General features: G+C 38.7%; 6 protein-coding genes and 1 long non-coding RNA gene across 7 annotated transcripts; 6 read left to right on the top strand and 1 right to left on the bottom strand.

The window, feature by feature from the left end:
- Positions 1-9,554: 9,554 nt before the first annotated feature.
- Positions 9,555-63,688, top strand: LOC306883352 (fibroblast growth factor 11-like; the record flags this gene model as incomplete). Its single annotated transcript, XM_079438542.1, has 5 exons — positions 9,555-9,747; positions 41,535-41,645; positions 48,859-48,962; positions 61,559-61,757; positions 63,552-63,688. 5 exons carry the CDS (start codon positions 9,555-9,557, stop codon positions 63,686-63,688), a joined length of 744 nt encoding a protein of 247 aa, XP_079294668.1.
- Positions 63,689-74,985: 11,297 nt separating this feature from the next.
- LOC306880951 (acetylcholine receptor subunit beta-like) lies at positions 74,986-92,034 on the top strand. The gene is made up of 11 exons (XM_079434751.1): positions 74,986-75,191; positions 77,907-78,040; positions 79,795-79,839; positions 80,232-80,341; positions 82,023-82,131; positions 82,828-82,972; positions 83,689-83,874; positions 84,301-84,524; positions 85,565-85,740; positions 90,491-90,638; positions 90,832-92,034. Exons 1-11 carry the CDS (start codon positions 75,131-75,133, stop codon positions 90,970-90,972), a joined length of 1,479 nt encoding a protein of 492 aa, XP_079290877.1. The 5' UTR covers positions 74,986-75,130; the 3' UTR covers positions 90,973-92,034.
- A 3,342-nt stretch (positions 92,035-95,376) lies between these two features.
- Positions 95,377-106,833, top strand: LOC306880940 (acetylcholine receptor subunit beta-like). Its single transcript, XM_079434742.1, has 11 exons — positions 95,377-95,596; positions 96,770-96,903; positions 97,314-97,358; positions 98,625-98,734; positions 98,960-99,068; positions 99,293-99,440; positions 99,693-99,878; positions 100,530-100,753; positions 100,858-101,036; positions 105,912-106,053; positions 106,282-106,833. The coding sequence occupies exons 1-11, from the start codon at positions 95,545-95,547 to the stop codon at positions 106,420-106,422; spliced, it is 1,470 nt and encodes a 489-aa protein (XP_079290868.1). The 5' UTR covers positions 95,377-95,544; the 3' UTR covers positions 106,423-106,833.
- Positions 106,834-109,134: 2,301 nt separating this feature from the next.
- LOC306879568 (claudin-7-A-like) lies at positions 109,135-113,787 on the top strand. The gene is made up of 4 exons (XM_079432607.1): positions 109,135-109,638; positions 111,995-112,159; positions 112,368-112,452; positions 112,750-113,787. Exons 1-4 carry the CDS (start codon positions 109,416-109,418, stop codon positions 112,913-112,915), a joined length of 639 nt encoding a protein of 212 aa, XP_079288733.1. The 5' UTR covers positions 109,135-109,415; the 3' UTR covers positions 112,916-113,787.
- On the bottom strand, positions 113,360-115,657 carry LOC306879573 (uncharacterized protein; the record flags this gene model as incomplete). The annotated part of the gene is made up of 2 exons (XM_079432619.1): positions 113,360-114,694; positions 115,447-115,657. 2 exons carry the CDS (start codon positions 115,655-115,657, stop codon positions 114,609-114,611), a joined length of 297 nt encoding a protein of 98 aa, XP_079288745.1. The 3' UTR covers positions 113,360-114,608.
- A 12,009-nt stretch (positions 115,658-127,666) lies between these two features.
- On the top strand, positions 127,667-129,852 carry LOC306885529. Its single transcript, XR_013785558.1, has 4 exons — positions 127,667-127,932; positions 128,079-128,129; positions 128,227-128,316; positions 128,405-129,852. It is a non-coding gene; the product is annotated as an uncharacterized lncRNA (long non-coding RNA).
- Positions 129,853-139,298: 9,446 nt separating this feature from the next.
- Positions 139,299-143,025, top strand: LOC306842600 (cornifelin homolog B-like). The gene is made up of 4 exons (XM_079373555.1): positions 139,299-139,437; positions 140,258-140,369; positions 142,491-142,645; positions 142,744-143,025. The coding sequence occupies exons 2-4, from the start codon at positions 140,276-140,278 to the stop codon at positions 142,864-142,866; spliced, it is 372 nt and encodes a 123-aa protein (XP_079229681.1). The 5' UTR covers positions 139,299-139,437; positions 140,258-140,275; the 3' UTR covers positions 142,867-143,025.
- Positions 143,026-144,179: the final 1,154 nt, after the last annotated feature.

Below are 144,179 nucleotides of genomic sequence, written 5' to 3'. Positions count from 1 at the left end.
TTTGCAAGCATCACAAGAACCTTACTTTTGACTGATCTTTGAACATTCTAAGACAAGTTGTTAAAAAAAGGTTAACATTTAAAAAAAAGGTTCCATGATCTATGTATAAATGTTTTTGTGCTAAGACTTATAAAGATCAGATAACTTTTCACAAACATTCTGTTAATATTAGTGCAAAAACATTTGTTTGTAAATTTGAGAGCACCTTGCCAGAACATTGGTCAAAGATCTGAGAACGTTCCCTGCTGGGTAGCTACTGCCTATTACTGATATTAGTTATATGGCTCCGCGTTATCGTCCGGGCAGAACTATTGTTCCAGCCACCAAAGACAGATTCACAAATAACCTGCCTGATTTATCTCAACTACTCTGTGTACCCATAAATACGCATCAACTAGACGAAATGACTAGCAACATGGGCACTATCTTCTCTAATACATTAGAAGCTGTTGCCCCCCTCAAATTGAAAAAGGTTAGAGAAGAACGTACTGCGCCATGGTACAACAGTTATACCCATTCTCTCAAGAAAGAAACTCATATTCTTGAGCGCAAATGGAGAAAAACTAAATTAGAAGTTTTTAGAATTGCGTGGAAAAACAGTATGTCCAGCTATAGGCAGGCTCTAAAAGCTGCCAGGGCAGAGCATATCCGCAAACTCATAGATAATAATCAAAACAATCCAAGGTTCTTATTTAGCACAGTGGCTAGATTAACAAATAAACAGACACCACCCGATCTAAATATTCCCCCACAGTTAAATAGTAATGACTTTATGAATTTCTTTACTGATAAAATAGATAACATCAGAAATACAATATCAAATGTAGATTCTACTGCGTCTAGTATTTCAGCTTCATTCATCGCACCCAAAGAAAAACTGCAGTGCTTTATAACTATAGGACAGGAAGAGCTAAATAAACTTATCAGTGCATCTAAACCAACAACGTGTTTATTAGATCCTGTACCTACTAAATTACTGAAAGAGTTGTTACCCGTAGCAGAAAAACCGCTTCTCAATATTATTAACTCATCGTTATATTTAGGTCACGTCCCAAAACCATTCAAGGTGGCGGTTATTAAGCCTCTTATTAAGAAACCACAACTAGATTCTAATGAACTGGCAAATTACAGACCCATTTCAAATCTTCCGTTTATGTCAAAAATTTTAGAAAAAGTTGTGTCTACTCAATTATGCTCCTTTTTGCAAAAAAATTATCTCTATGAAGAATTTCAATCAGGTTTCAGTTCCAATCATAGTACAGAAACTGCACGTGTTAAAATTACGAACGACTTACTACTTGCTTCAGATCAAGGCTGCACCTCATTGCTAGTATTACTTGATCTTAGTGCTGCGTTTGACACTATAGACCACTATAGGCTCATAGATCGATTACAAAACTATATTGGTATTCAAGGACAGGCTTTAAGATGGTTTAGATCCTACCTGTCCAATCGCTACCACTTCGTTCATTTAAATGGGGAGTCATCTCAATTATCACCAGTAAAGTATGGAGTACCACAAGGATCTGTCCTAGGTCCTCTGCTATTTTCAATTTACATGTTGCCCCTTGGAAATATTATTAGAAAACACGGGATAAGTTTTCATTGCTATGCTGATGATACTCAATTATATATCTCAACAAGACCAGATGAAACTTCTCAACTATCTAAGCTAATAGATTGTGTAAAAAGTGTAAAAGATTAGATGACCAATAATTTCCTCCTACTAAATTCAGATAAGACAGAGATATTACTTATTGGACCAAAAAACAGTACACAGAATCTCGTGGATTATAATTTGCAACTAGACGGATGCACTGTTACGTCCTCTAAAGTCAAAAATCTGGGTGTTATTTTAGACAGCAACTTGTCCTTTGAAAATCATATTTCCCATGTTACAAAAACAGCATTCTTCCATCTCAGGAACATTGCTAAGCTTCGAAGCATGCTACCTGTTTCTGATGCAGAAAAGCTAGTTCATGCATTCATGACCTCTAGACTGGACTATTGTAATGCACTGCTAGGTGGTTGTCCTGCATCTTCAATAAACAAGCTACAGATAGTCCAAAATGCAGCGGCTAGAGTTCTTACCAGATCAAGAAAATATGATCATATTACTCCGATTTTACAGTCTCTGCACTGGCTACCTATTCAGTTCCGTATCATTTACAAATTATTATTACTTGCCTATAAGGCCCTAAATGGTTTAGCTCCTGCGTACCTAACTTGTCTTCTACCTCGCTATAATCCAACCCGCTCTCTAAGGTCGCAAAACTCTGGACTTTTGGTAGTACCTAGGATAGCAAAGTCCACTAAAGGAGGTAGAGCTTTTTCACATTTGGCTCCCAAATTCTGGAATAGCCTTCCTGATAACATTTGGGGTTCAGATACACTCTCTCTGTTTAAATCTAGATTAAAGACACATCGCTTTAGCCAAGCATTCACATAATGCATCTTATAATCTTGTACTGCAGTTATATCTGATCAGACGTACATTATTATTATTCTTTAGCTTGGGTTGAACAATTTATTTTTGCTTAGATGGAACAGCAGCTACGCTAATCATGTCTCTGCTTGTCTCTCCGTTTCCCGTGGTAACTAGGAATTACAGAACTTCAGTCTGGATCCAACCATTACATGATCTGAGATGACCGAACACCTGAGATGGAGGATCAGCGCCTGGAGATGACGTATGTGTCCCTGATCGTAGGCAGAGGCCAGACACCTGGATGAACGCCAGAGACAGATCCCCATTGAGGACCCCGCCACTTAGACAGCCATCGGAAAAGACCACTGGAACCAGCTGAGCCCATTCAATCTGACTTGCTGCAGTTTGGAACTGAACTGCTGGTTTGTTTGACCAGAGGAGAATTGGCCCCCCGACTGAGCCTGGTTTCTCCCAAGGTTTTTTCTCCATTCTATCACCGATGGAGTTTTGGTTCCTTGCCGCTGTCGCCTCTGGCTTGTTTAGTTGGGGACGCTTCATTTCCAGCGATATCGTTGACCTGATTGCAAAGACACTATTTAAACTTATTGACACATTATTTTCCTTTTTTGATATTGTGCAGTGCTTTGACACAATTTGCATTGTAAAAAGCGCTATATAAATAAAGGTGACTTGACTTGACTTGACTACTGCCCAACACTGCTGTCTGTGTGCCTACTGTATAGTTTAGTGTCTTTTTGCCTGTAGCTCATTGCTCGTGTAGGAAAACATATTGCGTTTTATGGGTTTTTCTTTCTCAGAAGCTGCTGCTGAGCCATCACTCCATCTGAAATATAACTCACCAGGGCTCCTTCCTCCTACAGAACAATCAGAGCAGTGTTCCCACTGAGTTATACAATTATCTACAATTTGCTGTATCTCCTCTTTATACCGGAAGGATTGTGACTAGAGTGAGGTAACCAGCTGTTTCTTGTATTGTGATTTAGACGAACATGTCTCTTTCAGACATTCATTTAGAACTGCATATATGCGATTCGTGCAAAACAAACACTCTTAAGTGTTACAAAGGAAGTTCTTTTGACTTCCATATCTACACTGCCATTTATTTTAATGTTTTTCAAGGAAGTCTCTTATCACCTGATAAAAAAAATACAGTAAAGAGTAATAATTGTAAAGTATTGCAATTTAAAATAACTGTTTTCTATTTTAATATATTTTCAAATGTAATTTATTCCTGTTATGGCATAGTCAAACTTTCAGCAGCCATACTCCAGCATCACATTATCCTTCAGAAATCATTCTAATATGCTGATTTGATGCTCAAGAAATGTATTATCATGAATGTTGAAAACAGTTGCTGCTTAATATTTTTGGCACTTGGCATTGACTATTTTCAGGATTCTTTTGGTTGAATAGACAGTTACTTAAAAATAAATATTTTGTAGCCTTGTAAAAAATATTCACTGTCACTTAAGATCAGTTTAATGCATGCTTGCTAAATAAAAGCATTAATTTTTAATGACCCCAAACTTTTGAACAGTTATATTCATCTTGAGGCCTCCTTCCTTCCTTTTCCTTCCATTCTTTCTTTCTCTCACCTTTCCCCTCAATTTTCTCCACCTTCCTAATGTGTGTCATCCATTTAGAATAAACTGCAGACTTCAATGGCTCAGCACTTTCTCCCTCCCTCTCATTCTACCTTGCTCTCTGTCTTTCTACACTACCATAGATGTTTACAGATTAAGCATTATGCTAATTACCTCTACCCAGCACTGTCTTCCTTCTTTTTCTTTCACTGCTTCCGTTCTGTGTTTTTTTTCCTCCAATCTTTCCTTCCAAGGCCCTAAGGAGCAGATTACAGTTGATGCTCTTCCCATAGAGAGCAGCCTGGTGCTGCCTGGAATGGATTTGGAAGCGCAGGCAGTTGGTAAAAGTATTTGGACTTTCCTGAACTAAATTTCTGGCTTAATACCGTCTTCTTGAAGCTACATTTAGTCAGGGAAGATACTGTGAGTGTGTTTCTCTGTGGTTTGTGACCTATTCGGAAGTGTCCCTGAGCTAAGGACACACTTATAAAGTCTTAATCAGAAGAGTCTTTCCCTAGGCACAATGATCACTCTCTCAAGGGAGTGTTTGCTCAGTGAACACATTTGAGGAGAAATTAACTTGGATGTGGTCTTTGGCGTGTTCCACTGAGACTTTCCCGAGAAGTATTCACTCCCTAATCTCTCTGACAGACACAGTCTGCGTCTAAAGTAGATCTTTAAACCTTTAAATCTGTTCCAGTCTTTATGAAATACAGATGACTTTTAGTGTGTTTGAGCAAGCAAGAGAGAGGAAGAGAGAGGAGAGACTTTCTTCATTATTGCATATACTGTATGAGACTTTTTGAATTTATTTTATGTTCAATTTGCATTTTATTTTATTTCTGTGTATTTTTAGTAATCATATCAATAATTAAAGTTCTAACACACTTTTAATTAAACTTTTTTTTAACAATGTGTATTAGGGGAATGTAATTTTTCAAGTAATGTTGGATATTCTTATGTAATGTGTGGTTCTAGCGCACATACATTTTTGAAAAGTTCATTATTGATAGAATCTACAACATAAGAATTTTACATATGAACAACCTACTAGAAGCAACAGTTTAAAGTTAAAAAGCCCCTCGCAATCAATTTGTTTATTACAAACACACAGATTTTCACTTTACAGGACATTAATTGATGGACTGGAGTTATGTGAATGACTCATTGATTATTGTGATGTTTTTATCAGCTGTTTGGACTCTCATTCTAACGGCACCCATTCACTGCCAAGGGTCCATTGATGAACAAGTAATGCAATGCTACATTTCTCCAAATCTGTTCCAACGAAGAGACTAAATTTACATCTTGGATGCAAGTCATCCAAAAGTAAGTGAATTTTCAACAAAATTTCATTTTTGGGTAAACTATTCCTTTAAAATGTATTGGTATATTTCATGAGAAAGGAATGGAATTGGGATAGGAGCTCGTAAAATGATAAATAAAGATTATTTTGTTTCTAAAGCTTTGTGTACATGAATACCTTTACATTTTAGATTCTGTCAATATGCCAAAATGCATAAGCGTTATACATATAAATGCTAATTAGATCAGTATACATTTTTTATTATCTGAAAATATTTCCTAACAGCACTATTCAATGCTGAATGAAAAAAATATGTATTTAAATGCAGCATTTCTGTTTGCCATCTTGATGGGGAATTATTTGTCAAGCTTGTCACAGTGCACTATAAAAGATACATGCAAAGCTGCCTCACTGCAGTTTCATGCATATGATATCTAAAATTGCTGTCTAAGTAGGAATCTCCCTAGGTTTTGACACAGAGCATATCTGTCTGTTGGTAAATTATCAGACTGAATTAGAGGGTTGAAAAAATGCGTATGAATGTTTGTGTGTATACTGCTTTATAATGCTTTTTGCAATCTACAGTATATACTATAGTCATGAAGTCCATATAACAGCAGGAGTTTAGTGCTGTGTTTTAACAGACTGATTAAAATGGAAGAGGTCTGTCCTCTCTGCCAGTGCAGTCTCCATCCTTCACTGGACATGCACTATTAAAATTAAAGCAGTCACATTTGCCAAAAAAGAAATACGTTCGGTTATGCCCTACCCTTGAGTAAGACCCAAAATTTCCTCAAAGACATCACAAAGACTGCAGCAGTAACTTTTTGGTGTACAGACCCACATAGACATACACACAAACACATTTGTTTTGTTCAATAACAGTGGTAACTTTCTATTGATTTCTGTTGTTTTTGTAGTGAACTTCATCCCTTACAGAAATTTTATTTTATTATTTTAAGGATGTTATAGAAACGCTGACATATATGGCTGAGATATTTAAGATTATGATGATGATGATACAAAGCAAAAACCTGACAAACACGCTCACCTCAGGTTCTCTGGGGTCTCAGTTGAATATAATCATCTCTGTCAGACTGGACAACCTAGTAACATAATGTTAGTGGTTTTGACAATAAAGAAATGGCTACATGTATCTGTTCATGTCATGGTCATCTCTCAGTCCTCTGTGTGTCTTTGTCCTTTCCAAGATGTTTTGCTTGTCTTAGTCGACTCGTCTCTCTTCAACATCACCACTGGATGCCATAGTTATAACTCTGCTGATTAAAATGGCTTTGACTCTGTGCCTAGAAAGAAAATCCTCCACTGCATCAATAAGTGCGCTGGCGGCAGAGCAACACGCAAATAGAGGCGTCACAGGCCATGACTAATTCAAACTTGCTGTGGGTTATAAAACCTTATTATAACACTCATTTGAATTAGGCTGCTGGTGAAGGGATCAGAGCCCCATTCAACCTGTGTGCATACTGCTGCTGCTCACCCAGCTAAATGTTTCCCCACTGAACTGAGGCACAGAAGGAGAAAAGGAAGAGGTATTAAATTTAGTATTCACAGCGTGTGTTTTAAAGGGTGTTTTTAGAGCATTCCTGTCCTTTAAAAAGCGTTAAAAAGCTGCTGACGCAAGTCAATTTCCTGCTTTTCTGTCTAAGTTGAATGCATTTTGTTTTTATCAGCTCAGACATGAATATGAGAGGAAATGTGATGAATTGAGTATGAAAAAGGGAGAGCAATAGAGGTGGGGCATAAAAATAAAGTGAATAATTTATTTTGTATTCCAGGTAACATTTGAGAGACAGATGTGGGATGGTTTAAGACTGATGGTGGCAAGCAGAATTTCTTTTTAATGTACATTTTCCTTGCATCTATTTGTCTGTCTGTCTGTTGGTCTGTCTGTCCATCCATCCCTCCATCCATCCATCCATCCATCCATCCATCTCTCTCTCTCTCTCTCTCTCTCTCTATCTATCTATCATTCTATTGTTCTATCTGTCATTCTAACGTTGTCTCTTTCTGTTTTGCTTTTCTAGGTAAAAAAAATATTGAATGTTGCATTTTAATTCTACTACTTTACAGTTAACATTTAAAATGCAGTTCTGCATCCTGTTTGCTTCTTCAATTCAAATTCAAATTCAGGAACTGAACTGAAATTTAATATACATTTTCAATAAACATTTGGCACCAACCCTTGGTGTAGGCACGCATAAAAATAGATTCATATTGTCTTATTTAGAACTGTGAGACTTTTGTCTCTAAGCGTGTGTTTGTTGCATTTATGTAAGTTCACAATACTTTAATCAGTATTTTATTGTTCACATCTGTTACTTTAAGTGGCATGTGTGTTTATGTTTGTGGTACAGAGTGTAAATAAGGACTCTCTCACCCTCCCTCCCTCTTTCTCTCTCTCTCACGCTCTCTCGCTGTCTCATCTGTCGCTTTAAGGAAGCATGAGGCAGGTTTAATTTTTTAACGCTCCAGACCACAACAGCAGCCAGCGAGAAAGAGAGAGAGAGAGAACAGAAGGGGGGAGGGAATAGAGGAATGAGAGGGGTGTGTGTGAGGACATGAAGAGAAGGAGGGATTTTGAGTGATCGGAAAAGAAGGAGGGTTCTGAGTGACAGAGAGGGAGGGGAGAAAAAAGGTAAGGGGAGGGTTTACAAAGAGATGGAAAGAGAGAACGAGGGAGCAAAGCAAAGCATGTTGCCAGTGTTGGCTCTGTAACTCACTGTGAGCGGGGACGGGAGGGAGAGCAAAAAAGAGAGACGGAGAGTCACACATTCACACACTCTCTCAATCACTCTCATACACACACACACATAAATTCTCACATTCTCGCACAGATTCAGAGGTGCCTTGCTGAAGAGACCTTGTTACCCACGCCTGCAGGGGTGAGAATACTTTAAGCAGTGAAAACTGGGCTAAAACTGAAGACAGGAGCGCTGGGACAAACCCGACAGCTCCTGGGGACCTTCTTCAAACGGGACCTTTACAGCATGTGAAGCCGGACAAACAGATATGTGCACCATCCATCCTTAACATTCCTTCGTTTCATCCCTCCATTCGTGCCTCCCTCCCACCTCTCCTCTCAAGTGGTGTGAAGGACACGGAGCTACGAGTTCCTCAGTGTTCTGCCTGGTTGCCTTACGGGAGTCTGGGGGAGGCTTGGTGCTCCCCTCCGCTCTCCTGCGCTCTCACTCGTTCATGAATGTCACCTCTATCTGCGGAAGCCCTTGGAATTTACAAACACTCTCTCGGGAGCTTAGGGAGAAGGAGCAAAGGGGAATGTCAGAAGGGCTGAGAAGGGAGAGAACTTCCGATTCCTTTCATCCTTATCCATCTGATTATCCACAGACAAGTCCAGGGTTGACGACACCAGTTCTTGACTTTTACTCAGTGTGTCTGTCTTTGTTTTTGGTGTTTTTGTAGTCACGGTGTCTTGGATGCGATACTTCGGAATCAGGTAATGGAGTTTCTCTAAGATTGTCTCAGGATATTGTTCCTTTTCTCAGTAGGATCTGTATTTTAGTTTGTTTTATGCATCCGTCGATCGTCTCCATTTTACGAGGATCTCACTGATATGTGGAGCCGTACGGATAAAGCAATTGGACAATTTATGCCTTTTTTCTGAACTCGCAGAATGATTTCTGAGCCGGGTGATTTCTGAAGATCGATCCCACAGTAAATCGTGGCAGGGAAGGGAGAGACCAGGGCTTCTGGGAGCTCGAAGCTTCAGGCATAGAGTCGGTTAGAGGGTATGGTGGTGCTGTGATGGCTCACTTATCTTCCAGAATTCCAGTACGGCTCCATGGATCATCAGCTGCCACTATTCCAGTCCGTATGCTGTATAACGAGACCTGAAATACAGCAAACAATCCCAACAACGACAGCTGCCGTTCATCAGAATCACAACACCAGGAGTTTTGCATTCCAGGGACTATTTTATAGCCAAAGAAACAAATAAAGTTTATTGTGAACTTCACAACTGTTTTGCCCCACCCCCTTTACCCCTCTAAAACCAAGCCCCTTTTTGTTTCCTACCAAGTTGTGACGCATTCTCCCCTTGGTTATTGTGGGAGACCCCGCTGTTCTCCAAACGTCTACTGTCTCCTGCTCCTGTCCTCTGTGGCCCTGGGTGATCGGACAGGTGGGCGGCCCACTGACGCCCTCTGCGCCCTACGGGTGAGCGGGGCACAGCAAAATGGCTGCCCTCGCCAGCTCGCTGATCCGGCAGCGCAGGGAAGTCAAGGACCCCCAGGCCAACCGACAGATCTCCACCAAACGCAAGCCTTGCCCCAAGAGCAACAAGTCACTCTGCCAGAAACAGATCCTCATCCTCATCTCCAAAGTCCGGCTTTGTGGCAGTCGAGGAAGAAAAGTAGAAAAAAGACCCGGTGAGTTGCCCAAAACACTCTAAAACCAATCTTCAAACCTTCTGTCTTGCTTCAAATAAGATGAGTTCTGCTGTAATCTAAATCTGTCGACTTCCGTTGAGTTCAAATAGTGAGGGTGGCATTAGCATGTAGGATTGACAGGGACATAAGTAATCTCTTTGAGTTATGACATGTGTGCTGATGAATGATTGGTTTTGAAAGACCTCTGGGATCATGGGAGCTCAAAAATAAGGCTGTTTAGGTGGCATATAAAATATAGTGTCAGTTAAGTGTCATTGTTGACCGATCAAAACTAAACCAATCTGGGTTCTCGATGCTGCTGGCATGACATTTAACAAACAAAACCAATCATTTACTCACCTTCATGTCATTTCGAATTCTGCATGGCTTTCTTTCTTCTGTTTAAAACAAAATAAGGTATTTTGACAATGTTCTTCCATTTTTCATCCATACTGTAAAAGTCAGTGGGGTTCAATGTTGTTTTGAACTCGTCTGGCTTTCACTGTATGGATAAAAACAGTTTGTTCAAAATATCTTCTTTTATTTTCATCAGAAGAAAGAAAGACAGGTTTGGAACGACATGAGGGTGAGCAAATGATTATTTTTGCAGTGAACTATCCCTTTAAGAATGAACATTTCCACTGTATATCACAGTGTGTATGAGTGAATGTGATCCTTGAGACTTTGAAGGTTGTCTATCGTCTAGTCTCTACTGAAGAGCGTGTGTCGATATAGTGCGTTTATGTTGTCTGGGACCTAGAGCTGCACATCGCTTTGTAATCGTCCTGATCATTTCGCTGCATGTCTCTGTACCCCTTTTGACAACACCTGTTAATTTACGATCACCGACGAACATGATACACACCGCGATCCTTCATGCGCACATAAAAATGTCACAGTCTCATTTACTATGAGCGGTTCCAGTCTTTCCCTCCCTTCTGTCCCCCCACCCACCACTAGAAGCCATGTGTTTGTGAGTGTCTTTGTGTGTGTTTGTGCGGGGGTCATATGTTTACATAATTAACCCCAATGAGACATTTACCCTGAATAAATCATTCAATTGAAGAGGCAGGTAACATGTAGGACTCGTGGCTTATAATTTAACATATCATGGGATAACAAAATCAAACTGTTGTATGTGTCTTAATCTTTCCTGAGGGATCATTATGCATTCTACAAAGTCTTTTTTCCTTTATTGAGTAGAGTCAAGTTAGCTTTATGAAAAGCTGCATTTCATATAAATCTGTTTTTATGCATAAAACAAAAGCAAAATGCTGCCCCCATACATACTTTTATTAACATTTGGAAATTTTACACATAGTTTTTTTTTTGCCCTTGACAGCACGGAGGTCTGTAGAGTTTGATAAAGTGGACAATTGCTAAATTTATGTTTACAATTTTCATTTATCTGATGCTTTTGACTATCCAAAGCATTTATCTTTATGAGTCACAATATTAAGACACATGAGTATGCAATCTACTTTAAAGTAGAAGTGAAATCCAGAAAAGAGGAGGAAAAAGAGGTTTATTTATTTATTATTATTATGATATTAAACATTATTATGATATTTATGATTTTAAAAATGAGGTATAGGAAGTGATTTGGTTTGTGGTTGAATAAATGTGATTTTGCAGCATGTACATGACTTCGAGACCCCTCTGGCTTTCTTGATAAAACATGGGAAGGGATTACCCAGCAAATGGTTAATTTAAAAAAAAAAAGAAACTTGATTTTTTTGTAATGCAAAGTACAATACTTTGCATGGCCTAAAGGAACATTAAATGCAGATTTTTTAAATAGAACAGTGAGCTCCCCATGGCACATTTCAAACAGAGATAATAACAGTCTGAAGAACTGCCTGTGAATATTTGCATTTGTGCTTATGTTGCTTAGAAGTACAGGTGAGACCTGGGTTTTTCTCACTAGGGCTGATTTTGGACCAGATTATGCACTAGACCACAAGAGTTATTTTAGATACTTAAGCGGGCTGTGGGGAATACTTGGAATATAGTGGGATTCCTATTGTGCTTGTTAAAATCTTTACAAAATATGCTGAAAATAAAAGTGCATTTTAGAATGGTGATTTTTAATAATATTAATGATAATCCCGATGAAGGGGTTGTTGAGCCTTTATGATGGGACTTTGGTATAGGGATAGACAAGAAAGTTTGGGAAATGCTGAACTAGATCCAGTCATCACAAATCCACTGTCCGGAGGGTCCCATCCTTTCTAAGGGCCCAGCTTTGCACATGTCACTAGGGTAGGATATTTATGACATGTGTATCCCAAGTAAATCACAGTAATCACCATGGAAACCATAGTCCCGTAACGTGGCATCTGCTGCCGCAAAGTGCCTCACGCCAAGTGGTAATTACGTCTATGAAAAATGGTGGCGGTTGGTGGTATTTGGCGCAGTAAAGTAAGAAATGTTTTCTGTCAGTTTGGGTTGTATAGCTTGGGCTGCTGCAGTAAAGCTTACATCCTGTGCTTTTGTTATGCTAATGTTGACTGGATGATTTTGCCAGCCTTTTGATGGAGAGGATCAGAGAGAGAGCACTTATATAGTGTTGGCTCCTCAAAAGCACACTTTTGCCTGTCAGCACAAAACTAGAGAAAGAGCTGCTTAGTACGTATTTCATGGAGTGCTGTCTGCTTCTGTAGTTCCCTTTCCTTCTCTGATTCTGAATGAGAGTATCTTACACAAACTTCAAATCATCTTACATTTTATGTCTCCTGTCTATTTATGTCCTATTCTGTCTTATATCTCTCAGGCTACAGTTTTGGGTTGACCGTTAAATAAAGTTTAAATTGATGAAATAATTAGCTGTTGGGGTAAGATGTTGTGGCTTAGAGGAATGATTCTTGTTTTCAATGCAAGGAGTGAAGTTGACATTTTTACATGATATCAGAAATTTAGATAAAAAAAATGTGGCACATTGTGATTTGGTCCACATTTTTAATTTTTGGTCCTGGGGTAATATAGTGTATATAAGTATAGATATTATAGATATATTATAGCTAATATAATATAATATAATATAATAATATAAAATAATATAACACTTTATTTTAAGGTGACTTTGTTACACATGTTACATGTAATTACTATAGTATTACCACAACATTCTGTATAATTACATGCAATAACCATAAACCATACCCTAATCCTAAACCTAACACTATAGTAAGTAGATGTAGTTAATTAATATTATTCAGTACTTAAATGTATAATTACACTGTAACAAGGACACCTTAAAATAAAGTGTAACCTAATATAATATAATGTTTAGTAATAATTATTTTATAAATAATAGCACTAATATAATAACATAATATTAGTACTGAGTATTAAATCCTAAAGTACTAATATTTAATGCTTAAAAAAGTTTTTTTTTCACATTTTATGTTGCAGCTGAATCCTTTTTTTTTTTTTTTGCTGTGTAGCTCTTTGTGGAATCTGCCACTCTGAATGTCTTTTTTAAAATGCCATAAATAGAAAAGTGGCTAAATTTTAGCACACTCCCTGATCTTTTCACTTAGACCTTATCAGTTTGAGTGGCACATTTCAACCTGGATTATATTGTGATCCAGTCACAAAGTAATGCAGGTTTGCAAAGAGGTTGTTAATTTGGAATGAATGAGGTAAAAACCATATTTGTATTATATTATGTTATTTTTTATTTAATTAGAGTATTTATCTTTATATGTAATTACATAAAGAGATGCACATCTAGACTCTAAAGTCACATGATGCTGACTGTATGACAGATTAAATCAGCATCAATGTTCCTGAAGTGTTGTGTCAGGTGAGATTAACAGACATTAATTACTACCGATCACCAATCACAAAAGCCCACTCAGCATTTAACAAGGTCATCCGCATCCCCCCAGCACAACGCTGCACCAAAACACACACACACACACACACACACACACACAGACATGTTGGGTTTCCATGTTTTATGGGGACATCCCATAGGCGCAATGGTTTTTATACTGTACAATCTGTATGTGCTATTGCCCTACACCAACCCTACACCTAAACTTAGCCCTCACAGGAAACATGCTGCATTTTTAGATTTTCAAAAAACTTTATGCTGTATGATTTATAAGCTTGTTTCCTCATTGGGACCAAAAAATGTCCCCACAAGATTAAGATTTACTGGTATTACTATCCTTGTGGGGACATTTGGTCCCAGGACGTGATGAATACCAGGTGCACACACACACACACACTCACACACACACACACACACACACACACACACAGTCTGAGCGATGAGTTCATTTGTCACTTTTAAATAGTGAATGGGATTTTAATCAGGAAACTTGAAGCAAACTGTAATGATGCAAAGTGTCCTAATCAGAGACTGAACATACATACACACACACACACACACACACACACACACACACACACACATTATTCACCCATAAGACAAGCTAAATATGATGTTTGTGCAAAGGTTATCCTTTCAGCTCAAGAATGTGTGTGTGTGTGTGTGTGTGTGTGTGTGTGTGTAACGTGACAGGAGGACAACTAGCAATTGATAACGGATATTTGTATGCGTTGCGGTGTTTGCAGATCGTTGGAGCACTTCATTGTTACTGGGTGATTCATTCGTCTGCCTCTTATTAACATCCTCTGATTCATTAATAACACTCTCCTGTCCTGCTCTCCTCTTTTCATTCATCTCTTTTCCAACACTCTCCATTACAATTCTCACACAGAACCGTTGCCACACTCTCCCTCTGTCTCATTATCGTAGAGCCTAGCATCTCTTCTTATTGTGTGAGCCTGTCCTCTTGTTCATGCTCTCCTGTGTTTTCTCTCTCTGCTTTCTTTCTTTAAGTCTAAAGTTGTAATGATGTCGGCTGGGTAGGGCCGTTTGTCTCTTGTTGACAGTGGCATGGACAGTCATTGTGTGTGTATAATGGGAAAGTTGCCTGCACTGTTTCTGGGATATTGTTCTGCTGTTATGGGGCAACTCTAGACTACTGGCTTCAAGCTCATTAAACTGTGTTTGTATGTGGATATAATTCTTTCTTCTCGGCTGTTAGTAGCCCAGGTGACAACATGTATTCACCTTCTGTCTTTCTCTTTTCTGTACTCAATTGTGTGCTCGCAGATTAACAGCTTTACTATAATGAAGTGTTTTGTTTAACTCTGTTTGGCTAAAGAAGCACTTAAGGCCTGTTCACACCAAGAACTGTAGGATAACTATAACGATAGCTATATTAACATCCACACAACGCAGTACAACAATGTTTTGTTTAAGTGCGTGCTGCAGTTTTGTCGTGTGTAGCTTTAAATGCTATTGTTTTTATAATTTATCAGCTCTGAAAGTGATTCCAAGGATATCGTTCCTCTGTGCCAATATTGTCATAGTTGTAATGTGGACTATAATGATTTTGAAAAACCTTATCTTCATTGTTAATGTTATATTTATCATCCTTAGTGCGAACGGGCCTTTGGTCATCATATTTTTACCTGATTTATATGAATAATACAGTGACTTCTGTGAATTTGCAGAGTGTCACAAATCTAAAATCTCCCATGAGGTATGTGATAGAAGAATGTTAGATGACAGTCCTTCGTAAAAGGACTCTAATATGCCATAACGTATAGCCTATAGTGTAAGTTTATGGGATTTGGTGGTGTTTTATTGAATGGTGCTGTTAAATCTGTTATTGGAGCATGTATAAATGTTAATGCTGGCCTGAAACTCTACAGCATCCATCATAAGCTCTGCTGTTTGATAGATAGTGTTTCCTCCTCCTCTTTATTTCTTTCTGTCACTGTTTTCTCCATCCCAGGATAGTGGTAGGTCACTGCCTCGTGCTTTGTTTTATATTGATTGAGTGCTAGATGTTTTTTTATCAGGCACATGTAAATTGTACTGGGCAATCAGAGTCTGGGTGACCTCCTATCTTTGAAGAGCTTCTCATAAAAATATGTGTGTTGTAGTTGTTTAAATGTGTGTCGTGGTTATTTGTTGTTGTAAATTTAGTTTACAAATCAAATTAGGTCGCAGGAAAGAGCATCTGAAATGTAAATTGTAAAGAAGTTAAATCTGTAAGCTGGTGTGCTTATTTGACATTTATCCATTATATCCATCAGTTTCTGTCTATAAAAATTTTCTTTTCCCATTAGACAATTATGGTTTTAAAAGGATAATCCACCCAAAAATGATTCAAACTAATTATGTCATCATTTACTCATCCTTGTGTTGTTCTTTGTATTTTGAAAAATGGTTAAACTGTTTAACTTGTACAATGAGTGTCAACGAGGTACAAAAATCATTGCACTCACTGACTTTCATTATGTATAGAACAAAGAGAAAGATAGTTTTCACTATATCTTATATCTTATTTCATATTCTGCAGAAGAAAGTAAGTCATAAAGGTTTGGAACTAAATGAGAGTAAATGAAATAATTTTCATTTTTGGATGAGGTATCCCTTTTGCATAATAATAAAATATTTTTGGACATAGATTAGCTAGCTAGACACTTACAAAACTGGTCAACGACAGCAACCAGGAGCCTCATCAATTAAAAAGTGACACATGCTGGAAATATTACGATGTGCAACCACTAAAGTCAGCATAGCAGCTCTGCACCATATGGTGAGTATAATTTCTTTATACTGTAAATCACATTTTTTTGTGAATTAGGGATGTCAGTATGGCAGGTCAGCTAAAATATTTTAGATCAATTATTAAAGGCCAAAAGGCTTTTTACACTATTATTGATTGGGCAGATCAATTTTGCACACAAGTATCACCACCAATTATATTTAATTGATGAATTTATGTTTTGGTAAATTTATGCTTGACAATGTAGATGTAGTTGTTTGTTAGTTAATATAGAATTCGATTGCAAAATGTGGTGAGTTTACCATTTACAAGTTGCGGGTTGATAGTACAATATACTACAAAACACATGAATAACATTCTGATGCAAATGTTTCTATTTTCGATGTAAGGGAGGGCAAGATTATGGTGGTTCTTATAGCTGTTATGAGAGTGGGTTGAATGTATGCCTTGAGATCTCTGGCTGGGTAAAAGCATTATTGTGCTGGCGATAACCACGTAATATATGCAGCCAATGAGAGATGTGTATTCCTATAGCTCTGAGACAGCCTCTCCTGTACCACAAGCTTTATATATATTCCTGTGGGTACAATCGAAACAGTCTTTTGATGCTGAAATAGCCCCTCTGGCTGAATTATGTTGACAGTTTTTTGTTTTTAGAAGCAGTAGATATGCAGAGATTAACAACAAAGAAGAGTGATCTGAATGGCTGAGGTGGGAGCATGAAAGGGTTTTATATATGGCTCAGATGTGGTTGTAAACATGATCCAATGTTCTGTCCTTTGTCACTGGGACAGAGACATGCTGATAGAATACTGCTGTTGTTACGTGTGTTTTATTTGGAACGGTTCTTCCACTCTTAATGTGACCTCGACGCTTTCCTGCCAAACTCGCAGAGGGACCTTAGCAAAGGTCATATGCGCAAACAGAAACACACTGAGAGCTTCTTCTGTTTTTGGTAGTGTAACCCAACACAAGATGACCAACTTAACAAGAGAAGAGGCATCAACAATTTAAACGCATTGAGAGCATAGTTAAGGTGAGGTGTAACCTTAGCCCTACATAAGAGGAAACAGATGCACAGAACAATTTAAAGCACACAGCACAAGGCTCAAAGCTTTGAAAACTGTGCTGTATATATATAGTAGAATTGAATGTTGAATGATATCTCTGGATTATTCATAGTATCACAATAACATGGAACCTGTCTCTGCAATATATAATGTAGATAGACACATTAATGTATAACACGTTATATGCTACACAGGTCTTCTAATTTAAGATTTTGCACCATTCAAATCTGAATGAAATTCGAATTCAATTTGTGTGTTTTTGCACAAGATTAATACAAGGGGAGATCTGTTAGTGTTTAATGATCTGTTATATTGGGATTTCAAAGGGTTTGTTTTTGTGGGTTACCAATATGGTGAAGAGTAGAGCCTGTGGTTAGGTCAAGGATAGGCCACAGAACATTAGACTATATGATGCTTTATTTAAAAAACAATGACTGTGCACAATATAGCATAATGTAATCAGCTCCATTAATTGTGTTAATACATGCATGTGTGCTTGCTATTGCTAGGTACTGACAATTCATTGCTAGAGATTTTAATTAAAGTTTTTTAATGATTTGATATCACTTTAGTATAGAGACCAATTCTCACTATTGAGTATTAATAGCACTCATATTATTACAGGGTTAGTTCACCCAAAAATGAAAATTAGCCTGTGTTTTACTCACCCTCGAAGCATCCTAGGTGTATATGACTTTCTTCTTTCTGACGAATCCAATCGGAGTTATATTAAAAATTGTCCTGCCCCCCCCAAGTCTTACAATGGGGTAACCGGCTGCTTTTTGTCAGCAGTCCAGAAGACGTGAAATAAAGCGTGCGCATCCTAATAAAACATGCCTCACACGGCTCCAGGGGGTGAATAAAGGCCTCCTGTAGCGAATCCATGCATTTTTGTAAGAAAAATCTCCATATTTCAAACATAATAAACCCTTTTTTCTCACTTCCGCTGACTGTCGTACACGGAAACTGCCGTGTACGACGTTGACGTCGGCGTTGCTCAATTAGTGACGAACGTGGAGAGAGAACAAAATAAAACGCCGGTCACGAATTAGAAGCACAAAATAAGGATTTGTAAAAAAAAAAAAAATGTTGGAGGATTTTGATTTAAGCTAAGAGGAAACTCTTTTCCTTTGCTTAAGTAAGGAAAGTTTGCTTCCTTTGCTCCTGTAAACAAACTCGCGAGACTAGCATATCTAGTCCTACGTCATCCGCCGGAACGGCTTGCACGTATGACAGCCTTTTATTCAAGTCTCGGCTACACAATTTATTTGACTGGATTTATAGTTTAATTTAATATTAAGAAAAATTATCTTTTGGTGGGCTCAAATGGAATAAGAAGTTCACATACAGTAAATATAGATTTTAAACTTAAATGGTTTAAGGCAATCAGTTTCCTCAAATGGTTTTAGTTACCTTAACTTGTTGGATTTTACAATATAGCAAACGGGATAAAACATTCTTAAATTCAAGCATTAAATACATTTGAAATTCCACATAAGTTAATTTTAGTTTATATTTTTCCTCATATTTAAATATATGAGGAAATATATCTGAAAATATCTTTTGTGGATCACAGTAAACTCCTTCTGATATTCCAATTGAATATACACACATACTAAGGTATGTAAAATATGCCACATCTGCCATCAGTGGCACTGTGTGCATGATTATGTTTATCTACTGTTATTCCGCTGAAGTCTCGCTAGGCAACTATAAATTTCCTTTGCTGATGGCTTTCAGCTGGCATTTTAGTTTAGTAAGTGTTGGGAAACCAATGTGTTTTTTGATTGAGAGCAGGGTGTAATTGCCAAATTCGAATTTCTACCTTACATAGAAAATTCTGCCATCATATATGGTCCTTATGTCTCTCAAAAACCATGTGATTTCTTCCACTGAACACAAAGGGGTAATTGAGAAAATGTCAAAGTGAATACTAAATGAAATCTGTACAGTACGGTGGCCGAGAAGTGCAAAACAAATCACGATTCTGAAAACAAAATAACAAATTACAAACTCAAATGCAAATCTAAAAAACAAAATAACAATTCAGAAAACACAATGACAAATCCGACAAACCGGAAGAGGTAGGTATAGTTTGAGACAGCGCCATTGGTTTGGGAAGAGATTACTCATCGCTGATTGGACGAAACATCTGTCAATCAAGGTGTACAGGAAGAACCAGAAGAAGAACAGCAGAGTCAATTAAAGCATCAGCTCTAGTGGTGCAGATGATAGAGTGTGTGTCATTGTGTTTTTGGACTGGCGATCGACCAGGGTTCGAGTTCCAAACTTTTTTTTTCTCCCTTTTCAAATCTCGTATCGCATCGGAAAGGCATTTATTTTCAATAAAAATTAAGGAAATAATCCAAAAGTTGAAAATAAAGTATCGGGTAGGGTTAGGGTGGGTGTAGGGAGAGCTTTATTGTACCAATAATGTGGCATCCATTTGAATTAAAATTATAATTTTCACTCAATACGTTATTATTGCATACTGTGTTTTGTTTTTGTTTTTTTTTACTACAATGCTGAGGTGCAGATAATTCCATTATTTGCAACAAGTAGTATACATAGCACAAAATCCTATTTTCCAAAAAGCTATTTTGACTTTTGTTTGTCTAAGTTTGTCTACCGGTTTGTCTGATTTGTCGTTGTATTTTCTGACTTGTTATTTTGTTTTCGGATTTGTCATTGTGTTTTCTTATTGTTATAATGTTTTCGGAATTGTTGTTGTCTTTTCTGAATTGTTATTTTGTTTTTTAGATTTGCATTTGCGTTTGTAATTTGTTATTTTGTTTTCAGAATCGTGATTTCTTTTGCACTTCTCGGCCACCGTAGTACAGTATAGACTAACACTTCATCACACATAATAAAAGGTAGTCTCTTGTAGTTGGTTGTTGTATTGACTGGCTTCAACTCAAATGCTCTGTTTAGCAGCTATGAGCCCTCATTCCCCTTTAACACACACACAGACAACACTTGATGCATTTAGAGCACGGCGTCCTAAAACAGAAATGTCATTGTGTTCCAGAGAGGTGTTAGGTTGTTTGGATTTGAGTCTCAGGTTAAACTCCTCTGTGAATCAAATATACATGCGTAGACAGAAAGACCCGCACAAGCGCATACAAACACTCACAGCACCTCATACAAGGAAACTCACATGTCGTACATTTCCTAGAAGTTCACACCTGCTGGGGGCGATTAATCCCGGCGTCTCTTGTGTGTGTGAGTGTTTATGTGCATGTGTATGTTTACCTCTGCACGCATCTCAAGTTTACAAGGCAGGTTTGATAACAGGTGTGTTAGAGAGGGGGAAAGAATTCTCTTGATCTTATGTAATGCACACACTGCTTTTAACAGACTCATTGCTAGCATACGTGTGAATGTGTCAGTCGCTCAACAGTCCATGACTTTGCCAAGGTCTTCGCTCTTCACTGTGACCCCAGTGTACCCTTGTGTCTCTCAGATCAAAAATAAATAAGCAGACCACCATAACGTTGGCTTTCTATTATCTTTATCGTGTGTTAAGGCCTGGGTGTACTTCTTTTTCTGCATTCCGCTCCATCTCGTGCACAACTCAACCAGTTGTATGAGCGGGTGTGTGGACCGTCGCAGAATGCAGATGGCCGAAGTAGACACTTAATATTTAGTTTTATAATCATTTTGATAGCACTAATGCTATTGGCATTATTTTAGTTGAAATGTTTGTTGTTGTGGGTGTTTTTGTTTTCTTTGTGCACAACGATGTCCTTACTACCTTTCTGAGTCTTGAACATGGTGGTTGCGTTGCTGTATATGCAGGGTCAGAAACCTCTCAGATTTCATCAAAAATATCTTAATTTGTTTTCCGAAGATGAACAAAGGTTTTAGGGGTTTGGAACAACGTGAGGGTGAGTAATTAATGACAGCATTTTCATTTTTGAGTAAACTATCCCTTTAATCTCAGCTGGTGTTATTTAAATATCTAGTTCTTCATATGACTTATTTTTATTTTGAATTATTAACTTTATCATTGGTAATAGTTTGTCCTAAACAAAATATAAAACTTCTAACTATAGAATAAATGAGATGTGAAAGAAAGTAGAAAAGAGTATTATGACTGTACTCTATTTGAGTGCTGTCTGTCGTTAAAAGATGTTCTGTTGAGAGTGTTTATATTTTTAGAGTACACTGGACTTATAGAGACCCTAGAGGGGAGCATGGGACTATCTGTGTATCAGTATGGTAGTTATGCCCGCTGTGTGGACTGATCAAGACACATGTGTGTGCTTGACCACGCATGTGTGTGTCTCATGGGTGATGTATGTGCGATGAGTACAGTTGCATGTAGATGCTGGTTGTTGTGTATCCAGTATGTTTGTTGTTTGCATGGATGCATTCTGTGGAGTCTAAAAGTATAAGACAACAAATTTAAATTATACAGAAGTCTTTTTTCTTTAAGGTGAAATAAAAAGAATAAGAAATATTTAAACACCCTTCAGTCTCTCACGCACAAACAGGTTCCCTTCATGCACATAAAACATGTCACAGTTGAACATATTTACTGTATACTGACAGATTGCCCATGGGGTTTCCATTCTTTCTGCAGGAAAACATTTATTGATATCTATCCTGATAAAATAAGAGATGAGTGGAGAATGGCAAAAAATATGAACTGCCCATCCATGCACAGAAAGAAATAAAGATGTGTGTGTTGATTGCAAGGAAATGAGCAGCTCTTGGCATAACTGTAGACAGTGTGCGGTAAACAGCTTTTAGATTTTATGGCTAATATATTACATATGAAGAGAGTAACAGTGAGATTTTACTGAGATTACGAATTGCTAAAAACTGAAATGATGATATTTGACTTAAATTTGAGACTACTTATTTATTTATTTATTTATTTAATGGTTTCATTTTATAAGTTTGTCAAGTGGGTTAAATGGGCCATTTTGCTGTTGTTCCTTTATGATGTTTATGTATGTCATTTAAGAAATGATATACAATGTTGTCATGTCTAGTATCCAGTTGTCACTATTTTTCAATAACAGCTTCATTGCAGAGCCTGCATTACATTGTGGTGGGATCACAAAGGAATCTGTGCTGAAATGTGCCATGGAGTCTTTTAAGGCTGGCCTGACGTGATCAGGGATCATTAAAAATTGGCATCCACACTTCCAGAAGCAATCTACAAATGTTTAATTATAAAACTGCAAATAAGTTTCCAGTTTAAAATCACAGTGTCTTTACATAGAGTACTACATCAGAGTCAATTATTTAAAAAGATTTTTCATCATATGTTCCTTTTAATGCTATTTGACCAAGCACACGTGATACGTGAGCACAGTTTAGCCATAGAGGCAGGGTGAATGTAGTTCCAGTTCATTACAGCTAGTCTTAATTAATTCAGGATCTCCAAATGACGTCTGAAAATTCAATTCAGGGTTGAACTAAACACTAGTTTACCATTTGGGTAAATCTATAGAAGGCAAAATGTCGACAAGTACATGTTTCTGTCCCTAACAGAGGGGCTCAAGCATGAGCTCCCCCTGGACACTAGAGAAATGGTAGAGTTGAAGAAGGAGGGTGTTCTGGAAGGTAAAGGTGTCTGTTTATATGCATTTAGATTGTACATTCTACATATTTGTATTATTTATGTGTTGATATTCAAAAATCTTAACCAACCTAAACTTTTGAACAGTGTATATGTAGTTTCATTATAATTAACTTAAAGCAGTAAAGAAAAAACATTTTATGTGAGTGGTATAACATTCTGTTGCACAAGCTAAAATAGAGTTTGTTTTGAATTTTGATTCAAGTTGACAGACATAACCTCTCCAGAACTAGACGGATACAGAGCAAGAGAGTTTATAGTCAGTTCTTGGCAAGATGGTTGAGAGAGCGCAATGGATGTTTGTATGTTTATAAGAAAGAGGGAGTAGTGTCTATGTGTTAATGGCTATTTTCTCAAAAAAATATTTCTTCAAACCCTCTCTTCATCCTCATTTTGATTCACATTCTGCCAAAAGTTAACATGGTCATTAACGTTCTGTGATTCAGCTTATCCTCTGTCCCTGCCTGTATTATTCCCATCAATTCATCTCAATGTCTTGAGGCGTTAGCTAGCAGATTGCAGCTCCATTAACTTGAACCTCTCTCTCTCTCTATTTCTCTCCGTCCTCTTCCAGATTTCATCTATCCATGCTCGCTCGTCATTAATCCGTTTTCCCATCTTCATATTTGGTTTGATGGAGGAGTGAGAATGTTTGCGTGGACCCCCTGAGTTCTGATTGTGCTGACTCAACACACATTCACTTATAATTCAGACTCCTGTCACAGACTGATTCGCAGAGGTTGGGATTTCGTCTTAATTGCATTGTGGGGCCCCCTGCGACGGTTCTGAGGATGGGCAGGGCCGCTCTGTGCTTTCAGGGACTCCCTCATCAGCAGAAAAAGTGATGGGCGGTACGATGGGAAGGGAGGGGGAAGTGTGGTGCGGTCGGGACCGAAGTGTCTCTGCGGGAGAACAAAGTGTAATTAAAAGACTCTTAATGGATCTATTAATGAATGAAACATCCAGGAAGCCATCTGAGTGTGTCTGTGTGTGTGCACTCAGCATCTGCTAACACCACTTCAATTTCATATGGTTTCTGCGTGGATGAATACGCAAGAGTACATTCTCCAACGCTATTACAGCTTCCTTCATTTTTGCCTTACGCTAACAGTTAAAATCCAATTAACACATAGCACGCCTCACTATTCAGAAACATGATTTGTGAAGCTTCGTGGGAGTTTAAAAATCTTGAGTCACCCCTTTTCACATCTGTTTGGCTTTATCGTACAGTTTTTCTTGGAGAAGTTATGGAGTGTTGTGGTAAGCAATATTGTTTCATAGGTTTATGTCAATTTTCTGTTCCTTATAATTCAGACTGAAGAATTATGTTATTAGTGAAACACTTGTCACACTTTAGTTTGGGAACCAGTTCTCACTATTGACTACACCTTTTGCCTCGATAAACTCCTAATTAATAGTTAGTAAGGTAGTTGTTAAGTTTACTGTAGGTATAGGGTAGGATTAAGGGATATAAAATATTGTCATGCAGAATAAGCCATTAATATGTAGTTTATAAGAATTAATAAACAGCCAATATGCTAGTATTATGCATGCTAATAAGCAACCATTTAGTGAGAATAGTGAGAATTGGTCCCTAAACTAAAGTGTTACCAAACACTGACATTAAATGCTGCTAAATAGCATTGAACATTCTTTATGTATATACAGTGAGTCTAGTCATCCTCTTTACAAATAATTATTTGGATTTACACTTATACATATTAATTTACTCAATATTATAAAATTATAAAATATTACATATTCGTTCTTCTGATGTCAGCGAGTTCACGGATGTAGCATTGAGCTTTATAAACACGCTAACCGAGCAAGCTACAGAAACGATAACTATAAGGACATTCTCCAATCAGAAACCGTGGGTGGACAGAACAATCCGTGCTGCGGTTAACACACGCACTGCCGCTTGAGGCTCTTCTGACCGGGAATATGAGCGAGTACAAAGCATCGTGCTATGCGTCTCTGCTGACCAGCGCGTCAGGCAGAGCAGCGATGATCCTGTAATCACCGTGTCGGAGGATGAGGTTCGGAGGGCGCTAAAGAAAGTGAACGTCAGGAAAGCAGCCGGACCTGATGGGATAAATATGTAAATTTCATTTATATAAATGAAATATAAATGACCTTTTTACTGCAGGTCACACTGCCATTGTTCCTAATATGTTCTTAAGCTTTGATTTGCCATATAAATGACAGTCGAGGGAGGAAGTGAAAGAAAGTGTATTTGTGTGTGCTTATGGAGGGGTTTGTCAGGGTTCTTGGCACAGCAGATACTAGAGAGAGACCCAGATGCAGAATTATCAAGGGAGTGACATTTATTGACAAGATTGAAATAAACAGGGCTGAAGTGAGTCCAAACAATAGAAAAGGGCAGTCCGCTGGAAAACAGGAGGATGACCGAAGTCAGACCTGGACCAAGCTAGGCTAGAGAGCAAAGGAGATAGAGCAACACCAGTCAATGATATCAATGGAGATCAGGCAGCAGCTTGGGTAACCAGTGATTGACACTTAGAGCTGTAGTGAACCCAGTCCAATCAGTTAACCAGTTCTTGAGAACAGCAGCCAGGGCTTGATACTTTGAGCTGTAGTGAAACCAGTCCAGTCAGATAGCCAGGTCTTGAGAACGGCAGCCCGGGGGAATCAGGACACAGAACAGGAACAAACACTAAACAAGACAAGACAAAATAACAAGCAACAAAATAAAACATCTATGACTACATGCTATGACTAAAAAGGAAAAACCAAAATCAAACTGCTGAGAGCAAATAAATCAAAAGAAAGAACCAAAAAGCAAATTCCAGGAATCTAACTGGAATATAAACTGGCTAAGACGAAAATCAAAATAAAGAAAAGAAGCCAAACTAGAGGCTAACGAAAACTAGAACAAAATTAAAAAACAGGAACTAGACTAGAGCAAAATAACAAAAGCAAAGGAATCTTGATAAACCTCAAGAGAACCAATGCAAAGCTAGACAGATAAGGAGAGCAAAAAACAACACTACTCAATACGACTAGTAGACTGACAATAAATTCTCTTTCACACAAGGAACGCACGCAACGAACCAGCAGAGACATGAGGGAAAGGAGTACAATATAAAGGAGCAGAGCACATGAGGATCAGGTGGACACAATCACGTAAACGAGGACTAGACAAGGACTAAACAAGGGGGCGTGACCATGGGAAACAGGGAGGTTGGACCAGAGGAGCATGTGGCAAACACAAACAGAGACAGAGCCATGTGCTCAGACACAAAACAAACAAAGAAACATTGAACAGGGACAAGACAGACAAGACTGTCAGGGCAGAATCCTGACAGTACCCTCCCCCCAACGGACGCCTCCAGGCGTCCACACCCGGCAAAGGGGGCACAAACTGGGAGGGCCGGCTGGGAAGGAAACCTTGAGTTCCAGGACAACCGGAAAACATAGGAGGTGGGACTGGGGAGGAAAATACTCCAGGGAAAGAGTTTGTGGCCCTCCATGGAGTTGTCGGCTTAACGAACTCGTAAGGCCTTGGTGACAGGGAGGGTGGGATGGGGACCTTGTTGGTGGTCCTTCTGGAGACATGGACTTGTTTCGCTGGTGGAGTCTTGAAAATGGCCTTAGTGGTCTCGGTCTCCGGGGCCAACTCTTGACTGGTGAAAGACCCTGGGACAAACTCAGGGGCCATGACTGCTCTGATAGGGAGGGTGAACCCTTGGGGAAGAGGCTCAGAAGGCACAAAAACGGTCTCAGGTACTGACTTGGACGCACTCCCCAGAACTTCAGGGACAGACACTGGACTTGACTCAGGTGTACTTCCCTGGGCTGCACTGACAGGGTCAGGGACTGACTGGGGATAGCTTTCCTGGGCTACTCCGAAGAACTCTGGATACTCCTGGGCTGGAGTACACCCTGGAGGTTGTGAGGCCTGGACCGGAACTGTGGCTGAGAGTACTGGCTGCTCAGGATTGGCCTGTGTGGTAATGACAGCGAGCTGCTCAGGGATGGCCTCCATGGCCATTGCAGGAAGGGTTTCTGAAAGCATCAGATGACAAACAAGATTGGTTTCTGTGGACACAACAGGATTGGCTCGCTGTTCTGAGGTAGCCTCCATGGCCATAACAGGCAGGGTGAGATGCTCTGGAATGGCCTCCATGGCCAGGTCAAGAACAGTCTCAGTTGAAGCAGCAGTGCCCACCTTGGACGAAATAGGTCCCATAAATTCAGACGGTGCAGTCTCAGGTTCCTTTAACACAGACTTAGCTGGTGAAGTAGGCGGCTTAGGGGTTGGTTCCGGGCTGTATACCTCTGGAACCACAGAAAACAGGACCAACTGAGTCGAATCCTCCTGGACCACAGGATTAGGGACCTCTTGAATCAGACTCTCCTGACTCTGGTCGTCCTGGACCAATGTGCTTGGGACCTCTGGAAGAGCATTTGACTGCACAATGTGTGCCCTCCTTTTAGGTCTTGGAGGGCTCAAAGGAGCATGATTGGCCACTTTTGGCATGCCTGCAACCCTCTCAAACAACTCAGGGACGACTGAAGATACCTTGACCCGAACTGGGAGGATTTGAACAGACTTAGACTCTAGGATAACTTGGGTGGACTCAACGGACTCAGGGATGACTGGTGTAAACTCGACAGGCTCTGGACTGGCAGGAGCAGACTCGACCGGCTCTGGACTGGCAGGAGCAGACTCGACCGGCTCTGGACTGGCAGGAGCAGACTCTGAAGACTCTCTGGTAGATGCAGCAACTCGAGCCGCCCGCTTTCTTCTGTTCCTTCGTTTCTCAGTAGGAGTCAGATGATGATCGTGGACTTGACTCAAAGGAGGAAGGAGGGCAGGGTGGTCACTGCAGACATCCTCAGGAGGGTTAAGGATCTGCCAGTCTTTACGGTGATGCACATAAAGGGAGAAGTCCCAAAAACTCAAAACATGCAATTGCTCCATCTCCCATCGTGGCAGAGGGTCATCCAGAGCGAGGTTGAAGACCTCCTTCAGGACTGCATCATCATATTTTAGGCCCCTAGCCATGGTCCAAAAGAACTGAGCAAAGCCCCGTGGATCCATGCCCTCCTGACGAAGCAATGACACTGCCCGTTGGAGCGCCAGTCTCCCTTCTGCAGTGGCAGGTGGAACAATTTTAAGACTCATTCTGCTGGGTCTGGTGATGGCTGGTTCGTTCTGTCAGGGTTCTTGGCACAGCAGATACTAGAGAGAGACCCAGATGCAGAATTATCAAGGGAGTGACATTTATTGACAAGATTGAAATAAACAGGGCTGAAGTGAGTCCAAACAATAGAAAAGGGCAGTCCGCTGGAAAACAGGAGGATGACCGAAGTCAGACCTGGACCAAGCTAGGCTAGAGAGCAAAGGAGATAGAGCAACACCAGTCAATGATATCAATGGAGATCAGGCAGCAGCTTGGGTAACCAGTGATTGACACTTAGAGCTGTAGTGAACCCAGTCCAATCAGTTAACCAGTTCTTGAGAACAGCAGCCAGGGCTTGATACTTTGAGCTGTAGTGAAACCAGTCCAGTCAGATAGCCAGGTCTTGAGAACGGCAGCCCGGGGGAATCAGGACACAGAACAGGAACAAACACTAAACAAGACAAGACAAAATAACAAGCAACAAAATAAAACATCTATGACTACATGCTATGACTAAAAAGGAAAAACCAAAATCAAACTGCTGAGAGCAAATAAATCAAAAGAAAGAACCAAAAAGCAAATTCCAGGAATCTAACTGGAATATAAACTGGCTAAGACGAAAATCAAAATAAAGAAAAGAAGCCAAACTAGAGGCTAACGAAAACTAGAACAAAATTAAAAAACAGGAACTAGACTAGAGCAAAATAACAAAAGCAAAGGAATCTTGATAAACCTCAAGAGAACCAATGCAAAGCTAGACAGATAAGGAGAGCAAAAAACAACACTACTCAATACGACTAGTAGACTGACAATAAATTCTCTTTCACACAAGGAACGCACGCAACGAACCAGCAGAGACATGAGGGAAAGGAGTACAATATAAAGGAGCAGAGCACATGAGGATCAGGTGGACACAATCACGTAAACGAGGACTAGACAAGGACTAAACAAGGGGGCGTGACCATGGGAAACAGGGAGGTTGGACCAGAGGAGCATGTGGCAAACACAAACAGAGACAGAGCCATGTGCTCAGACACAAAACAAACAAAGAAACATTGAACAGGGACAAGACAGACAAGACTGTCAGGGCAGAATCCTGACAGGGGTTAACATAGTGTGTCACTGCCCTGTGTAGGGAAGCAATTTTGGCATTGACAATCAAGTGAAAAAATTAATAAAGCTTTAGGTCAAATAAATGGTGATGGGGGAGATAAAAGGTGTCCCTTACATTCATAGATTTTTAAACCACTTCATTTTATTTGGTTAAATTGATAAGAACATTGAGATTATATCTTGAATTAGATTTGTTTGTATTATCCCTTTGGCAAATAGTTTTATATGAAATGAAAGAGAAATTAAATTAAATGAAATAGAAAACTTTTGTAAAACTATAAACATCTATACTGTCACTTTTGGTCAATTTAAGGCATCCTTGCTAAATAAAATAAAATAAAAATATAAAAAAAATAAAAATCACACCGTTTCTGTTTGATTCTTATTTGAGGGATTGTAATACTGGCTCTATAGCACTAATGGTGGCATATTAGTTTGGATTTTATTTTATTGGACTGGTGTGACAGCTGTGCAGGACACCACTCTGTACAGTATATTGATTAGAAAGAAAAATAATTCTTAATATAACCCATTTGAATGTATTTTAATGACTGGTTAGAGGTGGGTTTAGAGTGAATAAATCAGATTTTTAGGAGATGAACAACAAGAGGGTCTGTTTATTCCTATGATAAAAATACTGTACAAACTAAAGCTAAATAAAAGTCTTCACTTCTAAATTATCTTGAAGAACAAGGGCATGTTGTTAATATTATTGAAAATCAACCTTTCTCCCACTTTTTTTCTTTCACTGAAATATAACTTTTTTACCCACACTAACTAAATCCTCTGGGATAAAGTCAGGCAATTAGTTGTGTTTGTTCCAGAATTCCAAGACTGTAATTATTTCATTGATAAGCCTCATTATATACAGTCAGGAGCCAGCCTTTAAGAAGGTGCCAGGCATTTTCTAAGGGGGTTTCCAGATCCCCTCAAGGATACACTTAAGGAAAGCCCTTCCCCGTGTAGTCTGGAGAGATTTGTGTGTGGAATACCTGGCAACCCAGATTCCGCATTACCGCAGTGAATCGATGCAAACGTGGCACCAATGAATGAATCACCTTTGAGGAGAGTGTGAATGAGAGTGAGAGATAGAGGATGGTGGTCACAGGGGGAAACCTCTGCAAGTGTGTGTGTGTGTGTGTGTGTGTGTGTGTGTCTGCAGTCTCTGCAGGGTGTGTTCTCATCATGTCTAAATGAGAACTAGTAGTGTGCATAAAAGCAATGCCGACGCATCACAATGTTAAACATGAATCAAGTCTTCATTTGATAACAGATTAATCAAGAGTGATCCAATTTAGCAATTATGTCCTACCTTCTCCCATATCACACACATATATTACTGTATGTCATCTATAGCATTGCAGCTTGTATTAAAGATTGATTTTATTCAGAGATAGATTTGAGTGCGTGCAAATGTCAGTTTTTGTTGATTTCGCTCTATTGCATCAGCATGTTCATGTTTATAAGACATAATTGCTCATTTAGTCTACATTTTTTGTATTAAATTATGTAATATGTCATATCAATGACTTGATTGCTTCAGCCCACTAGTTCAAACGCTTTGTAGTACATCACAATTGTGTTTCTGATGTCAGATTTTGTGTTAGTTGCAATGAATGAACTCATTGTGGCTGAACAAATGAGTGAAAAGCGGGATAAGGTGTGTTGTTTTCAGGCTGGGACCTAAGAGAAGAATAAGGAACAGATTAGTTTAATTAAGGAGTATTGACTCATGAGATGTATGGTGTGTAAGATATGATTACAGACTGACCTACAGTGAGAAAGGAAAAGATCAAGATGAGCAGATGACCTCAGGGAGAAAAGTACAAGGAGAGTGAAAAGATATTTTAAAGATAGGGTATTTTTTAAAAGTATTAAATTGATCAAATATGACAACTATTGACATTTTAACATTAAATTATGGATACACATACATACATACATAGTTGAGTTGTGATTGAGTTTCTTCTGCAGTGATGGTTGTCCAGTGCAGGTGAAGTGGCAGGAGGGGGCCAGAACTCTTTGGGTCTCCTGTTGCCGTGGTGATGCCAGCTGCTTGGGATGATGTCATCGCATTCTGACATCTCCGGCTGCCTGCCCAGCATGTCGTGAGCAAGTCCTAATTTAGAACGTCAGAAGTAATCCATACACATAATCATTAGAGCGGAACATTTTGCACAACTAAACTCTAAAGCTACAACACGTATGCACACTTCTTGCTCAGCACACCTATGTGAAGAATAATCTGTATAATTTAAATTGTATCTGGAGGGTTTGAGATGTGCTCTCTCGTGCTTTACCATGGTAATTCAGTAAACAACCACCTAGAAACTCCCCCAGAACTCCAAGAAAAAGTGGACAGTCTCACAAAAGTGACGTCTCCTTACTTTATGCAAATTATATAATGGAATGTTCCCTTAACATACAGTATTGCTTAAAAATAGACGTTTTTAATGTTCAGGGTACATTCATCAATATGCGAACATAACCAAAACATTATTAAAACATTCTTTTGTTGGCTGGGTGCATGCATTCAGAAAATGTAAAATCTAGTCTTAAAACTGACATTTGTAAGTGTTTATCCCTGGATTAGAGGCAAGACATGTTAGTCAACCTGAAATAGTATTGCTGCATGTGAATGAAGGACAGAGTAAATGAAAGTGAAGGGAGGAACAAATACGCAGGCCGGCTGTTTTCTTGCTTTATGACTTCTGACATCACCGCCAGCAAGAGAGAGAGAGAGCGGGAGTGGCAGATATGAAGAAGAACACCTGATTAGCATTGTGTTCATGTCCCACTGCCGTGACTCTGAATGGCTGCGAGAGAGCAAAAGAACATGGGCAAGAAGGGAGGAGAAGGACAGAGCGAGGGAAAGAGCCAGCTCAGCACTTTCCAGAGGCCAGAGCAGAGGAAAGAAGAGAGGCTGGTGGACCTGGGAAGAGAAAGAAAGCAGACAGGGACACACACGCACTTCTCACGGGCTAATTGCTTCCCTCTCTTTTCATCTCTCTCTCTATTTGCCGACTCTTTGGGTGAGGTTAATACAGCAGGATGGCAGTGTCAGGAACAACTGTTGTTCTATAGGTAAACTCTGTCTCAGTCTCTATGTCTGTGTCTCGGAGGTTAACAATAGAACAATACCTCATGACAGAATAGAGCAAGACTCCTTACAACAGACCAACTGGGCTTGAAAGGTAAAATAGGCATATATATGATTGTGTGTGTGTGTGTGTGTGTGTATACACACAAATATATATTGTTTCTTTAATATTATAACTGTAAAATCCAGTTTTCATACTATAAATTACAATAAAATTAATTTGTACAATAGCATTTAAAACATTATATTTACTTTTTTGTGTTTGTTCATAAACTGTAGATTAGGAGTACTCTCTTAAAGGGACTGCTCCTAATCTCAGTTTTGTTACCTGTAGAAAAGACATCTGTCCACAGAAGCAATCAGTCAATCAGATTCCAAACTCTCCACCATGGCCAAGACCAAAGAGCTGTTCAAGGATGGCAGGGACAAGATTGTAGATATACACAAAGCTGGAATGGCCAAACACACGGCCAAGGCAACAAAGGAGTGGCTCAGGAAAAGGCACATTAAGGTCCTGGAGTGGCCTAGCCAGTCTGCAGACCTTAATCCAATAGATAATCTGTGGAGGGAGCTGAAGGTTTGAGTTACCAAACGTCAGCCTTGAAAACCTTAATGACTTGGAGAGAATCTGCAAAGAAGAGTGGGACAAAGTCTTTCCTGAGATGTGTGCAAACCTGGTGGCCAACTAAAAGAAACGTCTGACCTCTGTGATTGCCAATAAGGGTTTTGCCCCCAAGTTTTGCGAAGGGGTCAAATACTTATTTGACTCATTAAAATGCAAATAAATTTATAACTTTTTTTAAATGCGTTTTTCTGGATTTTTTTGTTGTTATTCTGTCTCTCACAGTTAAAATAAACCTATGAGATTACTGAAATGAGAATACTGAAATATTTTGCATATATATTGAAATAGAAAATTGCTTTAAATTGCAATAATATTTCACAATAATACAGTTTTTACTCTATTTTTATTAAATAAATGCAGTCTCGGTGAGCATAAGAGACAAACATACACAAAAAGTTACACAAGCAACCGAGTGCTGGTGTGTAAACCTTCTGTAGCATCTCCAGAAATGTATAAAGCACAAGTGGTGCAAGTGCAGATGGAGATATCTGGGTTGTTGTGTCCTGAGGTCAATGTTCAGTGAGCCTTTTACCTCTGAATAAATTGAAAGAGAGATGAAAAGATACCTGGATTAGTTTAGTTAAGCCCTGTTCCCACTGGCAGTGATTTTATCACTGGAGGTCGCCAAGTCGCTGTTGGTCACTAGTTTGTTTTTGTGGAGTTGGATGGATGCCCAAACATGATTGGTGGGCTGTGTAACGAAAATGTTGAAAATTTGATGGCAAAGAAGAAAAAGGATAAGATTGTATTTTGAAATTACTAAAAATTCAATCGGGGCATAAATACAGAAGTGCATAATGCATGAATGTAACTAATATCAACAATCTCTGACACAGATTTCCACACATTTTTTAAATCTACTACTCCATGTAGACAGAGGCAAATTATTAAGAATGTAATCAGAGTAATAAGTAATAAGTAAAAAGTAATATTTGCTTTTCTGCTTTAAATATTAACAGTATCATTCATCATCATCATATTTCTTTCTTTCTTTCTTTCTTTCTTTCTTTCTTTCTTTCTTTCTTTCTTTCTTTCTTTCTTTCTTTCTCTTTTTCAGTGATGTCTTATCTTTTCCTTTCATCTCTTTCTTTTGTTATTCTCACTATGTTCTCTGGTGGCAGCTGCTTTTCTTCTCCATCTCTCCCCTTCCCTGCATTCTGTCATCCTGCTATCAGCAGGCCTCAGACATGTCCCAACTCATTTAGACACAAATCATTAAGCTTTACAGAGGAAAAAGTGCCCATTAGTCTGACTTTAATTAATCCCAAACTGCACATTCCTGTCTGTTGTGACCTCTGTGTGTGTATGTATGTGGCTGTTTTTGTTGACATTCCCCTGCATTGACATCCATTGACAGAAAGACTAATAGATAGAATGAATGAACAATGGAATCTCACAATGGATGGATGGATAGATGGAGATAGATATGGATGAATGATGGATAGAGATGGATGCCTGGAAAAAAACAGTACAATGATCTAACAATGGATGGATAGAAGGAGATGGATTTAAATGGATGGAGATAATTATACAATGATCTAACAATGGATGATGGATGGATGGATGATGGATGGATGGGGGAAGATTTGAATGGATGGATGGAAATAGAAAGATAATATGATCTAACCATGATAGAGAGATAGAGATAGAAGGATGGGTAGTTGATCAACAGTTAATAGATAGATTTTAATGGATAGATAGAATATGATACAATGATCTAATGTCAGATAGATAGATAGATAGATAGATAGATAGATAGATAGATAGATAGATAGATAGATAGATAGATAGATAGATAGATAGATAGATAGATAGATAGATAGATAGATAGATAGATAGATAGATAGATAGATGTTGTTTGGTGAGAAATGTAAGAGTTGTTCCCAGGGCAAGTGATTGATTGTCCAGCTAAATATTGCCATTACAGCCTTGGCTAGCTCTGCCCCGCCCCCCTTCATTACTCACAGTCACATTAGGCCGCAGGGAGCGTCCACTGTAATTTTATGCACTTTAGCCCAATACGTCCTCTGAATATGAAGCATGCACTTGTACGCTTCCACTCCTGTTAGCTCGGCACAGACAATATTGTGCTTGACAAGTATGTTTTTGTAATTTATGCAAAACAAGAAGTAGTCTGCAGGTTTTTAATATGAAGAGGCAGTTGAGAGGAATCAGAATTATGTTTATAAGATGATCTGATTTATGTGCTTTTAGTTTTGTTGAATTTGAACTGAATTTGTTGTACATTAAAATAGATTCTGGCCGTTATACAGTAGTATACAGTTAGTTCTGCATTGCACATTTGTACAGTGGAAATTTTAACTCTTAATAGGATTTCTTACAAAGTAATTTTTTCTAGCATTGAAATGTGCAATAACTACCATTCAAAGATTTGGGATTTTAAAAAATGTTTTGGAAAGAAGTCATGCTCACCAAGGCTAAAATGTCATTTATTCATGTGATTAATATTAATAATATTATGAATATTCCTGTGAATTATTCCCGACTGTCACGTGATCGTTCAGAAATCATTCTAACATGCTTATTTGGTGCTCAAGAAACATTTCTTATTTTTCTCAGTGTTGTAGTTGTCACGGTTTGGTTTCAGTTTAGTTCTGTTTGTCCTTATTTGGTCGGTTTCCTGTCATTAGTTAATCATCGTTTAGTCCTTTTACCTGTTTTGTGTTAATCATTGCTCATTAGTTTGGCTTCTATATAAGCCTTCAGTTCTGTTGTTTCCTTTGTCGTGTCTTAAAGTTATGTTTATGCGGTTATCTCTGTTGTTGAATACGTTCGTACCATTAAAGAACCTTATCACTCTGAATCCCTCATCTTCCTGCCTCCTACTGCAGCAACGCGTAACAGAAGACACGACCAACAAAGGGTATGGATGAACGTACACAGTTCATTTTAATGGCTCACGCCACCAAGGAGCCGCTTGATTTTGCACGGGCTTTCGTACCGCTCGCCCTCTCCAGCTCCCTCGAGGGTGACAAAGCCCGTGCCACCACCCGCGGCTAAATAAATGTCGCCGTCTGTGACCACCGCAAGTTCGCCCTCCATGGCCAGCCCAAGCCCGCCGGCAGAATATATGGCAGAAGCGCCTCGCAAGTACTCTCCTTCGTCTCCGCTGGTCCCGTCCAGCCTTCCTGCCTCTCCTATGTCTCCACTGGTTCCGTCCAGCTCCGCGATCTCAAGTGTCCGTGTCTCCAGAGCGCCCTCAAGTGTCCGCGCTTCCAGAGCGCCCTCCTATGTCTCCGCTGGTCCCGTCCAGCTTCGTGCCTCCAGAGTGCCCTCAAGTGTCCGCACCTCCAGAGCACCCTCCTATGTCTCTGCTGGTCCCATCCAGCTCCGCGCCTCCAGAGTGCCCTCAAGTGTCCGTGCCTCCAGAGCGCCCTCAAGTGTCTGCGCCTCCAGAGCGCCCTGAAGTGTCCGTGCCTCCAGAGTGCCCTCAAGTGTCCGTGCCTCCAGAGCACCCTCAAGTGTCCGCGCCTCCAGAGTGCCCTCAAGTGTCTGCGCCTCCAGAGCGCCCTGAAGTGTCCGTGCCTCCAGAGCGCCCCCAAGAGTCCGCGCTTCCAGAGTGCCCTCAAGTGTCTGCGCCTCCAGAGCGACCTGAAGTGTCCGTGCCTCCAGAGCGCCCCCAAGAGTCCGCGCTTCCAGAGCGCCCCCAAGTGACCGCGCCGTCAGAGCACCCTCTAGTGCCCGCTCCTCCAGAGCGCCCCACAGAGCCCGCTCCTCCAGAGCGCCTCACAGAACCTGTTCCTCCTCAATGGCTCCCAGAGGGGAACTTCCCCAAGAAAATGTTGGGGGGGGGTTCCATATACCCTCTGCCTGTGTGGCTGGACCTAGAGCCAAGTCCACAGAACCCCTTGAGCCACCTTGGCCTGCCAAAAAAATTAGGCCATGGCCCCCCGAGTCCCCGGATCTGCCATGGCCATCCAAGTTCCCAGATCCGCCATGGCTGTCCAAGCTCCCAGATCCGCCATGGCCTCCCGAGTCTCCAATGCCGCCATGGCCTCCAGAGTCTCCTGTCCCGCCATGGCCTCCCAAGTCTCCTGATCCGCCCTGGAGGCTTCCCTTGTCTCCTCCCTGTCCTCCCTTTTTATGTTTATAACACTGTAAAAGCCTTTATTGTAACTGGTCAATTTAATACATTCTTACTGAATATAAGTATTAATTTGGTAACACTTTATTTCACCAAATGTTTCTGTAACGGGGCGAAAAAGACGTGAGACGTGCGGATCCAATTGTAAGCTTTTATTTATAAACATAGTCAATAAACAGGCAGTGTCAAACAACGGCAAACAGGTATGGTACGGGCAAGACACAGAGCAATCCTAGGGCTAGCAAGAGTCGACGATTGGCGAACAATATCCAACAGGGCAAGGCAGAGAGATAATCTAGGTATACGAGCAGTAGTCCAAGAGGTGTGCAAACAGAGTCCAAATGGCAAGGCAAAGGGGTAAATACAGGAAACACGGGCAAGAATCAAAACACTAGAAAAACACATAAGGCAAGACTATGACAACAAAGTGGGTTCTGTATCGCAGCTAAAACTAGGAGAGTTATAAATGCAGAACAATACTAGAACTAAACAGAAAAACCCAGAATGGCTCAGTAAGGCAGCTAACACTAGGGGAGTGATAAACGCAATACAATACTCGGCAGAGAGGAAGAGGAAGTCCATGGTTATGTAGGGTGTGTGATCAGTGCAATCAGCTGTGTGTCGTCAGTGCAATGGATGATAGGAATTGTAGTCTGAGGTGGCGTGCAACAGTTAGTGTGGTGCAAGAGTCCATGTGGTGAGTGAGTGACCTCTGGTGGTGAGTTAGCGGAAGTTCATAGACCAGATTCATGACAGTTACACGTGACATGTATTTACTATTATAAAAACAATAAATTCTGTATAATGACATGCAAGTAAGCCAAAACCAAACCACAATCCTAACCCTAACTATATAGTAAATACATGTATTTAATTAATATTACTCAGTACTTAAATGTATAATTACACTGTAACAATGGCACCTTAAAATAAAGTGTAACCATTCATTTCTTAAAAAAAAAAAAGACTGAAACTGTAAGTACTGATGAAATGGCATTTATTAAAGTCAGAACAAAAAAAACAGACATTTTATTTCTCAAAGAAAGTCAGAGAAAGTAAATGATCATCACGAACACATGGTAAGTGGATTTCAAGAAAAAAAAGATTTTTGAAAATCTATGATATGACCCCTTTAATGTGCTCACATGCTGGATAATAAATGTAGTCTTATTTATGTTTGTATCTCTCTTCGTCTCTCTTCTCCCCTCTCCCTTTCTTGCTCCGAATGAAATATGGCAGTGGAGGAGCCAGACTTTTGTTGGGATCTGTTGTGCCTGAAAGCTTTATCGATGCTTTGCGTGAAGTATGAGAGTCTTCCTCTTTTATTTAGCATGTGAATGTCTTCCAATAAAATAACCGTGTCATAACTTCTGCCCACTCTCTTGTTCTCCCTCTGTAACACTCGTTCACTTTTCTCTCCCCCTCGGGAAGGCGACGACTCCATCTCCAGCTGATTGGTTGATTTATGGTGTTATTCAGGGAGATGCAAAACCACATAACTCACCCTGACGGGGCTTATAGGAGAGATAGCGAGGCATAGAGAGGGAAAGGAGATCTCTAACCAGGTGATGTCCCTGGTGGGCCAATGTGTCTGTGTAACTTTTGTTGAAGCCTGGGCTCTTGGCAGACTGGCATCCCTGAGCGCACGCACTCAAACGCACATCAATATCACCCATCAGGAGTGCCCTTCATACCCTCTGTCCCCGGAGATGGGTTTTATGGGTATGCAGTGCAAACTGAAGACAGAGAGGGCTTGTGTATCAGCGCCGCTCTGTGTGTGGCTTTCAAAGCGTGTCACGGCAGCGCTACTAAAGAGGCTGACAAAGACAGATCTGCGGGGAATTTCCTACACAACCCGAATCAACCGAGTCGGAGGAGATGAAGGAAATGTGCCTTATCGCGGCAGAATATGTGGGTTTAATCTGTGAATATCGTTATTTGCAGCCTCTTTGCTTTGTGTGGAGCCTTTAATGCAAAAGTGCACACATATTTCTTTCGCGGCTTCTGTGAGCGGTGATTTGTCTGTGGACTGTGGCGGTGGCAGCCAGACACTGTGCCATGTAGCTGAATGTTAAAACTGTAGTTTGGCCCCTCAGGGTCTCACCTTCAGAACTGATCAATGGACACTAGCAAATAGAGGCCTGCAGAGAGAAAGACCAAACTATTTCTGCAGTGTTTTACATAGAGGGAGTGCTGAGAGGAAATGGGAGAGGCACACAAAGTGAGCATTTGGGGAAAAAAGAGTGACAAAAAGAAAAAGAGATCACTAAAAGATTGGGGTTGGTAAGATTTTTCTTACGCTCACCATGCAAGGCTGCATTTATTTGATCAAAAATATAATAAAAACAGTAATATTGTGAAATATTACTACAATTTATAATAACTATTTTCTATTTAAATACATTCTAAAATGTCATGGCAAAGCTTAATTTTCTTTTTTAAATAGTTTTCTAATATATTATTATATTAGAAAACTATGGCTCTAGGCTCTGGACGGCTGCTGCAACAATAGACATTTTACCTGTCATCTGTGCTTTTAATGGGATCGCTTAATATTTAAAGAGCAGCCTGTGTTTACACTTAAAATCCACCTTAAAAAAGCTGTGTGTTATTTTTGTAGAAGTTTTGTTGAAGGTAATTAGATAACACCATTTGTTACATTTAATATGCCTTTGCCTTTACTTTATTCACTTCAGATTTTCAGACACAATGCACTTTTAAGTTATTATTATTAATAATATTAAAAATATGATTTCTATAAATGTGCCAGTTTAGTTACTATAAGTCATTAAGCAACTGTATGCACACCCATAGCGGTTGGTCTCCTACATAGTAAAGCATGTGATTTTAATATACATGCTTTAGCATAGTGACATCTCATAATATTCCTGTTCCATTACTTGTGTGTCCTAACACAAGTGTCCTACTTGTGTTGTTTTACACAGATATCCAGCAGACTGCTAGCCCACATCCCTTATTAGCTGTTATAGTTCATTTGATTATCTATCACCTTCCTTCTCCTTCAAAAACCCATAAAACCAGAAGATATTTTATTTGGTCTTTTTGATTTTTAGTAACTTTTCTAAAGCAGAGGAAAGAGCCCTCTCTTAGCAGATAGCCCAACATTCCCATTAAAAAATTACTATGGAAGTACCATGATACAGTGGGATCAGGCACCATGGTACTTTGATATGTTGTATACTGTCACGGGTCGTGGTTGTAGAAATATCGCACGAAGACAAAGTAAACATAAGGATTCTTTAATGAGCTTCAACACACGTAGACCATACAAAATAACGTTAATCCAAGACAAAGGAACATACAGAAACTGAACGCTTATAAAGACAGGGAAACCAAGGAGTAAAGATATGATTAATTAACAGAGGCGATCTGAATGAATGAGGATTAACTAATGAGAACAGGAAGTAAACCAAATAAGGACAAACTCAAGGAATTCAAACACGTGACATATACCGTGGTACTGAATGATTATTACCATATTGTACCATAATATTTAAAGGGATAGTTCACACACACATACACAGAAAATAATTTACTCACCCTTGTCGTTCCAAATTTGTATGAGTTTCCTGCTTTTGCAGAACACAAAATAAGCTATTTTGACTTCCACTGATTTGTATGGTCAAAAATATAATGGAAGTCAATGGGAATCTAAACTGTTTTTCTTCAAAATATCTTCTTTTGTGTTCCACAGAAAGAAAAAAAATCACACAGGTTTAAAACGACATGAGGGTGAGTAAACAATGACATAATTCATTTTGGGGTGGACAATCACTTCAAGGTACTTATTTGTCAGTTGGATACAGTTTTATGCAATACATTTGAACAAGTCCTCTGTTTTGCATCTCTTTCTAGAATGAGTTTAGATAATGTTATTGTAGTTCACTGAACTCTTTTGTGTAGTTTGTTTTGTTGGTGCTGTACGCTCTGAGAAGAAAAGGAGATGAAAGTTTTTGTTCCAGTTATTACATCGCAGTCCATTGTCCAGTACAGACAGAAACAACTTCTTATCTTCCTCCTGGCGCTAGCAACGCCAAGGTCATGGGTTCGATTCCCAGGGAAAGCAAGAGCTGATAAAATGTAAAAACTGTAACTTGAATGCAATGTAAGTCGCTTTGGATAAAAGCGTCTCCTAAATGCATAAATGTAAATGTAATGTGCTTTGTAAAGATGGATGCTTGTATTTGAGTTTGTTATGGCTGACACAGTACGAGTCTTTTGAGGTAAGCTGTGAAATTAAAGATTTATTGACTGGTTTATGCTTGTTAGTGTGTCTGTGTCTTTCTTAATTCAGTCATCCTGATATAACCTTCACTGTTGTAGCACCAGCATGTATTCTTGATGCGTTGAGATTTCCTTTTCTAGCATAGGCACAACGTGTCTAATGAAATGTTATCTCTCTTTTTTTCAGAGCCTCAGCTAAAAGGTATCGTCACACGTCTGTATTGTCGGCATGGCTTCTACCTGCAAATGTTACCCGATGGCACCTTGGACGGCACAAAGGACGAAAACAGCTCCTTCTGTAAGTGTGTGCTCAGAGATATGTGGGGGTGTGTGTCTGTGCGTGTGCTCAAATCTTTTTTGAACACATGTTTTAAGAGCTTTAAAAAATCCTGTTAACCTTACCTGAACTCACTATCACATTACAACCCACAGATTATAATGGGAAACAAACATGAAAGTGTGGCAGGTCTCTCTCTCTGCCTGTGTCTATTCCTGTGGTGTATAATGCCTTGCCCTCCTCACAGGAGTATAAACCAGCATCCACATCAGCCAGATATGTGCAATGTCCTCTTCACAGCATGTTCAGGAGATAATTTTTGTTCAGAGGTTGCTCTATCATAGCCCAGGAGACCTAATGGAGACCAGGCTTGGGCAATCATTCTATCTATCTATCTATCTATCTATCTATCTATCTATCTATCTATCTATCTATCTATCTATCTATCTATCTATCTATCTATCTATCTATCTATCTATCTATCTATCTATCTATCTATCTATCTATCTATCTATCTATCTGTCTGTCTGTCTGTGTTGTCTGTCTGTCTATGACGGGGTGGAAGAATCACGCGACAAGGAGAGCTCAAATAAATACCCCGGAGAGTGGATTTATTAACAAACAGTGGGTTCAGAGTGAAGAGTGGCTTGCTGAGGTGGTCCGGTGCTCTCTGTGCGTGATCTCCTTGGTGCGGTGAATCGGTGCTGTGCTCGTGCAGAAAATCTATCTATATGTCTGTCTGTCTGTCTGTCTGTCTGTCATTCTATCTATCATTCTATCTATCTATCTGTCTGTGTTGTCTGTCTGTCTGTCCATATGGCTTTTTTTTCCAAAACTTTCTAAGGCATTTTTAAGAAAATAATTAACACTATCTTGAAAAAAATATTTCTTGGAATTTCAGTTATTTCAATTCTACCTTATCTGCGAATTTGAATTGAAGGTCTGAATTCAAAATCATTTCAAATGCAGGAACATCTCTGACATTTGATAGCAGTTTTGGCATCTTGGAAAATCTGAGCAGAGTTAAAGATATTTTTGAGATCTCTTCTGAAACTCCAGAAGAAGTACATGTGAGATGACTTGGCTCTTTTTCTCATAAGAAAATGTGAGAGGCATCAGCAAAAGGTCTCAGTTTGCTCTTTGTTTGATTTCATTGCTGCAGAAGAGAATAATATATTAATGATATCTCATCTGCTGCTTTTCATTTCCTAATGTACCTAATGTTGCGGTCCTAATGTACAGTATGGGCTCTCCTAAAATACGCAGCACTCTCCTCATAAACTACATGTTCCCCTCTTGAGACGCGTTTCTGAACACAGCCAAACAGATGCCCTGTAATGTCTTTTTAATATGGGAACGTAATAAACAAAACAAAACAGTCAAATCCCACAAGGTTTTTCCACTTTTTATTGCAGACGTCTTGAAATCCTTCCAGAGGCAAAACTGTTATGTCAGTCGATAAAAGGATTTTCGTAAGTGTTTCTATCCATAAATCTTGCATAAAAGTCATTGAACAGTGCCTTATCGGCCAATTCGGTGCAGGTGAGGTGTGTGTCAGATATTGTGTAAGTGTGTGTTCGCTGTAGTGGGTTTGACAGAAGGGGACCATCTGGGAACAGCTGTGTGGTTTGTGTTGGAGACAGTGCGAAAGTTAAATAACTTTTTTATAGAGCTACTTAAAAGGTGAAAGAAGAAGAAAGCAAGCGGCAGAGCTGTATGATTGCTGTCTAGAATTTATGGTTGTTATATACGGATTGTGCACTGAGGTGAGAGAAAGGTGAAATTGCTATGTTAACTGACGTACAGTTTGCTTTGCTTCCTGAATTTAGGACTGAACCCGTCCTGGAGAAAGGTTGTGTGTGGGTCAGGATTTGTCTACATTAAGACATAGCCATCGCTAGACCTTATTTAGAGAGGCTACATACCTGCTTTTAAGCTCATACCTAAAGGGATTCACAAATGAATTTTCTGTTAACATTTACTCGTCCTCACGTCGTTGCTTGTATAACTTTCTTCTATGGAACATAAAAGTAGGTGGGTTTTGAAGAATGTTTGAGCATTTTTTGGTCCATTGAGTAAAAGTCAGTGGGTGCAAATTACCATTTAATATTACTGGCTAACATTGTATGGAAAAAATGAAACATTCTTTACCGTTTTTACAATTGCTAGGACACATTTCTCAAAACTTAGGCCTTTTGGAAATTAAATTTCAAACCAAGCAAAGGTTTGAAAAAGTGACTTAAATATTGAGACATGTGGCTTTGTGATTTTGTAAAAAAAAGAAAAAAGTTTTTTCAAGGTTTTATGTTCCATTTAGCATTTGACCCCATTGATTTTCAGTGTATGGAAAAAAAAACACCAAAACATTCTTCACAATATCTTCTTTCATTTTCCACAGAAGAACGAAGATTCATAGAGCTTTAGAACAACATGAGTGTGAGTAAACAATGATAGAACTTCTTCAAAGCATAATGTATCAGTACCATCTTGGTTATCAGTTGTTATTAAAGATTTTTTTTATTCTATGAGCCAATATTGAACAATTTTGTGTTCTCTAAAGAACCTTTCAGCGAACAGTTCTTAAAAGAACTCTTTTTTTCTTAGTGTGAAGAACATTTTGTGCAATTGAAAGGTTCCGTGTTAAAGCTACTTATTTTTAAAAGTTAACATTTAATTGTGCATGTTCATTCCTCTATTTTGCAGTGGGTGTTCACATTTGCTGTGTAACAGGATCAAGAAAGAGTAGAATTGACAGACCTCTGCAACACACATCCATCTCTCTCTCTTCTTCTCTCTGTCTGTCTCTTTGACTGAGGTCAGATGTTAGAGGTGTGCCCTCTCATTAGCAGTGAGGGGTCTTGATGAAGCTGCTCTTTATGCACCACACTGCGGCGTATGCTAATCAGTCCCAAAAACTGCCAAATCAGCACGGAGAGAGAATAAATAATTAACATGCTCTGATTCATATCTGGAACCCCTCTGTTCTAATGATATACAACTCCATCATTAAACAGACAAACAACTTTCATGCTCTGATCCATCCTGATATACTCCTTTGGAAACTTCCATGGTTGGTTAGCATGTAAAGCAACAGTTTATTTAGTGATGAGACAGTCCAGCTCAAGAGCACCATGGAGAAACTCTCTAGTTTGTGTCTCACATATTCCCATCATGCACCTCTGTGATCTTTATACTAGCCTCAAAACCAGGCCTGGCCTGAAAGCCTTTGTAAAAACTCAGTTTGCATGAATTAGCTCCTGCAACATGCTCAGTAATTGTGAATAAGGTGAACAAGGTTAGTAATCTCTGTGATCCTTTCTCTCTTCGGAATGTGGGTTCATGTTCATGTTCTCCGGTTCACCTGCTTTAAGATACAGAATAACATTTTTCTTTAATTTATTCAAGCAAACTTTGTAGTTCTACACATATTAGCACCCGGTCCCCAGATGGCACAGTGCTTGTCCCGGCAGTTCCCAGCAAAGCCAAAAGAACAGCTGCTATGGCAGTGATAGGTGTTCCATCACAGAGCGTCTGCCCCCTTGGAGGGAAGGGTACGCAGCCTGATGGACTGGCACTCCTGCTTTCATTTTCATCTTCATTTGAACCACAAGTTGATTATGTAATGTCTTAATGAGCAAAACGGGAGAGGAATGATGAGACGCTTGCTCTGTGTGTGTGTGTGTGTGTATGTGTGTGTGTGTGCGTGTGTGTGTGTGCTCTCCTCACCTTCAGCCAATGAACATCTTGAGCTGATCGTGCATTTCACCCTTGCTCAAATACTTACACTTGAAAAGATAAAGAGAGAGAGTCAGGTGGAGTTGATTTCTTTGCAACTGTTTTTGATTTCCTATTACAGCATTTTTCTACTTTTTTGCCTCACATAGACATTTTAAAGTTTTAGGAGGAATAACAGCAGTGATGCCTCTACATTATTGTTCTTTGTGTGGGTGGAATGCTGTGAAAAACTGTTTCCATCTCAAAGTGAATAATTTTTATTTATTTTAATTTAATTCTTTCAATTGTAACTTTGCAACAGCAATTGTTTTTTATCTAAAAATGCTTATTTATATCTCGCAATGTGACTTTTTATCTTCTACTTGATTTCTCATAGTTTCAACTTTATTTCTAGTAATTGTGACTTTATATCTCAGCACTGTGACTTTTTTCTAATTTCAAACTTTATCACACAAATACTTTTTTTATTGCTTACTCTGAGGTGGAAACAGACCTCTGAGGCCAGTTTGACAACAAGAAATATGGATGGCATCTAAATATATCAATTTTTAATAAAAGTAGTGTGTGAATGGTGCTATTTATCTACATTAATTTGCATAATTGTTGTTTGTTTGTTTGTTTTGAAAGAAAAAAAACAGTACCTTTATCTAGCAAAGATGCATTAGATTGACAAAATAATTACAAAAATATATAACAGACAAAAAGATATATAATGTAAAAAATATATAATGGTTTCCACAAAAGAAGCATGAGCGTGAAATCAGCATATTACTATGATTTCTGTAAGATCACAAATTATTTAAAACAAAATGGTATATTCAATTTGCAATTATATTTCCCAATTTTACGGATTTTGACCATATAAATGTACAAATATGATATAAATATATTGAAATTATATGTACTATTATATACTATATTTAAATGATATATTATACTATTTAGTATTATATTTATATGGAGCATATAGATCTCAGAAGAGGAGTGACAACTGCAGTGTGAATATGGCCAGAGGGAGATAAAGAGAGAGCGATTCTAAAAGAGCAAGATTCTGGCATCTTTTTTTGGCACACAGAAAAGGTTAACCAAAGAGAACAAGACAGCAGTGAGACAGAAAAGATGGTGTGAGGCCAGTGTCTAGACAGAAAAAAAACATAACTGAAAGAAAAGTTAAACAAAGGCAAAAGACAAACCTGTTAGTGAGGTAATGCAACTATGGAATTAGTTTTATCCTGTAAATGTCCATCTGGTCATAGACATTTTTCAGAAGCATCTGGCAGATATAGTCAACTAGAGATGAAACATACAGCAGATATCATTTCCCTCAAGAACACTTAAACGCTCAGAAACTTTTACTAATGTCATACTAACATTTAATGACTTCCCATCAACCTGCCCAGGAGGGAGGGAGAAGAATGGAGCAGGAGAAAGAAAAGAGGGAGAAACTCTGAAGGTCTTTAACAGACAGCCAGATGTCAGAGCTGTTGACAGTGTACTAACACAATGTGCTGAGGCATATTGAAAAAGGAAAGAAAATATTCTCCATTATAGAGAGAGAGGATGAACGACAGGCAAGTTTTACGCCCTGACCCTTAATGCCAAGCACAGATGGACTTTGACAGAGGCAGACCTAAGGTTGTCATCCATTTCTTTGTCTCTCCAAAAGTCACCAAGGCAATAAATAGAGATTGACAGTCAGTCTTTGTAGTGATGCCTCATGGAGACAAGACACAACATGTAAACACACACAGACACTCATACACACTGAGGCAAGTGCATAACTTGATTTTGAATGTTTTTTTCTAGCGGAAACTTATTTCATTATGGTGACGAGCAAATGTTGTTTAATGGCTTTAATCTTTGGATGATAATTAATTGCTACTGAGAGCCACAGTTAAAAGCTTGGTAAAGTTAGTTCTGCTGTCATTAGTAGATTTGATGCTAATTTGAAAGATCATCTAATAAAAAAAAAGTTTTACTATTTATATTATGAATAAAGCTTGTAACTTGTCATCTGAGTTGTAAATTGATGCCAGCATTGCTAGCTGTCACGGTGCACACACGAGGAGGACACAGGAACACGCAGACGAGGATGTAACTTCAAAATAACAGTCTTTAATGACGACATCAAGGCAGGGCAAGACAAGGCAAGGCTGACACAGACAGGAACACCGGGGAGTAACGAGTAGACCACACCAAATCAAACTGAATAGACAGGACTATAAATACACAGGAAAATCATAGATAACGAGACAAACACAGCTGGACAAGGATTAACAAATGATCACATTAAACAAGGACAGGAAACAAACCAAATATGGACACAAGAGGCGGGAACACATGACACACATGACAGAGGACTGACACTAGCTTTATTTTATTTTATTATTAATATGATGCAAGTTGTTTTTATTTTATTATATTTTTTTCACTTTATTTTATTGCTTTGTTATTTTGCTAAAAAATATAACTATTACACTGTCTTGTCTACCTTGCTGCAAGATGGTGGAAAAATATGTATTTATTTTATTTTATTATGATGCAAGTCATTTTTATTTTATTTTAGCATTAATATGATGCAAGTCATTTTAATTGTATTATATTTTATTTCATTTTAATTTATTGTTTTCCTTTTTTCTAAATATTATAACTAGTACATTGTCTTGTCTGCATGCTTTGCAGCAATTTTATTTGTCACAGCCAGAAAGTATCTTAGTGTGAAAGAATATTTCTCTTTAAAATACTACTCACTATGTTCCCAAGCTTTTTGTGCGTTTGTCACATCAGCTCTGCTAGGCTTCATCTTTAACTACTTATGCAGTCATTAATCTGCTCTCCAGTGATCTTTATTTTATTGATGCTTTTCTTGAAGGCTGTAAGGTTTGGGGCTCAGATGAGGTCTGCATTGTCATGCCCGCGGTTGTCACGACTCTTGGAGGGTGCAACGCGAATCTGCATCGCTCCCGTGGAGACACTTTGCCACGAGGCATTTGTCAATACCGCTAAAGTCAACATGTCGCTCAAGACGTTTCTCACCAATGGTCCCGTCGGTCAACACTCCACACCAAAATAGACACACTCTCATCTGCAGCTCAAAAGGCTTATGAATGAGCACGCACAACTGTCCCGGTGTCACACAGAATGCACACGCCTCAAGCTAACATCCCAGTTTTGGAAACAGTGGAAATCCTGTTGGCTACGGCTGGCAGAGCGATGGCAGAACAAAGAGCGAGGTGTAAGGAGATTTCTCTGTTTCTCTTTAATGTGCCTCACCGAATCTGAAAGCTCATTTCACTGGGGTCTGTAATTTCAGGAGGTTTCTGCTGAAACTGTTAGTTTTGGGGGTGCGTGTCACCTTAGGTGCACTGGAGAGAAATTATCATCCTTCATAGCACACTGAAAAAAGAAATATTAAGAATCGTTCATCATTTATTTCTTATCGGGCAAAATTCAGACCGTCCACACTGATGTTTAAATCCTCTCTCTCTCTGAATTGCAGTGCTGTTCAACTTGATTCCTGTGGGTCTGAGGATAGTGGCCATCCAGAGCACCAAGACAGGACTCTACATAGGCATGAACAGCGAGGGCTACCTCTACACATCAGTAAGTCTACAGCACATAACATACTCATCAATATAGGTTACAAAACTGTCCAGACCTTTCCTAACACATCTTATCATGTTAAAGATATCAGCTACATCACGCAGTGGAGGCCAAATATCTGAGACCACCAGTGAAGTTTTCTAAACCAAATACTGTTGAATTGAAAATTGTTTTAATGACAGCAATGTTTTTGTTGTTGTTGGTTTGTTTTTGAAAGTCCCATTATGCTCACCAGTGCTACATTTATTTGAAAATACAATAAAAAAAAAATTTGTTTCAAAATATTTGAACACGTAGTTTTTTCCTGTGATGGCATAGTTTCAGTTTCTTTCTTTTTTTTTGTTGCATGCATTACTCCAGTTTTCAGTGTCTCACGATCCCTCAGAAATCATTCTAATATGCTGATTTGATTTTCAAGAAACATTTCTTATTATTATCAATGTTTTTACTGCTAAATGTCTTTTTTTTTTTGGAAACCATGATATCACTCAAAAGTTTGGGGTAGGTAAGATTTAAAAAAGAATGCATTTAAATGAATACCTTTATTCAGCAAGGATGCATTAAATTGGTCAAAAGTGACAGTGAAGACATTTATAATTTTATAATTTTAACTATATAAACATACTATGATAAGCATATTCACTTTTTGAAGTATCGTGTGGCACTGAAGACTGGAGTAATGGCTGCTGAAAATTCAGCTTTGCCTTCACAGGAATAAATTCCATGAACTAAAATATACTTAAAATATATTAAAACAGATAATAATTATTTTAATTTGTAATATTTACTCTTTTTACTGTATTTTTAATCAAATAAATGCCTTGGTGCAGTGAAGCCTTGGTGAGTATAAGAAACATTTTTCCAAAACATAAAAAAAATGACTTTATTCCACTTTTGATTGGTAGTGTATACAAAAATTATAAATCTTGTTTTATTTCATTAGTGATTCAGAAATAGCTTTAAATATTAGAATCATAAATATTTCTTATTCATTTTATGTTATTATGTACCTTTGTGTAAAAGTTTTTAAAATCCTAAAACTGGAGATTTTAAATGTCAGATTTTAATGATGTCTCAGACATTGGGTCTCCACTGTATTATATACTCAAGGAATCCTTACACATTTTTTCATGCTCTTTGATTATGTATCAGGTGCTGCTAATGAAGTTAACTGTTGTGTGCGTTTGTACTCAGACAGTGAGTGTGAGTACTGTTGGCCTCAGTTCTCTGTGACACACTCCATTAGTCTGGCCTATTTCTCTCTACCAGTTAAACTCTTGTGAGTAAGACATGCTTCTGCTAAGAGATGCATTGCTTTGCAGTGCAGAGCAGCCTTTCTTCTCTCTTCTCTCTCTATTGTATGATCCACTCTCTCTTATTTGGAGAAGAAAAGAGTATTGTTTTCATCTTTGAAATTCATAACACTCTTTAAAGTAAAGTGATGAGTCTAAGAGAGGTGTATAGGCCTACATGATGTACTGTGCCCTCATAAAGTACACTTAAAATGTACAAATTATTACATTGCATGGGTATCAGGATATTAAACCAAATTCTATCTGCACACAAATACAGTAGTGTTAGATTTCAAAAAGATCTCTTTTTAGCTATACGTCTTCTAAACTATTGGTCTGAACGTTATTTTTTTAAGATCCACTAAGTCTGGCAAACAGAAAGTGCTCAAGTATTTTTCATGTTTAAATTCTGAACTGCTTATCTGTTCTTTGTACTTTAAATAAAATAGCGTGCTTGTGCTTTCTTTAAAATAAACACAACTTCATTTGATTTGTGTGTGTGTACGTGCGTGCGTGCGTTTGCGTGTTTTTGTGACAAATGAGGACATAAATTTGTATAATGACACAGGTATGACACAGGTATGACAAGGTGAAGGTGACTTTTCAGGACATTGACCCATGTCCCCACTTTTCAAAACGCTTATAAATCATACAGAGTGAGTTTTTTGGGGGGAAAGTAGAAATGCAAAGTCTCCTGTGAGGGCTAAGTTTAGGTGTAGGGCAATAGCACAGCCAGTTTGTTCAGTATAAAAACCATTACGCCTATGGAGAGTCCCCATAAACCACAAAAACCAACATGTGTGTGTGTAATGCAATATATTTTTTCACATTTTTAAGTGCACTGCAATTATTCAGATATTGTTTCTGCGGTGTTGAGTTTATATGTTTATTTAATTGTTTTAGTTTAGTCCCAGATGCATAATTTCAATTTTAAAATATGTATAAAATAAAATGAGTCATATAAACAATTTTTATGTTTTAAAAGCCATGTTAACCTTAAAATGTGTGAGATAAACAAAAAATTATATTTATATTAGTTATTTCACAAAATACAACTGTCCCTAAGTTGAGAACTCAATAAGCAACTGATTTACTTTCCTATCATGTATCGCCCTCTCACACACAGGAGCACAAATGCACTTCCTATCGCTCTTTTTCTCTACTCTTGTAAGGAGAGCATCTGTAGAGAATGTGTTCTCCTCATGGGAAGAAAGTCGACCCATTTTCCACAGAGGGAAATGACCATACCTGAAAAAAGAGAGAAAATCCCTATCCTAGAAAACCTCATGCAGAGCGACCTCTTTTTCTTTCTTTTCTCTCTTCTCTGTCTGAAGCACTGAAACCGCTCTACCTGTGTCCTAACTTTCATCTTTTTTTAGCATGATATTTTAAACCAAAGAGACTAGTGTGAAGCCAGTGAAGCATGCCACAAAACGCAGTGCAAACACAAAACAGGAGACAGCTTGCTCCTGAGCTGTAAAATATTCTGAAACAACAGAAGCAAAACACATATTGTTGACTTTTGAAATGCTATGTGAGGAATGACTCATTGCCTGCTGTGCACTGTGCCATGAGAAGAATACACAAAGCTAAACAAGTTACTTTCCCTGGATTTAATCAATCAAGGTGCATCTGAAATTGCATACATGAGCAGGCATCTGATGTGGAACAAAAACTTCCTAACCGTTACAAAAGTATGTTCTACTGCATATAGTATGAATGTTTGTAGTATGAATGAAATCCATACTTACATCCACCATGTTGGGTTTGTCATGTGACCTTTCACAACTCCTCTCCCGTGGCCTCATGGGAGTCTATCTCATGCACACGGCAGAATCTCAGTGGAAGTAGTAGGTTATCTTTGTACTTTCTGCACTTTCTTTGTAAGTTTTATGAAGGCTTCAAATTCAGACATTCTAATAATAATCACTTCAAGAATTTGGTTGCAAATCTCAAACATTTTAACTTTAAGACACCCACCCCTTATGAAAATTAAGCATAGTTTTACTACAAATACCATGGTTAAACTATATGGTTAGTGTAGCAAAACCATGGTTAATTTGTGGTTGGTTTAACCATGGGTTTTTGGTAGTAAAACCATGGTTAATTTTCATAAATGACATTAGCCACAGTTCTGTGCAAAAATGTACCACAATCAATGCAAACTGCAATTACCATCAAACAATATTTTGTACCTTTTACATGGTTAAAACCTGCTAGGCATACATTTTTAGAAAGCAAATGTGTTAGTGATTACTTAATGGGCTAGTTCAACTAAAAGTGAAAATTCTGTCATTATTTACTCCTGTTGTTACAAATCTGTATGACTTTATGGAAGTGAAATCTTACAGTTTTTTGCAAGTTGAAGTAATGGCAACAGAAGTTTCTTTTAGGTGAACTAATGCTATGAAAGGGAGTTTTGAAGGCTTTGATATGTGTATGATTTGACAAATCTCTCAGATTCTTCTCTCATACACACCAGTTATTGGTTAATGAATGTGCTACAGTAGGTGGAGTCTTTTAGACACTTAAGTGAGTAAGTGAGTGTTACGTTATTTGCCATTAAAGCCCTCAGAGCAGGAATATAAGAAGGTGCAAGTGTGTGTGTGTGTTGCATAACAGGATTCGTTCAGGCTCTGCCACAAACACACCTCTGTGTGCGTGTGCTGTAGGATCAGATGGCCCTGAACACATGGCCTCTCTCTGTCACACATACCTGCCCTAAACTCTGAGCCTATCAATAATTCATATTTTCCAGTGGCTGACACACTCGGACACGGCCCTCCACAGGGACTAAATCATTCACACACACCTACAGCCTCCTCTCTCTCTCTTCTTCATGCTTGTTCAACTTCTATTACCTCAGTTATGCTCTCGTCCTGTATTCCTGCAGGTCTCTCGTTCTCCTCTTACCATCTTTATTTACTGCCACACAACTATGTTGTTGTAAAGATGATTTTAAGATTGTTACTATGCAGATGCTAGAGTGTTCTGAGTGGTTGTGTTCTACTGTTGCTATGCGGTGGTTAAACTAGTGGTTCCTATCCTTTTTGATTCTCCCCATTGTCCGCAACAATATTGGAAGGCCCCATAACTTTCCCAGCTGTTCATAATTTACTGGATTTTATTCGCAATTTCTGCCTGATAAAATATTTTAAAGCTGGGCATAGCTAGAAATCTATATCCATTATGAAATTGCCCATTGAATTTTAAGATGATATTAATTTACATTACCCTCAACCTTCAAAGCCCAAAACTATTTATTTATTTGTATTTGTATTTTTTTCAATTTATTTATTTCATTTTTGTTTTTTTTAGTTGTTTTAGCCTAATTTATATTTTATTTTAAATCATTTTAGGTTATCTTGAGGCCCCTTTGAAAGGCAACCCCATCACTCTGGTTGAAGATCACTTAGATAGTGTGTTCACTCTTAGGTTTTTTTTGTTTGTTTGTTTTTTTGCATATGGCTATATGTGCACTTTTCAACCCCTGTTTAAATGTGTTGAAACTGTCTCGTTAATGTGCCCCTCAAAGGTCTTTCCCATGATCCTCTGCTCAGCTGTCTCGCGAGTGTGCTTTTTGGTGAAGCATGATGATATACTGTAGTAATCTGGCCGTCATCTTCCTCATCTGACATAACGATGATGTTTAAGAGGCATATAAAGAAGCTGAATGGTTCATGAGGGATAGGGATGGAGGAGTATACGTGCAGGCCAGCAGGGTTGTCTCACAGCACGAACAAAGAGCTCAATCCTCCATAGGAAGAAATATAGTGAGAGATGGATTGACAAGAGAAGGCATGCAGAGCACAGCCCAATCATTTGTTTCTCTTTTTCGGCCTTTGTCTCATATCTGTTCTGTCATTGCCCTGTGATTCCCTGTTTACTTTTCTCTCATTGTATTCATTTCTGTCTGAGGTTAGATCTGGTGAGAGTTGTATGTAAAGGTTATGGTGTTTGGAAAACTCTGTGTCATTGCTGTGTGCTGTGTTACCTGTAGGGGAGCACTGGAAATTGCTTTCCGATAAAAATAGTGCGTTGTCTCTATAACCTGACCCATTTTTTAAACTCAACACTCAGTGGAAGCCCTCCTGGGCCAGGAACACAAAAAGAGAGGGAGAGAGAAGGTGGGAATAAAACACACACACAGATACATATTTGCACTGATAGAGGTGACCTGACAGAATTGGGGCAGAATTCTGTTTAACTGACCAGCTTTTTCATGACAAAGTTTTAAAAGGTACATGGAATGAAGGTTTAAGCCATTTAATACGGTCGCCATGACATATCATACATTTGAGCCATACATTCTTTTCAGTTTCCCTCGCCCTTTCTCATTATCTTTCTCTTCCCCTTTCATTTGGATTTACCTTCCTTTTCTGTTCCTTCCATTTTCCCTTTCTCTTTTCTTTTCTCCTTTCCTTTTCCCTTTTAATTTCCTATTTTCCTTTTGGCGTTTTCACAGGTTGTTTCCTGTCCTTCCTCTTCCCATTGCACTGCAATCAGGACAGGTCACTTTAGGTCACATGAAAAACCCAGACAAAGGATGGTGACAGATGTAGACAAATTCTAGAAATATTTTTTTCAGTTCAGCCCAAGTATTCTTTATCCAACCCAGATGTAAAACATTGCAAATCAAGATGAGTTTGGTAGTTTTTTTAGCTAGTTTTATCGTGGCTGCTATTCGTGTACTTTAAGTAGTAATGCCACAATATCGTTGTGGCGTTTTATGTAAATTTCAATGATTCTAGTCAGTTGTAGAGATCAGTTTACACGATAATTAGTTCCCTTTCCTGACCAACAAAATGTATCAACTTAGGTATCACTTCTCAGAATTTTCTTCAAGTCTTTCCATCAAGTCTTTCGGCCTTGTGTTTGCTGTACCAGTTATAACATTCGGTTTTTGTGTTTGTTTGGGTTCCTGTCTTCAGACCTTCTTCTGACACACAGTACAGGTACTGATTCTTCCATTGTCTCTGCTGGTAAAACATGATAATATGTATGTACCATTGTGTAATTTAGTTGTTCGCATCACGAAACTAGACTATGCTACTAGCGAGGTAATTTCAGCATGGTGAAATACATTGATGGAGGGTGACCTGCACCATACTTAAAAGGATAGTTCACCCAAAAATGAAAATTCTGTCATTAATTACTCACCCTCGTGTCGTTCCATACCCGTAAGACCTGCATTCATCTTTGGAAAACAAATTAAGATATTTTAGATGAAATCCGAGAGCTTTCTGACCCTCCATAGATTGCAAGGGTACTACCACGGTAAAGGCACAGAATCATATTAATGACATCGGTAAAATAATCCATGTGACATCAGTGGTTCAACTGTAATTTTACAAAGCTACGGAATAATTTTCGTGCACAAAGAAAACAAAAATAACAACTTTATTCAACAATTCTTCTCCTCCGCGGCACCCTAGTTCTATTATGGAGAGTATCATGATGCATGCGTGTGGTGTTGCTGATGTAGAAGACGAATGTACTGCGCCTATAGATACTCTTTATAATGGCACTAGGGTGCCACGGAGGAGAAGAATTGTTGAATAAAGTCAATATTTTTAGTTTCTTTCTGTACAAAATGTGTTCTCGTAGCTTCATAAAATTAAGGTAGAATCACTGATGTCACATGGATTATTTTAACGATGTCCTAACTACTTTTCTGGGCCTTGACTGTGGTAGTACCCTGTGGTAGTACCCTTGCTGTCTATGGAGGGCCAGAGAGTACTCGGATTTCATCAAAAATATCTTAATTTGTGTTCCGGAGGTGAACGAAGGCTTTACGGGTTTGTAACTACATGAGGGTGAGCAATTAATGACGGAATTTTCATTTTTTGGGTGAACTATCCCTTTAATAAAAATCTTCATCCCATGTGAAAGTACACCATTTAGATTCTTCACAAAAACACAATGTACTTTTAAAGGAATAGTTTACCCAAAAATTAAACCCGTCATTATTTACTCATCCTCATGTCATTCCAAATCTGTATGGCTTCCTTTCTCTGCACAAAAATAATATGTTGGTACTCAAACCAACTTCTGTATAATAACGCTGATATTCTCAAAATATCTTTTATGTTCCACAGGAAATTTTTTATTTATTTGGAACAACATTAGGTTTTTGGGTGTACTATCCCTTTAATATGTAACATTTTCTGCTGAATTCAAATAAGCTGTACATATATAATCTTCTAATAATGGTTTCAAGTTCCACAGTGTGTTGGTGCTGTTACTTACACACTGTTCTGACAAGCTCTGTATATAATGATAATAGTGTTGTCTACTGTATAATTGTATGGATCTTTGATGCATCATCTGCTGCGTCACATGCATGCAGTTGGAAATGGCTTTGGTAAGCATGACTGGACACCAATAATAAGCCAAAGACTTGGAGTGGATGAACTGCAGACTCGAGGGAGCATATGTCAGGGTGTGTGTGTGTTGTGTGTTTTGATGTGCCCTGTAGTTCTGGCAGGATTATTACTAATTTCAGGTAGAGGGTGTTTCTGCTTCTGGGCCTCAGCACCCTGGCGTTGACACTCATACATTTTGATCCAAGCCCCAGGTCCACACACCCACAAAATGAAATAATTAGTCTAACTGCTGATCCCGAATGATTCTAGCTGACTTTAGGCCACCTAGTCCACAGGAACATGTCCCCACACACAAACTTCCTTTTGTTTTTCCTTTTTGTACACACCTGCACTCTCTCTGTCTCCTCACACACACAGTTGTGACCTTACCCTCCCTGTTTAAAATGGACTTGATTGGTCCTCATTGAGTCAGCAGTTTTTTCCCTTTTCTTCAAATCAAAAAACTTAAAGGAATAGTTCACCCAAAAATGAAAATTTGCTGAGATTTTTTTCTCGGGCCATTGTAGATGTAAATGAGTTTGTCTTTCTATCAGAACAGATTTGAAGAAATTGCATGACGCATAACATCACTTGCTCACCAGTGGATCCTCTGCAGTGAATGGGTGCCGTCAGAATGAGAGTTCAAACAGCTGATAAAAGCATCACAATACTCCAACAGTAATTCACATGACTCCAGTCCATCAATTAACCGCACGTAAATTGAAAAGCTGAGTGTTTGTAATATACAAATCCATCATCGAAATGTTTTTATCTTCAACCCGTTGCTTCCAGCTGTCCATAATATTGCTTCTTCCAAGTCGTCTCATTTAAATCAGGAGAGAAATATACACAGATTCAGCACTGTTTGTTAACGAAAACAGTCCAAAATAGTTCTAAACAAATATGTTGGTGCATTTTAATGTGAGAGGACAACAGAAGATGACATTTTCACTGGAGGAAGCGTTATTATGGATTATAGACCCAGATGTTGGCCAGAAGCAACAGTTTGAATTTAAAAATATCTGACAGCACCAATTCATTGCAGAGAATCCATTGGGGATGTAATACAAAATTTGACTGATGGTGAGTAAACTCTCAGCAGATTTTCATTACAGGGTGAACTGTCCCTATAACGCCACCACCAGTAATGTGCTGAAGGAGAAAAGAGTGAGGGAGTTGTCTTGAAGAGGCTTGTTTTGTTATTTTGTCTTGGAAATTCCCCAAACGCTCAGCTGGGTCTAGCCAAGGAGAGAGGCAGAGGACGAGCGCCGCTACAGCTGTTGTGAGGTCAGCAGTGCAGGGACGAGCAGGTGTTCTGCCAAGGAAACCCACCTCTCGTGCTGACCTGGGGTCAGTCCGTTGTCAGTCTTGTAATGGCCTCCGTGAGAAAAGCAGTGTGCAGGACTGTTCTCAGACCTGTGCTTGAGGAAGTTTCGTAAAGTGTCTCAAGTCTGGTTAAAGGAAGAAAGCACGGCTGCTTGCTTTATTTTTAGTGCTGTCAAATACAAGGTGTTATTGCTGGCCTCTGTAATTACAATCTCATTAGATCTCATTACAACACAACAGCATGTTTTTGCTCTTTGAAATGAATCGCAATTAATTTGACTAATCATTCTGCAGTGAAATATACTGCAAGAAATCCTTCTGTTTATTTATCCCCTATTTATTAGTTACCAAATCATTCATTTCATTTTCTCCCACCTTGAAGTTCATCAGATGTCTTCCTCATGCCCCCGTCATTCTGCAAGCTTGCCAATGCTCACTGGTGTGTTAAACCCACTCTTAGTAAGCAGTTTTTGGATTGCTTCATACCTGCGTGCACACATCTATCCAGCTACATCAAAGTCTTATACCGGCTTTTTTAGAGGAGATTCTCATTGACGTCTTGCTGTGGTCTTACATGAAATCAATTCGCCCCTACTAGTTACAGATTTTACAGCCTCAGCAGTGAAAAGTTCGTGTGAAAGCAAGCACTTTTCACTGTATGTGTGTCTGAGTGTGTATGTGTGGTGCTCTGAAGAGGATTTTATGGTTCTGACATGATTGCCACAGTCTCAGTCTTTCTTCTTACCCCTCTATTGTTTCATCTCTCATCCGTTTTTTTTTTTTTACTTTCTTATTTTTCCATCTTTCTTTAAACTCAGGTTCCAAAAAGAACACTCAATAAATGCCAAATTAGTGAGTAAATATTGGCTAATAGTGAATAAATGTTAATAAACGGTCACCACGTTTGAACTGCAACATAATACATGGTTTATTTTATTTATTTATTTTTTTAATTGTGATAATAATAGCCTGGCCTTAATGATGCCAACTAAACCCTTAATGATGCCAACTAAACCCTTAATGATGCCAACTAAATAATAGAGGCAAAGTATACTTTCTGAATAAAGTGAATGCAAAATGCAGTAAGGTCAGATAGACAGATAGACAGACAGACAGACAGACAGACAGACAGACAGACAGATAGACAGACAGATAGATAGATAGATAGATAGATAGATAGATAGATAGATAGATAGATAGATAGATAGATAGATAGATAGATAGATAGATAGATAGATAGATAGATAGATAGATAGATAGATAGATAGATAGATAGATAGATAGATAGATAGATAGATAGATAGTGTTCTCATCTGTCATGCTCCAAACGGGACAATAAAAAGAGCAGTCCATATGTCACTGTATTCAAAGTCTGAAAAAGCATTTTTTGTGTTCCACTGAAAAGCAAAGGTGTGCAGCTTTGGAAGGATATGACTAAGTAAATAATTACACGATATATATATTTGTGAGTGAGCTATCCCTTTAAATGTTGGTGGAAATGTTGTGCCTGTCTAAGAGGCTGATGAGGCAGCTCTCCTGTCAAAATGCCAGTCCTCCCTCCTGATTGCTAGGGGATTCAGAGTATTCAGCAGACTCTCGAGCATCCGGCATATTCATTAACTTCATGCAACATAACATATCCAAAATCCTTCTGTAATAATCAGATTTCCCTAAATCGCACAATCCTAGATTAAAAGGGCAGGGGAGGGAGGAACAAGGAAAGTGAGAGAGACTGTGCTTTGATGTGTAAAACTTGTGGGTTTTTTTAAGCCAGTGAAAGTGGCTGAACAGTGAAAGCAATGAGGAATGAGGACAAGTTATGGGTACACTCACTGAGCCTTGTGTGCTGCTCTGACACCTGCTGGAGTTTCAGAGCACTGCAGGATGGCAACCAATAACACAGCAGAGGTGGAACAGAGACTGCTAGAGGTCAACCTAATCCCTCTTCTCCTTTATGGAGAACAGATTTCTCTTCATGTTGAATAAGAAATAGCTATTTTTATGGTTTAATGCCACCTGATTAAGTAGATGGCCATAGTTTGCCTCCAAGGGGCCCAGAATAACATTGTCTCGTCCTGATGACGGCTCTGCCTATGCAGGGGCTCCTAATTACTGTCAAATTGAGAGGAAGTCAGCAGGTATTATACATGACTGTTTCTCAAGTGTTTAAGAAATTCCCCTAATTTCTATCTAATTTTATTGCACAGAAACACACTCCTACTCCATCATCTTCTGTCAGCTGGAAACTCCACTTCAATTAAATTTGACAATTAATTAATTAAATTTGGCAGAGCTCTTTACACTGAATGGTGTTTAATGTCCAGTTCAAGCCCAGATGAAAGTTGGGAAAAAATATGTCTACTAAAAAATATTATAAGCCTCCTGTAAATGCAATTACATTTCATTATTCATAATTAAATGTATTATATTAATGAATTGTATTCATTATTTTCAGTTAGAATTTAAAATACTTCCTGTATTATATTAATATTTACATAATAATTATAATTAACGACGATGATGATGATGATGATGATTAAAAAATATTATTATAATAATAATAATTATTATTATTATTAATGAAATGCTTTATTTCATAGCATGCTTAAAGACAGGAGAAAATATCAAAAGCATAAATGACAGCGATTTAATTTGAGATGCAATTAAACCAGATAAATTGTGAAAATGGATCTGTTTTACGAAGAACATTTAATTTTAGGCGTTCACAGACATCGACAAATATGACCACAAAAAAAAAAATTGTTCCCCATAAATGCAAAAAGAAATATGATTCATTATTATATTAATGCATTTATTTATAGTTTTAAATACTTTTTTTATTTAATGCATTATTGTTATTATTATTATCCATATGCTTATCTTTAATAGCACACTTTTAAGACAGGAGCAAGATTATCAAATGCATCAGGAAGATCAAATGCCCAAATGGCCACAGTTTAATTACAGATATGAAATGAAACCAGGTAAATTAGGAATCTGTTTCATGAAGAAGGCTTAATTTTTCTTTGGTGACAGAGGGGAGTGTTTCAAAACAAACACATTAGAGCAAGAGAGAGAGGAAGAGGAGTAAACCCCTTATTCAGCTGCTCTGCTCACCAGTCAAACCAAGGATCCCAATCAATCCTGGAAATTGGTTTGTTCCCTGACAAGGTTACGAAATGACAGGGTGGTAGAGAGAGAGAGAGAGAGAAAGAGAGAGAGAGAGAGACAGATGAGATGGGAGGAGAGGAGAGAGAGAGAAAGAATAAAAGAGAGATGTTTGCTTACTGACAGGCTGCTATCTCCAGCAGGGAGTTTGGCTGTGTTTGGGCTTGTGGCAGAGATTACACTGCAACACTTATGTTCACCTGAACAGAACACATGTGTTCCATAAATATGTAATAGGAAAGTGTAGTATAATGGGATTTCGCTTTCCTCATTTACTGTTCCTCAGTACACTACTCCTGAAATTACAATGTGAGGCCCATTTTCCTCCCATCCCAGCTGAACTCAGTGTACAGGCTACATATAGGCCTAAACATACAAACAGTCAGCGACTGCAGTTATTTTGGTTAACTCATTGTCTGGGTATATGTGTGTATCTCTGTTTCAGGAACATTTCACGCCGGAGTGCAAGTTTAAGGAGTGTGTGTTTGAGAACTATTATGTCACTTACTCCTCAATCTTGTACCGTCAAACGCAGTCGGGTCGGGCCTGGTACATTGGCATTAACCGGGACGGACAGGTCATGAAAGGAAATCGGGTCAAAAAGACTAAAGGAGCAGCCCACTTCCTGCCCAAGCTTATAGAGGGTATGTTTTTATTCATAATAATTCAAATGTATTTGTCGTATATGGACAGTACAATACAAAAGTTAGGGGTCTGTGAGATTTTTTTTTTTTTTTAATTATAATTTTTAAATATATTTTTTATATTTTTGAAAGAAGTATCTTATGCACACCAAAGCTGCATATATATTGTATTTTATTTAAATACAGTAAAAACTGTAATATTGTGAAATATTATTACAATTTGAACTGTTTTCTATTTTAATATATTTTAAAAAGTAATTTATTCCTGTGATGGCAAAGCTGAAGCAAATCTTCAGTGTCACACAATTATACAGAAATCACTCTAGTATGCTAATGTGGTGTTTAAGAATTAAAAATCGGATTATTATGTTGAAAAATTAATATTTAATAGACAGTTGAAGTCAAAACGTTACATACACCTTTCAGAATCTCCAAAATGTTAATTATTTTTCCAAGATCATACAAAATGCATGTTATTGTTTATTTATAATAATAATAAATAGTCAAATTTAAAAAAATGACCCCGTTCAAAAGTTTACATACACTTTTTTGTTGTTGTTGTTGTTTAGTGATAGTCCCTTGTTTGTCATGAACAGTTAAACTGCCCTGCTGTTCTTCAGAAAAATCCTTCAGGTCCCACAAATTATTTGGTTTTCCAGCATTTTTGTGTATTTGAACCCTTTCCAACAATGACTGTATGATTTTGAGATTCATCTTTCCACACTGAGGACAACTGAGGGACTCACTGATGCTCCAGAAGGATCAAGGTAAATTGAAGTTAATTTGTCTTCTGGAAAACACGTAAGTATCTTCTGTAGCTTCTGAAGGGCAGTACTAAATGAAAAAAATATGATATTTAGGCAAAACAAGAAAAATGTACTCATCTTCATTCTGTTCAAAAGTTTTCTCTTAATGCATGTCTTTTCCTTCTGGAGCATCAGTGAACGTTTGAACTTTCTGTAATAGTTGCATACGAGTCCCTCGGTTGTCCTCAGTGTGGAAAGATGAATCAGTTCAGGACAAACAAGGGACTCATATCACTAAACAAAAAAAAGACAGTTGGATCGTTCAGTTAACAACACAGTATTAAGAATCAAGTGTATGTAAACTTTTGAACGGAGTCATTTTTATAAATTCAACTATTATTTTCTCTTGTGGACTATATGTAAACATATTTTATGTGAAATATCTTATTCATGTCAGTACTAAATAAACAATAACATGCTTTTTGTATGATCCCTCTTATTTGGGGAAAATAATTAACATTTTGAAGATTCTGAAAGGTTTATGTAAAATTTTGACTGTATTTGTGGAAACCATGATACGTTTTATTTACATATTATCTTAAACTTTCTATTCATCAACTAATCCTGAAGATTCTTTGATGAATAGAAAGTTTAAAATAATAGCATATATATAACATTGAAATCGTTTGTAACATTATAAATGTCATTACTGTTACTTTTGATTAATTTAATGAATCCTTTCCAAATAAAACTATACATTTCTTTCAAAAAAATCTCACTGACCCAAAAATGAGGGTTCAATCATCATTGATCATGCTGTGCCAAACCTGTATGACTTTCTTTCTTCTGTGGAACATGAAGATATTATTTAAGATGTTTCAACATTTTTGTCCATACAATGAAAGTCAATGGGGTCCAGTGTTGTTTTGGACAAAATGGTCAAAAAACTTTCATTGATTGTATGGACAAAAGAACGCAGAGATATTTTCAAAATTTCTTCTTTTGCACTCTGCCTTTAAGCATCATTCTTTTTCTCCTGTCTCTCCAGTTGCCATGTACAGGGAACCATCGCTACATGAGGTTGCCGAGCAAAGCCCGCCTAGGAAAACGGCCAAAACATCAGACTCCCCCGTCCATAAAAACGGCAAGAAAGACCAAGTGCTTCCCGCCCCCACAGCCTCCTAGCGGCAGTAGAAGAAGCATTTTGTTTTAGAAGCATACATGCCATGAACGCCAACAGTGGCACAGGAGGATTGGTACAAACAATGTTTGTAGTCCCTCCACCGACCCTTAGAACTTTGACATTTCCAACAATGAATCAGGGTTCAAAAGACCCTTGCCGACAGGTCTAATGCCCACCGCACTTCCTTTTGGTCTCTCCTACTCCTTAATCAAGGGAATACCGAGCAATAATAACCGCACTGGTCTGGGGTCAGAATGTGACGGCATCGCTTTTGTGAGAACAGCAACTCCTAAAAGAAAGGATCTTTGTCTTCCTCTCCTTTTTTAGTATTTCAAGAAGAAACACTTCCTCTTGTGAAGCAGTTCGTGCTTGACATTTAAACCCTCCGTTTCTTTTGTTCAAGCATTGATATATTCCCTGAAATCTGTTTTCTTTTTTCTTTTTTTTAACACAGATCCCCCGTCATCTCTAAGCCTTGTTTGTAATCTCCTCTCCCTTCTCTACCTCTTCTGCACTTTGATTAGCTTGAGACACAGAGGCCATTTTCCACTTCACAACACACACACTCACACCCCGCACACTCTTCCGGGGACCATTAAGGATGCCACCACACACACACACACACACACACACACAAACCAAATAACTAAATAAATAAAACTTTGCCTCCTCTTAGGATGAGGATGTCTAGAGTCATTCGACCTTAGGCAGCGCAAACCTTTTTCTGCTCATCGGCTCCTGCGCTGATGAGTCTGCGGAGGCTGGACGTGTGAGTGTGTGTGTGTGTGTGTGTGTGTGCGGTGAACAGTAATGCAATATCATTTGTAAGATGACTCATAACAGAGGCAGTAGGGCCGGCATTATTGTTTCTTTTTTTTATGATAAGTTGTTGTTTTTCTCGTTGTAATATGCCCAGAGAGCAGTATCGGTACAGCTGCACTCTTTCTTCTCTCTTTTTAGCATGTGTGCTGCTTTAGAGCAGGGTTTCTCAAAGCAGATATGCTGACTACTGAGGCTGCAAGTTTCCCAAAGTTCATGTCCCTGCATTCAATTTTATTCTATTACATTTGCCTGAGAGCAAAGGCACTTCACCCAGCCAAATGAAACAACACAAGTGCTGAAAAGGTCCAATTCTGCTTCATTTTCTTCTGATAAAATTGGGCAATTGGACCCGGAGGAGCTCAGAGGGAATCATTTTGGGAACCCTTGCACAGAGAGTCCAAACAGACCTGTAACTTCTCACCTCCAGAGGTGTTGAGAATATCAGTTTGTAAATGAAAATTTGTTCTAAGTGCTATGAGGAACCTGATGATGACACGTTGCAGTAATATTTTTAATAATGTTTTCATGCATATCACCTACATTATGGAAATATGATTTAATAATACACTACCGTTCAAAAGTTTAGGGTTGGTAAGAATTTTTTTAATATTTTTTGAAAGAAGTCTCTTACGCTCACCAATGCATTTATTTGATTAAATATACAGTGCTGCTTAATATTTTCCTGCTTAATATCATGCTACATTGTTTCAGAAGTCTTTGATTAATGGAAAATTCTAAAGAATAGTTTTTTTTTTTTTTTTGTAACAGTCTTTATTTCACTTTTGATTAATTTAATGCATAAAGACCCCAAACTTTTAAATGTTAGTGTATATAATATATATAATATCATTTTGGAAATAGAAAATGTTCCCTATTTAAATACATAATTATTAGGGTCCCTTGTAGGGAGTATTTTAGCTGTCTTTTTAATGTTTTTTTCCCAGTATTAGTTATATCAGTGTACATTCCCTTGCTGGTTATATCTTCACTGTGATATCAAGTACAAAGCTTAAAGAAAGTGCAAAAAATTAAACTTTTCTCCTGCTGAGTTGAATCATTTCTCATACCGTGCACCTGGTGTTGAGGAAATTATATCTGTGATAATTATAGATTCATTCCCCTGCAGCAATGCATTATTAGGAGAAACAAAGTTATTAAGACCAAAGTGGAAATAGCTAAAGAAATTTTAGACTTTTGAATTTACTCAATTCTTCCACATTTGGATCAGGATGTCAATCTTAGATTACAGTTTCCTTACTGCAAATCACAGCAGCACCCGCAGGTTTGCGTTTAACGTCCCGAGCAGATTGTTTTTCAGAGGGGCTGAATCAAAATGCTCTGCATCTCATAGCTTCTGGGTACACATCAATAAGACTAAATCTCGATTTTCTTCATAAACTATAATTTGTTTTGCAAGCAGCAATGCTCATCTCAGACTCTAGCTTTTCTTAAGTCTTGCATTGTCCACATCGTTTAAGTTTGAGCTTCTATATTATCTGAAGGGCTGTTTACGTAAGGTTTTGCAGGTCCATAATGCTGTAATCACAGACAAGAAATAGTTAACAGAGGCGCTATAAGACAAAAGACTTCTGAATTAGCAACTGGATGCCTTGCTGAAACAAAATTCGGCATGCAAAATAAATGATATTTCGACGGCAAAGGTTAAATAAATGATAAAGGCAATGTCGTATGAAGCCACAACTGTGCTGTGTTTAGCATCCCATGGTTTATTCATTCAGTTTAATCACAATTAGACCATGAAATTGATAGCTACTTTAAAATGTCTCACTTCTAGCCTTTCAAACTTCTAAATGTCACGGAAGGACTTGTGCTAACTTACTGACTCAATAAAAAGGCTCTGTATTTGTAAGGGCTTTCTAATCCAATAAAAAAGGAGATATTACCACTGCTCATTACTTCAAATATGTCTAATTGACACTTAAATTATAATTATAATAACATCATAATGGTTTGCTTTGGGTCAGTTTGAGATGATTGTGAATGTGAGTACAACATAATGTTACAGAAAAGAAAAGAAAATTGTTCACTTTCTTTGCTTTGATATATTTGCCATGCACATACAGTAAGGGCCAGATCGGGTGGTTATTTTAATGAAACCACTCTCTGTGCACAGCTAAGTGCTTCTCTCTCAATTCCACTGCTATTTTTCAGCCATAAACACAGAGGCCAGAAGATGAAAGCTAAGGGCTACTGCTTTTCAGAAGAGCCAAGCCATTAAAACTGTACGTGTATACGTAGACAGAGATAACCTTGGAATTTTTTAAATTTGCTACATTGACATTTTTGTGCATCTTTTTTTATGTTACTTTTTTCTTTAAATGTCCTGGTCAGTGTTTGTGTTGGCCATCACTCATGCATATGTCTCTCATTGCATTGCATTGCATTGGTGAATCTATTTGTTTATTGTAATTTGCATATTTATCGGTCTCTCTAGAATCATATAGTCAGCTGATGAGTATTTGGGGCGCATGGTCATAAAGACATTAAATAATGCTGTTATGTTGAGTTATGGGATAGGGTTAGTCTGTGCAATTATAAAACAGACAATTAACAGACTGATCTTTCTTTTCACTGATATATTGGCTGGCAACTTACAGTGTTTATGTTGCACATATTACACATAAAATGTATTACTAAAGCAGTAATATTAACAATGTGCAATTAGAAAGCTTTCTGCAAATGATAGTATGCACTGCTCATCAGTATTAGTGCTTAATTAAATAATTTAATGTAACATCGACACTGTGAGGCCCCCCACACCCCACCTCCAATAAAAGTGAGTCATCCATGTTCCATCTTCACTCCCTATTATTGACCCAATGTCGATAAGTGCTTTAAAAACAGATGTTGCTTTTCCCTTCGGTTTATTTCAAATTGATTAAACAATACAGACTTATTGGTTTTGTTCAGACAAGCAGCAAAAATCTGCTTTGTTCTGTTGTTTTGGTTGTTTTTGTTGTTGTTTATTAGTTTTTGCCATTTCTGAATTTAGTCCGAATAGCAAAAACCTAAACAAACCTTAAAACCATATGGTTTGAAATCAGGCATATGTCTGTGTCACAGAATGGCCTGTCTCCAGCGTCATCACAATCACCTTCACCTGCACCTACTTACTCATCACCCGCACCTGCACCTCATCACCACCATCATCAGTCCAACCACATAAAAGCACTCACCTCCATTCACCCTGGGGTTCCGATCTCGTTGCTACAACGTGGACTCTTCCCGACGATATCCAAGACGTTGAGTATTACCTCTGCAATCCTTACCTGTTGAAACTTACCTCCTGTTCTATTCCTCATTGTCTTCCCCGTCTCCAGACCGTCCTGTGTGTCCTCGGATTCCCCGCTCTCCAGTGTTTCACATCACCGCCTCGGCCAGCACCTGAAGACACGTTAAGACACTTTAAGAAGCACGAATCATCACCTGCAAGAATACTCAAGTACACGACTCACCTCACCATTCACAGAATCCACTCATCCTGTAATAATAAACACAACTTGTTTCACACCTACCTCCGTGTTGGGCAGGGAATGTTACAGAAGATCGGACCATTACCGAAGACATGAGGAGGAGGTTAGTTTTGGTTCCCCGGAAGGGAGCTCCGGAGATCCTCAGCTTGCTTCCTCCGTACGCCGCGAGCTAGTGGATTCCGCCCGCGGCGAAGAGGATTCCGCCGCAAAGGGGCGATGAACGTTTCGCCGTCCGCGACGAAGAGGGTTCCGCCGCTCACCCCGAGCCGCCGAGGGTAGAGGTTCGGGTACCGGTAGGCGTATTAATAGTATATGAGGGAATGTCATTCCCTCCAGTGCCTGCTCCTCGCCAGCGCCCTCAAGTGTCCGCACTGCAAGAGCGCTCTCCTGCGTCTCCGCTGGTCCCGTCCAGCTCTCCTTCGTCTCCGCTGGTTATATCCAGCTTCGCGCCTCCCGTGCGCCCTCAAGTGTCCGCGCTGCAAGAGCGCCCTCAAGTGTCCACGCTGCAAGAGCGCCCACAAGAGTCCGCGCTACCAGAGTGCCCTTCTGTGTCTCCGCTGGTCCCGTCCAGCTCTCCTTCGTCTCCACTGGTCCTGTCCATCTCCGCGCCTCCCGCGCACCCTCTAATGTCCGCGCTGCAAGAGCGCCCTCAGGTGTCCGCGCTACAAGAACGTCCTCCTGCGTCTCCGCTGGTCCCATCCAGCTCTCCTTCGTCTCCGCTGGTTCTGTCCAGCTCCGCGCCTCCCGTGCGCCCCCAAGAGTCCGCTCCTCCTGAGCGCCCCCCAGAGCCCGCTCCTCCAGTGCGCCCCCCAGAGCCCGCTCCTCCTGAGCGCCCCCCAGAGCCCGCTCCTCCAGAGCGTCCCCAAGTGTCTGCTCCTCCAATGTGGCTCCTAGAGGGTAAGTTCCCAAAAAATTTTTTTGGGGGGGGGCTATATTCCCCTGGCCTGTGTGGCCGGGCCTAGGGCCAAGGCCACAAAGCTCCCTGATCCGCCAGGCCTCCCGGCTCCCCGGGTCTCCTGTCCCGCCATGGCCTCCCGAGTCTCCTGATCCCCCATGGCCTCCCGTGTCTCCTGATCCGCCATGGCCTCCTGAGTCTCCTGATCCGCCATGGCCTCCCGAGTCTCCAGTTCCGCCATGGCCTCCCGAGTCTCCTGATCCGCCCTGGATGCCAGCCCAGTGTCCCTGTCCTCCACCGACATCCAGGGCGCCCACACCCCTCCCTGGTTGGATGGTTACGGCGCGGGACGCGCCTTCCGGGAGGGGGAGGTAATGTCACAGAATGGCCTGTCTCCAGCGTCATCACAATCACCTTCACCTGCACCTGCTTACTCATCACCCGCACCTGCACCTCATCACCACCATCATCAGTCCAACCACATAAAAGCACTCACCTCCATTCACCCGGGGTTCCGATCTCGTTGCTACAATGTGGACTCTTCCCGACGATCTCCAAGACGTTGAGTATTACCTCTGCAATCCTTACCTGTTGAAACTTACCTCCTGTTCTCTTCCTCGTTGTCTTCCCCGTCTCCAGACCGTCCTGTGTGTCCTCGGATTCCCCGCTCTCCAGTGTTTCACATCACCGCCTCGGCCAGCACTTGAAGACACGTTAAGACACTTTAAGAAGCACGAATCATCACCTGCAAGACTACTCAAGTTCACCACTTGCCTCACCATTCACAGAATCCACTCATCCTGTAATAATAAACACAACTTGTTTCACACTTACCTCCGTGTTGGGCAGTGAATGTTACAGTCTGGAGCTTTGTTTAGAATTATTTTCACTCACTCTGTCCTCTTATAGCAAACCTTGTGATATTCACTTTGTATTGAATATTGAATGAGTCAGCATTTTTTGACACATTATAAATGCTGCTTATGTTCTCTCACATGCCTCATGAGTTGAGCGGTGTGGTGTAATGTCACGGTAAACGTGAGCTGATGCTAATTTCCCAGTTTCCATCCTCCTTCCACATTGACAGTGACTCGGTTGTTGTAAATTCTCTTAGCATCATGCTTACACTTACATCTTCACTATACCAACCAATGTAAATTCACTGGATAGTCGCCACACTGTCATATGCATTGTTTTTGTATGTGTGTCAGTCTACTTTTTTTTTTTTTTTTTTTTTTTTTTTTTTTTAGGTAGTATCTAAATTTGCATTGTTTGCTGTTAGTGGTGTGTTTTAAAATCAGACTTTCTAGAAACAGTCTAACAGAAGATTTTATCCACCATTGAATGAAAACAAATAAGGTAATTGCAACTTTTTATCTGAAAATTCTGACTTTTTTTCTTGCAGTTGCGAGTTTACATTTCACAATTCCTTTTCTCAGAATTGCGAGATATAACGTGAGAATTGCATGATATAAAGTCACAATTGTGAGAAACAAGTAAAAATTGTGAGAAATAGTCAGAATTGCTAAAAAAAAATCTGAATTAGAATTATAATATCCCGCAATTCTGACTTCTAATTCTGAATTCCACAATTCCAAGTTTGTATCTCTCAATTCTGACTTTATAACATGCAATTGCGAATAAATATCACGCAGTTCTCAGAAAAGTCAAAATTGCAAGATGTAACCTCGCAATTCCAAGGAAAAAAAGTCAAAATTAACCTTTTTTATTTTTTATTCAGTGGTGGAAATGGGCTTCCATACAGTCTATAATGCAGCGCATTTTAAAAATTGTGTATTGGTTTGTTTTGTTTTTCAGAGTGAAGTGGTTTGCTGTGGTTTGTGTCATATATACATATTTTATATTATGATATGTTGCTATCTGGGCTTGCATTCAGACTTTAGATCATCAGCATTAGCACCAGCAGTGCAAGTAAACAACATAATTTTCCCAGACATTACAGTGCATGCATACCTGTTTAGTGTAATTTCCTGCTTGTATTAGGTGGATTCTGAAGGGTCAATCACTGTAAATTGAGAGCAGAAATATTTTCAAGATCAGTGGTGTGATTATTTTACATAAGAGAATTGTTAAGCTGCAGATACCTTGTATTTACTGATCGTCAGTGTCTGTAATTGCTTTCTGTGGGTGTGTGTGTGTGTGTGTGTGTGTGTGTGTGTTCATGTGTGCGTGACTTTGAGGAGTAGCCCCAACCCGGTATCTGCAATGCAGCAGAAAAGACAAAAACATGTTTCGACCAAAGTCTCGTCCCCCAGGATACATCTCCTAGCCCTCACAACAGCACTGAGCAAATGTACCACGCTTCCCCTCAGCTGAATGTCATTGCCTCTGTATGTGTGTGTGACCACAATAGAGAGAGAGAGAAACTCTGCTGCATTTTAAATCTCAGACTCACACCACATCTGCATTGCATACACAGCAGTGGGGTATTAGTCTCTCAGCAGATGTGTGTTGAGAGGGTGACCTTTAAAAGTTCCTCAGCTCCATCCCAGCTTTAGGATAATCACAGTGTTCTCTCATGGTCCCTAGGAAGTAACCTTTAGTTTAGAGTTTAACCACTGTTTATGTGGCTGTATAGAGATGGTGTTTGTGGCGAATGTGTCTCCCCTGGGTCAATTTTATGTGAGTTGATCTGAAATTCAGTCACAAATGCAGATTTTGTTTTGTTTGTTTGTTTTTGTGTTATTATTTTACTATTTTAAATCGAATATTAAATAGTTGAATAAAATTATAATGATAAAAATGTAATTTATAAAGGTTATTCTTTTGAATGGCCAAAGTTTTTGAATAGAAATGACTCCAGTCACTCCTTATTCATGTGACATGAACCAATTTGAATGATTTTTACTGTACAACTCAATAGAACTCAAACGTTGGCTTCCCAATCTCACAGAATGAAGGCATATATTTTTGTTAAATAAAATTTGTATCATTAGTTTATTATTTTCAATTGGATAGTAAATATTTCCATAATAATAATATTTTTTATTGGTGAACGAATAGAAGTGACTCCAGTCCCACCTTGTTCTGTCTCTTCAGATATGACACTTTTATCATATGAAACATAAACTCATTTTCACTTTATTTTTAACCAGTTTTACAGTCTAAACTGTAAAACTCAACAGAATCACTCAAATTTTGGCTTCCCCATCTCACAGGATATAAGACATAACGTTTTTTTTTTTTTCTAAAATTGAATGGCTAAAGTTTAAATAGAAGTGAGTCTCTCTTTGTTCCATCTCTTCAGATGTTTGTGGTCATAATCAAGTGACACTTTTAAACAACCAATGTAACTGTTTTTACTGTCTAAAATGTTTGTGGCTTCAGTTTTTGTGTCTTTTAAAAAAAGATCATATATCTGTTGTTGTTCATTTATTTGCTTTTTTGGTATAAAATGATGAAACCGTGTGGATATGAGTTGCCATTTAACTTTGTGGGGCAAACAGTCACAGTTTAGCTTACTTTGGGAAGATCAAAAACACGACTAGTGACCAAGAGCGATAGGCCAGAACTCTTGGCCTGCGTCATGAACACTGATCCCTGCTCTACCAGACGACAGAGGTCATGATCTTTTATCCTCAATGGACACTGGTTGGAATCTACTGCAGCAAAACTGACTGCTGGTTCATCGCTGTCTACGTAACACACAAAATGTACACACTAAACTGTGTGCATACTAAAACGCCCACCTCTTATATCAGTACAAGTGGGCGAATTGCTTATGGACAATGAGAGTCTGCTTTATATGAGAGGAATCCCATAATTTTTGTAAGTGCATGGATTATCCAAGTTATTGTAATTGAGTCTTCCAAAAGAAAGGAAACTAAACCATATTACTTTTTTCTTGTCTTCCAATCCAAAACAAAGCAAAGGTCTTCCAGTCAAAGCCACGATGACACTATTTTTAATTTTTATAGCTACAGAAACCAATAACCACCAGGACAGTCTCAACAGAATCGCTCAAACTTTGGCTTCCCCATGTCACAGGATGAAAAGACATACAACTGGACAACTTGGATGGAAATGGCACATCTGTGGTGTTTTGCAACGTTGGAAGGAACAACCCAATACAGTCATGCATGAACCAATATTTACTGGACACATTAACAATTAAAATGAAACAAAAAAATTATTAAAATGATTCCTGTTTAGTATTTATTAACTCACTGTTACTCTTAATACTCTATTCTGCATACACTCTCAGCCCTGCATTTGCAATAGAATCTATATCTATTTCTATAAGTCTATGGGAGATATATTATTGAACATTATTGAATAAAACTAATATATTTGTATGATTGTAAAACCAAAGTGTGATTTGTTTTATTTTCTGCTGGTAAGTCTGACAAAAGCCATTCACATGTATCATTCAATGCCCTTATTTAAAGTAAAGCATTTTAATTGGCGCTCAGGTAAGTGCCAGAGTTTGCCATCTCAATAGCATTTTACAGGCGAGTCAGCATTAGTTATGGGTTGTTAAGTTGACTTCTATAATGATTAAATTGGCAGAGGACCAAACAGTGAATGTGGTGGGCCAGCGCCATTACTTAAGTACAGCACGGCTCCACAGGAGTGCTCAAGTGAGGATGAACAGGAGACAGGTGGCATGTGTTCCAAGTGTCTTTAGCTTGCAGGCTTCGCTAAAGAACGATTTCCATCTTTTATCCTGCTAACTGTGTAGAAAAAACTAAAGAAATCCCCTGACCTCTGATTTCAAAAGGCCCATCAAAGTGTCAACACTCTAGACCAGCAGAATAAATTTCATCCTTTAATCTAATTGGTGGGATAAAGCAGCATAATTCATTTTAACAGCTCTGATGAATTACATAAAAGTACAGCACATTAATACTACTCCTCTTGAGCCAAAAGCACCCCAGAACTGTATAAATATGCTGGCGTGGATTCAAACACATCAAAACACTTTGCCTTATTTAAAAAGCACATTGGGGGAAGACTCTCAGTGACGAGCTCAATGTGAGTCGACACGAGCGCTCTGCCTCTTTTGTGGGATGCAGGAAATAGTTTGAAATGTTCTTGATTTTTAATGTGTCAGTGGGTGCTTTTAGAAAGTCAAATTTCATGTGGGGTCAAATTTACATTGAAATGTACCATACTTATGCTCTTTTAATCTCTAGACTCCATTCGTGAATCCAAGCCCTTTGTTACCTTGTGTCATTTTTAGACTGCACAAACAGCACAGTAGCTGCATTTTAAGTGGTTATTATACTAAAAAGATATGTTAAAAGTCCGTAATTGCACAGATTCTGCATCAAAAGTGGCATAAATGCATTTACATTTTCATAAATTCCATGCAGCTGCAGAAATAATGTTAAGTTGTAAAGTCTTAATAATGTTTTTGACAAAAAGTAGCCCCTCACTGCAGAACAAATATCCAGGGGGTGGGGTTGGATCCACATCTAGGGGGTGGAGATGGGTGGGTTTAGGTATATGTAAGGTGGGGCGAGGTTGGATCCAGATCCAAAAGTATGGCATGAATAAAACAACTTTAAGTTACAAATTAAATTTATGTAAGTATAACTGTTTATAATGTTTATGAAATAAGTCTCTTATGCTCACCAAGGCTGCATTTATTTTATAAACAGTAATACTGAGAAGTATTATAGCATTTTAGAGGGTGTTTTTATTGTAATATATATATATATATATATATATATATATATTTTTTTTATATATATATTTTTATATTTATAATTATATATATAATAAATATATATATATATATATATTTTTTTTTTAATGTAATTCATTACTGTGGTGGCAAAGCTGCATTTTCAGCTTCCTTCAGAAATCATTCTAATATGCTGATTTGGTGCTTAATGATATATCACAGTAGTGTTTTACTGTATTTTTTAAGGCCATACTTATTTCAAAAACATGAAAAACATGAAAAACAAACCATTTTTAAGATATGTGAGAGAATAATTATCGTCATTCCCTGTTTTAGTTCTTAAACAGATATTAGATATTTTTCTTCTATGAAATAGGCTACTATTTTCTTAGGTAATGTTTAGTGTGAGTGTGGGCGCGTGAACTCAAGACTGTGCGCACAGCCGCGTGCGGCGTGTCTGTAACCCGAGCTCAGTGACAGCGGTCTGACTTCTCGCCAACAGTGTGTGCTGGAACAAACACGGATGGACCCTCACGTTACCGTTTTATGAAGATATCACTGTGATTTCATTTGGTGAATCGCTATGAAGGCCCAGGACTGGTTTATTGTCACCTGCTGCCTCTGTGGCCTGAGCGCAATGGCAGGTAAGTTCAAGTTTCCAAAGTGAATTTGTGCGTTGCGCGCACGTGTGAACGCCCAGTAAACTTTCAATTAAAGTCACGCGTGATCTGATATGATTACCTGATAGTAAATCCAACTTCTGACGTCCTACAACACCAAAGGGGGTTTAACTTTACTTTGGAATTGGTACTGTTTTTACTAGCAAGTTGTGAATTTTAATACAGCCAGGGGCGACATTTATACCAACATTTATACCACGGTTAATGGAAACCTAGAATCAGGCTGTTTATTAATTATTTGAAATCGCGCCTTCGGTGCTTTAAGCGCTAACCTCACGTACGAACCGAACGGAGCGCCTATCAGCACAACATGACTGAAGCACAGTTCTTTTAATTGTGCACGAGCGGTGCGCGTATGTATCACCCTATACTCTGTGCGCGCTCGAGAAGTGAGAGAATATTTGCGCGAGCCATTCCTATCGCCAAGCTGATGGTAAAATATGCGTTCTATTTGAATTCTATCGAGAAACTGCCACTTTAAAATGCTTTGGAGAAAGTCGAACATTATCTAAAAAAAAGGCACAAACTAAAAAGACTGATGAAAAGAGGAGAAAACATCTCGCACCAGCACTAATATAATATTAAAATATTTTTAAACTACTCATGACCACCTTTACTATGATTTATCACGTTTTACTGTAGGCTTATTTATTGTGGTAAATTTTGTCTAACTTGTAGATTTTATAATAGATAATCTGTTTAGTGAATAGATTTTTCTCTAAAGATTTATTACAACTGTGGCATGTTGTGTTATGATAATCAAGAGAGGGATTCAATTGCACATAAACAACAGTTTATTGAGAGAACAAACAAAGTCACTAGTAAGGTGGAGCTCGTGAACAGCGTGGATGGAACCGGGCTCAGGGACGCAATGGGCAGTCCAGACCAGCAGAGAATCCTCTGAAGACAGAGCAGAGGCCAGAAGGCAGATCGAGTGGCAGAAACAGGAACACAGAGAATACCTGAGGATCTGACAATGAGAGGAGTGTGAGTTGATCTTAAATAGACCCAGTAATGAGCCACAGCTGGGACAGATCAGCCAGTGATCACCAGCTTGGACACACCCACTCAAGCCTCCTTTACTCCTGGCCTTCAGATATTCCAATGATGGCATAGATGAAATCATTAAGAGCCTGATGAACTGTTAAGAAGTAAGAAATAAACTATATCAATATAAGAAAATGTTAAGTTAGATTGACTTCGTGTTGAATTAGAACATTCTGTCCAACTATAACCTAAGTGTCTAAATAATATAAAATACATTATATATCCAGTAATTGTGAACTAGCCTATTACTTTATTGCAGTTACGCAATCAACGAACTTTGCATGTGTGGTGGATAGCACAAAATACCATTTTACAAAAATAAACATTTGCGTCCACTTCAACCGTCCACTTTCTCAATTCTACTTTACGAATTGGCACAAAACCTCATGGCACTGCCATATATTTATTGATCACACATTTGGATTGATATTACCATCATTCGTGTAAGTGCACTTCTTATGATGTCTGTAGTATACATTATAGCGCTGCAATATTTTTAATTCAAAAACCGAAAGAGTGATTTGAAACATGTATCTGCCATTGTTTATTGGGTTGACTTGATACATAAAGTAATGTTTTGGTGTTGTAAACCAAATGTTCCCATGGTATGTCACATTAATGGGGTGTTTGAAAACAATGACTGCGTGAAATGAAGCATAAAACAGAAAGTATGATAGAATGAGTCCGACAAAAAGATTACCACCTGTAAAAATGGTACCAAAGACGGTTTAACATAAAAGGGACATTTTCTAAAGAATAGTTTTATGAGGACCCATGGGAAAACTGTAAATTAACCTCAAGTCAGACCGTCATCAGGAACTCTTAAAAGTTGATTTAAAGGTGTTTCTGAGAGGTTAATTGTGGTAATTATTTTAGGGAAGCTTTCCGTGGGACTGTTGAGCAGCAAATGGCATATTCTCTGTAAGGCCTCATTTATTTCACAGTTTAAATGCTCATACAGAAAAAAAATGCGATTTCTCATTTCCGTAAAGTTTCTCCCATGATACTGTCTTTTAAAATTGGAATACAGGATTGGGGCTTCTTTTCTCGATTAAAGTCACTTAAAGTTATTACTCACAAGAAAAGTCAGCCAAAACACAGTAAAGCTGCTGTAAATGTGTACATATGCTCAAAGCAGCAGCCGTTGGTAGTGGCGGTTGGTAATGAAGGCGGCGTGTGGGGTGACGCGTGTCATTTGTAACTGTCAGTTTGTATTCTGGAGGGCTCGAGCTGGCGAGACTTGATGAATGTGGCGCCCCTAGAAGGCCCGCTTATAGATGCGGCTAACCTTCGAAAGCTGCGGAAAAAAATGGCAGACGTTATGCATAAAAACATCAGCGATGGCCGGGTGAGTGGACTAAACAGTGTCCCTCAAAACTGTGCATGATGCAGGTCTAAGAACACCCAAGGCTGTGCGCCTTGGGTGTTCTTTTCAGCTTTATGTTCAGATTTTTAGATCCATCCATCCATCATTACACAGAGCAGTAAACTGCCCCATACATACACACATTCTGGGCTTTAACACGCAAAACCCTTAATACTCAGACTCTTAAGATTAAAGACTAAGGGTAGGAGAGAGATGTGATGCTATATTTATCTGCTTTCTCAGAAACACAACAACATCTTTTCCAGGTGCATCAGAAACAGAAAATCGGCTGATGAAGAAACTATTTTCTTCATACAATGTTAAAGTGCGTCCTGCAAGGAGCCCAGAGGAAAGGGTCGTCGTGAGGATAGGCATGACCCTCTCATCATTTGTCAGCCTGGTATGAACATACAAACACACATAGTTATGTAGTTTGATAGGCACATACCATTAATATTTATATTAAATTATTATTTAATTTTATTAAAGTGTATTTCATCTTTAACAACGCAGCTTTATGTTTTGGAATGATGTGTATTGTGAAAAGTGCTATAAAAAAAGTGCTATTTTTTTTTTTAAGGAAGCAAATTATTAGCGTTATGATTGCCTGACTGCAAAAAACTAGATTTATTAGAAGATGTGGCTAGGTACTTATTTATTTAAACATACCTGTTGTGTCACAGTGTGTAATACTGTGATTCTTAAAGACGTAGTCAGAAAAACATTTTATGATGAATTTAATTTTATTTTCCTTGGTGTACCTCAAGAGTTTTTGCCCATGTCACATACACTTCTTAAAGTCACAGCAGGAAAAAAAAAAACAGACTGTTTATATCTAAAGACCACAGAGTATAGGAAAATAAGACTAGAAGTTATGGTCCTTGTAGAAATTAAATAATACTAATTAATATTCTATAAATTTGCAGAAGAAAAACTGCTTCAGTTTTAGGCCCATAATAAAAGGTAGGTTGAACTAAGTCTGACGTGGGTTCAGCTGTTCTGTGTGTGAATTTGGAATGTGCATCAGGTCATGTTATCCTTCACTTCCTAAAACAGGGATTTAAATACCAAGTCTCGGGTAACAGTGCACACACAGTTTTGCATTTTCGTAAATGTCTCAGTTCAAGTTTATAAACAAGGTCTTTTCATTGCTCTGAACAGAAAGGAACATGACTTTCTCTACAGGCTTTATGAACAGTGATTTGACATGAATTTTGCTTGAGCGGCCAAATGTGTGTCCAAAACAAGATACATATTTAGATAGCATTAATGTAGCATTCCAAATAATTGTATTCAGCCTGGAGCTATCCACACACTGAAAACATTACATGTATATTAATAGTATAAAGTTTATATACAATGTATGTATGAGTGTTACGGTGTGTGTTGTTGTCCCATCCCCCATCTGTTTATCCTCTGTACTGAGTCTGGGACAGCTGACATTCCTACACTAGTTTTAAATAGCATTCAGGACTTGTACTGATCTGACCATTGAGTCTCAGGTCTTTCCCTTGTCTTCTAATCCTATCCCATCACCCCCTTCTCCCATTGCAGTCAGGGTTCCTGTTATTTGTCTTGACTCCAAACAAACATCAGAGGCAGAGAATTTGGGGATCCTTCTTTATAGATATGCTTTTATTTTTCTTCCTAATCCCCCCATTTATTCGTCAACCGTCAAGAAAAAACAGCAGTTTTAGAAATAATAAGACAGAATGCTAGTATAATATAGTGTTTTGTGGTCACTGTGTTGTTTACATTCATTATGGCTCCTGCTATGGAGGTAGAGCGATTTCATTTATTACATAAATATTACACAGATTCCTTTAAAATATTGAATATGATATAACTTACCCAAAATAGCATAGTGTTGAAATTCCTTTAAGATATAGCATCCTAAAGTTAATTTTCTAGTACTGTAAGTTCCAGATTGCTGATATTTCTTTGAAACTGTTCTTATTGGTGGAGTAAATATAAACTAAATATTTATCCATACTGTGGCTAAAATGTGAGTTACTCAAAATATAACTTCTTATTTATTGAACTGTTGTATAAAAGCAACATCACACTTGCATTGCTTTCTAAACACGTGCATCCACTAATTAAATTAATGAATTATTTTTTATTTTGTTTTGTTTCATGTTTTTTGTGTTCTAGAACATGAAAGATGAGGAGATGAACACTATTGTAATTATGAACTTGGTAAGTCAGCACAATTTCTTCTGGCTCCTGTGTGTCATTTTGAGAAATAACGTCTGGAGCGCAATTCAAATTTATAAAGCTTTATTTGCATTGAGGAAAAGTTATCTGTCATCTATCATCATAAGTTCCTGTGCTACAATTACCACACAAGACAAACTCTAACAATAAGAACTAGGATCAATATACAGTAACTTTGAATGCAAAATGAAAAATTATGCAAATGCTGTTGATAATATGTATGGACAAATGTGCAGAGATATTGCATTTGGTATAATTAATGACACAAGCCAGATCATTTGATTAAATGATGAACTGGTTGTACTTATAATTTCTGCGATGACCCTCATTTATCTGCACATGAACACACACACACACCTTTTGTGCTGTTGCAGGAGTGGAACGATTATCGCCTCTCCTGGAAACCGAAAGATTATGGGGGAATTGATGTGTTGCGTATCCCAGCTGGAAAAGTGTGGCTTCCTGATATTGTTCTCATCAATAAGTGAGTTTGTGTGTGTGTGTGTGTGTGTGTTTCTTCGCATATTATCTCAAAGAACCTATGAGTGTGTAGCACATTATCTTTGAGAGCCTTTGCTGAGTTTCTGCTAGAACAGCAGAAATAATAGAAATTATCAAAGCTTTTGTGAAGCTTGTCAAGAGAAGTGTACTTTCTCTATCGGTTCCTTTCTCACACACTCTCACTGTAATGTCCAGGTAGACCCCCATCACTGCTGGTGTAAATATCCCCCTCCTTCATTCATCTCTGCTTTATAGCCAATTAAACAACACTGCTGTCCGCTAGCAGCCTTGATGGTCCTGCGTGCGTGCGCGCACACACACACACACACACACACACACACAAACTGCATCCCACACACTGTTCAATGAGGGACAACTTCAAGTCCCACAGCACCATTACCGTAATAGATGGGAAGTTTTAAAGGCCAGGTTTGTGTCCTATCAGCATTATATACCAGTGCTCTATGGTTTAGGGCTCAAATGGTCGATCTATCTGAATTGTAGGTATTACGCTGACCTATTATGAAACAACCATACAAGATGTGGTAAAATAATATAATTTCACAGTGTCATGTCAGTAACTCCAAGTTAATAATGATCAGAGGCTGTCAAGCTTCTGAAAGGACAGAATAAAGTAGTAGTCCATACACTTTGTACACTGTGTCCCGATTATAGCTTTCTGTCAGGAACAGATGGAAATTTAAGCCATTGTTCATTGTAAATCATACACACTTAGGGTTGCAAGATGATAAAGAGCCATTGGTATTTCCTAGAACCTGGCACAAAGCATACTGAGACACCAAATTTAAATATGTGCAAGTACAATTTTTTTTTTTTTTTTTGGTAAGCTATCCCTTTAAGTACTCTGGTCTACTCTTGCAGTACTCCGGCTAATATCAGCACAGAGAAAACTCCAATGCATTCGGCACCTCACAGGCTTCTTAAGAAGCTCATAATTGTTCTCAGAGACATAATGCAGAGTCCATGTTTCTTAGCATTACTGAGTGTCTTTAACTAGAGCCAAATAATCAGTGCTGATGAGCGTTCAATATCTAATAATGGTTCAAAAGTGATGATGCAGCTAAAATCTACAGTCCATTTCAGTATTTCTTAAGTGATCTGTTCTTTCTTTATGTCCTGATAGAAAATATGCCAAAATTGTTGGATGTGCAGTTTGTTTACAAACTCTGAACTGATTCTTGTTAAACTTACATACTCCATTTGAGCATGAACATTTGAACATTATGGAGTGGGATCCAAAAGTCAGAGTACTAGTGGATTATGATGCATGACCATTTTCTGCATCCCTAATCCTACCCAATACCTAAACTTAACAACTACCTTACTAACTATTAAAAAGCAGCAAATGAGGAGTTTATTGAGGGAAAACTCAAAGTTAATGGTTTGTTAATAGCAAGAATTGGTCCTTAAAATAAAGTGTGACCTAAATTATGTATCATAAAATAGCAGTGAGTGAAAGGTGAACTGAACTACTGAAATCAGTGTCTTTGTATTTATCAGTATTTGCCATGTCAACCTTTTGTGTCATTGACAAATTAGTGGAAAGTTAACGCATTGACACATAGTCAGTGTCACACATTCACTTAATGACCCTGCTTTGTTTGGTTGTTTATCTGCATTAAAACCCCTGTTTGTGTGTGCAGCAATGATGGCGTGTTTGGTGTAGCTCTACAGGTCCATATCCAGGCCTACAGTAACGGCCGTGTGACGTGGACGCCACCAGCACTTTACAAGAGTTCCTGTGGGGTGAAGGTAAATTCTGCAATGCAACAGAAATTTTATATTGCAAATTACTCAAAATTACATTCGGAAATTTGTAGATTGTGATGCAGTAATAAAAATCAAGTTCTATAAAACATTCTAATTTCTTAAATCAGTGCTGCGAAACATTAACAACATGCCATAAAAAAATCTAAATGTGTATTAATATTATAGGTTCCACTATCATCATTACTTTAATGTTTTCTTTTCTGTATTGTTCTTGTTGATGAATGTTCAACACCTTTCGGTAAATACTGTAGTAATAAGAGTAAGTTATGGATGAGACCTTTAAATACTGTAATGAAGTGGAAAGTGGAAGTTTAATGATGCATTAAATCACTAGTGTTTATACTCAGCACAACTGCACTGAATATATTACTGTAGGACACTGCTGGGGAGAATTTCTTGTTGAAAAATCTGCTTTACCTCATATAAGTGAGGATCACTTTCGTTCTATCTGCTTCTTTTGTACTTGTTTTGTGAACTTTTTTTCTCCTCCTCATTTGTATTGCTGCTTTTGTTTGGCCTCGCTCTAGTTTGGCTGCGTTTGATGTTCCGTCTGGTCTTTGCATGTGTGAAAAGTAGAAAGAGAGATGATTAAAGGAAGATCTGAGAGGAAAGTTGCTCATTAAGCACACACTCTAACATGCACAAACTCTTTGTTGGTACCTTTTTCTCCATCTGCAGGTGACATACTTTCCTTTCGACTGGCAAAATTGCACCATGGTTTTCCACTCGTATACGTATGATTCCTCAGAAGTGGATCTGCAGCATGGCCTTGATAAGAGAGGAAATGAAATCCAAGATATAGTCTACGACACAGGCTTTAGTGGTAATGGAACCCTAACACTACCCCTTGACATTCATGAACATTAAGATCATTCATTCATTTAAGACTACAACATCAAATGTTCACTCTAGAAGTGCCCTATTAACATTCCATGACACCTAAACAACAGCTTAAAAATACTCTAGCAACCACCCTAAACACCCTAACAACCACTAAAACACCTTCTAGCCACTGTTAAGAAACCACCTACAGTAGAACAGGCGTGTCCAAGCCTGTTTCTGGAAGGCCACTGTCCTGCAGAGGTCTAATTGAACACGCATAAATCAGCTAATCAAGGTCTTCTGACTCACTAAAAGCTTCCAGGCAAACTAATTTCTGCATGACATTGGCCCTCTGGGAGAAGTATTGGACACCCCTGACCTACAGTAGAGCAACCTAGCAACACCCTAGACACCATCTAGCAATGCTCAGCAACCTTTTAAATGTTCAGACAAAGTTTTGTGAAGCCTTTGTACATTATTTCAGCCTTTGGTGTGATGTGTGATTTCTCTATTTGGATTATTTTTTTTTTTTTTGAATACAATACTTTTATTGTGATATTTTACAATAAACTGTTACATTTAAAAAAAATTGCCCATTGACTTAGCTTAAAGTCACTCAAAATGACAATGATGTATGACTTCATAGTAATGTTCTACCACATATCCAACTGTACACGAAAACAAACAAGGTTTTGTTTTTCTGGTCTCTCATCCCAGAGAGTGGAGAATGGCACATTCGCCACAAGGTTTCTCGGAAGAATGTGCGAGAGGACCTGTATGAGGACATCACCTTCTACCTGATCATCGAGAGGAAGCCCATGTATTACGTGTTTAACATCATCCTGCCCTGTATCCTCATCACCATCATTGCCATTTTTAACTTCTACTTGCCACCTGATGCAGGTAAAGAATGTTTGCTCTGTTTTAATTTTTTCTGTTTCAAACTGATGCCAGGATTTGTTACAAATGGTAAAATCAATCAAATCCACTTTAAAGACGTATCAGTATGCACAGAAAATGAATGAACATCAATACAAATGGCCTTTTTATTAGATTTAGGTTTTATTGACCTTGAACTAATGAATGTCCTATTATTGTCCATTATAAATAGACTTTATACCTGCACAGTTAAACCGTCTTTCAGTCTTGCAATTCTACCAGTTAAAAGTGTAACAAATCATGAAGGGATCATTAGTACAAGCTAATTCCACAGCTTATACAGTCTGGTCTATTAATTCCATTATATACTGTACAATTAACCTTATCACAAAAAACACATGTGTAAGTGTATGCATGAGTAGATCAAGAGGAGTTCTCTTTTCTTTTCAGGGGAGAAGATGGGCCTTTCCATCAACGTACTGCTGACTTTAACTGTCTTCCTGCTTCTGCTTGCAAACAAAGTCCCAGAAACATCTCTGGGTGTTCCCATTATCGTCAACTACTTGATGTTCACCATGATCCTGGTCACCTGTTCTGTCATCCTCAGTGTTGTGGTGCTCAACCTTCACCATCGCTCCCCCAGCACACATCAAATGCCCCTCTGGGTGCGCAAGGTCAGTACAGAAGATCTCATATAGCATAGGAACTTGCTTTCTACAAACTGGAATTATGCTTGATGAAGTTGCAGTGAGTCTTTATTGTAGGATGGAATATTTTTTTATTTTTTGGTTGAGAATAAATTAGCATTAGCAAAACACAGTCACTCTGTTTTTGTAAGGAGATACACATCCTTTTGTTAAAATTATGTGGAGTCAGCTGCTTTCAACAAATTGACGGCTACATTCTTAAAATGACAGATGCAGAAAATGTTTCCATTTTGCATTTTCTTTTATTCCTGGACACTCCAAAACACCCCCATCTGCCAATTACAAACTTATGAAAAAAGGATAAAAATGAAAAATAGACACAAATACATAATGGCTCAAAATGGATAACAATTCAGTTTAGCAAAGAGTGCGTACAGCAAAATAACAGCATCTTTCCAAAGAGCAGCCTATTATGTTAGACTATTAACCTTTATCAATGGCTGTGAGCTCTACATTATTTAAACTTATTAGAGCCGTGGCCTCTTCATCACATCACAGTGACCCATTTATACCTTCTATTAGCACCCGTTTAAAGCTACCCAATCACAAGTGGACAACATTTCTAAAGATTATAATAAAAAAGCAGCATTTCTTTATTCACATTCAGTACAGTTTTGCAGGACATTCACTCATGACAGCAAGGCCATGTGAAAATAAACGTGTGATGCAAGGCTGAAAGATTAGTTGCTGGCCAAGTGCAATCTGTCTCTTTCTTTTAGAGCCTTTGTGAAGTCATGCAGATGAAGCGAGGACCATCTCTAGGCGACTGTTGTTCCACAACACTCTGTTTTAAGAAGCACTGTAGTGCACTAGAAATTATTGTTTTGCTTACATAAGTATTATTTTCCTGTGAATAGAGGATGGACAAATAACATGTAATAGCATGTGCAGTTCAAAAATCATAAAGCGTTTCTCAACACTCATTCTGAGTAAATCAACATCTGTTATTACAGTATATGAATTTTAATGTAGAAACTTATAATATTGTAAATGTACATTTCTTCTAGATCTTCATCCACATGTTGCCTCCATACTTGGGGATGCTGCGACCTAAAGAGGAGACCCCTCTTTTTCTTGAGAAACCTACCAAAAAGGGGAACAGCCAAGCCATCAGCAGAGTGGCCGATGAGTACTTCATCCGCAAGCCCAATAACACCAACTTCCTCTTCCCCAAACCCCACAGGTGAGTTCCTGAGATGATCTGAATGTCACAGATCATAAGGTCATGGGTCAAAGGGATCAGTTCGACCAGAAGGGAGAAAAAAACTGATTTCTTAAGATAATAGTGTTGCCACTTGAGCACAGGTACACAATAATAAGTAATCAGTAATGAATTGGTAATGTTATTATGATAACTTTGGAGACACATTTAAAGACCCCAGTCATGTCAAAGGCCCCATTGACAATCTAGGATTCAAAATCTAAACCTGGACAAAGTTTTAGGACTTTGGAAAAAAGAATGGTTGGATGTAAAAATGAACTATTTTAGATTCCGCACCGTTTCTAGGTTGCTAATCACATAACTAATTATGTGGCATCAATCATGTGACATACTATTTTTATACAAAGGGTAAAATGTCTCATTTTGATTAGGTTTTTGTGGAGTTTATGCACGTTCTGCTGCTTTAAAGCAAAATAGGGATAAACCAAATGCTAAGATATTCTGAAATTCATGTAAATTTTTTAATTAAAATTTTAACTGGAATTGTTTTCCTGATAATATATTTTGTAATGAAAAACTGTAGCCTGTTTAATTAGAAAAATGCTAAATAGAGGCCTTTTCCCTGTTGTCTCAGACTTGTGGACCCCACTGTATGTGTGTGAGCAGTTAAACGCCTTAGGGTTTGATTAATCTTTTCTCTCTCTCTTATGCACTTTAAATCACCTCAACCAGGGAATTTCACTCTCAGCGAGCTGTGCGTCTGGGGTGTATATATATGTGTGTGTGTGTGTAGGGATTGAGAAAAAAGAAGAAATCATCACTAAAATAAAAACGATCAGCACAAATCAGCTCTGACACATTAGACCTGCCCTGCATCAGGCTCAAGAGAGGCAGGAGGAGATGTAGAGACAGGAGAGAGTGTATGAGAGAGAAGATGAGAAAGAAAGTCGATGAGGCAGCGGTATCTTGCTTTTTAATTGGTTTTATAGCATGTTTTGGCACCACTGCCACCATGTTTTAGTCAAATTAGTCTTTCCTGATTAGTCATCTGTGTCTGCTGACGTACAGAGTGAGGAGGGAGAGGGAAGGAAAAAGCGAAGGGATGGGGAAAAAAGAACAAATCTTCAAGACCGGCAGAGGATGCCATTGACCTTTTTTTTCATTAATTTAAAACACGCTCTTGTGCACCCACTCGCCAGACTTTTGACTATTACCATCTAACTTATTCTGCACAAGATATGTAAAACATAGATATGTAAAACATATAACCAGAGTTTGCTTTTTAAATGTGATATTTACCAACCCCACACCTTTCAAAAGGATGATTGTTTAATGGTTTTGATAGACAGCTCTTATGCTTGTCAAGGCTGCATTTGTTTCATTGATTAGAAAGACAGTAAAAAACTGTAATATTGTGAAGTATTAATACAATTTAAAACAACTCTTTTCTATTTTATTATGTTTCGAAATGCAGTTTATTCCTGTGATGGCACATTTGAAATTTCAGCATCATTACTCCAGTCTTCAGTGTCACATGATCCTTCAGAAATCAGTCTAATATGCTGATTCGGTGCCCAAGAACCATGTAGTATTATTATCAGCGTTGAAATAGAAAAAAAAAAAAAACTGGATTATTTGATGAATTGAACATTTAAATTAAGAACGGAAAACGGAAATGGTTTCTATAATGTTAATCATTTTAACAATTATTGGCACTTTTGATCAATTCAGTGCAATTCATAGAAAATTAATGTAGACTTTGTCCATAACTACTCTTAATTATTTCACAGACATACTCTAAAAAACAAATAATTTATGCAGAATATACCTACTTGCCTGAATACCGTAAACTCTGGATATCTTTGAACCTATCTTTGAGCAGCCTGTGATGTTTTTCCCTGGAGGACTGATATATATACTGTCTTCGCTGATTCCAGAAACCTGTAAAACAGATTGGAGCTTTGCCATTCTGAATATGCATCTGATGGTAATTTATGGCTCTAATTGTAGAAAAAACTTTTTATGAGTGCTTAAATGAATTTTAACAATATGTTTTACACTTTGATTTGATCTGTCATCTGCTGTGATGTTGTTAATGCTGTTTCAAGTCCTAGATGTAGGCACATGTTTTAACACACACTCCTCAGCTGGGCTAAAGCTTGCCTCTGCTCTGTTCTCCCAATCCGCTGTGCTCTCAGCCTGGCATTAACGCATGTCTCAGCCTAATGGGGTTCCACTCAGGTCACTGAGGCTCACTGGGGAACCACAGACTACCTGCAATGAGCTCCTGTACTTGCACCTGAATACACAAGTACACGGGAGAGCTGTGAGGAATGAAGAGTCACACTGACCCCTTGTGGTGGGAAGGGGAGGTGTCGTATCTGGAAAATGGATGAAGAGAAAGAGAGGGGCCAGTGGGAGAGCAAGAAATTCATAATGAAACAGATGTTAGCGAACAGATTCACAAAAGACGAATGCAACACATCAGCGGTGATAAGCATTTCATCAGCACATTGGAAGGATTGCATGGGTGGGTGGTGACACCAGCATAAAGCAAGGATTTGGAAAAAAGAGTAAGGAAAGAAACAGAGAATGACTGTGAGTGGGTGACTGAATGATTGAGTGAGTTAGTAAATGAAAGAGTGAATTATAAAATAAGTTATTGAGTGAATATGATCTGCGGTACACATTAGCGTGGGTCACCTTGACACAGGAGTTTTGGGAAGCAGCCTTTTTTTCTGATTTGGGATTACGTGGGTGCGCACGCACGCACAGCAGGAAAGGCGCACAGCCCAATGCATTCTTAGGCTTTAAACGCTTGCACCCTTTTCTCAAGGACAAAGTAATGTGATCCTCCACGGATTTAGACTTGCTGTTTGAGGTTTCAGCCTGTGCTCATAACTTCCTGATACAGCCCAAGAAATTTACTGAGGTTAACTCTTAAGTGTTTTTTATGGATTATTGCAGTGTTTATCATAAAGAAATTTGTTTGTGCACACCATTAATTAATGAGCCCTCATAATCTTTATCCTCTTAACATGCAGAAATCGCCGGTGGCCTCAAATTATTGTTGTTTCACTTTCACAGCACGTTAAAACATCACACTCTTACTTTAAATGAGCAAACTGTGCGTCATTAGAAAGATTAAAGGCTCTAGCTTTGATATTTGACCACTTTTGATAAAACTGTTGCAGTGACATTAATGTCAGGAGTACAAAATAATAAATCCGTTCATGTTATACTTTGAATAGAAAAACAACATGCATGGGTATGTCATTTATGTCCCCATGCCAAAATGGGTGGGGGGGGGGGGGGGGTGCTTGAGGACCTAAATAAAATAAGTTCCGCTTCCTCTCCACATCATGTCTTCAACCGATCATGTATTTGCAAGTGCAAAGGTGAGACAATAAACTCTCCCCTCCAAGACACTCACATGCGATTGCAGCAATAGCAAATGACAACGATCCAGCAATCTAGTTAATTCTCAATGGATCAAATTAAATTCCACCCTGATTTATTTCTTATTCAAGAAGCTGTTTCACTCGGCTATACATCACAATAACTTTAAACTTCAGAGAAATAAAAGGATATTTAAAATAGTCCACCCAAAAAATAAAATAGTCTCTCATGTGGTTCCAAACCTGTACACATTTTTTTCTGCATAACACAAAAGCAGATGTTTTAAAGAATGTCGGTTACAAACAGATTTGGTTCCCAATAACTTCCAATGTATATTTTTTTTCATATAATAAAAATTACTAACTCATGCAGGTTTGGAAAGACATGAAGGTGAGTAAATGATGACAGAATTTTCTTAAGTTGTACTGTAAAAAAAAAAAAAAAAAGGTGTATGCTTTCCTTTCAAACAGTTTTCACTCAGAAATTGCTAGTAAATTTCACAATAATTACAAAGAAATAGCAAAGTAGAAAGACTGTAGACTTTTTTTGTAAATTTTTATAAAACATAATCTTTGTTTTAGCAAGTTAACAAGTTTTATCACAAACAATAACATTGTGACCTGGTTTCACAGACAGGGCTTAGACTAAGCCAGGATTAAGTCTTAGTTCAATTAGGGAATTTAAGTATCTTTTATAAATGTGACTTAGAAAAAAACATTACTGGTGTGCATCTTGAGACAAAACAATAACACTGACAAATTTTAAGATATGTCAGTGCAACTGGCTTTCAGTTAAAACAGCTCAAACATGCATTTTAGTCCAGGACTAGCTTTAGCATTGTCTGTGAAACCGGGGGTAAATTTTATATTACATTTGTGCATTCGGCAGATGCTTTTATCCCATTAAAGGTTTGTTTATTCAGTTGATGCATTTCCAGGGAATCAAACCCATGACCTTGGTGTTGCTAATGACATAAGAATATGTTTCATATGGAACAGAGCATTTATTTCTACAAACATTAGAAGGTAACTATCACTACCATTAAAGGGATAGTTCACCTTCAATTAGCTGGTCCCCATTGACTTGCATAGTGTGTTGTTTTCTCTCCATACTATGGATGTCAATGGGGACCAGCAACTGAAGGTTAACTATTGCTTAAGTAAAGGAATAAAGAAACTAAGTATGTACCATAAGAAAGTTCAATGGCAACTTAAGCTTGCAATGCATTGGTTAAGCATTCTCATAAGTATTTGCATCTTTATATAGAGTATGTTCCCGGGCAGTACACACAAAATAATGCCAAGCATGTTCTGAATTTAATAAAGGTGTTGTAATGTACAGTGAGATTCCTCCTCCATTCCCTGTGGTGCAGGTACCAGCCTGATGGTCTGTGCACAGACCTGAGGAAGTTCATTGATGGTCCCAGTCATTACCTCACCCTTCCTCCAGATCTCAAGGCAGCTGTGGAGGCCATCACTTACATCGCAGAGCAACTGCAAGCAGAGAAAGATTACGAGGCTGTAAGTGATTTAGAATGATAACTATAGCCAATTTTGCCAGAATTATAGGTTACTTTTCCTGCTTCTGTCTGTGTGTCAGAGCTCTGTAAATCTCGATGTTCCCTTAAGGTTTCACTGTTTGCCATCACCTTCATCTTTTAATTTTTCCTTTTTTTCTTTCTCTACTTTCTCTTCCTCTTCCTGTCTGCCTCAGTTAAAGGAGGACTGGCAGTATGTTGCCATGGTGGTTGATCGGCTCTTCCTCTGGATCTTTGTCATTTTTACCACCCTTGGGACACTGGGCATTTTTGCTAATGCCAGTTTCAATGCCACACCTACTGACCCCTTTCCCTAAATCTGACGGTTGTTCTCTCTAGCCCTGAACTTTTCACCTCAAAAACACTGGCACGAGATGTGTTTGACACCGCTGAGTATTTAATGCACAACATGGTCTTTTACTGCAATACAAAGAGCACAGCAAATCATTCACACAATATTTCAGTTGTTAATGCAATGGATAGATGCATAAAAACAGCCTTACTATCACTGAGTTCAGTGGGATTTGTTATTGTAATACATTTTTAATTTGCTGAAATTTGCTTTTGCCATTTTGAAATCAAGCAGTTCCTCTTTAACTTGACTTTCTCATTAACTTTGTGTTTTACACATTAGTTTTAAATCTGTTTGCCATATAAGGAATGGAAATGGATGGTTTTTGGCTACGAGATTGTTGTGTGTATGGACACATGACTTAATATTACTGTAATATATCACATACTGTTTTTATTTAATGTGCCAATTAAATCAGTTTTTGAACATACACATTATTGTTTTATAAATTAACTCCGTTTGGCTCACCTGCTCAGATTTACACCATCATTCAAAGAAATTGGGGTCAGTAGTATGATTTTTTTTGTTTCTCTTTGAAAGAAACTAATCAAGGAATCCTGGGAAAAGGTATCACGGTTTTCACAGAAGCACGACTCTTTTCAGCTGTGAGAAATGTTTCTTGAGCACCGAATCAGCATAATTCGAATAATTCCTGAAGGATCATGTGACACTAAGACTGGATTAATGGCTGCTGAAAATTCAGCTGTGTCATCACAGGAATAAATTACATTTTAAAATAGAAAACGTTTATTTTAATTACAATGATACTTTTCAGTGTTTTTACTGTTTGTGCTGCATTTTTTATCAAATAAATGTAGCGTTGGTGAGTATAAGTGATTTTTTTTCAAAAATCCAAACTTTTGAACGGTAGTGTATTTGCATTTATGAATAATGTGTAAGGAATTGTTCTGAAACTGCAGTGTGATGTGTGCTCTTAAATGTGTGAAGGCTATTCTAGTCATTATCTAGTGAATATTGTTTTAAGGAAACTTCTATGTGCTGAATAAATAGCAAAGAATGTGTTCTGAAAATCTGCTTTTTTGTCAGAGATTACAAAAACTGTTTCTTGCACCTTTTACAGAACATACAGTATGTGAATGTCCTCTACCATGTGCTTATCTGTGTATGTAGATACAGTGTGGACCAATATATCACTAGTATAACTAGTATATGCTTGTATACATTATATGCTAATTTATAAATAATTATATGATCAAGATAATTTGAGTGAATGCGGTGAAAAGTCACCTGCTGTTTAGGAGAGTGAGAGAGATACATACTGATACATGCATACAGATACATACTGGGGAGAGACCAACTGACCTGCTGCACTTTCCTCTCAAGGGAGGCTACTGTCCTCTTACCTATATAGGCTCTATCAGAGAGAACAATTGAATAGATGCAGGAAAACACATTTACCTTAATTTGTTGTGTATATTTGTCTGAAAACATTTGTCTGCAATCTCTTCTTTATTTCACAACAGAGAGGCATGGTTTATTACTTCTACAAAAAAAAAAAAAAAAATAGAAACTATATATATATAGAAACTTTATCAAAGCCACCCTGCCCTTAAAAATAATACCACTTTGAGTTTGCTGTTGACAATTGCCTAATGTGAACTGTGCCTGTCTTAGACAAAAGAGATTTCAGAAGATTCAGAATGACTTGCATAAGGCTTGAAAGATTTACAAAAGTATCTAACAATCTTGAGATTTATCGGCCCAATTTAAGACTGAGTATAAATTACACAATGAACAAGCTGAATAAACTCAGCTAGCACAGTAGTTACTCTGCCCACTAACTCTGTGGAGCTTTGTGTTTGGGGATGTTTTGAGTGGGATATTGACCAGAGAAGACCAGTTTTGTGGGGCTTGTGTTGCGCTTGTCTGAAGCTTATTTACAGCCTGTTTGTGCTTACTGTCAGCATTTTGCCTTACAGACATTTAAATCAATAAACGGCAGTTACTGCAATGATCGTTATTACTAATATTACACTGCTCTTTATAGTTTTTCTGCTCTCTACAGCTTATGACAAGAACATTGCATATTATAGAGTATAACAATGCCCTGCCCCCTTTTTCAGCAGCGCTGGTTTCTGAAGATTTTTTTTTTCCCCAGTGTGATTTTTTTTTTTTTAAACTCTTTTTGGCAATTGGACAAAAAGACTGAGTACTTAACAGCTTTATATATAGGCTATATATTCAATTCACCCCACTCATTTTCTGTAGGGTTCATTCTAAGGGCCCGACGATGGGGCGGGGGTTTGTACTAACGTGATTTCTACCGAGGGGAACGCTAGAGCCCTGTATTTCAGCCAGGCCCTGACTTTTTTATACCTCTAGGGCCGGGCTTCGGGCCAATTTTCACATCATAGTTCAGACGCGGGCCGGGCCTCGGGTCTGTTTTAGGCTTCTCCTTATTTTTATATTTTAGACATCCATCAATTAGTGATGAAAAAAATTGCCGCGCTGGTGGAAACAACACGAGACCGTGCCGCGACTGTCAAGAGCGGCTCGACGGTGTTTAGAGTCCCGCAGCAGCAGCGAGTGCCGTCAGCGCAGATGAAGAGTTCTGCATTCACGCAATAGGCTGACGCTTGCTGCAAAGCCCCAGCAAAAGTAATTACCATGAATGTGTTGGGGGGAAATAGTAAGGAGATATTTGAATTATTAACTAATAAACTAGTGTCTGTGTCAGTGTCGCAAAGATGAAGATGATGATCCTGACTCGACGTCTCCTCATTAGGATCAAGATTCAAAAACGTATTTAACGAACAAAAAAATGTTCCAAACGTTTTTCTAAATTAACTTAATAAAAAAACAAAACGAAATGAAAATTAATCTTTTACCATGGCTGCCCAAACTCTCCTCCTCACCATGCCTTGGGACGATATAGACACACGTCCTCTTCCAGGCAGATTTGTAACATCTTTAGTTGATTGGAACCTTTTAATTATTACCCTGATGGTGGATATTAGGTTTTACTCCTTGTGATGGAATTTAGCCTTTGTGTTCCTCATATTTATAATCCTGTGGCTGGTGCTCCTAGTCACCCTGGTGGTGTGCCAAAAAATGTAAATATGAATGGGACTATACTTCAGAGATATTTTACTCATAAGGATTTCTATGGGTGCCAATAATTGTGGCCAACATTCATTGGAGAAAAGCATTTATTTCATCATGAGATTTTCTCCCCACTTTCAGTTGTCTTCAATGATAGGGTACAATTTTTTGAGTGAAAGATCAAAAGGTGGAGGGCACTGTGTATATGTATGTATATGTATATATATATATATATATATATATATATATATATATATATATATATATATATCCCAAATCTATTCAAGTATATTAAGATATTACAACATGCTGCAACGCTGATTGGTGGAATTTTCTTTACAACATGATGTTTAATGTAGTTTTTTATTAGGAATTCCACTGTTATACTGAAATCCACTGTTCCACTGAAATAATGCAAACTTGATGGTTTGACTTGAACAAAAGCATATAGCATCAATTAACAAACGCATTGCTCACAATAGGTCTGTTTTTAAATTTGCGCTAAAAATCAATTTCCCTTACGACAGAATGAATGGAATTTTTGCTTCTGGAACCCGACTCTATTAATCTTTAGTTTGTAATATTCAGTTGTCATGGTTGATCATTTCTGAGCTAGACTGTGAGATGCTAAGTGTGTGTGTGTGTTTATTTGAGAGATTGTATATCTGCTGTCGCCTTGCAGCAATAGCAAATGCCTTTACCACTAGCCAGACAGAACAAATTGAACAGAGACAGAGAGGCGGGTATGTTGAGAGGGTGAAATCTTCATGCCTTCATGTTTTTTTTGTTTTGTTGCATGCGTGTGTGTGTGTGTGTATGGCGACACCATTACCGACAATGTCCTCAGACGAATGGCACTAAACCAATTCAGATGCACCAGATGAATACCACAAGGCAAAAAAGTCCTCAACACTTGAATTCATATCTAATAATGATAAAACTAGCATTTCGAGTTGGTCTTTAGTAACTATAATTGGGTTATATTAAGAACAAGTGTGAAAGGGAAGTCCCCACACAAGTATGTGAGCAGTGTGATTGTGTGTGCATGTGAGTATGTTCACTCCTCTCCTTTCTCACCCTCCGGAAAGGAACAGTCGTGCCCACCTCTTCCCTTTGTTCTCTCACAAAAATATCCACACACACACTTATACAAACCATCAACAGGTGCCTGCTAGGGCTGCCACAGAGTCCACACATTCCTTTCTCCCTCCCATAATTTTCTTTCCTCCCAACCAATCACAGACCTGCTTTTCACAAGTCAGGTTGCAGGGAGGAGAAAAGTGATGAGTTGACCATGTCAGGGTTTGGTAGGAAAGGTTTGGCACAATCACACTAGACTAGTGGTTAGAGAGAGGACCGAGTCTGTGGGATATGTGAGTTAGTTTGAGTGCATGTGAGAGCTGTTAAGGTGTGTTTGTATGTGACGCCAGTGGTGACGGCTGGTGCCAAACTGTATATACAGTTTGTACTTAAAATGAAGACTCTGCTTGGGGTCCTGTGGTGCTGCTGGCTTCTAACTCTCACAGGTAATACAGATCTGGTATTTTAGATGTGGGAAGAGTGTTTGTGTTGATGTATTTGCACTAGCATTCAAAAGTTTGGCGTTGGTGGGATTATTTGATCTCAAATACAGTAGAAAAACAGTATTAGTGCAAAATATTATTTAAAATTAAAATAACTGTTTTCAAATTTTAGCATATTTTACAATATAGTTTATTCCTGTAATGTCAAATGCTAAATCAGCAGCCATTACTCCTCATGATCCTTCAGAAATTGTTCTAATATGCTGATTTGGTGCTCAAGAAACATTTCTGATTGTTATCAATGTTGTGCTGCTTAATATTACCACGGAAAAACATATAATCATTTTTCTTTTCCGAATGTTTTGATGAATAAAAAGTTCAAAAGGACAACTTAAAATAATTTCTTTACTGTCACTTTTTATCATTTTAATGCATTATTTCTAAATAAAGATACATTTCTTTAAAAAAAAATGACTTGCCCCAAATGTATGTATATATTTGTTTCTAAGAGTTTATGCATTATTATAGAAAATTGTATGTTAATACATTTTGTGTATGTACTGCATAATTTACAGTATGCATAATAATATTTATATTCATATTCATCATGAATAATTATTTAATTGTGTGTGTGTGCGTGCAATTTATATATATATATATAATATAAATTGCATATAAATATATACGTGTTAAATAAATTACTATATTAAATATATTAATATTGAAATAATAAGAAAATTATTAATTACGTAGTTTGAAATTTTTATATGGTCAATCAATATATGGTCAAGTTTATCTGAACAGACGTGATCGCAGATAGTAACAGATGTATATGTCACCAGTGTGTCAGTTATGTGCTTTCATAAACTGCATGTGACAGACTGCATCTCTCTGACATACAATCCATATAATGTTTAGAATGCTACAGCATATTTGACCTTGTAATAAGGAGACAAAGAAAGCAGCGCTGAGGCCATTAACTCCTCTGCATGTTGGACTGGGTCAGCCCATTCTTAGAAAACCCTTTTTTATGACTACAAGTCAGAAGAAACACTGGGAGAGAGAGATAGACAAGTCTGTGCTGGACTTATTTTGATTAAGAAACAAGGAGAGGAAAGGAGTTAATGACCTGTTGAAATAAAACAAGCATTTGTGTGTCTACATGCATGTTTTCAGTGGCATCCGAGGCTGAACGCATGCTACTGAAGGATTTGTTTCAGGATTACAACCTGAAGGTGCGTCCAGCGCATACCTGGAATGAGCGAGTGATGGTCCGAGTGGGAATGACTTTAGTACAGCTCATCAGCTTGGTATGATACACATAACACTCACGCATAAACACGTCCACGCACACATTTTCCTATGCGGAATTACTTACTGATCCAATCTTTATTCATTGTTTATTCCCAAAGCATTTCTCTCTTTGTGATCAGACATAACTAATTTTTGTGATTCAGTGACATTCACAGCAGGCTGTTGGAGATCAGCGGCCCAGCTGCCTCTCTCGTAACCACTGGGCCATGTGCCCAGCGCTTCAGCAACATTTCCCTAACATTAGAGTAACATTAGCACTTTCCCCTATCAGCAAGCACTTTCCAGCCATGAGGCATCAAGCCATGCATAGAACATTAGCTTTCATACGGAAGGAGTGATTGTGACAGAATGCCACACTCGACACGCGTTAGTGCGCGCTAATGTCACTATCTCTCTTCTCTCACAGAACGAGAAGAATGGAGAGATGACAACAAACGTGTTCATGAATATGGTGAGAGGCAGATCATTTATCTCATCCTTCCTAATCACTGTTTATTTTCCTCTTAAATTGACTTGTCACTTTCTTTTTATAATTGCAAGTCATTTTTGGCTTTTCTTTTCTTTTTTTTTAATACTGTCTTCTGTGCTTTCTTTAGATGTAGAGCAAATAAGTGTGCTCATGTTGCTCAGATAATACTGTGTGTCAGAAAAATAATTGGTTTGATTAGCTAAGGGAATAAGGTTTGGGGATAAATTTGGTCTCAATAGACGGATAAACCACGGTTAAATTATGTTTTAAAGAAATGTTTCTTGAGCTCAAAATCAGCATTTTAGAATAATTTCTGAAGGATCATGTGACACTAAAGTCTAGTAATTGCTGATGATGCCATGACAGGAGTAAAGTACATTTTAAAATAGTTTATAAAAGTACTTAAATTGTAAAAGTATTTCAATATAGCTAATGTTTATAAATAAATATATCTTCTTTATTATAAATAATGTAACTTTTATGTATAGGTTACACTTTATTGTAAGGTGTCCTTGTTACAGTGTAATTATACATTGAAGTACTGAGTAATATTAAGTAACTACGACCCGGTTTCACAAACGGGACTTAGCTTAAACCAGGACTAGGCCTTAGTTTAATTAAGATATTTAAGCAACTTAGAAGAAAACAATACAGGTGTGCATCTTTACACAGAACAGTGACACTGACGTATTTTAAGATATGTCGGAGCAAGATATTTTCAGTTGAGACAGCTCAAACATGCATTTTAGTCTGGGACTAGATTAAGCTTTGTCTATGAAACCGGGGGTACATGTACTTACTATATGGTTAGAATTTGAGTTTACTTGCATGTACTATTATTATTATTGCATGTACTATTATTATTATTATTATTGCATGTACTTATGCAATAAAAGATGATGCACATATATACAACACTCTCTCCACCCTCAATACCACGACTGAGGTGAGACCCTTGAGCAAGGCACCGAACCCCCAACTACTCCCCGGGCGCCGCAGCATTGGCTGCCCTCTGCTCCAGGTGTATGTTCACTATTGTGTGTGTACACTTGGATGGGTTAAATGCAGAGCACAAATTCCGAGTATGGTTGACCATACTTGGCCACACACCACATCCCTTTCCCTTAAATTATATATAAATATATATATATAGATATATATATACACACATATGTATATGTATAAGTGTGTAACAAGGTGTCCATTCCCTCTCCAATTTTTCTTTCTGTCTCTCTCTCTCATTTCAAGGAATGGACGGATTACAGGTTATCTTGGAATCCTGAGGACTATGACAAGATTGATGTTGTTCGAATTCCTCCCTTAAAAGTGTGGCGTCCAGACATCTACCTAATTAACAAGTGAGATCATCCTCCTACAATGCTACACTGACAAGCATTTGAAAGATGTTGTTTTAAGAAGTGCATGATCAGCACTGCTCCGCAGCAACAGGGCACCTGCCACAGTAAATATACTTGAATTAAACCTTTTGATCTCTTTACACAGTAAAAATGACTGTTAGGAAATAAAACCTGCAAAAGACACTTGACTTGACTTGACTGAGATCTTCTCTTTCTGTTTAATAGTAATGATGGTCAATTTGATGTTGCCCTGTATGTAAACGTGCTAGTGAGAAGCGATGGAACCGTCTCCTGGTATCCACCAGCCATCTACCGCAGCTCCTGTTCCATAGAGGTACACGTGAACTTGTTAGTATGCTAACATGTTAAAGTAATATTCTTGGATTATAGTAAATAGACTTCTATAGTAAATTCCTTTGTCAGAATCACAGACACTATTGTTGATTAACTTGTGTTGAAGCTTGAAGCACAAATCACTTCTGACATATTACTGATTTAAAATTCTACTATTATTGTTTTGTACTGTATTGTTTAAATCTGTGTTCTCTGTCCCTATAGGTGGCGTACTTTCCATTTGACTGGCAGAACTGCACAATGGTGTTTCGTTCCTACACATATGATTCCTCAGAAGTGGACCTTCAGTACAGTCTAGATGAAGATGGCAACGAGCTCCATGAGATAGTGATTGACGAGAATGCATTCACTGGTTAGTGTACTTCATCCTAAAAGTGACAGCTTCCTTTCCAAGGTCAGGAACCGTGGAGTATTACAATAGTGATTATTTGTATTTATTTATGAAAATAATATTTGTACAAAATTGTTATATCCAGCATAGTAATATAGTTAATTTACCTGTAGTCTGTTTATGGTTGCCAAGCAATGTAGAAACTTGGCACATGGCACACTCTCTTCTTCCTTCTATCTCTCTTTCTCTCATCAGTCCTCTCTCTTCCCTAAGAGAACGGTGAGTGGCAGATTTGTCACAAGCCCAGCAGAAAGAACATTCACGATGACTTGTATGAGGACATCACCTTCTACCTGATCATTGAGAGGAAGCCTCTGTTCTACATCATTAACATCATCTTGCCCTGCATCCTCACCAGTGTGCTGGCCATTTTTGTCTTCTATCTGCCACCTGGTGCAGGTGGCCATCTTTAATTAGAAAATCAATTTGTTGATTGTAAATTGTGCAGTTTATGTTCAACTTTGATGTTTTATGAAACATCCTGACTAATTTTGATATACACTACCATTCAAAGGTTTGAAGTCGAGTCTCTTATGCTTACCAAGGCTGCATTTATTTGATAAAAAATGCAAAAAAACAGTAATAATGTGAAATATTATTACAATTTAAAATAACTTTTCTATTTTTATATATTTTAAAATGTAATTTATTTCTGTGATGGCAAAGCTAAATTTTCAGCAGCCATTACTCCGGGCTTCATTGTCACATGATCCTTCAGAAATCATAAAAAAATCTTATTATTATCAGTGTTGAAAACAGTTGTGCCGCTTAATATTGTGGAAACATGATATTTTTTTCTGGATTCTTTGAATAGAAAGTTCTTTAAAAAAAAATCTTGCTGACACCAAACTTGCGAACAGTAGTGTTTTTTAATGTTCAAAACTACAGAATAAATATTTTAGCTATATGCAAACTGTGGATCAACTTTGTCTTGATTTTAAATTAGCCTATTTAATCACTTGTAACAAATTGGTTGTTTTATTTATACAAAAATAGGAATGGAACACAGTGTGTCTGCATGAAAGACATGTTTTCTGATCTCTCCCTCAGGTGAGAAGATGACTCTGTCCATCTCAGTCCTCATTGCTCTCACTGTTTTCATGCTGTTGTTGGCTGACAAAGTTCCAGAAACATCACTTGCTATACCTATCATCGTTAACTACGTAATGTTCACCATGATCCTGGTGACATTCTCAGTCATCCTTAGTGTGGTGGTCCTGAACCTTCACCACAGAACTCCCAGCACACACCACATGCCCTTATGGGTGCGAAAGGTGACCCTTAGGAAGAAAATCTTAAAATAAAAAGCAGCTTAAACATATTATTCAATAAACTTATTTTAAGCTGAAAGCATTTCCTGTCATCTAACATTCTGCAGGTTTTCATCAACTTGCTGCCCCGTTACTTGGGTGTGCTGAGGCCTCAAACTGAGGAACCAGTTGAGGACGAGCCAAAAGAAAACATCCCATTAGGTTGTCTGGACAAAGGTCTTAAACCTGGAGGTGAATATTTTATCCGAAAGATCAACCCAGAGCTGGTATTGCCTTGGAGAGGAAGGTTAGTGTTATGTGCAAAATATCAGTCTTAATCAATCACAAAATAACCCTGCTTTTGTTGATAATTTGTGTGTCCTCTAAAACTTTTTGAGATTAAATGTGATAAAAATGCATGTATATGAAATAATGTATAAAAGTTCTGTCATGAAACTCTAGATAGCGCAGGCTGATGGGTCATTAAAGGAACACTCCACTTTTTTTGGAGGAACTTTGCTGCTGTACCATGGGTGCAGCAGGCGCAATGATATTACGCAGTGCCTGAAAGTAGTCCCCAGCTAGGTAACTAGTTATGCTTCAGCAGTGAAGTGACATACTGCCAAGTATGGTGACCGATACTCGGAATTTGTGCTCTGCATTTAACCCATCCAACGTGCAGTGAACACACACACACACCGTGAACACACACCCGGAGCAGTGGGCAGCCATTTATGCAGCAAAGTTCCTTGATTATTACGCCGGAATGAGAGTATAGTTCCTAGCCATATCGGCCTAGAAAATCGCAGCTTTTCATTTTCCGTCAGTCTTAGTACACAAGGTAAGAGTCAAGTTTTAAATAGGAAAATTATCGAAACTCTTTGGTCATTTTTGAGCGAGATGCTAATGGTCTAATCTGATTCAATGAACTATGATATTCTAAGCTAAAAGTGCTACCGCCAGACCCGGAGATCGGCTGAATGGATTCAAAAATGGTAAAACTCAACTGTTTAACCCTAGGGGAGTTGTAAAATGAGCCTATTTTCAAAAAACGTGGAGTGTTTGGAGTGTTCCTTTAAAGCAAACCGATGATATTGACAGCATTAAACTACTTGGCACAAGCTGATTGGTTCATGTTGCATATGCAGCCAATAAACTTTCTACTTGACATTTTAATGACTGTTTAGCATCCACTAGAGTATTTCGCAGCACGCTTTCAGAGTTCCTCTGAAACACTCCACCTTCCCCAGCTTCACCTGTATAGATCTGCTACGAGTTATTACATATGCTATTTGTGCAGCAGCAGTATGTCTTAAATACTCAGCGCGCTGTATCCGCTCATGTATTGGCAGTAGCAAGTTACTGTACTTGCTTTGCAGCAGCAATAACCAGCAATTCAGCAGCGTAGCACATCTATTACGCCATGACTGCCAGTACATTAACATATCATATCCATTACCATGCTAAAATCTTCCAAGACTCATGATAAAACTATATGTCTGTTCTATAGAGTTGTGTAGAATAACATCTGACTTGGTTGTGGTTAAAGTTTATGACCACAAAGTAAAATTTGCAATAGTTTGCCTGTTTTTTTACCTATTTGTTTTGTCTTTTTGCTTATTGGTCTTGTCAAATCTGTTTGACTTTCAAATGCTAAGTACAACTATTGTTAGACACAATTAATTAACACTCACTCAGACAAAAACACACATAGATGCCAAATCAATATGCAGCACTTTAATGTGCTTGTACCGTAATCTGCTGGTGTTGGCAATATTGCTTGCTTTTAAACAACTCTCATAAACACGGATCAGGGTGGGCGGATGATGAAAGTCTCTGTGCTGGCTGTTCCTCCTCTCAATCCAAGGGCATTTGATCTCAGCCCAGTTAAGCCCAGTCACCCCTCCAAAGTCGCCAGAATCTAAGCCCTTGTTAAGCTGAGGCATTAGAGTGTAATGCACACAAGAACAGAAGGGGAGGGCCGAAGGTAGAGGATGCACATAAATGGATGAATGGACATTTGGATTGGTTTTTCTGAAAATGTGAGCATGGCTCTGCTTTCTGGCCTGCGGGGACTATTCTCCTCCTCTTCATCTGTTTGAGAATGGCTCGTGACCTGTGCCCTGTCTCTCTCGGTCCTGTAATCTGGTGCCGCAGAGTGTACCACTCTTTAGCCAGTCTAACAGGTGGTCTTAAGATGGCTGCATGCTGCTAGAGCTTTATTAAAGTGCTAAGCTCACAAGTCCTTCAAGACATGGTGCCGGTCTTGAGGGCTACAGGATAAAAGAAGTGATTTCAGGGAAAGTTAATAAAAATTTGATCCATTTTTATTAGCAGGTGGTACTTGCTATTCAAACTTTGGAACAACCCAAAGGCCTAAATGTCCTAAATTTCTTGCTAATCTGATGGTGTTTTGAAAGCAGATGGGTGGTCCTAAACTTGTTTGATGTCAGAGTTTGGCTGGTGTGAAACGTGTGTAATGAACTCAGGTCTTGCTTGAAAACAGGTGTACCCAGTACACAATTGGTATGAAAGCAGTAAGCCTCATTTTAGGAAGTTAACTGCTATTAAAATGAATCTGAGTTTGTGATATTTTGCAACCAGAGTGGCAAATGCCTTTGTCATTTATTCTTGTGAGAAATTTGAGAAGGAATGTCAATTTAATTTTAGTTTAAGTTGCAGTAATTTTGTTCTTTTGTAATTTTTTTATGTATTTTATTTATTTATTTTTATTTATATTTAGCTTAGTTTAATTTAGTTTTATTTAGTAATTTCAGTACTTCAGTTTACGTTTTTCAGATTTATTTTGTTTTAATTTTACAAAAAAAAAAAAAACTGCCACCAGTAATCAAGGTAGTACTTGTTGGTAATTCAAATATGTGGTCCAGGGCAATGTGAAAAGAAACCTGTAACATGGGTTGGGTAACAATGGTCAGCTAGTAGCTGTAGTGTTTTTGTTATTTTTGGTAGTGGTGGTTGTGGTTTAAATAGCATGCTGATAACATTACAACTTTTTGCACTCTCTGAGATATTATGTTCCATTTCTAGCTGTTTTGGAATGTTTGAACATTGATTCCACAGAAAATGCATGTCAGGGTCAAGTAAGTTTAAAACCAGGCTGAAAACAGCTTACAATGCTTATTCAGTATCTGCCAACTGACTACAGTGTCGTCGTCAGCATGTTACTCTATTATTAGTCTTATTTAACTGGCTGAAAAGACGGGTGAAAAAGTATGGAGTGCAACATGATAGAGTTTGAATCTGTGTTGTATTTATGTGCATTGTTTGTGCAGAGGTCTGTGTGCACGAGTTGTGTCTGTGCAGATAATCATTTGAGGATGTGTTTTATATATCAAGTGTATATGTGCAACATGTGCTTAGGAAAGTAAATGCATACATCACACATACAGTATGTGGAAACAAACGTTTGTATGAGTTGTTGGAGTTCCTGTCTATACCTGTATGCATCTCATTGACTGTGCATATCATGTGCCGGATGTGTGGTGCTCTCTGTATAATCCCTGTTGGAAAAAACTCACCCTTGATAGAATGGGAATGTGAGGGAGGAGAGGTCAGTCCCAGACACAGCACTGCTCTCATTCATTCTACACTGTATGACAGACTCGTTCCCACTATAGCACAGAGCAACACAATATTGACCTCTACAATGAACTCATGCTACTGTACAACACAGCATGCAAAAGTAGCTACTGCACAATGCTATATATTATTAGTGATGCTTTCTAATTGCTATTGCTCATACTTGGTTAAGATAAAATGTTATATTTGATACATAACTCATCCTGTAGACTTTGTACCATTAAATGGTCTGGCGTGTTGTAAAGAAGTCTGCTGTTACTTGTAGTAGATGAAATAGATGATTTTCTCCTAGTACTATGATGGTGAGCTATGCATGAATAACTCTGTTATTCAAGTGCTGTTCTAAAAATGTAAACATGCAACAGGTGCAGTAAATCATTATAAATAAGTGCATGTTGTCTAAATGTTGCCCTGACGTTTCAAAGTGTGCGGCTGTCACTTGCTGACCAGTCAGGTCATGGGATAGGTCATATTTTTCAGGATAAAAGAAGGACAGGCAGCACATTTAACCAATCTGCAGTACGATACAGTATCAAAGTCTTAGGCCAAGAACCACCTAGTCTCCAGACTCCAGTATTCATTTTTTTTCATCTTTTTTTTTTCTGTTCCTCAGTATTGACTAAATTGAAATCTGAGTGCTTAAAAATAGTGAGCAATATAACACCATATCCTAATTAATATCAAAGGGCCAAAATTGCTGCTCATACTTATAAGCAATTTTTAAAGGAATGAAAAAAAAAAACATTGTTGAAAATGTACTCACCCCTCAGGCCATCCAAGATGTAGATTAGTTTGCTTGTTCATCAGAACAGATTTAGAGAAGTGTAGCAAAGTGTAGTTTGCTCACCAATGGGTCCTCTGTAGTGAATGGGTGCCGTCAAGGTCCAAGCAGCTGGCAAAAACAGCACAATAATTCATAATTAACTGACACAACTCCAGTTCATGAAGTAACCTCTTGTGAAGCAAAATGCTGCTAAAATATGAGTCCTTATCAATAATATTGCTTTCTCCAGTGAAAAAGTTATCTTGTCTGAATCAGGAGAGGAATATGCACAGATAATGCATCGGTTATATGCAAAAAAAATAAATAGTCAAAAGTAATTCTAAACAAATATTTCAGTGGATTTTGATGGGGAAGGGCAACAGGGGATGGACTTTTTCACTGGAGGAAGCATCAGTATGGATTATGGACTAGATGACAGAGGTTTAAAGTTCAAATGCCTTAATGATGGATTTGTTTTACACGCAGTCATACGATGTTAATTGGTGGACTGGAGTAGTGTGGATTATTGTGATTTTGACAGCTGTTTGAACTCTCATTTTGGTGGCACCCATTCACTGCAGAGAATCCATTGGTTAGCCGGAGATGGCCTGAAGGTGAGTAAATTTTCAGCATTTTTCATTTTAGGGGGAACTATTCCTTTAATGAATGTTGTTAGAATTTTACATAATGATAATACTCCACTTACAGTGAGTGGACATGGAAACATTGCAGCATGACAATTTGGGTTTTGTTAGTACACTTATGAACCTTTGCTAAGGGTTAATAATTCTTTCATTTGTGTGTATGTTTGCTTTTCAGTCATAATGAAAGCACTGTGAAGTTGCAGAGGTTTTCAAACAGTGACAACTATTGTCTGATTCTGCCTCCGAATCTCAAATCTGCAATCGCCGCCATCACGTACATGGCTGAACAATTGAAAAAACAGGATGTGGACGATACTGTAAGTCTATGAACACACATGCTTACTAACCACACACATTCTCATTCGCTTTCCGTCTCTGTTTTTCAACGCATACTCACAGATACACAAAGAAACCTTTATCTAAGACTCTTCCTCTCGGTCTGTCCCTGATCCTCATGATTATTCATAAATTGACGATACACATCCTCCGATGTCAGTGAGATCAACATATCCCATTGTTTCTGTGTTTGATGTGTGCCCGTGTAGATGACAGATGACTGGCAGTACGTTGCTGTGGTTTTGGATCGGCTCTTCCTTTGGCTATTTGTCATCATTACTACCCTGGGCACATTGGCCATGTTTCTGGATGCCAGTTTCAACTACACTCCTGACCAACCTTTTCCATGAGCACATCCCTTAAATGACAAGCACACAGCTCCTGAACAAAAAACATAGTAAGACTGTAGTTTGTGTGGACTGACTCTAGAGGGCATAAAAAATCTAAAAATTATTTTTCTTTCTAAATCAATGCTTCCATTATAATATATTGTTGATATGTCTCCATAACAATAGGCCTATATTTGTTAGTTTCAAGTTCTTTCAATTCATCCACTTTGCTTATAATCATGCATTTACTTTGTATTTGTCACTTATTACATACTGTATTAAGTCACTATATGTAATAAAACTTTAAGAATAATTATCTTACTACTTAACATATTAAGAAAATGTTCTTGGCGTAGTCTTGGTTACCTGTTTCTGAACTTTTTCATTGATCTGATGTTCATAAAACAGAGCATGTAAATGTTTGCCTTTATTTAATTGTTGTTTTGTCATTTATTTATTGTTTGTTTATTTCGTAATTGTTTTCTTTGAGAAATTGGGCATCTCTAATGCCCTAGAGAATATATCATGACAATTATAATCACATGCATTCAGCATAATCTAAACAGTCGTACAGTATTTCTCTCCTTGTGTGAAGCTCTTTTCAGTCTGCCAGCAGAGGTTTGTTAAATCTTTCCTGGATCTGACTCGTCACTGAACCATTAGGATATCAAGTCTGACAAGCATGCTGTAACTCCATGCTTAGCCAATTAACTGATGTGCAGTCAATTCTAAACGATGTTAGCTGATAGTTTTCTGGCTGACACACCTCTTTTTCAGCCAGTAATTTGAATATTAACTTGCATTATGTTGTCCATTTATTATTATGGTGACAAACCACTTACTCTTGGAAAATTCTCAAATAATATGAGATTTAAAACTTTAAAAGTTAAATTAAGTTCCTAAAGCAACATGATATTGTTCTTGATTACCTTACAGAAGCTTTTATTTGGTTAACATTAAATTATTTGGATTTGGATCATTATTTACATGACCAATTTTATGCTAGTTTTCTAATGATTTGTGTTGCATCAATTTCTGTTGCATGAAATATAAGTCATGATTTTCTTTTATTGAGTCATGGACGTTACAAGTCTGCAGCATGAAAACGAAATGAAAATTCGTATTTTTTCTTAGTGCACATTTCTGGTCTTGGCACACTTTCTTCTCAAGACAAATTACAAAGTATTTTTGATCTAATAAATGCAGTCTTAGTAAGCATAAAAGACCTCTTTCAAAAACATTAAACATTTATGTTTTTCGTAGGTTTGTTTTTTAAGTTGTCATCAATAAAAAAGAGACCTTTGAATTCCTAGATTACATCAGTTTGGCCTGTGTGCCTACCTAGTTAGTTGCATAAGAAGTAAAAGAAAGAGGTAAGAAATAATGAAATAAGAAAAGCTCATTAGCCGAGTCACTGCTTTTGAGGGAAAACCAGAGGCCTGTGTGTTTTATTGCTAACGGTTCAGTGGGCTTCTAAGAAGGCTTACACCAGTTTAATCAGGTTTTTTTTCACTGTCTATAAACTTCAACAACAACCAAAAAAAAAAAAAGCACTGGAGCCAGCCAGAAGAAAAGCCATGAAGGGAGTTTCTGTTCTTTTTGGGGCTGATTTAGCACTGTCTGTCTTCTCCCCCTAGCCCTGTACTGAGTGTTGTCTGTTTACTGGAACTAGGTGGGGACTGAAGCTTCGAAAAAATGTCAAAAGTTTATTTTGTGTGTCAAGGCTACTTGCCCCAGTGCACAGGAACCGGCCAATAGGGTGACAGATAAATCACGTTACCAGGGGCGACCAGGGTACTGTTTGCCAATTTCAAGATGTTACTGAAGCAAAGACGTTCTTTCTGCTGTATCTGCCAACTGTTATTCCACCTCTCCTACACATTCTCTTCTCGGAGAATTCTGAGAACAAAACTTTTGTGACGTTTCGGTTAACATATCGTTTAAATCCTATTTGTTACCTTTAAAACCCTTTAAAAGAAACCATCAAAGGATGTCAGACATAGACACTTTCTGGAGTGAAAATCATGTCCTCTTCGAATAGCATTATTTTTCTCGGGTTATAGATATTTCCTCTTTACCTTTGTAAGATCATTGTGACATTGGCGCCAACTCTGCACCGCAGACAATAGTTGGTAGTGTTCCAGACTTGTTTCCCCTTTCACTGGAAGTGCAGAGGTCACCTGATGGAATGCTTAGACCAGATGTATGTTGAGGTTCTGAGACTGAATAGGCAATAGCATTAAATGTGAAACTTTTTAAAAACTGATAAACAAACCAAAATGGGAGGCTTTTTTTAAATGTATCAATGTAAATTAAAGCAGGCAAAATAATAATAATAGGCTTAATAAAAGTGCTATAATAATAGCCTAACTAGCAACAACAATAGTGTTTTAATTTATGGAAGCCCATTTCCGCCAACTTGCAAAGGGATACCATAATTTCCTTTTTATGTCATAATTTCTTTTCTTTTTTTTCTTCTTCATAATTGAGACGTAGTATCTCATAATTTAGACTTTCATGTCAAATAGCCTACTTATGATTTACTACAACGTTTTTTGGTGGAAGCGGGTTTTCCTAATTAAAGACACTTGGCTAGAATATGTTATAGTGAAAACATACTTAATCTAGCTTGCTACCCGATTTTTTTTTTTTTTTTTTTTTGTAGGATAATAAAAGTTCAACTTAAAAGGTGATGCGAGTGCTTCTATTTGGCGTGACGTCACGACACCGGGCATGGCACAGGGACATCGCGCGCCAGCATGCAGTTACCCTCTCATTCGCTCGAGACCAGTCTTCTGCATCTGTATTATACGCAGTTCTTCGACCGTAACTGACAGTCGTGTCGAGATATAAACACCGCCAGCTGACTGACAGACTGCTGTTCTTCCTCGGAGAGTTGGACGCTTTCTCAACTTCATCGACAGTTTGCTCGGAGAGTAACAGGTGCGGGACAGAAGCTTTTCTCAAGTTTGTTGCCAACTGCTGCTCAGCTTGCCATTAAGTGTAAAAATAATATGGCAAACTCGGGCGTTCAGTTGCTTGGATTTGGTCTCTCTCTGATTGGCATCATTGGACTGATCGTGGGCACCATCCTCCCTCAGTGGAAGATGTCCGCGTACGTGGGGGACAGTATTATCACGGCAGTGGCCACTTACCAGGGACTGTGGATGTCCTGCGCGTTTCAGAGCACCGGACAGCTTCAGTGCAAAATCTACGACTCCATTCTACAATTAGACAGTGAGTGTCAAACATCTATCTATCTAGTTGATAAAATACTTTTCATTTTCTCTAATTATTCATTTTATTTATTATTTCCATGTATTTTTTTTTATTATTTTTATTTTAGCACATGATTAATCTGTATTTGCCTGTAATACCTGAAGGTCCACGTGTAAAGGCGCCAGAGGAATGGAGCTAATGAGAAAGAATAAATCTAAATGTGAATGTAGAAAATCCCAGTGGTGAATTAAAATGCGCAATATCATATCACACATGGGATCCAATATGTAGCCTATATAAATTGATCTAACAGATGAAGTGCCTGTCATGTAATATAGTGTAAATCTGTACTGTAGGTGTTTATTAGAATTCTCTGGCATCTGAAGCCGTAGTTTCCAACTCTTCACACACACACTCAAATAAACACTGATGCCATTTCCAGCTTGGTTAATGGATGCTGGCCTCGCCAGTGAGACTTTGGATCTACTGTATGACTGTAATGTAACCAGGCAGGACAGGTAGCCATGGTGCATGTGCTTCTTCAGGAAGAACGTAATCCATTGTTTCTATAGCTGCCAAAGTGTTTTTATTAACACACCCAACTACGGTGATGAATTATGAGTTTATTCATTGAATTGAGTGCTTCAGTTTAGGGCTGTAACAGAAACATTCCCCATTCCCCATTCCCTCAGTTCCCCCGAGGACTGGAATAGGAAACCACAACCTCACGTTCCACCTCAGCATTTTCAGGAACATTCTCTACAGATTAACGAAGACTGTTCTGAAATGCGATTTAGCTCTCACGGTTCACTCTTTGACTTGATGTATTTACTGTGGGGCTCTGTGCAGAACCTCAGGGGTCATTTCTGAGAAAACTGCAGGACACTTCCAGTTGAAACCAGCTGGAACTGCACCTGACAGCAGGTTGAAATAGGATGGAGGGAGGAGCGAAAGACGGGAGAAAGCAGAAGGATGAAGGGTGACCCCCTGAATTCCACCACTGACTGTTTTCTGTGCCTGGCAAGAGATGCCTCATTGTGTTTTAATGAATAAAGGAGAGGAATAATTATTCTGCTTCACTACAGCTTGCACCCCTGCCCCTCACACGTTCCCTTTTTTTTTTTTTTTTACCTCCTGTCTTGGTGGGTTTTGTGTGCACATGGACAGGATTGCACTGGCACAGACTGGTTTTTGTCGGAATGGCTTCTTGCACTCTCTGTTTTCTGTATTGCCTGATGGATTTTATATAAACATTTTTCAGCAGCATCTTTTTTAACAGTGTATGGACAGTGCATAATTAGTAGATGTGATAAGACAAACATTACTATTAGTGCTCAGACTTCTGTGAAAATGACACTTTAGCAACTGCAGAGCAAGAATTTAATTTTGTTATAATTAAATACAAATTAATATGAATCAAAAATAAAAACAATAGTTAATAATAAATTATTATAATTTATAATATTCTTTATTTAACAGCTATTTTATAGGTTGGGTCATCTGCGTGACATGGTTAAGATTTCAATATCCAGTTTTGGAGTAAAAACGCAATTTATTTACAAGTTACTTGTTATAATTGAAAATAAATAATAATAAATAAACAATCATTTTAATATTACTTGTGTAACATCATTTTCTTTATTTGTAATATGATCAAGATTTCAACATCTAGTTTTAGAGTAGAAACTCAATTTTGTACAATTTTATCAAATTAGTTTTTATATTATTATACAATAATATTATATTGTATAATATTAAATGTATTATATTTTTTTTATTTAGATCTCAGTATCTAGTTTTGGAGTGGACACTCAATTTCATACAGTTTAATTTGTTATAATTTCATATTTATAGTATCAAACAGCTATTTCCTGGTGGTTTGGCCATTTGCATGATGTATGGTTAAGATTTCAACATCCAGTTTTGGAGTAGAAAGTCCATTTTTATACAGTTTACTAATATTAATATAAATAATTCAATATTACTTGTGTAACATTAAATTATTGTCTTTATTATTTATAATACAGTTAAGATGTCATCTAGTTTAGACCCAGTTTTGTACAATTCTATAACATTTGTTTTAATAATAAATAATTCTGTATTACTTGTATAATATAAAATTGTTATTATCTTTATTATTGTTATTTATAACATGCCTAGTTTTGGAGTAGAAACTCAATTTTGTACCATTTAATTTGTTATAATTTAATACTATTTATAATGTCAAACAGCTATTTCCTGCTGGTTTGGCCATTCGCATGCTGACAGTTTTTAAGATGTCAACCTCTAAACTCACAGTAAGAGCACAATCAGCAATAAGATGGATCCACATCTCTTTGATGTTTCTCTGATCTTCTCTATCTGTCTCCCGCAGGTGATCTTCAAGCGACCCGTGCTTTGATGATTGTGGGTATCATTGTGTCCATTTGCGGTCTTGGTGTGGCCTGCATGGGCATGAAGTGCACCACATGTGGAGCTGATGACAAAGTTCGCAAGGCTCGCACGGCCATAACAGGAGGCATCATACTGCTAGTGGGAGGTGAGTGTACGTGTGAGCGAGATACCGAGACAGACTGCTCATGCAAGTTTACAGTAAACCGTGTTTGAACTGCTCTTATATAACATCAGTCTCTGCTCAGTCTGTGGGTCAATGAACATCAAAGAAAACAAGGTAGCTAATGCTAAACTAGCCAATGCTTTGAAGATATTGGCTAAGAAAGATCCTCTGTCTTTTTTTGTACCTACAGCCCTCTGTGCAGTTGTTGCCTGTTCGTGGTTTGCCCACAATGTGATTCGAGCTTTCTACAACCCCTTCACTCCAGTCAACACCAAGTGAGCACAAGGAATTCTACTTTGCACAATTTCTGGAGCAGAATGTCCCGACTTTTTGGATGTCTTCCTTATCCAACACACCCATTTCTGTTCTTGGAGCACTTCTACTAGTGCTAATGAGTTAAATTGGGTGGGTTCGATTATGAAAACATGCAAAATGCACAGTGTTGGGAAGCATCCAGGAACAGGATTAAGAAACACTCTGGAACTTTGACCAAATGCAATTATATAGTTTAAAAAAAAAAAAGATAAATAATATTCACATTTCCCATATGACCTATTATTTTTGTTCTTTAGGTTCGAGTTTGGAGCAGCCATTTTCATTGCTTGGGGTGGGTCATTTCTTGATGTTCTCGGTGGAGCCATGTTGGCTGCCTCTTGCCCTCGAAGTAAACAAGTGTCAAAATATCCTAAAAGTAACTCTGCACCGTCTGCAAGCGGCAGCAACAAAGAGTATGTGTGACCAAGACTGCCCCCTACTGGACAGACACTGAAGCAACTTCAGAAGCTGAAGAATTTCTTCAACAAAATGATGAACTGAGTAATGAAGGTAAAACAGCTGTCGCTGAGAAAGAAAACAGTTTACAAACTGTATAATGTCCCATTATAAAAGGGCAATCAGTTGTCCAAAAGTTCAAATATAAAATGTACTCTGTGGGAGTTTTTGAAATGGAGGACTGTAGAAATCTAGTGTCAGTATAAATACTCTCAGATTGCTTTGAGCCCTCAGTGTTTCATTGAAGTAAACAGCTAGATTGTTTTCTCTGTGTCAAAGAAGAGAAACTTAGTTAGTGGGTTATGTGTGTTGGGTGTTTTCAAAGTGCCCACTAGGGAGCACTGTACCCAACAAGCAGGTGTTGCCCAAAATGGAGGCAGGTTGTTGTTTTTTTTAAAGATTTTTGTTTTTGAGCATGCATCCTACAGAAATGCTAACATTTTTAATACTCATTTGAGTCACTCTGAAGTAATTTCATGTAATTGCAGATGGTCGAGGAAGATCCTGAACGTTATATTTCGTTTTTTTTCACTTGCCTAACACATTTCAGTATTAACTCATCACCTCACGTTCATTTGTCCTGTCCACGAGCATATCTGAACATCTTTTACTTATAAAAGCTTATTGATAATGGCAGTGTTAGCTAGCTTATTGTTTATATATTTGTTTTACATGCTTATTTTCAATAAAGTTGGCTTTCACTGTATCATATGGTGGTTGAATAAGACTTATTTATTACACAAAAATATTGAAATCTGAGATTCAAAATATAATTTAAATTATATTTTTAAAAAAGAAATATCACTGACCAAATAAAAAAGTACCATCCTGCAATGTTCAGAAATGTGTTAATTTTTTTGATTGAAAAAAATAATAATTACAAATAGCCTGTATCCAAACATTAACAAATGCAATAATGTTACTCGTGCATACTTTATTACTCCCACCCCACTGCACTCCCCCAAAACAATTTACAAAAATCCATGAATTTCCATGCAGACATTTAAAGTCAAAAACATTAAGAGCAATGTACTTCAACAAGCATCTGAGACCACTTTAGAAGATTTGATTGTTCATCTCAGTCAGTATGCATTCAAGATTGTACTTATTTCAATTCAAACTAAACTCAACAGGCACATAAAAACAGTGACCGAATAAAAGATCCTTACAATTAACAAGTAATCTATGTCATTCAGAGACATGTCATAGTAGGCCCTGGTTACCAAGGTCTTACCAAATGGCGTGTTACACGTTAACCGAGATTCACAGGAAAGTGTCCTCTTTGGGAGAGGAGTAATCCAGCCTGCTGAGGTTAGCTTTCTTATTCTGCAGTAAAGTGCAAATTTAATAAATATAGCCCTGTTACATTAGAGATCATCAAGATCTTCACTTCAAGAAAGAAACTTCCAAAACCAAGAACACCAGACAGGATAATTTAGTGCTACAGAAGCACGACATCAGTGAAGTGATGAGCAAGCATTAAGTGAACAGGAAGCAAAGTCCACAGTTCTTTCGTTTGACCTTGAAGTGGTGAAAGCCTTAAAAGCTGTACAGTGAAGGGTGACGACAACATGTGAGAGGGAGGGAGATTTTAGTCCAATTCTCTAGGCCTGCTTTGGTGTGTTGGCCTTTTAACAGCTTTGGCACAGTCAGTCATGCATCAGGCAACAGGTGATACTCTCTGAGAAACCGGGAAGCTTCTGTTATTGTTTATGATATCATCCAAGTCCTCATCATCAATAACCACTGTAAAAACAAAAGAAGAAATGTATCATACATTGACAACAGAGTGGAAACACGTGAACACCATGAGTTATGGTGCGTTCAAGTAATACTGGGAAGCTGGTTAAGATTTTTTTTTAACCCAACATCTACAAAATATGAACAACAACAGTGCGTTGGGTGTGTTTTTGGTTTAGGTTTTTATTCAACTTATGAAGACGTTGCATATTGGTTTACAATTATACAATACTATGATATTTCATACTTGCAAATTTTTTCATAGTTTTATATGTAAATGGATGTGTACACGTTTCCAGTGTTTTCCACTCATAATTATGACTTTGTGGTGATGTTTATGGGCGTTCAGCTTGTAAATATGGTCTTTCCGATATGACTTGAATGCATCAGTCACAATTAGTGCTTTCCTTCAAAGTTATTTTTACTAACTTAGAAAAGGGATGTTTGTCAAGACAAACTTGTTGGACTTGGTTGGAATTTTTAAAATAGTTTTATAAATTGCTTGCATATTCTGGTAGTTCTTCGGAGTATTTACTAGGAGACAGAGATAGATCTGAGCCAAGTTTAGTGTGTGTGTTTATTGCACGCACCCAGCTGATGAGTTAATTCAGATGGATTAAATGAGGGAAATATCCAAAATATTCAGTTCTGGGAAGGCTTTTAAATACAATTTTGATTTAGAATTCTGGTCTTGGGGCAAGTATTTTGAAGGGTGGGGGGGGGGGGGACTAGTAATAACACTACTTTATATCACCCACCTCTCGTAGACCGCCCGATCTGTCCGAGTTTGGGGGCTCGCTGCATTCTTCGTGGGGCAGACATCTGGTCTGGTCTGTTTCTCCCCGCCTGTCCGTGGTCGTACGGGATTACTGGACTGGGTTGTAATGCACCTGCCGGTGGTATGAGGTCGGGCATTTCTGCCATGCCGTACATGTCCTCCTGCTGCTGTACTTCGCTAAGTGTATTCATAAAAAAACACCTCAAGTCATTAGTTGGCTATACACTTCCGCGACGCCGACAAAATGTTAGTCAATCCACATAAACTGATCCGAAAGCAGTGTTTACAACACCTGGGGAGGGTAAAACACGGGGAAATTAAGCCATCGACCTTTACTCTCTAAATAATGAAACCCGGTAATCAAAATTCGTAATAAATCACACAATAGTCCGATAAACAGCCGGATTAAACATATACACCTTACACACACAAACACAAGTATAACTGATCGCACGCACCGGATGAGCTCGAGTATGTTCACGCCTGTCAACAACGCTGGAGCTTACATTAGAAATATATCACATGTACACATATAAAACAATGAAACGTATTCCTACCTTGTATTTGGTTAGCACGTATTCTATATGGATTTGTACGCGGTGTTCAGCGCGAGTCGGAAGTTGCACACTATCTACGGTGCTGAGTCTGTCGTAACTCTCACTTGGGGATTTCCTTGGTCGTTTCTGTATGCGTCACTGCGAGGGAGGGCCCGATCTCAGGGTGTGAGCCCGTGGGTAGGTGCTTACTGACGGCTCGCCCACCGCGTGTGTGGGTCCGCCAACTGTAACCTACATGTGAGAGCCCACGCTGGACTTTAGAGCATGTTTCACTTGTACTTTATACTGCGGTCAGGCCAGCCTCCACTTTGAAAAACACGGTCATTCTAGCCGCCACGTTATTTTGTGGTGCGCGCATATACTAGACGCATTGTTCCGGTAATAGCGAGTAAAAACTCGATCTATGGCATTCATTCAGCCAGTTTCTCTGTCAATAATGAATTAATGAACGAATAAATAAATACATTTTAAATAATAAAAATGTTTAAAAAAACGGTCTGATAAAATGAAGATGACTTCAAATGTTGAGTAATATTAAATGTAGATTTTCCAAATAATATGAAAATACCTGTCTGATGAGAAATAAAAGCCTTTCATGAACTTGCATAACCATATTTCTCTGTACATTCACATAGTTATTAAAAGAAAACTCACTGTCTCCACAAACAAGTTTCACTTTTGATGAATAGTACACCTCTCCAGAATGTAATTTGCCCAATGTCAGATTCGGTCTGATTTTCTGTATAATAAAAGCCCTCCAAAAACTCATATATGACCAATTTTGTCTTTGATTTTAGGTGGCTCTAAAAAGGCAACTGCCTGTTTCCACAGACCAGTTTCAATTCAGATTAATAGTCCACTACCCCAGGGTGTCAATCAACCAGTTTCAAGACGATCTGATGCTGCATTTCAAAATAAAAGCCCTCCAAAAACTCATATATGACCAATTTTGTCTTTGATTTTAGGTGGCTCTAAAAAGGAAACTCCCTGTTTCCACAGACCAGTTTCAATTCAGATTAATAGTCCACTACCCCAGGGTGTCAATCAACCAGTTTCAAGACGATCTGATGCTGCATTTCAAAATAAAAGCCCTCCAAAAACTCATATATGACCAATTTTGTCTTTGATTTTAGGTGGCTCTAAAAAGGAAACTCCCTGTTTCCACAGACCAGTTTCAATTCAGATTAATAGTCCACTACCCCAGGGTGTCAATCAACCAGTTTCAAGACGATCTGGTGCTGCATTACAAAATAAAAGCCCTCCAAAAACTCATATATGACCAGTTTTGTCTTTGATTTTAGGTGGCTCTAAAAAGGCAACTGCCTGTTTCCACAGACCAGTTTCAATTCAGATTAATAGTCCACTATTTCAGTGTTAGGACAGACAGCACAATTAGGTTTGTGTGTTTTTTATTTTTTGGCCGGTACGTAAAGTGATATTGAGATGCCGAAGCAAATCGTATGATGAATATCTCACATTCCACACTTTAAAAGCTGTAAATATCAGAGGTGGAGGTCTTGAGTTACATGCTGCATTTGCGAATTTAAAGATTTCTAATAAATGAAGAAAATGACTTGACTTTTTGAGTTGAGAACAAATAGCCTACTCTAAATTAAATCAGTCTCGAATCTCATGACTTGATAACTGTAATTAAACTTTAAAAATAATTTTAAAAATATTTGCGACATTAACTATTTAGCCTAAATCAGTGGTTCTCAAACTGGGGGTAGGCTACATGAGGTGATGTAGGGGATACGCCAATAAAATTCTGAGTTTTGGCATTCATTTAATTCTACCCCAAATTAAAGTAACATTAAAACCGAGCATGCATTTCTGAGAAGCAAAATGTCACTTCTAATATAAAAACAGGAAAATGGGAGTGCCGTAAATGGTCAAATACATGATATCCAATTACATTACCTCATCTTTGGAGATCAAAACTGACTACATCCCGTGCATGTGATAGGATGCCCGCTTAGTATGTGAACAAATCTGCGGCTTTGAACGATTTGAACTAGTCCCTTTTTAATTAATAACCCTTTCATAACTACAGCCATTTGATTCGTTACTGAATGAATGAATGAATGCTGCGACGCCTCGCTCATTAAGACAGTGACTTGCCGCCACCTACTGGCGGTTTAATTTTAAATCTACAATAATCACTTCCTTTTGCCAGTATTTATTGTTTTATTTATTATATTAATAATACACTTAATGAAATATTAAGAATATGACATAAAACATTACATACAATAAAATAAGGATGGAAAACCTTTGCCTCTATAAAGGTAAAAAAAAATGCACCTGTAAATCAGTTTAAGGGGGTAAATGTTGTCCTTTAATAAAAAAGCTGTGACAGCGGTCTAAGTGGAAGAGAGGGGGTACGCAGAAGTATCTTAAATGCCCCAGGGGGTACACCACTGTAAAACTTTTGAGAACCACTTATATAAACTGCAAGCCACGGAAGCAGCGGCGCCGGCGCCTCTGATCAAAGTCTACACACTGCATGATGCTGTGCAAGCACAAAACAATAGGCTACAGGGTAGAGAGAATCTACAAATATTGTTTGTTTGGATACAAACACTTCGAAACGGACAACATTCATGAAAAGAAATTTGGTGTAGGCCTATGCACAATTTGCAACCAGAGCATGACCGCCGCAATCTCGAACTTCATTCACCACATGTAGGCTGCACTGATCTTATGGATAACTGGACAAATATCAAATAATCTAGAGATTATGAAGCTATTTTTTATATTTAGCTTGTGTTTTATAATTGTCTTAGATCCCCATTAATTATTAACTTTGTTAATAATAATTCATATAACATTTTGTAGTTTATGTGACTAATGTCAAATTTTAATTTAACTGACGTTTTTTCGTTTGTCTTTTATTTATTTTTATTTTTATAATGAACATGTTGATTGATAAGGAGAAGAATAGAGTAAACCTTATAGTTACCTACACAATGTGTGATTGACATGAAAAAAATCTTGTTTGAAAGGTTGATTTCTCTGTTATTATTATTAATAAGCATAAATAGGACATTATAAAACTGATAGCATTTGTTTATGCATCACAATTTAGCATTTATCAGCTGTTCAACATTTGTATCCTTATACAAATTGTTAAATTGTTAGAATTAATGGAATTATTGATATAGTCATTTAGAATTGTATTAATAATACATTTGCATATTGTTATTATTTAAGAAATTTAATAATCTACAATGGATAAATAATTAATTTTGTTGTAAATATAAGCTCTTGATTCTGGTAACCACCTCTGCTAAATATGTTTCTGATCTGCACAGCTCGATTTGCTTCACCTGAATGTCACACATATTACTGGAGAACCATTTGAGCAGGCAATTCACTCTCCTCAACTTATAATAAGAGGGACAAGTTGTTCACTATACCAAAGACCATTTCTGACCCAGTAAAACCCTATGACTTAGACTTAGACTTAGACTTAGACTTAGACTTAGACTTAGACTTAGACTTAGACTTAGACTTAGACTTAGACTTAGACAACCGGCTCGGTAAGGCAGCTAACACTCGGAGAGTGTTAAACACCGAACAATACTCGGCAGAGAGGAAGAGGAAATCCATGGTTTAAATAGGGTGTGTGATTGTGTGATAATTCTCAGGTGTGAGTGTGATTAGTGCAATCAGCTGTATATGTGTCGTCAGTGCAATGGATGATGGGAATTGTAGTTCGTGGGTGAAGTGCAACAGTAGTGTGGTGCAAGAGTCAATATGATGGAGGAGTGACCTGGTGGTGATTAAAAAGTCCACAGACCAGATTCGTGACACACACACACACACATTCTGTTTATTGCTAAGTTTTAAAGCTTATACTGAACTTTAAACAATTTGAATATCTACAGTTAAGTATATACACAACATAAAATTGGCCCCTTTCTATTAATTGTGGCCCCTTTTGTGCCCCCCAGTTGAAAAAATCCTAGAATCGCCCCTGTATACATATATATATTCAAAGATGCGTAAAATAAGTTCTTATACCTAAGCGTTATAGGATAGAGTTTAGAAAATATTATCCATCACAAAACTGACAGGACAGACTGAAAGGAACAGTGGGAAGGATTTTTTTACATAGCACAGTTAATATAGGCTGCTGCTATGTCAATGTCATGCTCATGGATTGGATATTTTGACTACTATAATGGATTAACATTAATGGTACTGATTATCATACAAAAAGGCCCCTGTGTGACTTGTGTGTTTATTATATGTAATGATTTGGAAATAAAACAAATGTATTTTTGTTTATTTATTTATTTGCTTGTTTGAGACTATTCTACAGGATAGCAAAAAATTCTATAACATCATCATACACTTTATTCAGAATGAACACATTTAAAGATACTTGGTTTTCATTGGACAGTATGCTATGAAAAATTGCACTACGAAAAATAAATATTAAATGCTGCATTTTAAAAAAAAGTGTAATAAATTAAAAATACAATATTTGAGTCTGAAGTGGAGTTTTAAGCAAACGGTAACACGATATGGAATTTTTTTTCAAAAAAAATTTACAAAACAAAATCTTCCAACCACTGGTATTAGTCAAAGAGAATAAAAACAAGGATGAAGAGAAGAACTGATGTTGATGAGGAAGAAACAGTTATATACATTTTATAAAGCAGTTATACCAACCTGTGGCAGGCATGCTGTAAGGCAACATGGGCAAAGATCAAATAATTTTTAAAGTTGAATTTACAAACATTTTTATTGATCAGTGATACAACAGATGTAGATGCATTCAACACATACAAGTTTCATAAATAATTTACATTTGTATCGCACAACAGAGATATTTAAGAATGATGTCCAACACAGATGAGAAACTTGTGCCCCCAAACTCCATGAAATGGCAGAACATATAGGCAGAGGCCATAGGAATATGTGTCTTCCAGAGCTGTCTTTACAACAGAGTTTGTACTTCAGATCGTAAGAATGACTTCTTCCTTGTGCATGCTCTGTCATCTCCACTTTTTTGAGTGTCTTGCTGTTGAAAATAAACTATTAGCCGACTTGTAGATGAACAGACGCTATATCTTTTTAAAGGATATACTCATCTGTAAAAACAGGAGAACTTTTTATGGGTGTTTTATAATCATTTTTATTGTGTTATTCATCATTAGCCATTGGCTGAGTGATACTGTGTACTGTAATATCAGTCTGAAATGAAAGGGGTCTTTGAAAACAAGAACTATATGTGTTTTTGAACATCTTAAATTTTGTAATGTAATATCAGATAGTCTTGACTTTGGGTGAGTGACATCTAGGCTAAAAGTTCACTGAGAGAGTCTTCTATCAATCTGAACTGAATGTGGTCTGACACTGGGGCAGTTGGACTATTAATCTGAATTCAAACTGTTCTGTGGAAACAGGGAGTTTCCTTTTTAGAACTATCCAAAATCAAAGACAAAACTGGTCATATATGAGTTTTTGGAGGTCTTTTATTTTGTAATGCAACATCGGATACTCTTGAAACTGGTTGAGTGACACCCTGGGGCAGTGGACTATTAATCTGAATTGAAACTGGTCTGTGGAAACAGGGAGTTTCCTTTTTAGAGCTATGCAAATTCACAGGCAGAACAGGTAGCATATGAGTTTTGGAGGGCGTTTATTTTGTAAGGCAGTATCAGATCGTCTTGAAACTGGTTGAGTGACACCCTGGGGCAGTGGACTATTAATCTGAATTGAAACTGTTCTGTGGAAACAGGGAGTTTCCTTTTTAGAGCTATCTGAATTTAAAGACAAAACTGGTCATATATGAGTTTTTCTTCCCCGAGGTCTCTTCCCGGTGGGACATGCCCGGAACACCTCCCCAGGGAGGCATCCAGGAGGCATCCTAGCCAGATGCCCGAGCCACCTCATCTTATCTAAAAGATGTCACTCATTATTGACTTTTTATCGTTGAAATATTGAGTAAAGGAATATTACACAGTCCTGTTGCCTTATTGTTTATTCAGCTTCACAGAAACAGTCCAAGCCATCTAGTTCTTACGTGACGTTCTAGAATTAATAACAAAGGATTGGACACATCTTCTGAACTCAGTCTCAGAAGATGTGTCTAACAAAGTCTAACAAAGTCTTGCTCGTGTGATGCTTTAATAAGATGATTAGGTCAACCATATAGCCTACATGTACCATGATATTTACAACAAGATTCAATAAATACCATGGCAGTCAAAAAAATAAAAATAAAATTAAAACATGGGATGCAGTTGTTACATGTTGGGTTTTCTGTGACTGTTCCATGTCGGGTTTTCTGTTTTCCCCTGTGTCCTAGTTCAGTTTAATTAGTCATTGTGTACACCTGTCCTTCCCAATTACCTGCCCCTTTATAAGTTCCTGTGTTTGTCAGTCTCACTGTCGGTTATTGTTTCGATTTTGATGTGTGTGCACTCCTGTGTCTGTATCTGCTCCTGGATCTCTGATTAAAAGAGAAGGTAATTGTTTATGCTTGTCGTGTGTTCGTTGTCCCGCACAGCACCATAACATAATAACCGACCAAAACAGCAAGTTTGCGGCGTTTTTCCCCCGTTTTATTTTCCCGGTTTTTGCCAAGTTTTTTATTTTTTATTATGGATCCCGCTGCCCTCGTCATCCTGCTGGAGCAGGGGGACCGCTCTCTCGAGGACCACACAGAGGATTTTTTGTTCCTGGCCAACTTAACACACTTCCCGGACTACTGCCTCTGCTCGTTCTACAAAGCTGGACTGAACAACACCACACGTGGGCAGTTGTCCGGGGACGGTCCTCGAGAGAGCCTCGCCGCCTTTATCGAGTGGGTGCTGGTGTCTTGCAAATCGCAACTCACCGTGGACCTCGCAGAGAATGACACCAGCCCCACTCGGGACCCAGCGCCCAGTCCACTACCACCCCGCAGCGCGGAGCTGCCCGAGCCCACCGCAGACGGAGAGCCAGAGTCTGCCGCGGTCGTAGAGCCATCGCCATCAGGAGCGACAGAGCTGCCGATCGTCCCGGAGCCCGAGCCCCAAACGTCTGACCAGGTGCGAGAGCCGGCAGTGCATCCGACGGTGGAGAAAGTTGTGGAGATCGCGGGGGCTATGGAGCGCCCCGCCCACGGCGCCACCGCTGAGGGTGAGCATGAACTGGACCTGGGTAACCTCATTGACTTCCACTCTGACACGATCATCCTTAAGCCAGCTCCTGTATTGAACTTCTGGGAAATTATCCCACCCGACCTCCCTCTCCCACCGCCTCTCATTGATCTGGTTCCTACTCCAACACCCTCATCACTGGAGTTCGTCAGCCCCTCTGCTCACCCTCAGCTCACCATCTGTGGCGTGGGCTCGCCGCTGGTCTGCCGATCTCCAGCTCTGTTGGCGTTGAGTCTGGAGGATCCCTCGTCTCCGCCCTCAGCCTCCGAGACCCAGACTCCGCCTCAGTCCGGCGACCCTGCGGCTCCACCATGCCTTCAAGCTCCCTCGGCTCCACCGGATCCCGTCTGTCCACCAGCTCCACCGGGCTCCCTCGTCCTTCCGGCTCCGCATTGGTCAGTCGTCCCCCTACCTGCACCTCAGGACTACTCTCCTTGGGCTGCGCCCCGTCCCTTCGTCCCTCCGGCTCCGTTGGGCTCCTCCTTCCCTCCTGCTCCACCTATGTCCTCTGTCGCTCCGGCTCCGCCGCGGCCTTCCGGATCTCCGCCTGCGCCGAGGTCGCCGAAGACATCTGCTCCGCCTTGGACCTCCGGATCTTCGGCGTCACCCTGGCTCTTCGGCTCTCCGTCTCCACCTCGGGCTCCACCTCCACCTGCTCCGCCGCCGTTGGTCGGCCCCATGGAGTCGGCGGTCCCTCCTCCGCCATGGCTCCTCCCCCCGTCGGCTCCCCCGTGGGCCACCATCTGGACTGTGGCCTGGGTCGTCATCTGGCTCCTCCTGTTCCTGGCTCCCCCTTGGCTCCTCCCACCCTCCACTCCCCCATGGACTTATTGTTTGGACTCTCTGATGTTTATTCCCTGCCACCCTCCGGTTCCACATCCTCCTCCAGATCCCCCACCCGCCCTCCTCAGTTGTTACGTTACGGCGTGAGGCCACGCCTTGCCGGGAGGGGGCGATATGTTACATGTTGGGTTTTCTGTGACTGTTCCATGTCAGGTTTTCTGTTTTCCCCTGTGTCCTAGTTCAGTTTAATTAGTCATTGTGTACACCTGTCCTTCCCAATTACCTGCCCCTTTATAAGTTCCTGTGTTTGTCAGTCTCACTGTCGGTTATTGTTTCGATTTTGATGTGTGTGCACTCCTGTGTCTGTATCTGCTCCTGGATCTCTGATTAAAAGAGAAGGTAATTGTTTATGCTTGTCGTGTGTTCGTTGTCCCGCACAGCACCATAACAGCAGTATTGTTGTTGTTCCTTTATTTATTTATTTTGTCTTTATTGTTCACATTTTTTCAGCCCCTATGTTTGATGTTTGAGGGGAAAAAAGAATGTTAACAAGCTGTGCTTTCAGGTGTTTCAAAACTTTCTTCATAACTGGCAAACTATAGCAGGTTTGGTTTCAGTTCATTGTGCATAAATATTTACTCAATCCACTGCTCTCTTTGTTCTCTGTCTTGTGAAGTATCACCTTACTGTTTTTTTACGAAATACTTAACACCGCACACAATATGTGGTTTGTTCAGAAACACGTCAGCTGATCCCTCATATATTAACTCTCCAGGTGAGAGCAACAAAATCTTCATGAGTTTGTATGGTTTTGGCAGGTGAAGTTACAAATGGTGCTGGAAGTAAAACAAAAATCTGCACTGTTTGCTGCACATATACAAGGGAGAAACGCTAAAATAATGAACAATAGTAAGTTGACCATACATCCTCTTCTTTCCTGGACATGTCCTGGTCAGGAGTAGGTTGATTAATAGCATACAGGCTTTGTACATAACTGATCATGGCATTCAGGAAGCTGGAATTGACAGAGAACAGTCAAAGCAATGCAAATATGCATAATGTATAAAGACTGTAGAGAGCATGACAATATAGAGCCAGAACTTAGACATTTGATGAAAGAACAGGACATGTCTGGGAAAAAGAGTATGTATAGTCACACTAAAAATATATAGGTTAATGCAGTGTTTCATTTAAAGTTTCATTGCCAGTAAGAAATATGGATAAATGTTTGCAATTCATCCCCCAGGTGTGACCAAAAAAATATATATGTTTTTTAAACCCTGGATGGTGTTAATGTATGCCATATAGACCACATAAACTGTACAGGCCTAGTGTATTAGTGTATTATAAGGCAACAAACTAGTGATTCATAACAGATGCTCTAAATCTGACCTCCACTCACAGTGTAACGTATCTGTTTCTGTTTAGTTTCCTTTCTACCCATATTTGGTTCTTCCTGTTTTAGTTCGTGTCCTAGTTCTGTTAATTAATTATCGTCATCACCTGTGTTCTATTAATTACCTTGTTTTCTCGTTTGTTCCTCTCCTTTATAAGTCCTCAGTTCTGCGCTTATGTTTTGTCTGATCTTGAGTTAACATGTTGTCTACGTGTGTTGATGCTGTTTATTAAAGATTCCTACTTTTGTTTACTCTTTCGTCGTGCGCCTTCATCCACAACCACAGACCGTTACAGAAGATCAGACCGACACAGAAGATGGGCGAGCTCGCACAGTTTTTTGATTTAGCCCACGCTATCCAGGACCCAGTGAGTTTTTTGTTGGCTTTTGCGCCTCTCGCCCTCGCCAGCTAGCTAGATGGGGGAACCATCAAGATGCTGCTCCGGCTAGGGCTCACTCATCACCAACAGCGAGAACTCCCCGACACCACCGACCTCAGCTGGAGAGAGGCAATGATCCGGTGTCTGGAGAGCCTCCGACCCCGAGCCGGAGCCCTACCCACGGCGAAGAATGTTCCGTCCGCGGTGATGAAGAAACCGCCGCAACCGGCGATGAACGTTACGCCGTTCGCGGCGATGATGGTCCCGCTGCCCAGGACGGCGATGATGGTCCCGTCCAGCCCGCCTGAGTTCCCGCTGGTCCCGTCCAGCCCGCCTGAGTCCCCGCTGGTCCCGTCCAGCCCGCCTGAGTCCCCGCTGGTCCCGTCCAGCCCGCCTGAGTCCCCGCTGGTCCCGTCCAGCCCACCTGAGTCCCCGCTGGTCCCGTCCAGCCCACCTGAGTTCCCGCTGGTTCCGCCCAGCTCTTCGTCTCCGCTGGTTCCGCCCAGCTATCCTTCGTCTCCGCTGGTTCCGTCCAGCTCCGCGCTACAAGAGCGCCCCTCTGAATCCGCGCTTTTAGAGCGCCCCCGAGAATCTAGTTCTCAAGCCACGGCCAGGAGTGCCGATCCCGATCCCCGAGAATCCAGTTCTCAAGCCACGGCCAGGAGAGCCGATCCCGAATCTCGAGAATCCAGTTCTCAAGTCACGGCCAGGAGAGCCAATCCCGAATCCCGAGAATCCAGTTCTCAAGTCACGGCCAGGAGAGCCTATCACGAATCCCGAGAATCCTGTTCTCAAGTCATGGCCAGGAGTGCCGATCCCGATCCCCGTGAATCCTGTTCTCCAGTCACGGCCAGGAGTGCCGTTCCCGATCCTCAAGTGTCCGCGCCGCAAGAGCGCCCTCAAGAGCCTGCGCCGCAAAAGCGCCCTCAAGAGCCAGCGCCCCCAAGAGCCCGCTCCTCCAGAGCGCCCTCCAAAGCCCTCTCCTCCTGAGCATTCCCATGAACCTGCTCCTCCAGTATGGCCGCCAGAGGGGAACGTTCCCAAAGAAATTTTGTGGGGGGGCCATATAGCCTCAGTCTGTGTGGCCAGGCCAAAGGCCAAGGCCACAAAGCTCCCCGATCCGCCATGGCCGCCCAAGGACCCCGATCCGCCATGGCGTCCCGAGTCTCCGGATCCGCCATGGCGTCCCGAGTCTCCGGATCCGCCATGGCATGCCGAGTCTCCGGATCCGCCATGGCATGCCGAGTCTCCTGATCCGCCATGGCATGCCGAGTCTCCTGATCCGCCATGGCATGCCGAGTCTCCTGATCCGCCATGGCATGCCGAGTCTCCTGATCTGCCATGGCATGCCGAGTCTCCTGATCCGCCATGGTCTCCCGAGTCTCCAGATCCACCCTGGAGGCTTCCCTTGTCTCCTCCCTGTCCTGGTCTGCTCCAGCCTCCAGGGCGCCCGCCCCCCCCTCCCCGATGTTACTGTTACGGTGCGGGACGCACCTTCCGGGAGGGGGAGATACTGTAACGTATCTGTTTCTGTTTAGTTTCCTTTCTACCCATATTTGGTTCTTCCTGTTTTAGTTCGTGTCCTAGTTCTGTTAATTAATTATCGTCATCACCTGTGTTCTATTAATTACCTTATTTTCTTGTTTGTTCCTCTCCTTTATAAGTCCTCAGTTCTGCCCTTATGTTTTGTCTGATCTTGAGTTAACATATTGTCTACATGTGTTGATGCTGTTTATTAAAGATTCCTACTTTTGTTTACTCTTTCGTCGTGCGCCTTCATCCACAACCACAGACCGTTACACACAGCTCCACTACTAAGATATTGCAGTTATTTAGTCCCAAACATTGTGATCTGACAAGATCAGCTTTATCAGATTTAACGTGTTTTCTCTAGTGTTGTTGTATAGATTGGGGTAAACAAGCAATATCTCTTTTCCCATTCAAAATTGTGGTATGCACTGTGAACATGTTGAGACTCATTTATGCCGGTAAAATTAAACCCCCCTGAATAGTTCAGGGTATAAAAGTGGGTGATGTGAGAAAGGGGCAGGAGAGATAATCATTACACAAGAGCATAAAAGGAGGGTGGAAATCGTACTTTTTCAATAAGCAGCACCAGCGTGAAGATGTCCAAACCAATTTGTCTGCTGTTTGCCCTGGTGATTCTGACCACAATTTTGTCCAACAACTCAGGTAATGTCTGTTACAGTATACCTGTACATTGCTTGCATCATTTATTCTGTAGTTTTCACATGAATATTAGTAACCATAAGGGAATTTTTCAGCATTAATGTTTATCCTTTGAATGTGAGACTAATGTCAGCTATATCTCCACACAGTCTGTTCACAGAGGAGATCCTGGCAAGCTGCAAAAGTTTGTGGCTGCAAAAGTAAGGAACAAAGTCTTTTTGCCAAAACATTGTGTAGTATTAATATGGATCACAAAATTATTTAATTTTATTTAATGTAATAAATCTCTCTCTTTAGTTCATCCTATGATGGGGCTACAGTGTAGATCCAATCTTAGAAAAGAGTACCGCGAAATTGTCGGGTGCATTTGCAGGCACCCCAAAATATGTAAGTTAAACAATATTGAATTAAAACATGTTACGGAAACAATGTTGTCACTAATCATTATAATAAATCTGTTTTCTTTTTTGCACAGATTTGAATGAAGTCTCCGAGAAACAGTTTGTATGGATGTGCAGCTCAAAATCTATTTCTATTCCTTTGTGATCTGATGGAATTGTGCTGCTCCAAATTATCACATATCTACCAGGCTCAATGTTTAAAGTTTCTATGATGAATTGACTTTAATGTAATCATGAAAATGCTCTGATTTCAACAATGATTGTGATCATTTTGCTCGAATTTTAAAGCAACACAAAAATATGTAAAGCATGAACTGTAGAGATGTGTTTTTCTGTCATTGTTTTCTCTTGTGTGTTGTTGTTTAGATTAGAGTTAAACAAGCATGTCCTGTCTCATTCAGGTAAAATCATGTTATACACTGTGAACATGTTGAGACCATTTATGCATTAATGAACAGTTCAGCATATAAAAAGGGATGAAGTGGGAATTGTGCTGCTTTATATAGAGCTTCTATGTGATTTATCGCATATCTATACTCAGCATGCATGATGAATTTACTGTCATATAATCACAAAAATGCTCTGATTTCAACAATGTTCTAATTGTGATTGGTTGATTGCATCTTACAGCAACACAATAAAAGTATGTAAAGCATAAACTGTAATGAGGCATTTTATCACTTGTTTTCTCTTGAGCGTTGATGCTTTTCTGTCATCACTGTGCGTTTTTTATGATTTTACATTTATTCATTTAGCTGACGCTTTTATCCAAAGCGACTTACAATTGCTATATATGTCAGAGGTCACACACCTCTGGAGCAACTAGGGGTTAAGTGTCTTGCTCAGGGACACATTGGTGTCTCACAGTGGATTCAAACCCGGGTCTCTCACACCAAAGGCATGCGTCTTATCCACTGCGCTATCACCACCCCATAATATAAATAACATAAAGAGATACTGTGTTCTGTATCTCTGCTGGCCATCTTTGTTTACAGCAGCCTTTTATATCACTAAAAGTTTCTTTTGCCAGATTTAGACTTCATTTGAAGAATTATGCATGTTCCAACAAGCCACTTGCCCCTCTCAGGTTTGACTGCTATGTTTGGACCCAAAAGTACATTTTTTACTCCTGTATCTGTAAAGCAAATCTCTCAAGGTCTGAGATCTTTCTAAAGATCTCTCATGTGAGGCTTAAATCTGTTGCTCAGCATTTTAGCCCCTCATCATCACAAAATCTGATAATATGGTTTCAGTTTTCATGGCAACAAATGGAATTTCCTTTTCAATGAAATGAGATAAAATGCATTTTTATTGTTCATTCAATACTTCAGTCTTTTGCTTGTTTATTGTTTACATTAATATTACATTACTTTTTTCAAAAGTGAGTTTTACAATGAAAACCAGCCAGCAGAACTATTATTTTTTTTATTATTATTTATACATTTTTATGATAATTTCTAACTTGGATTATAATGAAAATCTTTCAATGACATATTTGACTTTTAAATTGCATTCAGTTCTCATATTATTGTCTGTGCGTTTGTATTTTGGTCTCCTAAAACAACAATGATGACCTTGAAGCATTCAATGAATTATATTCAGAAGCATTTACAATTTTGCTTACTAGTCATCAACTTCTAGCCTAACGTTTGAGAACCAAAGAACTGCAAGAATACTAAGGGAGTAGCTTATTTACAGTCAACAGCTTACGTTATCAGCAGGCTACTGCCTGGTTACAAAGGGTGGTGGAAGAAAATGAAATCCTCCAAATAGAATAGGACTGCAGTGAACAGTTATCTGACCATTATTTATTCTATGACTTTGGTTTCTGTACATAAAATATCAACAGGTAAGAATTTATGTTGTTGTTTATATTCTTTTCACTATCACAATTGATAGAGTAAGGCATTTTGTGTGTCCCTTTTGTTAGTGCATGGACCTTTATAGGACGTAAGCATGAAGCTTAGAATTGTACTAGTGATTATTAATTTTGTCAGGATCATTAAACTGCCAAGATGCTACTGAATCATATTAATTTAGGATCTGTAAATGCATTAAAGAATAGGAATCTACAAGTACAAATTTAATATTGTTTAGAGTTTTCAAAGTTTGAAGGTTTAAGTCTCCCGAAGGGTAGTTTAAGTTTGTTAAACAACAGAATACAATAAATGTTTGTAATATAGTATTGCAAATAAACATTACAATGGCACAGGTATTAATGTCACTATGGAGAAAGTCAGCATCCCCCTGCAGCTGAGAGTGGTACAGTCCCAACCCTGCCCAGCAGAACAGGATGGCAAGTGGAGCACTGGACTTTGTGAATGCTGGGGGGATATGGATGATTGTGAGTGTCTATTCACTGTACTAATAGCAATGCAAAACATCATCACCATCTCACATTAACTGCGATGAGAAATATCAATGAAAACATACATATGTATAATTTGCTTGTGTTTGAAGTGACATCTGTGTGTGTTTTCAGGTTGCTGTGCTTTTTGGTGCTTGCCATTATTCGTTTTTAAGACGAACAGGGCCGCTGGGGGATGCCCCTGTTGGACTGTCTCGGATGTGGAACGCCAGCGTCACTGGCCATGCGTGCAGCTGTAAGAGAACGTTACGGCATTGAGATGAAATTAAATCACTCGTGTAATGACGTTAGTCTGCAACTACATGTTCAAATACTGTGACAAGAAACAAAAACACAATCATTAATACATATAGTCATATAATTTGTCATGTTAGTATTATACTATATTATATTGCACCAAATTTCTTTTTGGACGTGATATACCACAGTTATGCAAGCATGAATACTCTTACACAAAAAGGCACCCACACATGCACACACACAAACATCCACGCACATGACCCAATGCCCACACATACACTTACATTCCACCCATATGACCCTCTTCTAAAACCAAGTGAATTGGCTGCGATAAGCATCTTTTCTCAGCACCAAACTAACTGAAAGTTCTGGAAGCAAACGCCCACAACACAAACCAGTGTGCCGTGACTGCATGTTACATTACAGAGTACATGTGACATGAAAAATCAGTTTTGTTGCAGAAAGAAAGAGCTAGGCAATATCAGATCAGAGTCGTAAAGTTGTACTCTGATTTCTTTCTTGACAAACTGAACGTATTAAAAATTCAACATTATTTTTGTTATTAAATTGGATTTAGAATTTAAATAATCTAGTGATCATACAAAGACCTAGTAAAGGAAATAGCTCAACCCAAAAATAGAAAATGTGTTGAAATGTTTTATCCACACGACCCCAGTACATCAATTAATGTCTTGTGAAGGGAAAAACAGTGTGTTTATAATCCTTAATCCATAATAATACTTCCTCCAGTGAAAATCAGAAGCAGAAACAGCTAATATGCTTGCGCATATAAGGAATTCGTTTTAGTGTCATAAGCTTCCAGTTCACAGAGACAACAACGACACACAGACAATAAAAAATAAGATGAGAATAAAAAATACACATATATAAATATAAATAAACAAAAAAATTGAAAAAGAAAAAAATAATAATTGAAACATAAATGATTGTATATACAGCAGTGCAATAGATGATAGTAGAATGGGATAGAATAGAAGGAGATGCAGGGATGTACAAGGATGGAGGTGGTAGCAAATAAATATAAGGTTATTGCACATTGTTATTGCATAATGGGGGGGGGGGGGGGGGGGGGGCATTTAATTGTTCATAAGTTGGATTGCCTGGGGAAGAAATTGTTCTTGTGCCTGGCTGTCCTGGTAATTGTGGCTCTGTAGCGCCGGCCAGATGGCAAAAGTTCAAAAAGGGGATGACTTGGATGTGAGGGATTCAGAGTGATTTTCTGAGCCCTTTTCCATTCCCTGTTGCCCTCTTACATTAAAATCCACTGACATATTTGTGTAGAACAGATTTGGATTTTATAAAGGTGCTGAATCTGTGCGTATTTCTCTCCTGATTCAGATAAAAATGACTTTTTCACTGGAGACAGCAATAATATGCATAGAGGACTCTGTTTAACATTAAAAACATCTTAATCATGGATTTGTTTAATACAAACATGCAGCTTTTGACTTCACAAGACTTGGATTATTCTGATGTTTGTATCAAATGTTTAGCCTTTCATTCTGCTGGCACCCATTCACTGCAGATGATCCGATAAACAAGTGATGTAATGTTAAATTTCTCCAAATCTGTTCCAATGAATTAACAAACTGATCTATAGCTTGCATGGCCTGAGGATGAGTAAATTTTCAGCAAATTTTTATTTTTGGGTGAACTATTCCTCTAAGTACCACCAAAGACCATCAGTTAACATCGTTTGTACTTTAGAAGTAAAAATTCAACAGAGGGTCTATTTACACTAAGTGCAATTAGCCCGCCTTGTTGGCAAATGCTTTTTACACTAACTCCGCCCAGCAACGTGTGATTGGAATAGTCAACATTGCAATAAGACACCATATTTAACCTCAGTTTCAGTGGTGTAGATGGTAAGGCGTGTGATTTTTGCAAGTAGTACTCGTTGCAGTCCACAAGATTCAGGGGGTGTGGTTGGATCCACATTTAGGGGGTGGAGATGGGTAGGTTTAGGGGTGGAGATGAGGTGGGTTTAGGGATCAGGGGGTGGAGATGTGTAGGTTTAGGGGTGGAGATGAGGTGGGTTTAGGGATCAGGGGGTGGAGATGTGTAGGATTAGGGGTGGAGATGAGGTGGGTTTAGGGATCAGGGGGTGGAGATGGGTAGGTTTAGGGGTGGAGATGAGGTGGGTTTAGGGATCAGGGGGTGGAGATGGGTAGGTTTAGGGGTGGAGATGAGGTGGGTTTAGGGATCAGGGGGTGGAGATGTGTAGGATTAGGGGTGGAGATGAGGTGGGTTTAGGGATCAGGGGGTGGAGATGGGTAGGTTTAGGGGTGGAGATGAGGTGGGTTTAGGGATCAGGGGGTGGAGATGTGTAGGATTAGGGGTGGAGATGAGGTGGGTTTAGGGATCAGGGGGTGGAGATGGGTAGGTTTAGGGGTGGAGATGAGGTGGGTTTAGGGATCAGGGGGTGGAGATGGGTAGGTTTAGGGGTGGAGATGAGGTGGGTTTAGGGATCAGGGGGTGGAGATGGGTAGGTTTAGGGGTGGAGATGAGGTGGGTTTAGGGATCAGGGGGTGGAGATGTGTAGGATTAGGGGTGGAGATGAGGTGGGTTTAGGGATCAGGGGGTGGAGATGGGTAGGTTTAGGGGTGGAGATGAGGTGGGTTTAGGGATCAGGGGGTGGAGATGTGTAGGATTAGGGGTGGAGATGAGGTGGGTTTAGGGATCAGGGGGTGGAGATGGGTAGGTTTAGGGGTGGAGATGAGGTGGGTTTAGGGATCAGGGGGTGGAGATGGGTAGGTTTAGGGGTGGAGATGAGGTGGGTTTAGGGATCAGGGGGTGGAGATGGGTAGGTTTAGGTATATGTAAGGTGGGAGGAGTTGGATCTGGATCTTGTAGGCTGCAGCAAGACGCTCCTCTTTTTTTATTTAATAGCCTAATTTGAATTAAAACTATAAATTACACTCAATACGTTATTATTGCGTACTGTTTTATAATGTACTACAATACTGAGGTGCAGATAATTGCCACTAGTTGCAATAAGTAGTATAAATAGCTATTTTAACAATGTAAATAGAATCTATAGCTAGGCTATTTGCACTTAGTGCAGTTTTTTAGTTTTTTTTTTTACCTACACACTTAAAAATGTCAAACTGAATTTTTTTATTTAGTTTCTCTCTCTTTGTTTGGGTGAATTACCTCTGTAGGATGAGACAAAGATAAGAAAAGTGAAATGCTTTTGACATGCGTGTATTTCATTCTACCACTAGATGGAGATGGATTACATTTTTTTGTGATTTAGGTAATGTTTCACAGAAATATCAAAAACAAGAGTTGAGAGTGGGGTCATTCATTCAGTCTGCAAAAGATGTGTCAAAACAGTATTAGCTTTCAGGATGTTAATATGACTCTGGCATCTTTACATCATTTCAACTCTCTCTCTGTGTGTGTTATTCCCCAGGGTGATGTGTGCAGTGACTGTTTTTATGGCTGTAGCTATCCGCAGTCCTGGTATCCCTGAGATTAACAGACGGGCAGCTGTGCGAACCAATGCCAGCTCTTTATCATCCTCTAAAACCCATTACACACCGCTGGTGGATCTAGATTATGTGCATTTCATCTAGGGTGATTGCTTCTGATCACAGCAGATTGATCTCAGTTCAGAGTATAATGAAAATAGTTACAGTCACTTATTAAAATCTGAGCTAACATCAAATCATAAATATGTGTTTGAAACTTTAATACATTTATTTCAGGAAAAAGCTGGCAGACTTGATGTGGGATTGGCATGGGTGGAAGAACTGTAGAGGACTAGCTATTGAGAGAGGTGTCATGGCAAGGAAGTGATGAGGAAGCAAGTGCGGGTGAAAACAGTTTATTGTTCGTCAGATGGAACACACACAAACAGGAATGTAATGATGATGAGTGACGCAGGAACCTGATGGACTACACGGCTGGATGGAGGTGAAGAGTCGGATCCGTAGGTGGTGAGTGAATATCCAGGCAGGAACGAAGAACACAGCCACACCGACACGGGACATCGACTAACACACAAGACAGCGGAACGGATGAGAACGAAGCAGGAACAGGCACAAGAACAGCACAGGAAGGCATCCACAACAATCTGACAATGAGAGGAGAAACTGGTGAGTATTTATAGGTGTGTTGAAGAGCTGCAGCTGGCGCCGCTAACGAGGCTCAGCTGAGTGTAGTAAGCGGTGATGGCTCGGCCACGCCCCCACACATACACATACACACACATGACAGAATTACGGAACAAGGAGGAAGCAATGAATGAGTGAACCGTGACAAGAGGCGCTTAGTCTGACAAGCTCAGTTCAATTAAAAGCAACTACGGTAAACAAAATTTACTCATAATTGCCCATTCTTGTAATATGATTACACATATATTTTTTTTTCTAATTTTCCGCATTTTATTATAAGAAAGATTAATTGATATAATCAAACTATAAACTGACTGTGAAAATTGCATGAACCCATACATTTCACTGTTATTTTATAGTCCCGTATAAAATAATGAAAAATCTAAATTAAAACAAATATTACGAATTAAAGTGATAATAATCTAAACAAAAGTTATACAGTTCTTTCACATGAATTATTATGTCAAAACTGTCTCCTTTAAAAAAAAAATATATGTACATACATACACTCTACAGATGGACATTGTTAGTGGACAAATTAATTGCTTTCTTGTGTTTTAAAATAGTTTTCTGTAAGTCAACAAGGTCAATCATTAATCATTTTATTCATTACCATCATATCTATTGTTGACTATTATTTATTTATTCTTTTTTATTTTTTTTTTGCTGATGTATCAATTATATTCTTTTCTTAAGACTAAATATTCCACATTCTTTCAAATGAATAAACAACATGGGGACAGGAAAGACTGAATATGTATTAAAGGTAAAACAGCATATGACCCTGTTAAGTAGTTCTACTATAAGCTGTTGATGCACATTTGGCATTTATTCAGCTTGGACCAACTACAAATCTGCCAGTTACCAAGTCCAAAAACACTGACAGATAGTGTTATCTGGATCCTCCAGCAGTGTTCAGCAAATTAAAGACCATTGGTTGGTCCTGAATGAATTTTACATCTTTTAGAGTCAAAGTTCATCTGGCAGTCACGGATCTGTCATTCGGACCTGTTTTCACCTAGCCACTGATTGAGCACACCGGCACGTCATCTGTTCACTCAATAGCCAAGCCTTTAAAACACACACCTCACAGCAGGGGCGTAGCCATCATTTCAAAAGTGGGGGGACGGAATGTCTAGTGTTATACCTGTTTTTTTTGTTGTTTTTTTTTCAGTTAACCGTTTTTTTATTTTTAATCATACCTTTTTGCTTAATATGCTTTATGATTATATTATTATATATGATTATAAAATAGAAGGAAAGAAAGATAGAAAAAAGAAAAAGAAAGAAAGAAATACAACAGCTTGTCACTGGGACAGTACCCTTAAAAGCACATCTTTGTACCTTATTTACCCCAAAAAGTTTCATAGTTGTACATTCCGGTACATATTGGTACTCTAATGTACTAATGTGCACCTTTTTGAGTATAAGTTACAAAGATGTCCTTATAAGGGTACTATTGTTTACATATTTCAGATTGTATTTTGTGAGTGTTGTATGTACAGTACATGGCACACAGTAATGGATACTTGCACATTCACATACTTCTTTATTCTGTTCTATTATACATTAGTCTGATTAGTCTATGTTAAAAGACATATCTTATCATAGACAATGCTGTAAATAATCTTTACCTCTGAAGCCTCACTGAAACTTTCTGCCTCATTCACTCTCACTTCTGCCTCTGTCTATAGCAAATAAAGCAGTGTTTGAAACATCTACATACAGGGAATAGTGACATACAGAAGAAAATAACACATTAAGTACACTGCTGGACAATAACCGATCATTTGTATCCTAAATTATTTTTTCACACTTTAGAATGATAAACCCATATTCACTATTAACTATGACTTTTGCCTCAAACTCTTCATTTACTGGTTATTAACAGCTTGTAAGGTAGTCGTTGTAGTTGTTAAGTTTAGGATTATGGGATGCAGAATATGGTCATGAAGAATACAGAATTAATATGTGTTTAAGTACTAATAGTCACTTCCTGGTCCCCTGTGTCGGTGAGGTGTGTGTGGTTACTCCTGTTCTGTGTCTCCTGTTTCAAAGAGGATATCCAAGTTACCATTCCTCCTGAACACCGAAGAATCTGCAAATCATCCCTTACCTGTTTCATTGATTAACCTCAAGTCTGTCAATAAAACCCGTTCACATCACGTCACGCTGTCTGAGTCCCTATTCTGTAACAGAAGACCGGACCCTATACAGAATGGATAGAATTCGAATCCTGACCCGCTGAATTTTGCAAGGGCATTAGTGCCGCTTGCCCTCTCCAGTGCCCTAGAAGACCAATACCTCAAGACCCTGTTTCGGCTTGGGATCACATACCATCAACGCACGAAGCTCCCAGACACCTCCAACCTGAATTGGAAGGAGACGCTCATCCGGTGTCTGGAGAGTCTTCGATCCCGAGTCGGAGTTCCTCCCGGGATCTCCCCCATTGACGGCGGTAGCCCACATTCCCCTCGTCTCCCAAACTCACAGGCGTTCGCGGCCAACCCAAGCTCACCGGCAGAAAGTGAGGTAAGCCCGCCATCAGAAAGTATGGCAAGCCCGCTGGTAGAAGCTCCTCGCAAGTGCCCTCCAGTGCCTGCTCCTCGTAAGCGTTCTCCTATGAATCAGCTGGTCCCGTCCAGCTCTCCTGTGTCTCCGCTGGTCCCGTCCAGCTCTCCTGTGTCCCTGCTGGTTCCGTCCAGTTCCACGCTGCCAGAGCGCCCCCGAGAATCCGCGCTTCCAGAGCGTCCCCGAGAATCCGCGTTTCCAGAGCGCCCCTGAGAATCCACGCTGCCAGAGCGCCACTGAGAATCCATGCTGCCAGAGCGCCCCCGAGAGTCCGCGCTTCCAAAGCACTCCCTAGAGTCCGCGCTGCCAGAGCGCCCCCGAGTATCCATGCTTTTAGAGCGCCCCCGACAGTCCACGCTTCCAGAGCGCCCCGAGTATCCATGCTTCCAGAGCACCCCCGACAGTCCACACTTCCAGAGCGCCCCCGAGAGTCCACGCTGCCAGAGCAGCCCCAAGAGTCAGCGTCCTCTAGTGCCCGCTCCTCCAGAGCGTCCTCTAGCGCCCGCTCCTCCACCCCCCCCTCCCCGATGTAATTATTACGGTGCGGGTCGCACCTTCCCGGAGGGGGTGGTAATGTCACGGATCTGTCATCTCTCCACCAGTCACGATGCACTCACACACCTGTTTTCACCTAGCCACTGATTGAGCACACCTGCACGTCATCTGTTCACTCATTAGCCAAGCCTTAAAAATACACACCTCACAGCACTCCAGTGTCCGGTCTCGTTACAATGTTACAACCTTACAATGTTTCTACCATACTACGTGAATCGTTCCTACGAAGAGGACTACTATAGCTATCATATCTCTATGCTCGATACTTACCGTCTTGTCTACTTACCTGCTGTGTTTCATCCCAAGTGTGTCTTCCAGCGATCCCAAGTCTGTAAGCTCCCGAGTCTCTTCCTGGTCCCCTGTGTCGGTGAGGTGTGTGTGGTTACTCCTGTTCTGTGTCTCGAAGAGGATATCCAAGTTACCATTCCTCCTGAACACCGAAGAATCTGCAAATCATCGCTTGCCTGTTTCATTGCTTAACCTCAAGTCTGTCAATAAAACCCGCTCACGTCACGCTGTCTGAGTTCCTATTCTGTAACACTGGCAATATTGTCCTTAAAAATAATTAATTGTTACCATGACTAAAATGTCATTCATAGCAATCTATAGCATGTGAGCAAACCACCTTTTTGCAAATCAGCATTGTGTTATGTCTGACAATTAATTTGTATAGGCAGCGTTCATACCCCCCAAAAAAGAGTCAAAGTTAGTAATGAATATCTTAATTAAATAAATAAAATGTTTGTTTTCCCCCAATTTCACTGTTGTTTTGCAATACTTAAGCTATGATGGAAAAGAATGTGTAGATGTTATCAACTGGTCTGTCCAGTTCCATGTTATATAATGAATAAAAAAAGCTCTTTCCTTCTCTTATCTCTTCACATGATATCCTAGAGCAATGTTGTTTTAACTTTTTTATTTATGCTTTTTCACATTAATGCCACCAGCAAACCACAGTTGTCATGCATATGCTTACAGATAAACAAGAGTCTTCATTCTCTAGTGAAACTATGCCCCTGTTAAAACAACATAATGATGGATTTTCAGGTGGAGAGTCATGGGCATTATCAGCAGTGACACATCACTAACTTGACCAGTGACTTTGAGGAAGTACTTTAAGATGCACACCTACTTGTGTCTTTTTATGGGACTGTCTTAACAACTTATCTCCATCCTTTTGTCGGTTTAAGTGTGAATGAACAAATCTGCCCGTCCGCTCTAGTCTCACGCTCAGGTAAGAGCAGTTTTTTATTATTATTCAGTTTGCATTAGTTTAACATGCATTCTGTAAGACAAACATTTTTTTATAGGATATTTAATTTTAAAAATACTATGTTTTTCTCAGTTTCTAATTTTACATTTAATTCAATGTGTAACTTATCATATCTTTGTAATTGTATGTGAAACTTACTAGCAGTTTCTGAGTGAAAATTGTTTCTACACAAACTGTTTTTCATTGCCGTTTTAGAAAAGACAAAATATGAGGTCTTTTTAAAAGTAATATTAAAAGTGCTGAACAAAAAGAATGGCCTTATGGTCCACATCTTACATTTGTTGATCAGATTTTTTTTATAGAATCAGAATCAGAATCAGAAGGAGCTTTATTGCCAAGTGTGTTTGCACACACAAGGAATTTGTCTTGGTGTTATGAGCTTCCAGTACAGAAAGTACAAACATAGTGTACTTACACTATGTTATACACAATATACATAAGTATTTTGTTTAGTGTGTTATACTGAACATTATTGTCACTATGCACTGATTTAAATGTCTGGGTTTTTGCCAACATTTCAGGAATAACTAGTGATAGACAGTTTATTTCCAGAGCATTTTTATCCTAATGGCAATGAAAAATAGGCAGGGAATAAACCTCAACTGGTCTTACTGAGCTGTAGGATAAATGAATTTGTATTGTTGATCCCTGACTACTGTTGCATGTTCAGTAGTTTATGTTCACATTAAAAAAAAATGATTCAGCGATGACTAATTAGTTAGAAAAAAATATATAATTTTTTTAATCTTTCTGTAACTGTGTGTGCTTGTGTCTGTTGAAGGATTTCGTAATAAACAGGATGACTTCTCATCAGCCCAGGCCCTTTGTCATGGCACACACCTCCAACCAGTGGAGCTCTGGAATCTGTGACTGCTGTCAAGATGTACCAGAATGTGAGTCTCTCTCTCTCTCTCTCTCTCTCTCTTTCTCTTTCTTTTCTGTTTATTTTGGCTTGTCTTTCAGGGGTGTATTTCCTTAAAGAATGTCGCTTTGCAACTATGCAACAATATTGTTAAATAGCTGTGAATGATTGTACATCACTAAATATGTGTATAAAGGCTACCCAGAGGAGTGCCAGAATCATTCATATGAAAGCAATAATGTAGTCATTTTATTTTGGGATTTTTGAGAATTACGGTGGACTATATATTATCCTTCTTACTAAACAGCTTCCCACTAAGTAAATTCATACAGAGACATTAAAAATGGCTTTGAATATAAATTATTTTATAGTTTCTGCTTAGCTTAGAGCTTCAAGATGGACTTTATTATCATTCTGCTACAAAATGCACCTCATGACCACAGTGCTACACACATATATACAAATCTAGTCTAAGTAATTTAACCAAACACATCCTTGATACAGGCATTTAACATACAGTGCAGTGATGCAGACAGACAGAGCGAAAGAAAGATTTAGGGGAAATGTTTACATTTACGCATTTTGCAGACGCTTTATTATACAATACCAGGTTTAGTAGAAAGCTAGATGAGAAAACTGGCTAGAGCAAAGAACAAATGCCCCATAAAACATGGAAACCTGTGTGTGTGTGTGTGTGTGTGTGAACTTATGCTACATTGTGTAAGACTTACAGAACTTCAGATACATTGATCTTCTGAGACGGCCACAGTGCATTAACTTACAGATATCTTTTTCGACATCTCACTGAGAGATGTGAGAGAAGTCCCTTCTCACCTATCCACTTCGTTTACTCTCTCTCCCCCTCTCTCCCCTCATTTCCATCTAAACAGAGATCACCGAAACCACTTTTCTTATTTAGAATGCAACTGTGATGTTTGAAAGGTGTGGCTGGTAAAAGGTCTCATTCTCTTAACAATAGGACAGACACCCATCAAGATTAGAAAAAGATAATACAGATCCTAAGAATTCAGAGAGAAGTTTATTACTGCAGAAGGTGTGTCATTTCCCAGTGTCTTTCATGCAAATTACCTTCTGTCCCAAAAGGTCTTAACTCGACTTGATCATGGGTATCGAAAACAGCAGTCTCGGTGCGGGTTCCCAATCTGTGTTTATTTAATTTAAAAAAATAAAAAAATTTTCTGTGTTCGTTCTCAAACTGTTCCATGTATTTACACTGCAGAAAATTGATTCTTTCATATTTATAGACCAGTATGCAGAAAACTAGGTAAGTATATCATCATAAACACAGTCAGGTTTTTTTGTCTTGTGAAAGTAAGCACTATCCTACTAAGCAGATGAGAATGAAAAGCACTGTAGGCCTACGGTATTCTTAGATCTGCGTGCGTTCTGTGTTAAAGAGACAGCAGCCGTATAAACGCGCTGCCTGCTGTCATTAATGTCAATCAAAGATCTTTCACTGATTTAATAACTTTAATTAATGAATCTATATTTTATATATGAGTAATGGAAGTCTAGGGAAAGTCCCCACAATTCACAGAAACAAACGTGTGTGTGTGTGTGTGTGTACATTGATTTAAGTTTGTGGTGTGGTTGAGTCCTTGTGAAAGTGTGTTTTCAGCTGGTTCTTGAAAGTTTCACCAGAGAGAAGCGTTTTTGGAAAGGTTATTCACTTAATAATATGAATTCCAAAACAATTCCATTATAATGTACAAAACAATGGGCCTAGCAAAATGAACACTTCAATAAATACTGAAGTCCTCTGAAGTCATGAAGTCTGAAGTGAGTTTGTTTGAAGCTCCTGAAAGAAGTGATACGAGAGACGTGAAAGTGGCATTGCTGATGTGTGGTTGATCAATTCAAATAATATAGGCCTATTCTGGAGAGTCGTGTTATACTTTCGTCATACGCAACCTAATGAAATGTGCCTCACAGGACTATATGGTGCTGTGCTACCATAAACATATACAAATCTAGCATACATAAAAGAAATAAGCTATTGACATTTCACATGTTTAAATATACGATTATTAATGTATTCTTAATGTATTTAAACAATGTGAAATGACAATGTTTCTTATAACTCTTTAACATATTGAGTCATTCTCATCACTAATGGTAGTTTTATTTATAGGTTGCTTCTCGTTTTGGTGCTTTCCCTGTTTTGCCTGTTCGACGGCTCGTAAGCATGGCGAGTGTCTGTGTCTGCCTCTGCTCGATGGATTTGGATGCATTCCTCCAATAACAATGGCCATGAGGGTATCAGTGCGCAATCGCTATGGAATCCAGGTTTGGACTAACACAATCTGTGTTTTAAACCCTGTTCTATCCAAGTAATATCTCATATATAAATGTGGAGCACTTATGGTGTTTGTCTGTCTGTCTAGGGTACTATCTGTAACGATTGTGTTTATTCCACCTTCTGTGGCGTCTGCGCCTGGTGTCAGATGTCTCGAGAAATGAATGTCCGTGAAAACAACATCACTCTTGTCCATAATCGAGCAAAATGAAGGCAACTGGGCAACCAACAACTTCCTTTCTGTTCCTCAGTAGATCTGCACTAGTAACAAATTGTGTAACCTGATAGGACCCTCATTGTTCTCAGTGACATTAGATCTGCACCATTGTATTTGTTCCATTTAATAAAAACAGTTTGATGTTTGTCTGGTATGTCTGCATTTTAGTATACGTTAATAAATCTTTCTACTTTGTAAAGCTATATAATGTATTAAAATACCCAAATTTCCTGCCTTAAAATGCGAATAACCATATTACACTATGGGGCATTATAGAGAAAAACAAATATCCACACTTTGCTCACACATGGTTTTCAGCTATATAATGGGAGCAGGTGTGGGTCACTGTGAGAACCATCAGTGGGACATCATACTGCATACAGACTGCAACTGTTATAACTTAAAGGGTTAGTTCCCCCTAAAAATGAAAATTATCCCATGTTTTACTCACCCTCAAGGCATCCCAGGTGTATGTGACTTTCTTCGTTCATACGAATCCAATCAGAGTTATATTTAAAATGATCCTTTCTCTTCCAAGCTTTATAATGGCATTTTTCTTTACAAATCCTCGTTTTGTGCTTCTAATTTGTGACCGGTGTTATATTTTGATTTCTCTCTGTTGCGCTTCCGGCCGTGCCCGATGCATACATCCTACGGAAAAGCTTCCGTGTACGACAGTTAGCGGAAGTGAGAGAAAAGTGTTTATAACGTTTTAAATATGGATATTTTCCTTCAAAAACGCATTGATTCGCTGCAGGAGGCCTTTATTCACCCTCCAGATCCGTGTGAGGCACATTTTATTATGCATGCGCACGCTTTATTTGACTTCTTTTGGACTGTTGAATGCCATTATAAAGCTTGGAAGAGCAAGAATAATTTTTAATATAACTCCGATTGGATTCATCTGAAAGAAGAAAGTCAGGTAACACTTTATTTTAAGGTGTCCATAATACAGAGTAATTACCTAGTTAAGTACTTAGTAGTAGCCGTTGTACTTACGTGAAATAAAATGTACTTACCATGTAACTAAGTTATGAAACAGCCTGTAATTACAGTTTGCAATTATGTAGATATAATAGGCAGCTACTGTTACACATATGTAACAGGCCGAGTCTGTTACACAGCTACTTATGTAACCAAAAGATTGTTACATTTACATTTACGCATTTAGCAGACGCTTTTATCCAAAGAGACTTACATTGCCTTCAAGTTACAGTTTTTACATTTTATCAGCTCTTGCTTTCCCTGGGAATATGTATTGCATACTTTATACAACGTAATTATAATTGTAAATACACAAACATAAG

This window comes from Barbus barbus, assembly GCF_936440315.1.
Source record: "Barbus barbus genome assembly, chromosome: 2".
In the NCBI taxonomy this organism is placed as follows: Eukaryota; Metazoa; Chordata; class Actinopteri; order Cypriniformes; family Cyprinidae; genus Barbus; species Barbus barbus.
Note: the sequence above shows the minus strand (reverse complement) of the source record. Positions and strands in the feature narration are given on the sequence as shown.

Excerpts from the sequence above, each read along its gene's own strand:
- LOC306880951 (XM_079434751.1), top strand. The coding sequence starts at position 75,131 with ATGAAGGCCCAGGACTGGTTTATTGTCACCTGCTGCCTCTGTGGCCTG. Across the intron at positions 79,840-80,231 it reads CTATTGTAATTATGAACTTG|GAGTGGAACGATTATCGCCT; the intron begins GTAAGTCAGCAC and ends GTGCTGTTGCAG. Across the intron at positions 90,639-90,831 it reads CAGAGAAAGATTACGAGGCT|TTAAAGGAGGACTGGCAGTA; the intron begins GTAAGTGATTTA and ends TGTCTGCCTCAG.
- LOC306880940 (XM_079434742.1), top strand. The coding sequence starts at position 95,545 with ATGAAGACTCTGCTTGGGGTCCTGTGGTGCTGCTGGCTTCTAACTCTC. Across the intron at positions 98,735-98,959 it reads GACATCTACCTAATTAACAA|TAATGATGGTCAATTTGATG; the intron begins GTGAGATCATCC and ends TCTGTTTAATAG. Across the intron at positions 99,879-100,529 it reads CTATCTGCCACCTGGTGCAG|GTGAGAAGATGACTCTGTCC; the intron begins GTGGCCATCTTT and ends TCTCTCCCTCAG.
- LOC306879568 (XM_079432607.1), top strand. The coding sequence starts at position 109,416 with ATGGCAAACTCGGGCGTTCAGTTGCTTGGATTTGGTCTCTCTCTGATT. Across the intron at positions 112,160-112,367 it reads CATCATACTGCTAGTGGGAG|CCCTCTGTGCAGTTGTTGCC; the intron begins GTGAGTGTACGT and ends TTGTACCTACAG. Across the intron at positions 112,453-112,749 it reads TTCACTCCAGTCAACACCAA|GTTCGAGTTTGGAGCAGCCA; the intron begins GTGAGCACAAGG and ends TTTGTTCTTTAG.
- LOC306842600 (XM_079373555.1), top strand. The coding sequence starts at position 140,276 with ATGACTTCTCATCAGCCCAGGCCCTTTGTCATGGCACACACCTCCAAC. Across the intron at positions 140,370-142,490 it reads CTGTCAAGATGTACCAGAAT|GTTGCTTCTCGTTTTGGTGC; the intron begins GTGAGTCTCTCT and ends TTTTATTTATAG. Across the intron at positions 142,646-142,743 it reads GCAATCGCTATGGAATCCAG|GGTACTATCTGTAACGATTG; the intron begins GTTTGGACTAAC and ends CTGTCTGTCTAG.